Here is a 144179-nt window from a genome sequence, read left to right as displayed (position 1 = left end):
GTTACTACTGAAACAAAGGAGTAAGTGAACTGAAGTTTAGTTAGTCACCAGTTACAATTGAAACAAAGGAGTAAGTGAACTGAAGTTTAGTTAGTCACCAGTTACAATTGAAACAAAGGAGTAAGTGAACTGAAGTTTAGTTAGTCACCAGTTACAATTGAAACAAAGGAGTAAGTGAACTGAAGTTTAGTTAGTCACCAGTTACAACTGAAACAAAGGATAAGTGAACTGAAGTTTAGTTAGTCACCAGTTACTACTGAAACAAAGGAGTAAGTGAACTGAAGTTTAGTTAGTCACCAGTTACAACTGAAACAAAGGAGTAAGTGAACTGAAGTTCAGTTAGTCACCAGTTACTACTGAAACAAAGGAGTAAGTGAACTGAAGTTTAGTTAGTCACCAGTTACTACTGAAACAAAGGAGTAAGTGAACTGAAGTTTAGTTAGTCACCAGTTACAATTGAAACAAAGGAGTAAGTGAACTAAAGTTTAGTTAGTCACCAGTTACAACTGAAACAAAGGAGTAAGTGAATTGAAGTTTAGTTAGTCACCAGTTACTACTGAAACAAAGGAGTAAGTGAACTGAAGTTTAGTTAGTCACCAGTTACAACTGAAACAAAGGAGTAAGTGAACTGAAGTTTAGTTAGTCACCAGTTACAACTGAAACAAAGGAGTAAGTGAACTGAAGTTCAGTTAGTCACCAGTTACTACTGAAACAAAGGAGTAAGTGAACTGAAGTTTAGTTAGTCACCAGTTACTACTGAAACAAAGGAGTAAGTGAACTGAAGTTTAGTTAGTCACCAGTTACAATTGAAACAAAGGAGTAAGTGAACTGAAGTTTAGTTAGTCACCAGTTACAATTGAAACAAAGGAGTAAGTGAACTGAAGTTTAGTTAGTCACCAGTTACAACTGAAACAAAGGAGTAAGTGAACTGAAGTTTAGTTAGTCACCAGTTACTACTGAAACAAAGGAGTAAGTGAACTGAAGTTTAGTTAGTCACCAGTTACAATTGAAACAAAGGAGTAAGTGAACTAAAGTTTAGTTAGTCACCAGTTACAACTGAAACAAAGGAGTAAGTGAATTGAAGTTTAGTTAGTCACCAGTTACTACTGAAACAAAGGAGTAAGTGAACTGAAGTTTAGTTAGTCACCAGTTACTACTGAAACAAAAGTGTAAGTGAACTGAAGTTTAGTTAGTCACCAGTTACAATTGAAACAAAGGAGTAAGTGAACTGAAGTTTAGTTAGTCACCAGTTACAACTGAAACAAAGGAGTAAGTGAACTGAAGTTTAGTTAGTCACCAGTTACAACTGAAACAAAGGAGTAAGTGAACTGAAGTTTAGTTAGTCACCAGTTACAACTGAAACAAAGAAGTAAGTGAACTGAAGTTTAGTTAGTCACCAGTTACTACTGAAACAAAGGAGTAAGTGAACTAAAGTTTAGTTAGTCACCAGTTACAACTGAAACAAAGGAGAAAGTGAACTGAAGTTTAGTTAGTCACCAGTTACTACTGAAACAAAGGAGTAAGTGAACTGAAGTTTAGTTAGTCACCAGTTACAACTGAAACAAAGGAGTAAGTGAACTGAAGTTTAGTTAGTCACCAGTTACTACTGAAACAAAGGAGTAAGTGAACTGAAGTTTAGTTAGTCACCAGTTACAACTGAAACAAAGGAGTAAGTGAACTGAAGTTTAGTTAGTCACCAGTTACTACTGAAACAAAGGAGTAAGTGAACTGAAGTTTAGTTAGTCACCAGTTACTACTGAAACAAAGGAGTAAGTGAACTGAAGTTTAGTTAGTCACCAGTTACTACTGAAACAAAGGAGTAAGTGAACTGAAGTTTAGTTAGTCACCAGTTACTACTGAAACAAAGGAGTAAGTGAACTGAAGTTTAGTTAGTCACCAGTTACAACTGAAACATAAAAGTAAGTGAACTGAAGTACACTAAACTGGTGAAGTTTAGTTAGTCACCAGTTACTATTAAAACAAAGGAGTAAGTGAACAAAAGTTTAGTTAGTCACCAGTTACTACTGAAACAAAGGAATAAGTGAACTGAAGTTTAGTTAGTCACCAGTTACTACTGAAACAAAGAAGTAAGTGAACTGAAGTTTAGTTAGTCACCAGTTACAACTGAAACAAAGGAGTAAGTGAACTGAAGTTTAGTTAGTCACCAGTTACTATTAAAACAAAGGAGTAAGTGAACTGAAGTTTAGTTAGTCACCAGTTACTACTGAAACAAAGGAGTAAGTGAACTGAAGTTTAGTTAGTCACCAGTTACAATTGAAACAAAGGAGTAAGTGAACTGAAGTTTAGTTAGTCACCAGTTACAATTGAAACAAAGGAGTAAGTGAACTGAAGTTTAGTTAGTCACCAGTTACAATTGAAACAAAGGAGTAAGTGAACTGAAGTTTAGTTAGTCACCAGTTACAACTGAAACAAAGGATAAGTGAACTGAAGTTTAGTTAGTCACCAGTTACTACTGAAACAAAGGAGTAAGTGAACTGAAGTTTAGTTAGTCACCAGTTACAACTGAAACAAAGGAGTAAGTGAACTGAAGTTCAGTTAGTCACCAGTTACTACTGAAACAAAGGAGTAAGTGAACTGAAGTTTAGTTAGTCACCAGTTACTACTGAAACAAAGGAGTAAGTGAACTGAAGTTTAGTTAGTCACCAGTTACAATTGAAACAAAGGAGTAAGTGAACTAAAGTTTAGTTAGTCACCAGTTACAACTGAAACAAAGGATAAGTGAACTGAAGTTTAGTTAGTCACCAGTTACAATTGAAACAAAGGAGTAAGTGAACTGAAGTTTAGTTAGTCACCAGTTACAATTGAAACAAAGGAGTAAGTGAACTGAAGTTTAGTTAGTCACCAGTTACAACTGAAACAAAGGAGTAAGTGAACTGAAGTTTAGTTAGTCACCAGTTACTACTGAAACAAAGGAGTAAGTGAACTGAAGTTTAGTTAGTCACCAGTTACAACTGAAACAAAGGAGTAAGTGAACTGAAGTTCAGTTAGTCAACAGTTACTACTGAAACAAAGGAGTAAGTGAACTGAAGTTTAGTTAGTCACCAGTTACTACTGAAACAAAGGAGTAAGTGAACTGAAGTTTAGTTAGTCACCAGTTACAATTGAAACAAAGGAGTAAGTGAACTAAAGTTTAGTTAGTCACCAGTTACAACTGAAACAAAGGAGTAAGTGAATTGAAGTTTAGTTAGTCACCAGTTACTACTGAAAGAAAGGAGTAAGTGAACTGAAGTTTAGTTAGTCACCAGTTACTACTGAAACAAAAGTGTAAGTGAACTGAAGTTTAGTTAGTCACCAGTTACAATTGAAACAAAGGAGTAAGTGAACTGAAGTTTAGTTAGTCACCAGTTACAACTGAAACAAAGGAGTAAGTGAACTGAAGTTTAGTTAGTCACCAGTTACAACTGAAACAAAGGAGTAAGTGAACTGAAGTTCAGTTAGTCACCAGTTACTACTGAAACAAAGGAGTAAGTGAACTGAAGTTTAGTTAGTCACCAGTTACTACTGAAACAAAGGAGTAAGTGAACTGAAGTTTAGTTAGTCACCAGTTACTACTGAAACAAAGGAGTAAGTGAACTGAAGTTTAGTTAGTCACCAGTTACAACTGAAACAAAGGAGTAAGTGAACTGAAGTTTAGTTAGTCACCAGTTACTACTGAAACAAAGGAGTAAGTGAACTGAAGTTTAGTTAGTCACCAGTTACTATTAAAACAAAGGAGTAAGTGAACTGAAGTTTAGTTAGTCACCAGTTACTACTGAAACAAAGGAGTAAGTGAACTGAAGTTTAGTTAGTCACCAGTTACAATTGAAACAAAGGAGTAAGTGAACTGAAGTTTAGTTAGTCACCAGTTACAATTGAAACAAAGGAGTAAGTGAACTGAAGTTTAGTTAGTCACCAGTTACAATTGAAACAAAGGAGTAAGTGAACTGAAGTTTAGTTAGTCACCAGTTACAACTGAAACAAAGGATAAGTGAACTGAAGTTTAGTTAGTCACCAGTTACTACTGAAACAAAGGAGTAAGTGAACTGAAGTTTAGTTAGTCACCAGTTACAACTGAAACAAAGGAGTAAGTGAACTGAAGTTCAGTTAGTCACCAGTTACTACTGAAACAAAGGAGTAAGTGAACTGAAGTTTAGTTAGTCACCAGTTACTACTGAAACAAAGGAGTAAGTGAACTGAAGTTTAGTTAGTCACCAGTTACAATTGAAACAAAGGAGTAAGTGAACTAAAGTTTAGTTAGTCACCAGTTACAACTGAAACAAAGGAGTAAGTGAACTGAAGTTTAGTTAGTCACCAGTTACTACTGAAACAAAGGAGTAAGTGAACTGAAGTTTAGTTAGTCACCAGTTACAACTGAAACAAAGGAGTAAGTGAACTGAAGTTTAGTTAGTCACCAGTTACAACTGAAACAAAGGAGTAAGTGAACTGAAGTTCAGTTAGTCACCAGTTACTACTGAAACAAAGGAGTAAGTGAACTGAAGTTTAGTTAGTCACCAGTTACTACTGAAACAAAGGAGTAAGTGAACTGAAGTTTAGTTAGTCACCAGTTACAATTGAAACAAAGGAGTAAGTGAACTGAAGTTTAGTTAGTCACCAGTTACAATTGAAACAAAGGAGTAAGTGAACTGAAGTTTAGTTAGTCACCAGTTACAACTGAAACAAAGGAGTAAGTGAACTGAAGTTTAGTTAGTCACCAGTTACTACTGAAACAAAGGAGTAAGTGAACTGAAGTTTAGTTAGTCACCAGTTACAACTGAAACAAAGGAGTAAGTGAACTGAAGTTCAGTTAGTCAACAGTTACTACTGAAACAAAGGAGTAAGTGAACTGAAGTTTAGTTAGTCACCAGTTACTACTGAAACAAAGGAGTAAGTGAACTGAAGTTTAGTTAGTCACCAGTTACAATTGAAACAAAGGAGTAAGTGAACTAAAGTTTAGTTAGTCACCAGTTACAACTGAAACAAAGGAGTAAGTGAATTGAAGTTTAGTTAGTCACCAGTTACTACTGAAACAAAGGAGTAAGTGAACTGAAGTTTAGTTAGTCACCAGTTACTACTGAAACAAAAGTGTAAGTGAACTGAAGTTTAGTTAGTCACCAGTTACAATTGAAACAAAGGAGTAAGTGAACTGAAGTTTAGTTAGTCACCAGTTACAACTGAAACAAAGGAGTAAGTGAACTGAAGTTTAGTTAGTCACCAGTTACAACTGAAACAAAGGAGTAAGTGAACTGAAGTTTAGTTAGTCACCAGTTACAACTGAAACAAAGAAGTAAGTGAACTGAAGTTTAGTTAGTCACCAGTTACTACTGAAACAAAGGAGTAAGTGAACTAAAGTTTAGTTAGTCACCAGTTACAACTGAAACAAAGGAGAAAGTGAACTGAAGTTTAGTTAGTCACCAGTTACTACTGAAACAAAGGAGTAAGTGAACTGAAGTTTAGTTAGTCACCAGTTACAACTGAAACAAAGGAGTAAGTGAACTGAAGTTTAGTTAGTCACCAGTTACTACTGAAACAAAGGAGTAAGTGAACTGAAGTTTAGTTAGTCACCAGTTACAACTGAAACAAAGGAGTAAGTGAACTGAAGTTTAGTTAGTCACCAGTTACTACTGAAACAAAGGAGTAAGTGAACTGAAGTTTAGTTAGTCACCAGTTACTACTGAAACAAAGGAGTAAGTGAACTGAAGTTTAGTTAGTCACCAGTTACTACTGAAACAAAGGAGTAAGTGAACTGAAGTTTAGTTAGTCACCAGTTACTACTGAAACAAAGGAGTAAGTGAACTGAAGTTTAGTTAGTCACCAGTTACAACTGAAACATAAAAGTAAGTGAACTGAAGTACACTAAACTGGTGAAGTTTAGTTAGTCACCAGTTACTATTAAAACAAAGGAGTAAGTGAACAAAAGTTTAGTTAGTCACCAGTTACTACTGAAACAAAGGAATAAGTGAACTGAAGTTTAGTTAGTCACCAGTTACTACTGAAACAAAGAAGTAAGTGAACTGAAGTTTAGTTAGTCACCAGTTACAACTGAAACAAAGGAGTAAGTGAACTGAAGTTTAGTTAGTCACCAGTTACTATTAAAACAAAGGAGTAAGTGAACTGAAGTTTAGTTAGTCACCAGTTACTACTGAAACAAAGGAGTAAGTGAACTGAAGTTTAGTTAGTCACCAGTTACAATTGAAACAAAGGAGTAAGTGAACTGAAGTTTAGTTAGTCACCAGTTACAATTGAAACAAAGGAGTAAGTGAACTGAAGTTTAGTTAGTCACCAGTTACAATTGAAACAAAGGAGTAAGTGAACTGAAGTTTAGTTAGTCACCAGTTACAACTGAAACAAAGGATAAGTGAACTGAAGTTTAGTTAGTCACCAGTTACTACTGAAACAAAGGAGTAAGTGAACTGAAGTTTAGTTAGTCACCAGTTACAACTGAAACAAAGGAGTAAGTGAACTGAAGTTCAGTTAGTCACCAGTTACTACTGAAACAAAGGAGTAAGTGAACTGAAGTTTAGTTAGTCACCAGTTACTACTGAAACAAAGGAGTAAGTGAACTGAAGTTTAGTTAGTCACCAGTTACAATTGAAACAAAGGAGTAAGTGAACTAAAGTTTAGTTAGTCACCAGTTACAACTGAAACAAAGGAGTAAGTGAATTGAAGTTTAGTTAGTCACCAGTTACTACTGAAACAAAGGAGTAAGTGAACTGAAGTTTAGTTAGTCACCAGTTACAACTGAAACAAAGGAGTAAGTGAACTGAAGTTTAGTTAGTCACCAGTTACAACTGAAACAAAGGAGTAAGTGAACTGAAGTTCAGTTAGTCACCAGTTACTACTGAAACAAAGGAGTAAGTGAACTGAAGTTTAGTTAGTCACCAGTTACTACTGAAACAAAGGAGTAAGTGAACTGAAGTTTAGTTAGTCACCAGTTACAATTGAAACAAAGGAGTAAGTGAACTGAAGTTTAGTTAGTCACCAGTTACAATTGAAACAAAGGAGTAAGTGAACTGAAGTTTAGTTAGTCACCAGTTACAACTGAAACAAAGGAGTAAGTGAACTGAAGTTTAGTTAGTCACCAGTTACTACTGAAACAAAGGAGTAAGTGAACTGAAGTTTAGTTAGTCACCAGTTACAACTGAAACAAAGGAGTAAGTGAACTGAAGTTCAGTTAGTCAACAGTTACTACTGAAACAAAGGAGTAAGTGAACTGAAGTTTAGTTAGTCACCAGTTACTACTGAAACAAAGGAGTAAGTGAACTGAAGTTTAGTTAGTCACCAGTTACAATTGAAACAAAGGAGTAAGTGAACTAAAGTTTAGTTAGTCACCAGTTACAACTGAAACAAAGGAGTAAGTGAATTGAAGTTTAGTTAGTCACCAGTTACTACTGAAAGAAAGGAGTAAGTGAACTGAAGTTTAGTTAGTCACCAGTTACTACTGAAACAAAAGTGTAAGTGAACTGAAGTTTAGTTAGTCACCAGTTACAATTGAAACAAAGGAGTAAGTGAACTGAAGTTTAGTTAGTCACCAGTTACAACTGAAACAAAGGAGTAAGTGAACTGAAGTTTAGTTAGTCACCAGTTACAACTGAAACAAAGGAGTAAGTGAACTGAAGTTCAGTTAGTCACCAGTTACTACTGAAACAAAGGAGTAAGTGAACTGAAGTTTAGTTAGTCACCAGTTACTACTGAAACAAAGGAGTAAGTGAACTGAAGTTTAGTTAGTCACCAGTTACTACTGAAACAAAGGAGTAAGTGAACTGAAGTTTAGTTAGTCACCAGTTACAACTGAAACAAAGGAGTAAGTGAACTGAAGTTTAGTTAGTCACCAGTTACTACTGAAACAAAGGAGTAAGTGAACTGAAGTTTAGTTAGTCACCAGTTACTACTGAAACAAAGGAATAAGTGAACTGAAGTTTAGTTAGTCACCAGTTACAACTGAAACAAAGGAGTAAGTGAACTGAAGTTTAGTTAGTCACCAGTTACAACTGAAACAAAGGAGTAAGTGAACTGAAGTTTAGTTAGTCACCAGTTACAACTGAAACAAAGGAGTAAGTGAACTGAAGTTTAGTTAGTCACCAGTTACTACTGAAACAAAGGAGTAAGTGAACTGAAGTTTAGTTAGTCACCAGTTACTACTGAAACAAAGGAATAAGTGAACTGAAGTTTAGTTAGTCACCAGTTACTACTGAAACAAAGGAATAAGTGAACTGAAGTTTAGTTAGTCACCAGTTACAACTGAAACAAAGGAGTAAGTGAACTGAAGTTTAGTTAGTCACCAGTTACTACTGAAACAAAGGAGTAAGGGAACTGAAGTTTAGTTAGTCACCAGTTACTACTGAAAGAAAGGAGTAAGTGAACTGAAGTTTAGTGAGTCACCAGTTACAATTGAAACAAAGGAGCAAGTGAACTGAAGTTTAGTTAGTCACCAGTTACAATTGAAACAAAGGAGTAAGTGAACTGAAGTTTAGTTAGTCACCAGTTACAACTGAAACAAAGGAGTAAGTGAACTGAAGTTTAGTTAGTCACCAGTTACAACTGAAACAAAGGAGTAAGTGAACTGAAGTTTAGTTAGTCACCAGTTACTACTGAAACAAAGGAGTAAGTGAACTGAAGTTTAGTTAGTCACCAGTTACTACTGAAACAAAGGAAAAAGTGAACTGAAGTTTAGTTAGTCACCAGTTACAACTGAAACAAAGGAGTAAGTGAACTGAAGTTTAGTTAGTCACCAGTTACAACTGAAACAAAGGAGTAAGTGAACTGAAGTTTAGTTAGTCACCAGTTACAACTGAAACAAAGGAGTAAGTGAACTGAAGTTTAGTTAGTCACCAGTTACTACTGAAACAAAGGAGTAAGTGAACTGAAGTTTAGTTAGTCACCAGTTACTACTGAAACAAAGGAAAAAGTGAACTGAAGTTTAGTTAGTCACCAGTTAGAACTGAAACAAAGGAGTAAGTGAACTGAAGTTTAGTTAGTCACCAGTTACTACTGAAACAAAGGAATAAGTGAACTGAAGTTTAGTTAGTCACCAGTTACAACTGAAACAAAGGAGTAAGTGAACTGAAGTTTAGTTAGTCACCAGTTACAACTGAAACAAAGGAGTAAGTGAACTGAAGTTTAGTTAGTCACCAGTTACTACTGAAACAAAGGAGTAAGTGAACTGAAGTTTAGTTAGTCACCAGTTACTACTGAAACAAAGGAATAAGTGAACTGAAGTTTAGTTAGTCACCAGTTACAATTGAAACAAAGGAGTAAGTGAACTGAAGTTTAGTTAGTCACCAGTTACAACTGAAAGAAAGGAGTAAGTGAACTGAAGTTTAGTTAGTCACCAGTTAGAACTGAAACAAAGGAGTAAGTGAACTGAAGTTTAGTTAGTCACCAGTTACTACTGACACAAAGGAGTAAGTGAACTGAAGTTTAGTTAGTCACCAGTTACTACTGAAACAAAGGAATAAGTGAACTGAAGTTTAGTTAGTCACCAGTTACTACTGAAACAAAGGAATAAGTGAACTGAAGTTTAGTTAGTCACCAGTTACAACTGAAACAAAGGAGTAAGTGAACTGAAGTTTAGTTAGTCACCAGTTACTACTGAAACAAAGGAGTAAGGGAACTGAAGTATAGTTAGTCACCAGTTACTTCTGAAACAAAGGAGTAAGTCAACTGAAGTTTAGTTAGTCACCAGTTACTACTGAAACAAAGGAGTAAGTGAACTGAAGTTTAGTTAGTCACCAGTTACTACTGACACAAAGGAGTAAGTGAACTGAAGTTTAGTTAGTCACCAGTTACTACTGAAACAAAGGAATAAGTGAACTGAAGTTTAGTTAGTCACCAGTTACAACTGAAACAAAGGAGTAAGTGAACTGAAGTTTAGTTAGTCACCAGTTACTACTGAAACAAAGGAGTAAGGGAACTGAAGTATAGTTAGTCACCAGTTACTTCTGAAACAAAGGAGTAAGTCAACTGAAGTTTAGTTAGTCACCAGTTACTACTGAAACAAAGGAGTAAGTCAACTGAAGTTTAGTTAGTCACCAGTTACTACTGAAACAAAGGAGTAAGTGAACTGAAGTTTAGTTAGTCACCAGTTACTACTGAAACAAAGGAGTAAGTGAACTGAAGTTTAGTTAGTCACCAGTTACAACTGAAACAAAGGAGTAAGTGAACTGAAGTTTAGTTAGTCACCAGTTACAACTGAAACAAAGGAGTAAGTGAACTGAAGTTTAGTTAGTCACCAGTTACTACTGAAACAAAGGAGTAAGTGAACTGAAGTTTAGTTAGTCACCAGTTACTACTGAAACAAAGGAATAAGTGAACTGAAGTTTAGTTAGTCACCAGTTACAACTGAAACAAAGGAGTAAGTGAACTGAAGTTTAGTTAGTCACCAGTTACAACTGAAACAAAGGAGTAAGTGAACTGAAGTTTAGTTAGTCACCAGTTACAACTGAAACAAAGGAGTAAGTGAACTGAAGTTTAGTTAGTCACCAGTTACTACTGAAACAAAGGAGTAAGTGAACTGAAGTTTAGTTAGTCACCAGTTACTACTGAAACAAAGGAATAAGTGAACTGAAGTTTAGTTAGTCACCAGTTACTACTGAAACAAAGGAATAAGTGAACTGAAGTTTAGTTAGTCACCAGTTACAACTGAAACAAAGGAGTAAGTGAACTGAAGTTTAGTTAGTCACCAGTTACTACTGAAACAAAGGAGTAAGGGAACTGAAGTATAGTTAGTCACCAGTTACTTCTGAAACAAAGGAGTAAGTCAACTGAAGTTTAGTTAGTCACCAGTTACTACTGAAACAAAGGAGTAAGTCAACTGAAGTTTAGTTAGTCACCAGTTACTACTGAAACAAAGGAGTAAGTCAACTGAAGTTTAGTTAGTTACCAGTTACTACTGAAACAAAGGAGTAAGTGAATTGAAGTTTAGTTAGAAAACCTAAACTGATATAACCTATAATTGGAGCTACGATATGAAAAGCAACAGCACGAGTGTTAACCTATAATTGGAGCTACGATATGAAAAAGTGACAGCTCGAGAGTTAACCTGTTAGTGGAGCTACGATATGAAAAAGTGACAGCTCGAGTGTTAACCTATAATTGGAGCTACGATATGAAAAAGCAACAGCACGAGTGTTAACCTATAATTGGAGCTACGATATAAAAAAGTAACAGCTCGAGAGTTAACCTGTTAGTGGAGCTACGATATGAAAAAGTGACAGCTCGAGAGTTAACCTGTTAGTGGAGCTACGATATGAAAAAGTGACAGCTCGAGTGTTAACCTATTAGTGGAGCTACGATATGAAAAAGTGACAGCTCGAGAGTTAACCTGTTAGTGGAGCTACGATATAAGAAAGTAACAGCTCGAGAGTTAACCTATTAGTGGAGCTACGATATAAAAAAGTAACAGCAGGAGTGTTAACCTATTAGTGGAGCTACGATATGAAAAAGTGACAGCTCGAGAGTTTACCTATAATTGGAGCTACGATATGAAAAAGTGACAGCTCGAGAGTTAACCTGTTAGTGGAGCTACGATATAAGAAAGTGACAGCTCGAGAGTTAACCTGTTAGTGGAGCTACGATATAAGAAAGTGACAGTTCGAGAGTTAACCTATTAGTGGAGCTACGATATAAAAGTAACAGCAGGAGTGTTAACCTGTTAGTGGAGCTACGATATGAAAAAGTAACAGCTCGAGAGTTAACCTATTAGTGGAGCTACGATATGAAAAAGTGACAGCTCGAGAGTTAGATCCATGGTATTTTGTTTGGGTCGACTACCCCTTACGTGGGTGTTAGAGGGGAGGGGATTATTCTGTTGGAAAGAATCAGTTTGTGTGTAAATAAACTCTCCACGATGACAAGCATACACCGCTTCTATCTGTTGAGTTTGTGAGAATAATTACCTGTAAGGGACAATTTATCTGGAAAGGCCTTTTGAAAACACTTGTAAGCACCGCTACTGGCCAAATCTAACTGGACAGTTCGACTCAAAGCAACAACAATAGTAACTAGTTCGGGAAGTAATGGGTGTTAAACTCTAAAGTCCAAAAATGTTTAATTGTTTATTGATCAGTATGTGACACGTGGTTCATAAAAACAAACCAATAATCTAACGTACCTGTAAGTTGACCACCAGAGGTTGCTCCAAGTCTCTACATAAAGAGTTATAAAATCGATTACAAGAAGAAACCACAATAATCTAACGTACCTGTAAGTTGACCACCAGAGGTTGCTCCAAGTCTCTACATAAAGAGTTATAAAATCGGTTACAAGAAGAAACCACAATAATCTAACGTACCTGTAAATTGACCACCAGAGGTTGCTCCAAGTCTCTACATAAAGAGTTATAAAATCGGTTACAAGAAGAAACCACAATAATCTAACGTACCTGTAAGTTGACCACCAGAGGTTGCTCCAAGTCTCTACATAAAGAGTTATAAAATCGGTTACAAGAAGAAACCACAATAATCTAACGTACCTGTAAGTTGACCACCAGAGGTTGCTCCAAGTCTCTACATAAAGAGTTATAAAATCGGTTACAAGAAGAAACCACAATAATCTAACGTACCTGTAAGTTGACCACCAGAGGTTGCTCCAAGTCTCTACATAAAGAGTTATAAAATCGGTTACAAGAAGAAACCACAATAATCTAACGTACCTGTAAGTTGACCACCAGAGGTTGCTCCAAGTCTCTACATAAAGAGTTATAAAATCGGTTACAAGAAGAAACCACAATAATCTAACGTACCTGTAAGTTGACCACCAGAGGTTGCTCCAAGTCTCTACATAAAGAGTTATAAAATCGGTTACAAGAAGAAACCACAATAATCTAACGTACCTGTAAGTTGACCACCAGAGGTTGCTCCAAGTCTCTACATAAAGAGTTATAAAATCGGTTACAAGAAGAAACCACATCGCACTCAGTTTTGAGAGATAGAAAGAAATTAGGTACGAAGTTACACTGAAAATGGTATCGAAAATAAACATTATACGTACAGTCTTTAGTTTAAAATGATATACACTTTTTGAAAGTAATTTTCAATTTTATCAGAAAAAAATGTGTGAAATATATGTCCTCTTAATTATTAATTTCAGAAATTCTGTAAACAAAACACTTATCTTTACATGACCTGTACCAAAAATAATAACCTGAATTTATTAAAATAAAAAAACAATAACGAGTACCTGCAAATATAATAATTTGTAAAAAAGTACAGATGTTAAGCACGTTATATTAAAATGGTTTTAGAGCCTCACTACGTCGTGACAGTCTACATCGCTACGGTCGTGCTGTATCTGACAACAACAGTTCTAAAACTTATGTTCCATCATAAAAGAATCCATCATAAGGGTGTCATGTTCACTGCAATTTTCTATACTTTATTTGGTTGAGCGAAGACGAAGGTTTTCCAGCATCCGTCTTAACAGTCCGATCACATAGAAATCTACAGTCGTTGCGTCCAACGACTTTAATAGCATGTCTTTTCGCGAAACAGCACGAACACCCGTTCATTCTTCACTTGCTTAAGGTATGCGGAGATGGATCTGATATGCTGAGAAAACACCTTGTATATATGTGTTTTTCTTGCACATGTTGCTAGGTCTCGTACGTAGCTTTTACCACTAATTTTTGTATTCATTGATTTCTACCTGTTATAAGACAAAGCGTTTTGCTTGCCATAACTGGAGTGCGTCTTGTTGCAGGTCTCTTTTTTAATGGTTCTGATGTCTTAAACTGATCCATAATCTTTTGTTTTCCAATCTAATTAAGTCAAACAGTGTCTTTGTGTTGAGAATTCAATATCCCCGGCCTGTACACATCTTTATGATCACAGTGCATAAATATTTGACGTCAGAAAGGAATGTAACACACTTCCTAAAAGCATCAATTTTCAGTAGCATCACACCATCCTCTTAACGTCGAACAACGTCAAAATGAGTGATGATTTACGTCGTTCCACCACAACTTTACATTGGTTGTGGTTGTCACGTGACTTGCTAAATTGTATAATCAACGACATTTTGATATAACTAATCCAACCCTGTGTATTACAAGGCAGTCGTTTCCCTCAATCTGGTAATACTTATATCCCAGAGGGTGCACTTCTCGGCACTTTTTAACGTTTTGTTAACGAGGACTTTCCAACAAGAGGGCTCTTTTTTCACTACTATCACTGAAATATAATTACATCATAAAATGGAAAGTAAAACTAGAGAAACTTACATAAGTGTGCCTTGACCAAATAATGACAGGATCAGAGTATTAAACAACACCTGAAGAAAAGCAGCAAGTGATAAAAATTACAAAAGAACCAACGTTAGACTTAAAGAACAGCCTTAGTACAAATTATATATACTGTTGACAAGCTTGCGTTACTTTATTGAAATGGCCAACATAATTGTGTACGTACCTTTACTGTAATGTCAGCAGATACTGAATTGGATCTGTTTCGAATCAGTCCCATTACTTTAGATACTGGCCCAGATTTGCTCTCAGATCCAGATCGAGGGCGTTTGTAATCTGAAAAATCAGCTTGGTTGACGTAGTTGGGACTACGGTAGATAGGAGGTAGATTGTGGCTCGATAACTTTGAAGAGTTTATTCCATCGCCGTTAGAGGTCCTCACGGTCGAGTTTAAAGTTGGCCGATACCTTCTACTCTCAGATTTCGAGCGAGGTCGAAACGACTCAAAAATGTTCGTTTTTCTAGGGGAGTCAGCCTCAGAAATTGAGTTTTCCCCTGAAGATATTCTTAACCGGCTGTGGCTGGCTGCCATTTTGGGAATGCCAGCTGAGAAAGACTGCGCCCTGTTCCTGGTGTTCGAGTCTCCATCTTGCATTAACAAGGACATCTCGTCAAAACTCGTTGTTCAGGAACGTGAACACAGCAGTAGACCGACTTGTCTAGTAAATTATAAATAAAAACATTGACACAAATAAACTATTAAGTTGAATTTCTCGTAGTAGCAGGAACAAAATGCATCACAAAATGTCTTATTTACAATTATAATCATATTACAAAAGTGGCGCCCTCTAACCACAGACATAGTATCAAAAACGAAAGCTATACACAGTTTCTACAAAAGGAATATACATTCGAGCGACTGGCAACAAATTTGTTGTGAATTAAACAGATGTGTTAGTAACTTTCGTGAATTAAACAGGTGTGTTAGTAACTGTTTCGTGAATTAAACAGATGTGTTAGTAACTGTTTCGTGAGTTAAACAGATGTGTTAGTAACTGTTTCTGTTGACAAGAGTACGGATAGAAATTATTTCTTTGTGGGTGCGGAAACATTGATTTGAAAATATGAAATGTGGGGTTAGAACTTATTTATACAGTAAACTTTTGACATGTCAGTTCTAGCACGTTCAGCGATCTCTCTGTGCATTTTCATCTTAGAAACGAGTCACAATTGGACCTTCTGGCTTGTAAGTTTTCGTTGAGTTATATTTGAAACTCTCGAGTTCTTAAACCCCGCATATCTGTGGTTTAATGTGTTTCTATATCTCCACCCCCACTGCAGCGAAGTTAAAGGCCTAACATGGCCAGGTGGTTAAAGCATTCGACTCGTAATCTTAGGATTGCGTGTTCGAATCTCCCTCACACCAAACATTCTCGTCCTTTCAGCCTGGGGACACTATAATGTAGGTCAATCCCACTATTCGTTGGTAAAAGAACAGCCCAAGAGTTGGCGGTAGATGCCTTCCCTCTAGTCTTACACTGTTAAATTAGGGACTGCTAGCGCAGATAGTCCTCGTGTAGAAAATTCAAACCAAACCAATCAGCACAGTTAACGAGTTTGTGAAAAAAGAAAACAAACAAACAAACAAAACACGTCGCGCTAAACGAGAATTAATTTTCCGTAGCAATATATATAATAAATGCGTGGGTGGGTACTTTCCTGACCGAAGATATTCTAAACACGGGAGCTATTATACACGTTTCACGACATTAATTAGTTACTCGGAAGCAGATAACACCATAAACCACCCGAAAATAAGAGTATACCGGAGTTTTGAAAGATAAAAAAACGTAGCCCAGATCCACCTGTATAGCCTATAACAGTTATTCATGTATTAGTTATGTTTCAAACATTACACTGCTTTACGCAGTGGTATCTTTCTTTTTGACCGACAAAGTCATGTACTGTAATCACATAAAATACAATAAAGTTGAAATGTATGATTAACGATCCGTAATGGCTGCCTGCCAGATTAAGCAAACACCGATGCGCCATCTTGTGAGGAGAATCTTAGAATAATTTTGCAACTGGAAGGTTTTTCGCTTAGCAGACGTGATTAAGGTCAACTTTATATAAGAAACACATTCACTTCACAATAGTTGCTATTTTCACTGAATAATGAATAAAATATTAAATGGTATATAAATAATCGGTATACTTTAAGACTTTTCACGGTGAAATAAGCTTAATTAATTCGATACTAGCATAAGATAAACTGAGTCCAAAGTCCTATTTTAAATATTAAATGGTATATAAATAATCGGTATACTTTAAGACTTTTCACGGTGAAATAAGCTTAATTAATTAGATACTAGCATAAGATAAACTGAGTCCAAAGTCCTATTTTCTATTTCACAACCACAATAAATCGAAACCTGCTATCACGAGCCAGCGAGTTAATCGAAAATGTTCCCTAATATAAAAACGCTTTAGAACGAAAACGCGATAATTGAAGTTGCGCTAAACGGGGAATAGAGTTGTTCTGAATTAGACCAACAAACAATTTCGTAATCACACACACACATCACAAACCTAGAGACCCAACATTTATAACTTTTCTAACTAAATGTTACTGTCAGAATAACACTTGCAAACACTCAGAACAAAAGAACAGTATGAAAATAAGTGTTGAAACACTAAATCAAAACTTACTACAGTAAAACACTGATAGTGGTAAAAAAAGAGTCAAACCCGAGAAGCAAAAAATATTAAAAGAACAAATCTTCAATAGCCGCGGCACTTGAAATTCATTCAGGCAGAGAGGGTTTGACCTCTCGAATCCAACACTGTAATCAGATCTCAAATCGGTCAAGAGGTGATGGAACCATGAGCTAAGAGTTCTCGTACGAGTCGATATGCCGCGGCAAAAACACAAGAACAACAAACAACGAATCACTTGTGAGTTTCCTAGTTCCTTCAATGGCTATTTATTAAAATATCGAACAAATAATCTCTTCAATAAATCTCAAACGATATTCGTATTATTCAGCTTTTCATAATACTAAGGCTGATCTTGTTTGTTAGTTTGTCATTTCTAAATTAGGACAACACTGCCTCTTTAGAGACGTTCACACGGGAGAAAGAGAACGTGTATATTGTTATAAAAACGACTAGAAAATGTGACACAGAGTACACACATGGTGTAAAAACAACATGTAGAAATCTCTCGTGCGGATGTGTGACAATACACTTCTACTGACCATGGAGTATTAGTACAGAAATACTGTCAGTTTCTTTGTACAGATGTATTTCAAAATAAACGAATAACATGTAGTAACATGTACATATGTTGTGTTTGATACCATATAACTGTATTATGTCACTATTAACAAACTAGAATATATAAGGATAAGTAATGTTACAAGTTATAGAGTATATAGGGATAAGTCATGTTACAAACTATAGAGTATATAGAGATAAGTCATGTTACAAACTATAGAGTATATAGGGATAAGTCATGTTACAAACTATAGAGTATATAGGGACAAGTCATGTTACAAACTATAGAGTATATAGAGATAAGTAATGTTACAAGTTATAGAGTATATAGGGATAAGTCATGTTACAAACTATAGAGTATATAAGAATAAGTCATGTTACAAACTATAGAGTATATAGGGACAAGTCATGTTACAAACTATAGAGTATATAGAGATAAGTAATGTTACAAGTTATAGAGTATATAGGGATAAGTCATGTTACAAACTATAGAGTATATAGGAATAAGTCATGTTACAAACTATAGAGTATATAGGGATAAGTCATGGTACAAACTATAGAGTATATAGGGATAAGTCATGGTACAAACTACAGAGCATATAGGAATAAGTCATGGTACAAACTACAGAGCATATAGGAATAAGTCATGTTACAAACTATAGAGTATATAGGGATAAGTCATGTTACAAACTATAGAGTATGTAAGGATAAGTCATGTTACAAACTATAGAGTACATAAGGACAAGTCATGTTACAAACTATAGAGAATATAGGGATAAGTCATGTTACAAACTATAGAGTATATAGGGATAAGTCATGTTACAAACTATAGAGTATATAGGAATAAGTCATGTTACAAACTATAGAGTATATAGGGATAAGTCATGGTACAAACTATAGAGTATATAGGGATAAGTCATGGTACAAACTACAGAGCATATAGGAATAAGTCATGGTACAAACTATAGAGTATATAGGGATAAGTCATGTTACAAACTATAGAGTATGTAAGGATAAGTCATGTTACAAACTATAGAGTATCTAAGGATAAGTCATGTTACAAACTATAGAGTACATAAGGACAAGTCATGTTACAAACTATAGAGAATATAGGGATAAGTCATGTTACAAACTATAGAGTATATAGGGATAAGTCATGTTACAAACTATAGAGTATATAAGAATAAGTCATGTTACAAACTATAGAGTATATAGGGATAAGTCATGGTACAAACTATAGAGTATATAGAGATAAGTAATGTTACAAGTTATAGAGTATATAGGGATAAGTCATGTTACAAACTATAGAGTATATAGGAATAAGTCATGTTACAAACTATAGAGTATATAGGGATAAGTCATGGTACAAACTATAGAGTATATAGGGATAAGTCATGGTACAAACTACAGAGCATATAGGAATAAGTCATGGTACAAACTACAGAGCATATAGGAATAAGTCATGTTACAAACTATAGAGTATATAGGGATAAGTCATGTTACAAACTATAGAGTATGTAAGGATAAGTCATGTTACAAACTATAGAGTATCTAAGGATAAGTCATGTTACAAACTATAGAGTACATAAGGACAAGTCATGTTACAAACTATAGAGAATATAGGGATAAGTCATGTTACAAACTATAGAGTATATAGGGATAAGTCATGTTACAAACTATAGAGTATATAGGAATAAGTCATGTTACAAACTATAGAGTATATAGGGATAAGTCATGGTACAAACTATAGAGTATATAGGGATAAGTCATGGTACAAACTACAGAGCATATAGGAATAAGTCATGGTACAAACTACAGAGCATATAGGAATAAGTCATGTTACAAACTATAGAGAATGTAAGGATAAGTCATGGTACAAACTACAGAGCATATAGGAATAAGTCATGGTACAAACTACAGAGCATATAGGAATAAGTCATGTTACAAACTATAGAGAATGTAAGGATAAGTCATGTTACAAACTACATAGCATATAGGAATAAGTCATGTTACAAACTATAGAGTATATAAGAATAAGTCATGTTACAAACTATAGAGTATATAAGGATAAGTCATGTTACAAACTACAGAGTATATAGGGATAAGTCATGTTACAAACTAGGGTCTATAAGGATAAGTAATGTTACAGTCTATAAGTATTCATATAGAAAACACTATGTAACGTATACATACAAACTTACTAGAATTCTAATAAAATTATAGAACTAATTCCGTTTTTTACATTAAAATAGGTACATTTTTATCCCATATTATTACACTGAGACGATATAAATATTTTTTAATCGCATGATTTTGAATATCTAGACCTTACGTGAAACGGTCCAAAGAGGTACGATGGAAGGATATTTTCTAATTGGTCTAACATACAAGATTCTGAGGTCGAGAATATCCACTACATCTAAGATGTGCACGATGGAAGTTAACGTGCAGTCAACCAACTCATTGTCGGTCTTTTTTTTCCTTGTTGCTCATGGCCGCCTGATTTGCGTGTATTTATAGCGTCTCAAAACAAGCGCACGTGGGTACCCGGCAAGGTTATTTCAATGTATGTGGTATTTATAACTAAAGAAAAGGCAGTCTTCTCTAATCTAATAGACTTCAGACAATGTAATACTTATAAATTTCACGCGCCACGCACGTCAACTATCTACACGCATTCATTATAGCATTTGAAACTTAATATAATGATTCATAGCAAAAATAAAAACGAATTATTCTTAAAAAGCTAGTAAAAACTAGAGAGATGACTGACCCTACAGTTTCGACCGTCAGGACAGGGGAGTGTGGCACAAAACTCAGTTAAAGAATATTTTTAATACAGTAGTAAAACGTGGTTCATATGATATTTATACACAACAAACCAGGCATTTTTGTAAACAAAATACTGTTTGATTTTATTTTAAAAATATATATAATTTTACAGGACATCTTACTTGCAAACAAATAAACTAAGATATGTTAAAATTCTACAAATCCCCAATAAAACGATTAAGTCGTTAAACATGCTTTAAACTGTCAGCTAAGGGTGCGTTATAATTGTAGCAGTCAAATTCTTTATTCGGCTCAAACATGCACTAAACTATTGTGACAACGTGCGCTGCCGACAGGGTAATTATTGCTTCAAAACAGAAGACAATCACACCTGAAAGTTACTGGTTTCTAACACGGTTCTTTAGCTCACGCGTTGCTGTAAGTACCGTAATATCATATAATTATAAACGTATCAAAATACCACAAATTTCTGCCTAAGTAGAACCGCTTAATAACCAGAAAGTAAAAAAACTAAAAATACCCAACAAAAACACATTTTGAACCAAAGAACCAACTGGAAACAAATGGTGCTGTGAATTTCCGCTAGATAGATTAAATCATATTGAATTACAACGCTAGCGTAAACTTATAACGTAACATGTAGCCAGTATAAACTTCTACCGTAATACGCAGACAGTACGTAGACGTCCTTTTACAAGGTCCCCGAAAGTGTTTCGATACAAAATAAAACGAAAATTAAGAGAAACAACTTCGTTTACGTCTTAAAGTACACATACGTCACACTGTATTATAGTCTACAGAGTGCATAATTCATGTGTCACACTGTATTGTAGTCCACAGAGCGCATAATTCTTCTCGAGATTCATGACATACGCACGTTGTACTGATGTCACGACAGTACAAATTGCGACGTTAAGAATCCCTTACATAACGTAATTTTAGTATCTACTGACTGACTATCGGATAATACTTCACTGTATAATGGTGCGAATGGTTAAAAGAGGTCACCTTTCTGCTGTAATGTGTAGCTAGTATAAGCCGCTACACTCCCTAGTGGCACAACGTTATGTCTGTGGACTTGTAACGCTAGAATATGCTTTCGATACCAGTGGTGGGCATGACACAGGTTGCCTAATGTGTAGCTTTTTGTTCAACTTCAAACAAATAAAAAGAAATATACCTTTTACCGAAAAATATAAACTTTTAATGAAACACATAGTCAGTATAAGTACCTAACGTAACAGTCAGTATAAGTACCTAATGTAACATATGGCCGGTATGAGTGCCTAATATAACATATAGTCAGTATGAGCATCTAATATAACATATAGTCAGTATGAGCACCTAATGTAACATATGGTCGGTATGAGTGCCTGATATAACATATAGTCAGTATGAGCACCTAATGTAACATATGGTCGGTATGAGTACTTAATGTAACGTATAGTCAGTAAAAGTACCTAATGTAACATAAGGTCTGAATAAGTATCTAATATAACATATAGTCAGTATAAATACCTAATATAACATTCAGTCAGTATAAGTACCTAATGTAACATATGGTCGGTTTGAGTACCTAATATAACATATGGTCGGTATGAGTGCCTGATATAACATATAGTCAGTATAAATACCTAATGTAACATATGGTCGGTTTGAGTACCTAATATAACATATGGTCGGTTTGAGTACCTTATAACATATGGGCGGTTTTAGTACCTAATATAATGTATAGTCAGTAAAAGTACCTAATGTAACATTCAGCCAGTATAAGTATCTAATATAACCTATGGTCAGTTTAAGTACCTAATGTAAGATTTAGTCAGTACAAGTATCTCGTGTAATATACAGTTAGTATAAGTATCTAGTGTAACATATGGTCAGTATAAGTATGTAGTGTAACATATGGTCAGTATAAGTACCTAGTGTAACATATGGTCAGTATAAGTATGTAGTGTAACATATGGTCAGTATAAGTATCTAGTGTAACATATGGTCAGTATAAGTATCTAGTGTAACACATGGTCAGTATAGGTATCTAGTGTAATACATGGTCAGTATAAGTATCTAGTGTAACACATGGTCAGTATAAGTATCTAGTGTAACATATGGTCAGTATAAGTATCTAGTGTAACACATGGTCAGTATAAGTATCTAGTGTAACACTGGTCAGTATAAGTATCTAGTGTAACACTGGTCAGTATAAGTATCTAGTGTAACAGATGGTCAGTATAAGTATCTAGTGTAACACATGGTCAGTATAAGTATCTAGTGTAACATATGGTCAGTATAAGTATCTAGTGTAACACATGGTCAGTATAAGTATCAAGTGTAACACATGGTCAGTATAAGTATCTAGTGTAACACATGGTCAGTATAAGTATCTAGTGTAACACATGGTCAGTATAGGTATCTAGTGTAATACATGGTCAGTATAAGTATCTAGTGTAACACATGGTCAGTATAAGTATCTAGTGTAACATATGGTCAGTATAAGTATCTAGTGTAACACATGGTCAGTATAAGTATCTAGTGTAACACATGGTCAGTATAGGTATCTAGTGTAATACATGGTCAGTATAAGTATCTAGTGTAACACATGGTCAGTATAAGTATCTAGTGTAACATATGGTCAGTATAAGTATCTAGTGTAACACATGGTCAGTATAAGTACCTAGTGTAACATATGGTCAGTATAAGTATCTAGTGTAACACATGGTCAGTATAAGTATCTAGTGTAACACTGGTCAGTATAAGTATCTAGTGTAACACTGGTCAGTATAAGTATCTAGTGTAACAGATGGTCAGTATAAGTATCTAGTGTAACACATGGTCAGTATAAGTATCTAGTGTAACATATGGTCAGTATAAGTATCTAGTGTAACACATGGTCAGTATAAGTATCTAGTGTAACAGATGGTCAGTATAAGTATCTAGTGTAACACTGGTCAGTATAAGTATCTAGTTAATTATGTATACAGTTCAATGTTGAAATTGTTTAACTAAACTCTCTGGTGGTAACTACATACGTTTATTATTAACTATATAGCTAATATAAGTATTTTATGTAATAGCCAATAAAAACTTGTAACATATGCATATATACAGTAAAGGTTTTTGGCAATCCTTAGTTTGTTATGAGGCATAAATGGGCTGTGTCTGCTCTGCCCACTACGAATATCGTAGCGCTACTTTAGTTTTCGAAGCCAATATCTTACTGACGAGTAACCAAAAGGGGTGGAAAAAAGGACCAGTAATGTAGGTTTGGCTTGGCCAGGTGGTTAGGGCGCTCGACTCGCAATTAGGGGGTCGAGGGTTCGATTCCCCCCATCAAATATGCTCATTTCTTTTTAACCGTGGAGAGGGTTTTGCTTAATGGTTAATCCCACTATTCGTTGGTGAAAGAGTAGCCCAAGAGTTGGCTGTGGATGGTGATGACTAGCTGCCTTTCATCTGGTATTACACTGCTAAATTAGGGAAGGGTGGCGCAGATAGCCTTCGTGTAACTTTGGGCAGAATTCAAAAGAAACAAACAAAACCAATAATATAAAACTAAATAGTCTAAACATTAATTCACCTTAAGCAGTATCATGGAGTTACAGAATTCTACAACTGATTTCAAGTAAAAAAAAACAATCTGTACACCTTTCTAACATACCGCTAGAAACTTAGAGTAACCTAAAGCTGATTACTGTAAAATCAGTTCGCAACACTGTTTCATCCAACTTACTCGAAAACATCGAATAGAAACAGAGGATGAGCAAAAAAATCTTAGGTCATGTGATGTATAGGTAAAGTCACGTGAAAAATTTACACATGCGTGACAGATACGTGCTACACAGCAAACACTCAGACAGAAATTTTGTAAACAGGTTAGTGGATTCACTCATTAATAATTTAAGTGTTTTGTGATGTAGGATAGTTTATATAAACAACACCAAAAACTTCCTGGAACATTTTAAAATTACCAACCCAGGTTAACGTCACCAGAGTTATTCAACGTGTGTTTCTTAATTGTTACGTTTGTGGGTTGGTTTTAAAATTCCCAATAAGCTTCGTGAAACATAAGAAAAAAGAACGAAACGTCAGTATTCCAGTTAGTGTTACGGTTACCTGTGTATTTTACACGAAACGTCAGTGTTCCAGTTAGTGTTACGGTTACCTGTGTATTTTACACGAAACGTCAGTGTTCCAGTTAGTGTTACGGTTACCTGTGTATTTTACACGAAACGTCAGTGTTCCAGTTAGTGTTACGGTTACCTGCGTATTTTACACGAAACGTCAGTGTTCCAGTTAGTGTTACGGTTACCTGTGTATTTTACACGAAACGTCAGTGTTCCAGTTAGTGTTACGGTTACCTGTGTATTTTACACGAAACGTCAGTATTCCAGTTAGTGTTACGGTTACCTGTGTATTTTACACGAAACGTCAGTGTTCCAGTTAGTGTTACGGTTACCTGTGTATTTTACATGTTAAATTAGTGGTTTCACTGACTTGTTTGATCAGTTTTTACAGAAGTATCCGTTGATCACTGGTGATACTAATGGTTCGAAGCATTCTTTGGTGATACGTTCATACATACCGAAATAACACTGAATGTGAAGGAAAATCTGTATCGTTGGAAAGCGACAATCACGTACTTTGTTGAAACTCAAGTTGTTCGCGCGAAATGGTAACATTGATAGAAAAGAATTTTCAGAGACAGTTTTTCCACCTGATTCTATGGCCATTATTAAATCGTGTAGTTTTACAGAGATTTTCGCACAAACTTTACAATAATTGAGGACCAGAGTCAGAAGAAATTGTTCAAATTTTATTGGTTTATGCACTTGGAAGATTGATGACCGCCATGTTTGGTCATGATAGAGACTGCAGAATCCTCATAGGTCACAACCATGCACTGGAATTTGTTTGCTTCTATTATTTAGACAAAGACTTCCAAGCTTACATTAATGATATGTAACTAACTGTAGATGGCGCTATCGACACAATACTTTAACAACTGGTTAATGAACACATTGCTGATGTTGGCTAAAAAATGAACTTACAATATTCACCTACCAACTGAACTTTGGAATATCAAAATATTTATTGTGAAAACAGAAACAATGATTTTGTTTAGAGTCTCACCAAGAAATAAATAAATTACTTAGTGTTTTTTAGACGGTAGTTTTATTAAAGAAAACTTAATAGAACGTGTCCAAGGACACATTTAGGAATGTTGTTCTGTTTATTTCTTACAGATACCTTTAATGGATAGAGTCAAATGCGAGATACAACCAACTCTGTAAACTGTATCATTGCAGAGATAAAGTTCAGATAATAAATTCTCACAAATGCTATTGTTTTGTATTTTTTTACACTCCTACATTTCTCCTGAAAATAAAGTTCAAAGATATACCTTTATCAGGTAACCAGAAGATACGTTATAACGTTTTGTTCTCGACATGTTTGTTTAATGATTTCCAGACATTTGGTGTGGACGATATATAATTTTAGACACTCGTAAATGGGGGTGACGCGGTAAAATTCTGGCTCCCCCCTGACAAGATCTTCATTTGTGGGTTCTGTTAAAAAACACACCTAGCATGCAAGTGGGATATTTGTCTTAGAAATATAAGTTACCTTGTTAACACGTTGTTAATATGATAACTTATTTTTAACTGCTCTTACTACAAGTTTTCGAACAACTTTTTGGAACTCTTGTGATATCCCTTCCGATATGTGGCCAACTTTGTGAAGTACTCCTCAGACACGGGAATTTCGTGTAAGTTTTCATATATTTCAGCCTTCTACAACACCTCTCGTACAGTGGTCAATGGAATCGTATATAGTGGACCGCGTGCAAACCAGAGGTTACAGTGCCAGACTGTAGGTTTAAGGTTCATTAGTTCGTGTTCCTTGGTGAGAAAACAAAAGAACTTTAGATCATGTGCCTCTATTCGATTCACCAAAAATAGCCCGATGGGTTGTGTTTAGTAACTACCTTACTTCAAGTCTATTACTAGTGATTTATGAAAGGCTAGTACAGATAACCCTCGTATAGTTTTGCCCAAAATTCAAAACAAGTAAAAACAGTGTTATCTATATAGAAGATTAGTTTACAGTAAGGTATTGTTGTTGTTAACTTACTAACACTGTAAATTATTGAAGTTTTGGTTTGTTCTCTGGAATTTCCCCCAAAGCTACACGAGGGCTATCTGCGCTAGTCGTCCCTAATTTAGCAGTGTAAGACTAGAGGGAAGGCAGCTAGTCATCACCACTCACTGCCAACTTTTGGGCTACCTTTTTACCAACTTATAGTAGAAATGACTGCAACATTATAACATCCCCACGACTGAAAGAGCGAGCATGTTTGGTGTGACAGGTGTGCTCACAGTTAAAAGTGTAGATTCTCTTCTTTACGACATCTAATCTTGAATCCCAGACTTTTGATCCATAGACCGACTTTTTAACCACTTAGGTAGATGTTTGCCTTAAGCACTTGAAATTCACGATTGTCTCTAAATGGACTAAGACTGATAAAGTGGTTATTCATTGTTGGTAATAAATTCTTTGCTGGTTTGTTAAATAGGATTTTTTAAAATCCTAATGTTAGTTTTTTAATTGACGGTTTATATTTTGATTTTGGTTTAATATCAAGTACTTTACTCTTTTTTTTTTTTTCTATTTGGTGAGAGGGGTCAGTCAGACCGACAGGATCGAATCCAATTAGACCGAGTATGCTCGAGACCAGGGCCTAAAATTTCAAGTCCTAATTAATCTCCACGAGATTACTTCGAGACATTGAATTAACTTAACTTACACAAAGGTTATGAAAATGTTACTCTGCAAGATATTTAACACTCGAGATATGTGTGAGCTTACATACTGTCTGATTTGTATGTTTATAAATAGCTTGTAAACAACTGTTTGTTTGTTGAATTTCGCCCAATGCAACACGAGGGCTATTTGCGCTAGCCGTCCCTAAATCAAAAGTGATAGACTAGAGAAAAGGCGACTAGTCAATGCCAGCTATGTCAGCTCTTGGGATGATCTTTACCAATGAATGGTGGAAGTAGCAGTCACATTATAACGTCTCGACGGCCGATAACGAGTATATTTAATAACGAGATTCAAACATAGAACCCACCGACTGCGAGGGAGTGTTACAATCACCAGTACAACCGTGTAACATTGTTTTGTTCCCTTTGAAACACCGAGTGACAAAAATATATTACAAGAAAAAAAAATCTAAGCCTGACCTTATATTTAACATGATTTTCAGACAAGCAAGTAATTTGACTGAATTTGAAACACGACTTTTAAGAGAAATTGTGACATTTGTTTATCTTCAACCTAACTCTGCATATTTGAAAACAAAACACAACTGTTTTTGCTTTTAGTTATTATTTACCCACATTCTATACTAGCTTGAAACATTTAAAAACATTCATTATAATTTATTACATTTTAATACACGAAGAGATTTCTTACTACATTAACAGAAATTTTGAATCGATGTTTAACATTTTTTTTCTCGATAAGTCCTCGCTTTAGTAAATAATCCGGTGTTTGGAGACAGGATGTTAATCTAGCAAGACAAATACTAGATCACACAAATAGGTCAACCTTCACAAGTTCCTACTGTAATCTCCCTTTCAAACGTCCTGAGGACAACTGATCAGAGGACATTTTTATAAGTAACGAAACTATTGAAATTATACAACTAAAATATTCACAGCCTGTACATTCGTTAAGAATATTCATTAAACAGCTTACCTGATGCTGTAATAATATACTTCACAGTTAGGTACCGCTGTGTTGTCCCTGAGCCAGAAATGCATGAATTCTTATCTCGTTCAGCAGATACAAACCAACTTATATCATACACTACGTTGGGCTCACTTCGTTTGTGTGAGCTGTTTGTCTTCTGCCGGATTAAGCTGGAGCACGTGAGGTGTGTAAGCGCATGCACATATGTACATCAACAAACCTGAGGCCATTTAACTATGAAAACGAAAGTTGCGACCGTTTTTTCGATGTTAAAATACCGAAGTTGCCCAGCGTTCAAAAATTTCGAACAAGCTGTCACGATCACGTGACAAGCAATACCTACTAAACCATACTGAAGCGATACGCAATTACGTCATGTATCTGTGGGTTATGATTGGCTATCTGGTGTCAAAGTGCCGGACGATGAAAATACAAGAGCAATTTTTTTATAAATCCAATTTTTTAAACGTTTAAATAGTTTTGTGAAGGTGGTAAAGATATTGTGGTTTTCTTCTGACTTTCGTAACTATCGCTTAGTATTTTTTCTTTGATTTGTTTTTTTTCTGAAAATTGTTAACTGAGTAAGATCAAATGATAATTTTAAACTGAAATAAAAACTTATCTGTCCTTTACGTAGAACTATGAACAATTGTTACATTATCTACAAATTTAGGCCTAGCATCGCCAGTTGGTTAAGGCACTCGACTCGTAATCCGAGGGTCGTGAGTTCGAATCCATGTCATACCAAACAAGCTCGCCCTTTCAGCAGTGGAGGCGTTACGATGTGACGGTCAATGCCACTATTCGTTGGTAAAAGAGTGGCCAAAGAATTGGCAGTGGGTGGTGAGAACTAGCTGCCTTCCCTCTAGTCATATCCCGCTAAATTAGGGACGGCTAGCGCAGATAGCCATCGTGTAGCTTTGCGTGAATTTAAAACCAAAATCTACGTTTTTTTATTTTACATTGACCCTGTGGTAGTGCACTACTAGTAGTAACTGTTTTTTTTTTGTCTGCGCTCTGACCACGACGGGTAATCAAAACCCTGGATTTTACTTGGTATATCTCTAAATCTACTGCGCTTACCCACTTAAGGAAAGGGAAACTGAGGTACAGCTTTGGATATCGGATCTGGCAAAAAGGGTTGGAATCTATACCATACCATAAAACATTCTCATACTTAAAGTTATAGGTGCATTATAAACACCACATACATGAATTTACTTTTCTTGTATAAAGAAATTGTGTTTCCACAGGCTTTTTTTTGTTTGAATTCATGTCAATGGCATGAAAAGTGTCAGAGTTTTAATTAAAAGCTTTGTTGTTGTTTTTTAAATTTCACACAAAGCTACTCGAGGGCTGTCTGCGCTAGCCATCCCTAATTTAGCACTGTAAGACCAGAGGGAAGGCATCTAGTCATCACCACCCATCGCCAACTCTTGGGCTACTCTTTTACCCACAAATAGTGGGATTGACAGTGATATTATAACGCCCCCATAGCTGAAAAGGCGAGCGCGTTTGGTGCGACAGGGATGCAAACCCGCGACTCTCAGATTAGGAATCGCACGCCTTAATCCACCTGGCCATGCCGGGTCTAATTAAAAACAAATGGTTGTATTCTGTATGTATATTGAATGAAAAAAAATTATATCTATATCTGATTTTACGAACTTTTATATCCAGCTCAGTTTGTTTGTTTTTTTTTTTGGAATTTCGCACAAAGCTACTCGAGGGCTATCTGTGCTAGCCGTCCCTAATTTAGCAGTGTAAGACTAGAGGGAAGGCAGCTAGTCATCACCACCCACCGCCAACTCTTGGGCTACTCTTTTACCAACGAATAGTGGGATTGACCGTAACATTATAACGCCCCCACGGCTGGGAGGGCGAGCATGTTTGGCGCGACTCGGGCGCGAACCCGCGACCCTCAGATTACGATGCGCACGCCTTAACGCGCTAGGCCATGCCAGGCCCTATCCAGCTCAGAAAACAGTTTAACGAATTCTATGTGTTATTAGCTACGATGGGAAATCTCAATGAATTTCCAAGACGTTTTAACCTTACTTATCAAAGATATTAATATTGTATAAACGGTGTTAGGCTAGCGCGTGAGCCTATGGCCTACAGTGTAATTTAGGGATCATTCATTCCACAAATATTCGTACATCTAGGTATAAGTCTTATAGATTTAAATTTATTAGTATTCAAGAAGCGAGGAATTTAGCAACTTATTCTGTTAAACTTATATATTAACGAGAGGGTATGTTAATTCATAATTAACGGTTTTTAGCATCTTCGCGAGTTTTCAACAAATGTGATTGATATATCAATCTATAATTTCAAATATTTTAATTCGACTGAAACTTGAAAGCCTGACACTCATCAAACCTGTTTTTACAGTGGAGGCCTGGCATGGCCTAGCGCGTAAGGCGTGCGATTCGTAATTCGCGGGTTCGCGACCGCGTCGCGCCAAACATGCCTGCCCTCCCAGCCGTGGGGGCGTTATAATGTGACGGTCAATCCCACTATTCGTTGGTAAAAGAGTAGCCCAAGAGTTGGCGGTGGGTGGTGATGACTAGCTGCCTTCCCTCTAGTCTTACACTGCTAAATTAGGGACGGCGAGCACAGATAGCCCTCGAGTAGCTTTGTGCGAAATTCCAAATAAACAAACAAACAAACAAACGTTTTACAGCCCAAAATATTTTTATGTCTACCTTTTATAACGTCTGTTTTTTGTTTTTTTTAAGGTGTAGGAATACATTTTAGCAGTGGTGGAAATTTCCTCGAAGAAGCGTAGCTATTCACCTAGGAATACGGGACAAGTTAAGAAAAACGAATGGCTTGCTACTCTTCTTGCGCCATCTGTTAATCATGTTCCAAGCAAATAATGTTATATTCGTGATGACAAGAAACCCATTTGAAGTAAAAACTTATTATCAAGACAGGTGAGTGGTATGGGCATTAAAAGTTTAATTAAACTAAAGTACAGAACAATGTTTCGATCCTCGCAGGTAAATAAAACAAAACACAAAACTGAGAGCTATTTCGGTTTGAATCCCTCTGTCTTCGTTGCTTGAAAACAGAAATAACCGGGGGTTTCTGAAAAACTTTTCTCTTCATTTCGCTCTTGATTTGATGTTTCGATGATGTAACCCTAGAAAAAAACAGCGAAAAAGAGTCGATGACAGTCACTTCATCACGATTGTGAATAACGTACACCAGATCACAAAATCAACGACCAATATTGGATCTAGGGTCCGTCTGGGCGGCTGGGATCTATAAAATCCGATGCCAAATTTTTGATGTGGAAGAAGCGAGAGAACCCCAAAAAAACTTACTTTCACTTCCTGGCACCAATGAAGCCAGCTAGTGCCTGTTAAGTTAGCACGAAAAAAAAGGAAGGCCTTGAATGAAGATCTAAGTGGGTGAAAATATTGAAGAGATGGGTGGGATTTTCCCCTGTCACGGGGATTCGGTCAGCGAAAAACAAGGCTGTGGGCATGTTGGTGATTAATGCTGTGGAGTATAGGTCCAGAACAGGGTATCACATGGTGGTGATTCGGCTGCCCTATATCATGGACGAGTGCGAGGTGGTGAGTCTGCCGCCCTGTTCCGCGGGACTGTGGGTGATGGAGATTCCTCATCCCGGTGGTCTTTCTTCGCCGATAGGTGCTGGTTTGGGTTGCTTGAGATATTAGTTGAGTGGAGGTTGAGGCGTAGCCCGTAGTGATGTCCAGAAGTGTAGTTTGAGTGCCCTGAGATATCTTGTTATGTGAATCAGTTTGAGTGATTTTGCTGGTTGTTTCTTGGTTGGTTGGCTGTAGGAAGCAGTCAGTCGATTTCTTATGCTGTGGCTGTCTGGAAGTTTGAAATATCCAGGGCTTGGTTGAGCGACGATGAGGGCGCTCGACACAGAAGTGAATTCTATGACAACAACAACCGTTTCGTAAAATGCAGTCAGCACTATACTTCGAGGTTGTTACTACCTGAGGAAGTAAACAGGCAAATTGGTGTGCTTAGAAAAAAATGCGATGTTCACGTATATCTTGGTTTGGATTTGACGTCCAGAGCTGGCAACGGTTCCAGAGACCGGTATAAAATCAGGTCAGCAAATGATTTTATAAATATTAAATACTCTGTGGTCACCTACTGGTTCAGTGCATCATCTGTGTAGACCTGTGAGAGTCAAGTACCACTTAGACTATTCTCTCCGTCTTTAACTACTGTTAATATTTGGCTTGAATGTGATAATTTGTATGCAGGTAATATATTTCATTTGTAGTTTCTGGCATTCTCTAATTTTCAGAACAATTTCATGAATTTTATCAAATTTATAGCGTTAGTTAGTATGGGTATTGATGATTAGTTTTTTTAGCCCTGTGTAGTTTTGTTCTGCAGAGATTGTGTTATTGGATTTACTAACAGTTGTGTTATGTAAGGTTATAATGGCTTGTTTGTTTTGAATTTCGCGCAAAGCTACACAAGGGCTATCTGCGCTAGCCTTCCCTAATTTAGTAGTGTAAGACTAGAGGGAAGGCAGCTAGTCATCACCACCCACCACCAACTCTTGGGCTACTCTTTTACCAACAGATAGTGGGATTAACCGTAACATTACAATACATCCACGGCTGAAAGGGCGAGCATGTTTGGTGTGACGGGGATTCGAAACCCGCGACCCTCAGATTACGAGTCGAGTGCTTTAACAACCTGGCCATGCCGGGCCCTAACACAGTTGCAAAAGTATGTTTAATTAGCATGCCGGTGGCTCAGCAGTATCTTATTTGTATAGCAATTTAATTTAAAATAGTTCCTAATAAACGAAGCAAATATCCTTTTTTTTTTTTTTGTAAATAATATGTAAGCTTATTACCTCAATTTAAAAGTCATAAATTGATACTTTTTGATATGGTGGTGTTACTACATTACTCTAAAAATAATTTCTAAGAGGAGTTAAAAACAATGGTGTTTACATTCGACACATACGTAATAAATGTGTTATTGCAGTATCTCGCCATTTGCGAAACAGAACCACAAATGTTGCCACGATACATTTATATATTTGTACCCTGCCTCAAAGACTATTGACACTAATCCCAACAGACTTACACTGTTACTATTGTACCCGTACTTGTTCGGGGACAATATATTAATATTTTCTCCTAGTTTTAATAAAATGTCTTTAAATGAATTTTTACTTGTACGTTTGATATTTTACAGGCGCTGTTTTAGTTTTTTTAAGGCATTTATAAAAACAAGGTTTGAAAAGAAAATAATTTAAGCTTTGGAGGTGGCGCAACGAGTCATATAGCAACAGGAGCATCCGTATTTTTGTACGTACAGATAAAAAAAATATTTAGGATCTTCGGTTGATGGATAAATCGTTCTAGCGTTGACACTTGTTGTTGTTGTTGTTTTTTATCATTTTGTTGAGGTATGTGTTTACTATAGGGGAAAAAATATATATTTTTATTTGTTGCATGTATATGAGACACCAGAATTTGATAATTATATTTACTAATTTAGTAAATGTAACTTACAATTTATAACGTCTTAAATTTTATTAAATAATCTCATGGATTCGTAAATTATCGTGTAGGCTTTAAATCGACAAGTATACGTAAAAAAATAAACGTATAAAAAAGGTGAGCATTTCCTAAATAAAATGTACATTATATAAATAAAAGAGGCGATTTAATGAAACAAAAGTGATATTTTAATTATGAATTACATCTCGTAATTCAATAAGAATAATTCTCAGCCAAGTTATAAGTAGTAGAGACATTTACAAACAAATGAGTCGATTCATAATTTACATGGACATTGTCCTGAAAATGTAAGGAACTGCTCTGTTTGTATATTACTAGCTGGAGCACCCGACCGTTGGGTGGGTGAAATACAAACTAATTTGTTACAAGAAGATAAGAGATTGTGCCTATGTTTTTCCGGTAATATAATAAAATATTGAAAATGCAGTAAGAATACATAAAAGTACCAATGTTAAAAAGAAAAGCATATTGTTTTCAGTAATTTTATTAATATGAAATTAGATGAGGGGTTCCCCCCCATGACCTTCCTCGTGTCATTCTGCATCACTATGTCAAGTTTGGTGTTGATTGATCAATAAATGTAAACACACATACGTATTGACGTTTATTTATACAAATTTCACATGAGACTTAAACTTGTGACGTTACATTTGGCGCCTCATATACGTAAGCAATTGGAGACGCTATAAGTAAAAACCATCGCAGTTACTGTACAATTTTGATGTAACGCAGGGAGTATAGGCGTATAGGACTTTCAGTAATGTTAGTTATTTTAAATTTAGTCTAGATATAAGAGTGTATATGTTTAAATTATGGCGTGAAAGCCTTTTCTAAGCTTGACTTGTGACAAGTATAATTAATTACAAGGATGCTTCGCTAGCTTAGAAAAAACATTCACAGTGTTGCTATTAGTATTATTATTAGGTTTGTTAGTGTTATATTTCCAGGTTTCATACCTTGTTCAGCCCTTTAGGACTTTTGCACTACGCTGGCCACATACAACTTAACGTTATTACAAGTTGTAATATTAGTTGTATGTCTTATATAAGCAAAAAAAAAAAACAACAAAAAATACGTCATAGTTGTAGAATTTCAGATTTATAGTGTAAAAGTAGGTATCATTTACCCTTGAAGTTAGCTCTCTTACAAATATGGGGTGTGTTCTTTTAAAACGCACATGTACAAAATGAAACTTGAATTATCAGCAAATAACAGATGGACATTAGATTACTGTAACATGCAGATAGATATTGAATGTTTCTAACATTGAACAATTGGTATCTTTAAGTAGTTAATCCTTGTATTATGTACGAAGTTAAAAGAGTAAAAAAATACATCAATACACATCTCAAATATTATCTCGCACATTCCTACAATATATTTACTTTAAAGACACAAAGGTTTATTTAAAGCAATGTTTTAGATGTATGTGCTTTATTTGAAAAGGCTGGTTTTCTACTATTAAAATTTTATATGGGCTTAGTGGGGGATGGGTGTCTTATTCCAGTCATATATATGTCCATTGCTATGCATTATATATATGTGATTAACTAGTTAATAGCTAGAGTAAATCTTCATGGACCATATCAGCTAGTTACTAGCTAGGTATATTATTATTACAATATATAAAGTAAGTTACCATAGCATGTAGTCATTTTGTCCATAGTTGGACATAAAAAAGCCAGCAAATAAGATAAATAAAAAATTTAGAATTTAAAAATTTGACAGCAATTTGTAAAATAAATAATTGAGGAAACAAGGCTAGAGATGCTATAGACATGATTTACTAAAAAACAAAAACCCCTATTTTGGTTCCCTGCTGTTACCTAGAATTACATTTAGTGGAGTTAGAATAGAGATACATAGTTGAAGTAAATGACTTCACTATTTTCAGTCATATTTTCTCATTACAAATTTTAGTTGCAGGTTTTTAAATCCCTTATTTTTTTATTTATTTTGTTATTACTGGGTTTAATATTTTTCACAAAATTTTAAAGGTTTTAATTTAGTAAGTTGCAGTGTATTTTATCAAGCATGCTTGTTGTGCTCGGAGTATTTGAGAGAAAATATCTAATTAAATGTATCCGGTTAGAATTGATGGGAAAGACTACAACAGGAGAACTTTGAAAAAATGGATTTCAAAACCATCTTGAGAAACGCTGCAACAGTTTGTACAGTTGCAAGTTTTTGTAGCGGAATGTGAGTATTTATTACTGTTGGTATTTTAAGTATCGCAGAATCGTATTCAAACAATTTTCTACATGGTTAATTAAACTTTTTTCCATTAGCCATATTCTAAAGAATTATCTTAAATGTTGATTAACTTGTATTTATTTACATTATTGGAGAGCTTGATGATGTGTTGACAGATAAATGTGTTTGTGAATAATCTGGAGAGTTTGAAATGTGTTCTTTTCTTTTCTGTTAATGCATTATTGTATAAATGGTGTCTCTTTATCACAATTACATACGTTATTGACAAAGAGAGAAAAGTTTATCGTAAGGTTTCTCATTTTATTTTACAAGACTAAAGGAGAACATGAATGTTTTGTTTCTTTTTTTATGATTTATTGTTTATGTTGCTCGTCGACACAGGCTTTTATGGTTGCAACATGATTGTCTAGTTATGGATTGTTTTGAGACATGAGAAGTTTTTTTACATTTGCTCCTAAATTAAAATTGACTAATGTATAACCATATTTACAACTGAGCAGTTGACACGTGGAGCTACAAGTAACACAACTGTCAATGATTTTTAATTTATAAGTAACTGTTAGCATTTTGTGTGGCTTACAGCTTGGTCTTAATTTCTTCTTCTTATAAAGCATGGAAAGTGGTTTAAGATTTTTAGGCAAGATAAATTTTAGTTTTTTTGTGAAGTTGTTTGATAACTCCTTTTCTGTTGCTTTCTTGGTAGCAAGTTGAGTAAGTGCTGTTTAGGCAGATTTGTTGTTTGTTTTAATAAGTTTTAAAATATATCTAAACAAATTCTTAATGTATGTGTTTGGATCTTCAAGTGTTTGGCTTCTGGCAACCAGTCTTGTGTGCTGTGATAACTCTATGAAGGTGATGACAAACCAGTGACAATCCCAAATGCTCCTCATAAATTTTTTCAAGCACATTGTAGAAACTTTGTAGTAATTATTGTAGTCAACAATAAGTGTTTGGTTACAATATTTTTTCAGTCATCAATACTTTCCTTCTCTTCAACTACCAACCTGTGTTTTAGATCCAGATTACAGAGGTCAAGACAGGTGAATCCATGGATATTATTAGGAGAATATCCCCACATTGTGGATCCAGTGATTGTTTCATTTGTCTAAATACAGATCTGGACCCGACCTGGGGAGCAGAAGGGAAGTTTGCATGAATGGAAGAACCACATGGGGTTTTTAATGAAAGTCAAGTTCAGATATTAAGTCTTCCATCTAGCATACTACAGCTACTTGCAACTGTAAATGAAAATTATTCCACAGTTGAAAGAATAAAAATACACTATCTCAAAATAGAAAAAAAAACAAAAAATTTAATAGTACACAATAGTACTATATTCATAGATTCCTCCAAGATGGACACCTGGTTAGTGACACCAGTGTACATTTAAGAATTGAGAACAGAAGTAAAACTGGTGGCTGTGTGTACATCTGATAATTCAGGTTTAGGTAATCACGTGAACGTAACGTGTGATAGAAGAGCTGTAACAAATTTTTTTTAACTTAATTTATCTAGTACTGTATTTGAAAAACTATAATTGCAGTGTTAAAGTTATATGCTAGTGATTTTTAAATAAATTGACAGATTTTAAATGCTTAGAAATTACAACTAAATTGTGTCTTGTTCTAACTTAATATAGACTGCCTTACAGAAGAGCATTCTATTTGTAAAAATAATTTATATGTTTGCTAATGAAGATTTAAACAATTCATCCTGGATACTTGATAGATAGAAATGGGATGGAACAAGATGACTATATTAATTGTGAGATTGATAATTAGAAGGATAAACAGTGATAAACCTCTTGAGTCAGACAGTATTTCCTCAAGGGTCTTGAAGAAAGTTTAGGACTGGATACGTGTTACTATTCCTTTAATAACAGCAGGTGCCAGAAGATATGAAGTTAGCTAATGTTAATCTTCTGAGGTCATTTAAAAACTAAGTCTGTTAGTCATCACTGATTGGTTGTAGGGGGATATTTGAAAGTCTGATGAATGTTTTATTACACAATTATATAACAAAGTTTAAAACTTTGTTTCATAGTTGCCTCACTAATCATTAAACATTCTTTGAAGAGGGTACGGGTGTGAATTCTCTGTATTTGAATTATCAGGAACTACTTGACAAGGTGCTACATAGAATACTTGTAGAAACTTTTCTCTGCAGATGTGGAAGGTAAGTTAGGTAATTAGATAGAAAATTGGCTGGATGGAAGAAATTGGAGAGAGTTTATTCAAACTGGATCAGTGTCACAAGTGATGTACCTCACGGTTTAGTGTATAATCTTTGTTTTTTACTTTCATCAGTTACATAGATAAAGCAATGGTCAATTAATTAATTAGATTTCTTGTGGTATTAAGGTTGTTGGTGCTGATGACTTACAAAAGGATTGATTGTTTACAGAGTTGGTCAAATAAATAGTAGAATTAATTATAATGGTATTAAGGTTGTGGGTGCTGATGACTTGCAAAAGGAATTAGATTGTTTACAGAGATGGTCCAATAAACAGTAGAATTAATTATAATGGGATTAAGGTTGTGGGTGCTGATGACTTGCAAAAGGAATTAGATTGTTTACAGAGATGGTCCAATAAACAGTAGAATTAATTATAATGGGATTAAGGTTGTGGGTGCTGATGACTTGCAAAAGGAATTAGATTGTTTACAGAGATGGTCCAATAAACAGTAGAATTAATTATAATGGTATTTAGGTTGTGGGTGCTGATGACTTGCAAAAGGAATTAGATTGTTTACAGAGATGGTCCAATAAACAGTAGAATTAATTATAATGGTATTTAGGTTGTGGGTGCTGATGACTTGCAAAAGGAATTAGATTGTTTACAGAGTTGGTCCAATAAACAGTAGAATTAATTATAATGGTATTAAGGTTGTGGGTGCTGATGATTTACAAAAGGTGATGCACATGATATATAATTTTAATTATGAATTAATTCTTGATGGTAGTAACTTTAACAAAGAAAGGAATATTAGTGTGATGATTGATCAGTCTTTTAAAGCATCCAAGAAATATGCTGTTGTTAGTGGCAGGAGAAATAGGATTTTAAATTTTATCTACAGAATTGTTGAATACAAAGAGGTTATAATTTCCTTATTTAGATCATCAGCTAAGCCTTATTAGGGTTCCTTACCTCAAGAAAGAAATTGAATTATTTAAAAGGGTTTAAAGAAAGACAACTAGGATGAAACCTGAGATGGAAAGGTGGATATAGGAGGACAGGTTTAAGATCTCTGCAACAGTTTTTCTCTTGAAAAAAGAATAGTTAAAAGAGATGACAGTGTTGACCCATCATCTTTTTTTGTATTTCATGGTGAAAATGGTAAGACGCAAATATAAATCTTGGGATGGCCAGTGTCATCTTAATCAAAGATAGCTTTATTTTTTTTAATGGGTTGATTAGCCTTTAGGAATAAGTTTTTTTTTTTTTCCTTCGAATGTGTTGAATTCAGTTAAACGAAGGGAGGTCACTGAAAGTCTAAGTATTTAAATGCTAAAGGGTGTCTGAGTTTGTTTTACAGTTTAGTGTGAGGGATTGATCAGATGGAACAACAGTCCATTGTTGTCCTCACATTATATGTATACCTTCTGAATGTAATTTAGGTTCTTGAAATTGTTGAATCTCAAAATACATCTGCTATGCAGATGCTTATGTTTATGATGTTGCGCTGTCATTTCATGTGTAATTGTTATATTTAGCGAGTTATTGTGTGTATGATACTTCTATGCATTTTACATCATTGTAAAAAGCTTTATAGATATTTCATGATAAGAATAGTGCACTTGTGCTTGTGAAATCTATTTTAATTAGAATCCGTGAAAAACCATTTGCCCATTCATTTATTAAGCATGTGACCCTAAACTCTATGATTAATGTATGTGACCCAAGGCAAACATTAGTACTGATGTATGAATGTGTAACTCAAGGTAAACCTTAGTATAGATATTTTTGAATTGTCTTTCTTAACATGCAGGTTTGTCTGCCAAAATATTTGGAAAAAGAGATCTACAGTGGACATATCACCATTTCCATTTTTAACAGGAGTTTTATGGTAAGTAAATGTATGCAGTTTATTGAACATGTGACTGTATGTATGTACTACCTCTAGAATGTAGGCACCAAGATGTGGTTTGGAATATGTTGCACATCTGTGGTTATGGAATATATTGCACATCTGTGGTTAGAAAATGTTTGTTGTAGTTACAGAAAATTATCTTTGTACAGGGACAATCCAAAGATATTGTGAGGTCTGCACTCCAGGATATCTGTATACAGTGTGATAATTTTAGCCATGGGTCTGTTATGTGAAAACTGATATAGTGCACATGTCCAAACTATTCCCATAAACTGTTGTTGCCCTTTTGAAGATTTAGGTTGATTTTAAAATTTCATTTTAAAATAGTAATGTTAAACTAATTTTCAATTTGAATAATAAATTTAAAATTATGAATACTGACCAAACATAGATTCAATATTACTGAAAGCACTTAGGTGTCATGATTTGAATTTTAGGCAACTTTGCACCTGTGATTTGTTTAGAGACTTTATATAGCATGTGTTAAATATATCATGTGATGTGACTAGGTCAGATTTTTCTTACTTGTACCTTATTAGGTTTCATACTTTTTTTAAGGTAAAAATAATTATCTGGCTGTTGGATTTTTAAAGAAAAACATGAAACAAGTACATATATTTTTGTTGTTTAATTTATTTAATCAAAATAAGCTTGTTTAGACTCGATACACTTCTTTCAATGAGTTGTAATTTTGTTGATAAGATCTTTAAAGAATTAGACACTTTGATACAGTAACATCTTTGGAGATACCTTCAGTTGATCTTTGGTTTGTACATATTTTTAAACAAATTATAATCTGTAGGGAAAAGATCTGGTGAATGAGGCAAAGTTTCATACTGAAATTCATTTATTATTCATTTAATAGCTGTTCATGTGTTCTAGGTTTTCAAATAGTTGTGATTTCTTATTTTTGTCAAATTATTAAATATTTACTGAATACCTTTCACCATTCTTCTTTTGATGTGAATGTATTCATAAAGAAATTTCTATGGAATACACTTTTATGAAACGGACTTTAGAAGAGACTTCGTGAATACACGGTTAGATATTTATAACAAAACAATAAATGTAGGTTGAGTTACACCTTAAAGAAGTTAAAATTATGCTTCTCTGAACACTCTGGTTCTTCTGGATTAATCTTCATTATGAATTTTAAATCAGAGATGCCTTAAAGTAGAATTTTAAACCTGCAGCTGTATGAAGTTTCTTCTACTTAAAAAACACCTCGTGTATTACCTTCCCAGTGGCTCAGTAGTAAGTGTTTGTTACTTGTATACTGAAATTATATTTTGATACCCTCTGGTGGGCACAACACAAATAACCCATTGTGTTTAATTACAGAAAAATGAACAAACAGAATCTTGTATATTTATATTGTTGTTGGTCTGTTCAGTGGTTCTCAAACATTCGGGGGGATCTTTTGATCATCCCACCTGTTCAGTTCTCTTCTATGGATTTTGACATTGGTGATTTTCAGTTGATGCTCTTGTGCTTACTCTTTGATAACCAATGGTCTAACTCATCTGAGTTCTCATATTAAACTTATAATACACTTATTATAAGGCAGTCTACAGCATACCCCTTCAGTCAGGGGTGTTAATTAGATTCATAAACTTATTTCACTTCACTGTAGACACTTACTAATACTTTGTTTTGTTATATTTAGTTTAAATGTATTTACTTTAACTACGTTATGGAATGTGTTTTTAAACTACGTAAGATAAAATTTGGTAAGTAACGTTTTACTTCAATGTTACATAAGTGACTACTGTAGTATTATTATGTTTTACAGTGGCGTGTTATGGCTCCGTTATGGACTTTTTATTCGAGATTCAGCTGTAATTGTTGTCAATGTGATTGGTCTGACATTCCAGACAATTTATGTGTTGTGGTATTACATCTTCACACTTAACAGGGTGAGTTTGTTGGTATATATAACACTGAATTTTTTAAATAATCAAACTTTATATGTGTCATGAAAGAACTGTGTGTACATTTTTATAGTGTACCGATGTTGTGATTAGTATTGGTGTGTTAAGGTTAAACAAACTTTAAAGATAAATAATTAATTGTAAACAGACCAGTAATGGTCATAGTATGTATTAGGGTAAATACTAACATTTCAGAATTTCATGATAAGGTTATACAGATACCTCTTTAACACGTTAAATTTCCCAACTAGGTTTAAGATTTCTTGTACTTTTTAAAAGTTTTTAATGTTTAAGTTGATTGGTCAACAATTTTGAATGTTTGAAAGGACACCTGATATTTTGTAGATTTCTACTTTTAAAAATAATTTGTACTAAATATTTTATTTACAGTTAAAATATAAAGATTATTATTTTATTATTGAGATTTACATATTAAAGGAGTCATTTGGCAAAGATGTGTTTTTAACACTAGAAACAAAAATAATAATAATAAATATGAAACACAAAGGATAGTGTTATGACGTTGATATTATATCAAAGATTTTTGAACACTTTGTGTTTGTAATTACATGAAATCCATAGACTTGCAAATACAATTGTGATACCCTTGTTATAATTCTGTGAAGAGTTATTGTTTATAAGTATAGTAACAAATACCAAGACCGTAGACAAACAAACTTAAAACTCATTCTAAAGCCAAAATAAAATGCTTATTAAATACATGTATATTTAACTTGTAATTTAATTTGATGTGGTTAATAATATTTACACAGTATTAATAATGTAAACAATCAGTTTTGTACCTTCAAAGAAACTCTCAAATTCACAAAAACGTGTTTTTGTGTGTGTGTCTGAAGGCCATTCCATCTTCTCTTCACCTTCACTCTTAACACTTAAACAGTGGCCATCATCAGTTAATGCTCCTACCTACAACATTCCCACTGTTTAAGGGTTAAACTACATTCGTACGTCTACAGTGATGAACAGTATTTAATGTTAATGAACTATGTGGAACTTAGTTTGTATGAAATTATGTATGTCATGAAGTTATTGTGAACAGTCACTCAATCTGTAAATAAACTTAAAATCTGTGTGTAAGTAGTGTCTAAAATAGTGAATATAGACAAGAGAGGTTGAAACAGTGTACTGGGAGTTGTGCCAACATTGTGGATGAAGATTACTTGTAGGAAGTATCAGCTAAAAAATAGCACTTATACTAGAAGTATGTTTATTGTACCATGAAGCCATATATGTATGTCTTACCAGTTGTATCAAACAGGCCTACACAGAGGGACCCCTGATGGATCATTAGACAAGTGTATGTATGTCTTTATTTATTGGTTATATTAAATGGGTCTACATAGAGACACCTGATGGACACTTCATTAGTGAAGTATATGTATTTTTTTTTTTTTTTTTTCCCCACAGCAAACCCTACATAAACAACTCTTGGGAGTTGCTGTTATTTTACTTGGACTCTTCTATTACCTTGTCTATATCACTAAAGGTAAAGATGAAGCAACATTTGCTTCTGGACTAATGGCCAGTGGAGCAAGCTTGGCATTCTGTGCTGCCCCACTTTCTTCAATGGTAACATTTACAGCTCAGTTTGTCTAATTTGTTTATGTGTTACAGAAATATAATCATTTGGTTAACCTCTATATTTTAATTCCTCATTTCAAATTTCTAGAACATTTTTTTTTTATTTGTAGCAGGAAAGATTGGTTCAAATCTGTGTAAATAAATTATAATTGTAACTTCTGAGAGGTTTTTAAGAACTATTTTTATTGGTCTAGTATTAAGTCTTATTCAGGAGCAACTGAAGAAATCTTAGTTAGAAACATGAGACAAATTATTTGAAAACTGTTCCTGGGTTTTTTTATTAAAAACTTTTCTTCAGACAAGATGTACAAATCTTGAACTTTGTAAGTTAATCTAACAAAAGTCCTTACTTTTCTATCATTATTTCCTAAGTTATTATTATGACACATATTAGCTTCACTTTTCAGAATTAAAAGGACCTGAATATTAGTCAATAGACTCTGTCATCAGAGAGAAGGAACTGTTATTGTTTAGGTGTAAATTGTATAATCACTTTGAATAACATTATTTTAATTTGTTATAAAAAGCAGTTCTGTATTTTTAAATTTGTGAAAAATATAATTTATTTTATTAACATTTTTCATTTATGTTATTAAATACAGGAAATGTCTAAATATTTATTGATAAGACATAAATATCCCAGTTATTAATCACAGCACTAAAGAAACGTGACATTACAGAAAGACATTAATGTGCTTTAGTTGGTGTTTGTTCTGTGTCAATCTGATTTGCTCACTCTGTTAAGTTGTCCTGACTAGTGTTGATATTTAGTGTTAAAGCGATATCTCATTTTTGGTTATTTGCATCAGTATGAAGTTTAAACCTTAAGTTTTTTTGTTTTTTTTTAAGTACATATAAACAGAATTGTCTGAATAAATTGCTGATATTACTTGTAAAGTTTTAGCTTTTACTACTTAATGTTTTGAATATAGAAATTTAAATATTTGGTAGCATGAATTATGTTGTGTTGTTTGATGTATAACAATAGTTGTTTGTGAAGTATTTAAGATGGTGTCTGTTTATTCTTTCAGGCTGAAGTCCTAAAGACACAAAGTGTGAAAATGTTACCTTTTCCAATCATACTGACGACTTTCGTAATGACATCCTTGTGGTTTTTGTATGGCTTTATGTTGAACGACAAGTTTATTCAGGTGAGCACGAGGGTTGTCATTTCTTACACACTGAACGTTTATAAACTGGTGAAATGAAGGTAAATGTAGGTTATTACTGAGAGACTTGCCTGATAAAGGTTTATGGAATGTTTAAAAAAACATTAATTTTTTGTTGAGCTCCTTCATATCACACTGAATGATGATTGGATGAAGATAAAATTTCTGTACTTCATCAGCAAAATAAAAAAAGGTCAAACATATGTGTCAACAGTGACAGTTTGTTTTGTGGACTTTGGTCAGCAATAGTATGAACGTAAATTTTATCATATTTCACCACATGCAACTCTTCTTATATTAATTATTAAATTCTTGACCTTGAATTTTGTTTTTAATGTAAAACAACAACTTAGTATACCAATGTGGAAAAGTAAATACCTGTTAACTGTTCCAGGTACCCAACTTGATAGGTGCCATGCTAGCAGGATTTCAGCTGTTTCTGTTTATCATTTATCCATCTAAAACCAGAACAGATGTAAGTTAAAGCTCCTACACTTGTACTTCTATTTAGTACTTAATTTTTAAACTTCAAGGTAGAAACAGATTTAGTGATACTGTGTCATCAGATGTAATATTTATTATTAATTTCAATGTGTTTCTACAAACTTATGTTTTCACTAAGTAATTTTGATGGTGGTACTATTGGAAGTGATGTTTGTCATACTAAAGATCTATGTAGTAATTTGAGTGATATATTTTGAAGAAATATACCAACAGTTTTGTTTATTTTACTCACACAATGTTCTTGTAGTAATTTGAGTGATATATTTGGAAGAAATATACCAACAGTTTTGTTTATTTTACTTGCACAGTGTTCTGCTTGTAACCTAGACATGTCTATTAACTTCACAATCTCTAATGAATAATAGCTTCATCTCTAAGTTTTTTTTTAATATCTGAGTAGAATTTCAAGCATATGTCTTAGCATCATTTAACCATAAGATTTGTGTATTAAGTGTTTAAGGTGTTTTTGTAGTTTTAAACATTTTTATGATGGATTTTTCAGATAAAAATCTAGCAGAAAATTATCCAGTTAAAACAGGTGTATGTAAAAATACATGTTCATGAATGTTGGGTTTAATAATAAAATATTTATTTTTATTCTTTAATGATACTTTAAATTCATTTGTAGAATTTGAAATAATACTTTAACTGCATGAAACAAAATAACTTTCTTTCTATGTTTGGTTTTAGTACTCAATGAATATATCTAAATATAACGTATGGCCAGGACTTGTACCGCTTTCCAGAGCTAAGACATAAGTGCTGTGGAAATAGTAAAAACTAACTTGGAGTTCGTTAGAACGACTGATGTTACTTTGATCTTACAAATTAATCCTGAGGAGTTAACTGTTTTAGGTAAAATGAAATTGTGACAATACATTTTGCTTATTAGGTTTCATGCAGTTTAACTGTTTACATACCTTGTAAACTTTGAAAAGTTTACTGAGGTTATGGCTAATAGTTCTGTGACTTGGTATATGGGACTGTATGTATCTGCATGTTATAACATAGTTGTTGTTTGGCTGTAAGTGTTTAAATACACTTGTAGGGTTAAATGTGCTGTAGCTAACATCAGTAGATTGGTGCAATCAACGTTCCCTCTAGTTTTTTCAATCAGTAAGTGTGGACCTCCTTGTGTACAAGGGTAGATGCAATGTGCAGATGTGTGCTATCAGTTCTTTTTTGTTACATCACTGACCCTACTGGATCATAAGGCCACTTTGAAATGCTACCAGTTGGTTACTTGGGCTTTAGACCTATTGACTGCCAGGGTCATTAAGGTTCTCGCTGTTACTGTATGTTGGAAAATTAAGTCATGCATCTTGGAGGGAACACTGGTCACAAAGTAACTGTTTAACAAGAGATGTAATTATATTTGTACATATAATAGACTGAAAGTAATAGCTTATAGACTGTTTTTGTCTATTGGCTTCAAAATCATATAAAATGATCAACAAACAAATATTTAGTCAGATGGTTATGTTTACATGTTAACTATTGGTTCAGAGTAATATGATACTTCAATAAAACTACTGCCAGATGGTTACAGTCTCACCATGTTGATTGTTTTAGTGGTAGTTTGTACTAAAATGTTAGTCAGTATCAAGGTTTGATATATAACATTTAAACTAGTTAACGTTATTTCAGTCTAATGACATCTAGCACTGAGTGAGTATGTCCTAGACAGTAACATACAACAATGTGCAGTTGAAATGCCATTATATAGTTCTCAAACTGCAAACCCATTTTAAACTAATTAAGATAGATATGATTTAAAGTATTATTAATTTTGTTATAATTATCACATTTATTAACAACTAACATAGTAGACCAGTTCATGACCATGCTGTTTTTACTGAGTTGTTAAGTTAGTTATAGAAACACAACTCACCACTAACATAAGAATAACTGGGATTTCAAAGTTTTGTGCTTTAATTTGTGCTGGAAGAAGCTGCAGTCTGTTTAAAAAATTGATATGCTTGAATTTGTTTATCCAAGCACATTTATGATTGCTAGAGGTAAAATGTTATAATATTGGATTACTAACCCTAAAACATAGGTAGTTTTACAATTTATATTAGGTAATGTAACAAATAATTATTTTGTTCAGACCAATTTTACATACCTTGTGGTTTCTTTGTTGTTGTTTTTTAATTTGGCACAAAGCTACAGGAGGGCTATTTGTTCTAGCTGTTTGTAATTTAGCAGTGTAAGACTAGAGGGAAGGTAGCTAGACATAACCACCCACAGTCAATTCTTGGGATACACTCTTACCAACAAATAATGGGATTGGCCATTACTTTATAATGCTCCCATGGCTGAAAGGGCAAGCATGTTTGGTGTGACCATACCTATTGAAAGGAAATTGTAGTTTTGGAGATTAAAATGTTGCCTACCACAAGCCTTCAAGCAGGTGCAGTTCATCCAAGAATCACCACTAGTAAATTTAAACATTTATTAATTACACATCTGTTGATCAACATACAACCTTTTAAAATTCTGTACTAAAAAAATCAATAAACCATTGATTTGATCCTGGTAATGATTCACATTATGTTGATCAGTTTTGTGTTTAGATTAATTCTATATAACCACTGAATTGAGTAAGGCTTAGCAGATAATATGATTTGTACTTTAAGGCTGTAGCTGTACCTTAAGAGTAATGGTGAAACCCGAGCATTAAATCGGATGTAGTTCTTCAGTAGTTGACTCGCTTCTTTCCTTCTTGTGTGTCCATTTAAAACTAAGTACAGAGCTGCATTGCATGGCCAAAAGTATGTGGACACCCTTCTAATTAGTGAGTTTGGTTACTTCAGCTATACCCATTGCTAACAGGTTTATAAATTCAACTATACAACCATGAAATCTTCATAAACAAACATTGGCAGTAGAATGGATCATACTAAAGAACTCGGTGACTTTCATCGTGGCACTATCATAGGATGCCACCTTTCCAACAAATCAGGTTGTCAAATTTCTGCCCTGCTAGAGCTGTCCTGGCCAACTGTAAGTGCTGTTATTGTGAAGTGTAAACATCTAGGAGCATGAATGGGACTGTTGAGTGCTGAAGCTCGTAGCGAGTAAAAATTGTCTGTTCAAGTTGCAACGCTCACTACCGAGTTCCAAACTGCCTCTGTAAACAACGTCAGAACAAGATCTGTTTGTTGGAAGCTTCATGAAATTGGTTTCTATGGCCAAGCAGCTGCACACAAGCTTAAGATTTACCATGTGCACATCACCATTGGACTCTGGAAAAGTGGAAACATGTTCTCTGGAGTGATGAATTACCTTCTGGCAGTCGGAGAGACGAATGTGAGTTCGGTGGATGCCAGTAGAACACTACCTGCTTGAATGCCTAGTGCCAACTGTAAAGTTTTGTGGAGGAGGAATAATGGTCTGGGGCTGTTTTCATGGTTTGGACTAGGTTCTTTAGTTCCAGTGAATGAAAATCTTAATACTACAGCATACAATAACATTTTAGAGAATTGTGTGCCTCCAACTTTGTGGCAACAGTTTGGGGAAAATCCTTTTTTGTTTCAGCATGACAATACCCCTGTGCACAAAATTAAGTACATAAAGACGTGGTTTGTCGAGGTTGGTGTGGAAGACCTTGACTGGTCTGCACAGAGCCCTGACTTCAACAACATCAAACACCTTTGGGATGAATTGGAATGCCAGTCCTTCTCGCTCAACATCAGTGCCTGACCTCATTTTGCTCTTGTGGTTGAATAGGAGAAAGTCCCTGCAGCCATTTTCTAAAATCTAGTAAAAGGCCTTCCTAGAAGAGTGGAGGCTTTTATAGCAGCAAAGGAGGGACCAACTCCATATTAATGCCCATGGCTTTGGAATGAAATGTTCAACAAACACATATGGGTTTGATGGCCAGGTGTCCACATACTTTTGGCCATGTAGTGTATGTTCATATAGTCCTTATGTACCTTTATGCAAAAATAATAAACTTAGAAACCCAATATTCAATCAAACCAGAGCAAAGAGCAGCCAACAGTTTGTAAGAGATTCTGTTGGTTTCTCTCAAGTTTATCAGTTCAACCGATTGTTGTGCACAAATATTTCTTGTGCACAGTTACTTTTTTAAAATTGTATATTAGAAAATAAACAAGAAATTTAAGGAAGTACAATAAGCCATTTACAGTGGGAGAAAAATAAAATACAACCTGGTGTAAAGCGTAGTTAGTTATTATGTAGTGTAAAGCATAGTTGGTTGGTTATTATGTTTTACTGATTTTTATTCTGTCTCCTCACTTTAGAATTAAACTATGAAATAAAAATGTTTGTTCAGATTGTTGTAACGTAATCATTGATTGTGTATTGTGTGTACGTTGGATTGTCGGTGATCGAACACCTGTTGAGATTGTGTATTGTGTGTACGTTGAATTGTTGGCAAACGAACACCTGTTGAGATTGTTGTAACATAATCATTGATTGTGTATTGTGTGTATGTTGAATTGTTGGCAAACGAACGCCTGTTGAGATTGTTGTAACGTAATCATTGATTGTGTATTGTGTGTATGTTGAATTGTTGGCAAACGAACGCCTGTTGAGATTGTTGTAACGTAATCATTGATTGTGTATTGTGTGTATGTTGAATTGTTGGCAAACGAACGCCTGTTGAGACTGTTGTAACGTAATCATTGACTGTGTATTGTGTGTATGTTGAATTGTTGGCAAACGAACGCCTGTTGAGATTGTTGTAACGTAATCATTGATTGTGTATTGTGTGTATGTTGAATTGTTGGCAAACGAACGCCTTTTGAGACTGTTGTAACGTAATCATTGATTGTGTATTGTGTGTATGTTGAATTGTTGGCAAACGAACGCATGTTGAGACTGTTGTAACGTAATCATTGATTGTGTATTGTGTGTATGTTGAATTGTTGGCAAACGAACGCCTGTTGAGATTGTTGTAACGTAATCATTGATTGTGTATTGTGTGTATGTTGAATTGTTGGCAAACGAACGCCTGTTTAGATTGTTGTAACGTAATCATTGATTGTGTATTGTGTGTATGTTGAATTGTTGGCAAACGAACGCCTGTTGAGACTGTTGTAACGTAATCATTGATTGTGTATTGTGTGTATGTTGAATTGTTGGCAAACGAACGCCTGTTGAGATTGTTGTAACGTAATCATTGATTGTGTATTGTGTGTATGTTGAATTGTTGGCAAACGAACGCCTGTTGAGACTGTTGTAACGTAATCATTGACTGTGTATTGTGTGTATGTTGAATTGTTGGCAAAACGAACGCCTGTTGAGATTGTTGTAACGTAATCATTGATTGTGTATTGTGTGTATGTTGAATTGTTGGCAAACGAACGCCTGTTTAGATTGTTGTAATGTAATCATTGATTGTTTATTGTGTGTATGTTGAATTGTTGGCAAACGAACGCCTGTTGAGATTGTTGTAACGTAATCATTGATTGTGTATTGTGTGTATGTTGAATTGTTGGCAAACGAACGCCTGTTGAGATTGTTGTAACGTAATCATTGATTGTGTATTGTGTGTATGTTGAATTGTTGGCAAACGAACGCCTTTTGAGACTGTTGTAACGTAATCATTGATTGTGTATTGTGTGTATGTTGAATTGTTGGCAAACGAACGCATGTTGAGACTGTTGTAATGTAATCATTGATTGTGTATTGTGTGTATGTTGAATTGTTGGCAAACGAACGCATGTTGAGACTGTTGTAATGTAATCATTGACTGTGTATTGTGTGTATGTTGAATTGTTGGCAAACGAACGCCTGTTGAGATTGTTGTAACGTAATCATTGATTGTGTATTGTGTGTATGTTGAATTGTTGGCAAACGAACGCCTGTTTAGATTGTTGTAATGTAATCATTGATTGTTTATTGTGTGTATGTTGAATTGTTGGCAAACGAACGCCTGTTGAGATTGTTGTAACGTAATCATTGATTGTGTATTGTGTGTATGTTGAATTGTTGGCAAACGAAGCGCCTGTTGAGATTGTTGTAACGTAATCATTGATTGTGTATTGTGTGTATGTTGAATTGTTGGCAAACGAACGCCTGTTGAGACTGTTGTAACGTAATCATTGATTGTGTATTGTGTGTATGTTGAATTGTTGGCAAACGAACGCCTTTTGAGACTGTTGTAACGTAATCATTGATTGTGTATTGTGTGTATGTTGAATTGTTGGCAAACGAACGCATGTTGAGACTGTTGTAACGTAATCATTGATTGTGTATTGTGTGTATGTTGAATTGTTGGCAAACGAACGCCTGTTGAGATTGTTGTAACGTAATCATTGATTGTGTGTATGTTGAATTGTTGGCAAACGAACGCCTGTTTAGATTGTTGTAATGTAATCATTGATTGTTTATTGTGTGTATGTTGAATTGTTGGCAAACGAACGCCTGTTGAGATTGTTGTAACGTAATCATTGATTGTGTATTGTGTGTATGTTGAATTGTTGGCAAACGAACGCCTGTTGAGATTGTTGTAACGTAATCATTGATTGTGTATTGTGTGTATGTTGAATTGTTGGCAAACGAACGCCTGTTGAGATTGTTGTAACGTAATCATTGAGTGTGTTGTTGTTTAAAACAAATAATGAACAAGTGAAAGTTTTCTTAGGTTATTGTTAAAAAAACTGTTAATTATTAAATTGTATATTGGTAACGAAGTATAAATTATATACAAGTTACAAATTATATTTTGCAAACTGTTTCAAGATAAATTGCTATAAAATGTAACCGTGACTGTTTACTTAATTGAGGTATTCACTTCATTTCTCGAGTTATAGGACAGGCACTTGTGGAGTATTATAGTATCTTAAATTTTGTTGTAGGATACTAAAGGTGGGCTAAAGTATATGTTGTAAGGGTTCCATTTTAATGAAAATTAAAACTCAGAATAATAACTGGTGTATTTTTAAATGACTCTCTTTCAACTGACTTTATCATAATTTCTAAACCTTAATAATATAACAAAGTGCATCAGACTGTGAAAAAATTGTTTACTGGATGTGTAAAGATGTGCTTTGTTCACTATAGAATTATTAGAGATGTTTGCAGAATTATAATAAATGAATGTTGAATTAAGTCAACATTTTTCTGGCATTACTTTTACAGTAATAATCACCAGGAGGAGACACATTATGTAATGGAACGAGGACACATGTTAGTTGTTGTTTTCAGAAATAAACTGATTCTATATAGCATCACTTTTAATGGTTGGTTGATGCAAAGTAAACTTAATAAGCATAAAGCTTTTAGTTCCAACCTCATCTAGTGATAAAATTGGGTCTTGGACTGATATCATCCCATGAAGAACAGTATGTTATTGTGTAATTAGTGATGAATGAATGTTGTATTTTTAATTATCACGTTCACAGTTTCTTCTAATTATTTGCTGGATACGCTGTTGCTCATGTTTTACTAATGTTATAAGTTCTGTCCACATGTAGAAGTTCATGTCATTATCATGTTCAACTAATTTCTTTCTTATTCTAGCATGAAAAAGATTCACCTGGTATAGCATGACTCGTTTCTTTTATGGCATCTTGTTTTCGTACCAGCCACCATGTAAATAATGAATGTTCCATCGTAGTCATCATGCTAACCACTAATGCTGACAGTGTTCTCCATACATTGTAAAGTTAAAATCCATGCACAAGGGTTTGCTCCACCACATAGGTAAGTGAGATCCAAAAACACATTTATGAAACTGTAAACTTTGAAATGCTCGACTTACTGTGTGGTGGAGAATATTTTTCTTTTTTATTTGATTTCTGATTAACCTAATTGTAGACTTAATTCCATGGTGGTTGGGAATGTTATGTATTGGTATTCACTAGAATACTTTTATACTGTAGTTGTTCTAGATTTTGTGTTTAGCTTTTCTTGAAAGTTACAGCATGTGGTCTGTCTGTGTTCTGGCTAGTTCTTTATAACAACTAAAGCTCTTGTCTACATTTGTATGTTTGTTGAACTAATACAGGAAAACATTTGGAAGTTGGTGCACATTACATAAAATTAACAGATGTTTATTGTATGGACAGGAAATCCACTATGTACTCTAAATAAAAGTCCAGACATGCATCTTTTAGAGTTATGGTATTTTGACTGCTTGTGTAGTCATCTGTTATAACGCTAGACGACAGTGATGACCACGTAAATGGTAGAAACTATCATAATGTAAATAACCCACTCGAAAACTGTCTCTGTTGTTTTATTTAGATGTTTGTCTAATTCTGCATGTTCAGGTTATGGTGGTTTTATTACGTGTGATGATAAGTTTTTCTTTTAAGAATTTATTTTCTTTTTATTTCTGTAATATTTATTAACATCTGCCACAGGAGCCATTCTAGAATCTTAATGTTGATTAAAAACAATTCTGGAAAGTCTTTGGTTATTTTGATTATATTGAAAGAAGACCTTTAGCATTGTTTTTTGAAGTCTAGGTCACTGGACCTGACCTGAGACCATCAGAACCAGCATGGAGAAGTTAACTGAAAGTTAAATCATGTAACAATGAAAAGTGTTTGAACTGTTCTAGATGTGATGGTGAACATCTTGTTGTAACTGTAGTTATTAAACTAATCCATGGGTCCAGGCTGGATGATAGAAGAACTTGTTTGAATATAATCCCAGTAGATTTAATATACCAGCTCAATCGTAGAATCATCACTTCATTGACAGAGAACCTCAAAAAGATAGACACAATAACATTGTTAAATTTTCAGAAAGGAGGACTGGAACTAATAGTTTCAGTGAAGTCCAGCGATACACTGTTGAAGTGAAAGCAGATACAATACTGCATATTTAGTGATTCTTAAGTTACAAATGTCATTTTTGCAATGAAGCCTCTATATTTAAAGGATGGTATAAATATGGTACGGTACCGCCGTGGGATAAGCCATATAGATTTCCTCGTGTTATATTTTCATTAATATTTTAGTACCAAGCTTCATGTGTATAGACGTATCTAATAACTATACATTACTACATTAGTATTGAATTCAATGACTCCCACTTCTTCACAATAATAAATTATTGTAAGCAGATTTACAAAAAAAATGTTTTTAATGTTTGAGATTTAATTTTATACAATAATGAAATAATTATACAAAATATTAAAATGTAACGAGATGTAATTTAAGAAGTATAGTGGTTTTCGTGAATCATGATTTCCAGAAGTATTATAAAATAAATAAGACAAACTGTTAACGTGAAGATGACCTCACAATGTTGCTCTGCACTTTATTTTGAAGTTTTAATACCAACCGTCTTCAGAACAAATTTTTACTTCAGCTTGGTTCCTTGTCATCATATATATATAAAAATTATTTTGCGTACTCTGACACATTTCAAAACTTTAACTAAATTATTAATTTATAGAAATTCTCTACTATTTAGTAACAAACGGAATTAACTAGTCGTTTGAATTGCATTTAGGGTCTTTATTTTCAATTATTAAAAAAAATTTTTTTTAGAATTGGTTGACATGTTTGTGTTTAGTCACCTGATAAAATTAAAGCAGAATGTGAAAAGGTCTGTTTAGGTACAGTTTTATGTATTACAGTCATTTGTGTAGAATAAAGTTAATTCCAAAAATGTCTTGCAACCATTAAAATAAACAAGTGTAAATCTAAATTTATTATCCATAGCCTTTTTTCAATCCGAATCAAAGATATAATGAAAATAGGTTTTGATCCAGTTTGAAAATGAAAGTGTATATGGAAGGTTTGTGATATATGATTGTTGTAATAAAGTCATATGACTTCTTTGTATCAAAGAGCTAAATCCCCACTTTGCTTTATGACCTAAAGGTAGTAGATATACATTGTAAATGAATAATGAAAGATTTCTAATTTTTAAACACTAGAGATTTTAGATTTTTTGAGTTCATCTAATTTCCTTTACAACAAAAACCTCAAAGTTTGTTTTTTTTCTGAATATTTCAGTAATCACTTGAAGTTTTTAAATGAACTAGAATGGAATGTAAGTATGTTTGTCATTTTATAGTAATATACTAGTGATGTGCACGATTTATTCGTCAACGTTGTCTGAGAAGTCTATTTTTATATTGAGCATTGGTTTTTGTAACCACAACCTCTTAAGTTTTTTGAACCTCACTGTATGCAAGGTTTAACCAGTCTATCATATGAAACATCTATCATGATAACTCACTGTATGCAAGGTTTAACCAGTCTATCATATGAAACATCTATCATGATAACTGCAACTTTATGCAAGGTTTAACCAGTCTATCATATGAAACATCTATCATGATAACTCACTGTATGCAAGGTTTAACCAGTCTATCATATGAAACATCTATCATGATAACTACAACTTTATGCAAGGTTTAACCAGTCTATCATATGAAACATCTATCATGATAACTCACTGTATGCAAGGTTTAACCAGTCTATCATATGAAACATCTATCATGATAACTCACTGTATGCAAGGTTTAACCAGTCTATCATATGAAACATCTATCATGATAACTCACTGTATGCAATGTTTAACCAGTCTATCATATGAAACATCTATCATGATAACTCACTGTATGCAAGGTTTAACCAGTCTATCATATGAAACATCCATCATGATAACTACAACTTTATGCAGTATGCAAGGTTTAACCAGTCTATCATATGAAACATCTATCATGATAACTCACTGTATGCAAGGTTTAACCAGTCTATCATATGAAACATCTATCATGATAACTCACTGTATGCAAGGTTTAACCAGTCTATCATATGAAACATCTATCATGATAACTCACTGTATGCAAGGTTTAACCAGTCTATCATATGAAACATCTATCATGATAACTCACTGTATGCAAGGTTTAACCAGTCTATCATATGAAACATCTATCATGATAACTCACTGTATGCAAGGTTTAACCAGTCTATCATATGAAACATCTATCATGATAACTCACTGTATGCAAGGTTTAACCAGTCTATCATATGAAACATCTATCATGATAACTCACTGTATGCAAGGTTTAACCAGTCTATCATATGAAACATCTATCATGATAACTCACTGTATGCAAGGTTTAACCAGTCTATCATATGAAACATCTATCATGATAACTCACTGTATGCAAGGTTTAACCAGTCTATCATATGAAACATCTATCATGATAACTCACTGTATGCAAGGTTTAACCAGTCTATCATATGAAACATCTATCATGATACCTCACTGTATGCAAGGTTTAACCAGTCTATCATATGAAACATCTATCATGATACCTCACTGTATGCAAGGTTTAACCAGTCTATCATATGAAACATCTATCATGATAACTCACTGTATGCAAGGTTTAACCAGTCTATCATATGAAACATCTATCATGATACCTCACTGTATGCAAGGTTTAACCAGTCTACCATATGAAACATCTATCATGATAACTCACTGTATGCAAGGTTTAACCAGTCTACCATATGAAACATCTATCATGATAACTCACTGTATGCAAGGTTTAACCAGTCTATCATATGAAACATCTATCATGATAACTCGCTGTATGCAAGGTTTAACCAGTCTATCATATGAAACATCTATCATGATAACTACAACTTTATGCAGTATGCAAGGTTTAACCAGTCTATCATATGAAACATCTATCATGATACCTCACTGTATGCAAGGTTTAACCAGTCTATCATATGAAACATCTATCATGATACCTCACTGTATGCAAGGTTTAACCAGTCTATCATATGAAACATCTATCATGATAACTCACTGTATGCAAGGTTTAACCAGTCTATCATATGAAACATCTATCATGATACCTCACTGTATGCAAGGTTTAACCAGTCTATCATATGAAACATCTATCATGATAACTCACTGTATGCAAGGTTTAACCAGTCTATCATATGAAACATCTATCATGATAACTCACTGTATGCAAGGTTTAACCAGTCTATCATATGAAACATCTATCATGATAACTCACTGTATGCAATGTTTAACCAGTCTATCATATGAAACATCTATCATGATAACTCACTGTATGCAAGGTTTAACCAGTCTATCATATGAAACATCCATCATGATAACTACAACTTTATGCAAGGTTTAACCAGTCTATCATATGAAACATCCATCATGATAACTACAACTTTATGCAGTATGCAAGGTTTAACCAGTCTATCATATGAAACATCTATCATGATAACTCACTGTATGCAAGGTTTAACCAGTCTATCATATGAAACATCTATCATGATACCTCACTGTATGCAAGGTTTAACCAGTCTATCATATGAAACATCTATCATGATAACTCACTGTATGCAAGGTTTAACCAGTCTATCATATGAAACATCTATCATGATACCTCACTGTATGCAAGGTTTAACCAGTCTATCATATGAAACATCTATCATGATAACTCACTGTATGCAAGGTTTAACCAGTCTATCATATGAAACATCTATCATGATACCTCACTGTATGCAAGGTTTAACCAGTCTATCATATGAAACATCTATCATGATAACTCACTGTATGCAAGGTTTAACCAGTCTATCATATGAAACATCTATCATGATAACTCACTGTATGCAAGGTTTAACCAGTCTATCATATGAAACATCTATCATGATAACTCACTGTATGCAAGGTTTAACCAGTCTATCATATGAAACATCTATCATGATAACTCGCTGTATGCAAGGTTTAACCAGTCTATCATATGAAACATCTATCATGATAACTACAACTTTATGAAACTCGTACCAAACAGCTGTCTGTTTTTATGTTGTATTTCTGTTCTAAATTTATGTATTAAGTGAACAGTGATGTGTTGAATCAGTTGGAAATAGCTTGTAATTTATTTATTATAAGTCTACAGGAGTTAGACAGGAATGTGAAATGATTTGAGTCATAGATGTAATATATATATTTTTTTTTTATCAGAAACTCTGAGGCTTGGGGTCCATGTGAAACTTCTCTCTATACATGTAGGCCATGCCATTATATTAGGGGCTTTTTTCAGTGTTTACCAAAGTGTTTTACACTCCTCTACAAATAAAACTGAAATTGTATTTTTCAAAGTGTCCTTTTTTTTTTTAATAGCAGTTGTGTCAGTTGTATGAACTTGTTTTAAATTCATATTTGCTATAAATGTTCCATATGCCTTATATCAAACTACATAAAAATGAAATACACTGAATAAATTGGTTATTAAAACTTGTACAGTGAAGTGTGCTCTGTTAACAGAAGAGAAATAAAGTCTCAGATATTTATAGTTTTGTTTTACGATTGAACAGGAAGCATAACTTTGGAGATTCTTTACACAGTGTTATATGGCAGTTTTATAAATATTAAGAAACAAGCTGGTGGGCCTCCATGTGTAAGATCATTTGATTTTGCAACATTTCCTTTTAGAACCTGACATATTGTTGGAAAGTGCTGTATTAATTTTGAAACTCCCTTGTTCAGATTATTTATACTGAGTGTTGTAAACCACAACATGATTTGACATGTGGTCCATGCTGGGAGTGAGTTGTGACAACTAGGAATGCAATTTTTGTTTTTAAATACAGGGTTGAAATGATACTAAAGCAGCTTGTCACCGACCAGATGGCCAAGCGAGAACAATGGTTTAGAACAATATCAAATGTTTGAAAAAAGCAAAGGTAACACAAGTTAGTATAATTCATATACAGTTTTTGTCAAGTAAGCTTGCAATACTTACTTCTGAATAGACCAAAAATAAACTGTGACGTGTAATACTTTTCCTTTGCCTTGCCGTGTGGTAATCTTTATCAGTGTGGTTAACATGCAGGGTATTGGGTTGAAAGGTCTCTGGTTCAAGTCATGTTATTCTGCTGAATGTACTCTGTTCCCACAGCTATTGGGAAGTAATAACTTAGAACCAAGAGTGACTGGTTACTCTTCATTTGGCCAGTTGTTTTGATTTAAAGATGGCTTGTATCTGTACTGGTCATTTAAGTCAAAATGGAATGATTTGCAGATAGATCTCACTTTTTATATATGTATATGGGGACGGCACACCCCTCATTGTAGTATGTGTTCCAACTGTTTTTATTACGGGTCTAAGACACTTCTGAAGCAATAAATCATTGAAAAATACAGTAGATCAAGTTATTAACTTTTTTTTAAAGTTAATTGCGAAATTAAACTGATGACCTAATTTAAATTATCCATTTGATGGAAACAACATGGAGATGTTACATGATGCTAGCAGATCAAAAACATTTTTTCTACGGTTAGGTATAATCTTTTTATGTTCACTGGAAAATGGCCAGAACATTAAATAACTTGACAGCAGGATTGGAAAAACCAACTTCAGGTGACTAACGCTGCTGTTCTAACTACCCGTTAGTCATCCTGGGGAGTTGTTATTACAATTTTTCTGCATGTCTTTTAACACTTTTATTAATTTACCTTTTGATACTGGCCATAATGACAAATAACCCGGAATCAGGACTGGAAAGGCCAACTTCAGGTGACTGACTGTGGTTCTTGAATTTACCTGTTAGTCTTCCTGGCGGGTTATGATCATGACCATTATGCTAGAGAAAGTCCTTTACAACTTCTCTTACTCTGTTTTCTCTCTTAACATTGTAGACTAGGTGTCAACATTGGGTTTATGATTTTTATGTTTTTCAATGCTGTTTTGTTTTACCTTCATTTCCTTTTTATGAATTTTACTACATTTAATTTATTTTTACCTTTTTAACGGATGTTTGGCACAGATAGCCAAGCTGCTTTGTGCCATAAAACACTAAATCAACCAACCAACCAACCAACCAATCTTTTATGTTCTTTCTGAGCTGTGGCTCATCTACCAGATTTTGTGTGTATTTTAATTTAGTCATTTCTTACCAAAATGTTAGTGAGCTCTAATTTTAACTGTCCACACACACACACACACACACACACACATGCTTACTTATATTTTCTTACTTGATTTTTGTAAACATTGTTAGTGTAAAATAATTATATTCCCTGAAGTCCAAACAAATTAACTAATTAGATTTAGATATGACACCAAAACCTAAATACAATTTGTAAATTTCAGTACTTGGTTCAAACTGACACTTTGCAAAGAGGAATACCATTCTGTTTATGGTGGCAAAAATATCCAAAGTTGGTTGGCAGCCGAAGAGTTAACATGCTTATGAAGAAACATTTGTATATTTTAACATGATAACATGCCTCCTGAAACTAGTGGTTCATTCTTAAATTTAAATATTTCTTTGTTTCATATTTATCATCTTCAGAATTGTGACCAACTCTACATATTCGCCCTACTAGTTCTAGACCAATACACACAACACTAGGACATGTATATACTGGTCATCCTAAAGTTGTGTTCAAGACCAATACATACGATGCTGGGACATATATACTAATCGTGTTAAAGCTGTCGTAGGCCAATAGATCCAATATTAGCAACCATATCCTCAATATTCTAGAATGTTCTTTGCACAATTTGAATTGAGTAGCATCTTATTGTGACACCATAACGTGCTGATGACTTCTTCCACAGTTTGAGAATTTCAGGTTTTGCTGCTCCACCAAGCTATGTCCAGTTTATAAGTATAACGTAGTTAAGTCGTTAACAAGAAGACAAAGTACCAGGCACTTCTCGATTTCAGAAACTTCATTTAAAATATTAAATCTGTTCTTTTTTGTTATCACGTAAACAAAATATTTATCAGTCTCTGTAAGTATCAGTAAACATCTGCATGCGTTTTTGTTTAAATATGGTGTAACTGTGTTTTCCGTTTTCCATGTATACGATTCTTCCTTTCATGTTCATAGTTACCATAAAATTCTCATGTGACGTTATAACAGACAACACTCCCACAGGATACTTAATATGACGTGAGAAGACTGTTTCTTCGAAATGTTTACTGCGTATTTTCCAGCTTCGGACACCTTCACCCTTGTACTTTCTACTCGAGATAATGGTTCTCGGGCGGTATTTTCCAAAACATAACAACGTTCAATTATAGACATCTACCATCATGAAGTTGGTTCTTTTCTTCAGTCACTTCAGTTTAGATAAAAAAAAGTGCGGTTCCTTAAAAAAAAACGGCCTAACAAGACAAGATGGTTAAATCGCTTGATTCGCACTCTGAGGGTCGGAGGCTCAAGTCCTCGTCACACCAAACATACCCTCTTATTCGTGGGTCTATTATAACGTCCGGTAAATTCCACTATTCGTTGATAAAAGAGTAGCCCAAGAGTTGGTGGTAGGTGCTGTTGACCAACCGTCTTCTCTCTTGTCTGATCATTGTTAAATTAGGGACGGTTAGTGGATAGTCCTCGAACAGCTTTGTGCGAAATTCAAACTAAACCGAAGACAAAAAAAACAACTTTTATCTCTTTTTGACACCTAGGGTAAAAACGTAAAACATAAAACAAATGTAACCGAGTATCCAGGTAAGATAAGTTCGAAGTACCCATTGTTGGCTAGGGTTATGGATGGCATATTAAGTCACATATGTGAGACTTCACATTTAAGGCGAGTTTTGGTCTCATTCAACTGATTATCGCAGTTTCGTGGAAAATAGTTTATTCCAGTTAAGTAAGTAGACACTCGACTTCCTCTATTATATTGAAGTATGTAATATCGGAAATCAGTTGACTTAAGGTGTTTAGGTATGTTACAAGTCGTTACCCGACATTATGTTAAAGTAAATAAAAACAAAATCCCGTCGTGCTGTTAGAAAAGTACAAGGGTATAAAACGATGAAAACTCTTATAACTCGAGCATGGCCAAGCGTGTCAATCCCACTATTCGTTGGTAAAAGAGCAGCCAAAGAGTTGGCGGTGAGTGGTGATGACTAGCTGCCTTCCCTCTAGTCTTACACTGGTAAATTATGGACGGCTAGCGCAGATAGCCATCGAGTAGCTTTGCGCGAAATTCAAAAAACAAAAAAATTTGGTGTGTTAGGAGTATGAAAATTTATATTTGTGTCTTGACCGCTGTACATATTTCATATTTGTGTCAACATTTATCGTCACTGCTGTAAATATGACCACAAAGGACTTCAAAATATATATTTTTGAATTGTTTTACATTTGATTTCACAAAATCCTTAAAAAAGCCTAAATCAATAGAAAAAGAAAAAATGTGTTTAGGCGTATTGGACCAAGGTTTAAATAACCTTACACATTTTAGGTCAATTCGTTGAGAAATGAAGGAACAGTGGTCGATTTAAAAGATTTCTAAGAAGAGGAAACAACAGAAAAGCATTATCTTTATGACTCTCTGTGGAGACATAGTAAAATATATGAAAGACGGCCACAATTATAGGAAATGCCAGATATAAAATAAAAAACTAAAAGAAGAAATTATTTTATTCGTGTTATTATTATTTTTTTTCAGCTTTTGATCTTCGTCTCTGCTAGATTATAACAATCGGTGTTTGATGCATCCGGAATAAATAAAAACTAAACTTACCAAAAATCAAATAGTTACAGCGCAAACATATCCAATTTCCGATGCACACAAAGAAATCGAACACAAAATACACAAGACAAGTTCATATCTGTATCAATAATTTTGTACAGAATTTCACAATTTAAGCAAACTATTATATTCTTAAATTTAATTATGTTGTTCAGAATAAACCCAGAATAATGTTAACACTTTTAATCAGTTATTGAAAACAAAAGCTGTAAATTATGAGGACGAAGAGCTATTTTGAGTAAAATATATAATATGTTAAACTAAAAAGCTAAACCTTATTTGGGCAAGAATTTATAATTTTTATTTAGTAGAAGCGGTTGATGTGGGTATTAAAAACTTTTATAAAATAAGTTTTAAATATTCATAGCCGGTATCTCTATTACATAAAAAACAATATTTCTCACTGAAATAAGGCTTAGCTTTTTAACTTAATTCAATACGATTTCTTGAAAAATGAAGACACTAAAGTTAGATTAATATTAATCAGGCCTAACGCTGTTGTTCCATTTTTCATCTTCAAAGACGTTAATATCTTAACAGTACAGTTAAAATGACTCAGTAACGCAAACCCTGTCGAATATGAAAAGGTTTTGACCTTTTTCTGGAGCATAGACAGTCTTACTACTGGCCAAACTGGACAATTGTTTGGGACCCTCAATGCTATGCCTTTTAATCATTATGGGGTCATATTTACTGAATTCTGATCACTGCTTTAGAATGACTAAATTCTCTCCTGTTCAGGAGAATGGATAGCTCTGGATGGTGGATCCTTTCAAAGCTATTTGATTTTTCTTTTCTTGTTTTTTAATGAAGATCCTTTGTAGATATTATTGCATCACGATCAGGTTAAAGGTACAGAGAAACTATTATCTTATGTTTTCTAATCTAAATATTTCCGGCCGGATTTACTTGACGTTACACACCATATAGTTCTTCAAAGTCCTGAGTCAGTGCTGACGAACACTTTACGTAACGTATAACGACATCACCTAATAAAAACATCCAACCTGTGAGAGTTTGATCATGTCTATGAATTATACCGTCAAGCAAACATTATAGTTGAGATGGTTGAAAGGTACGTAACTCAGCAGTTTCTTTCTATTAAATTAAAATTCCTCTATGCTGCGAAAACGTTAAAAATATAATACATTATTTCGAATAAAACTAGAATATTATCTTAAATAGGTTATTCTCGTCTTAGTTCTGAATAAATTAAATTAAATTGCAATTGCGTACACTCAAATATAATACCAACATTACAGTAACTTCCTATATAATGTGATGTTCATATCAACATTTGACTACACAACTGTTTAGTAGCTCAACTAAAGTTAGTGCCATGTTAAATATAAGTCCTCTATTTTACTTCCAAAGTGATAACTTCTCTTTTAGCTCAATAAACTCATGACTTTTGTTACTTCTTTTGAGAGTGATACCCATTTCTCGAAATCAAATGATTTTTCGTAGCAAGTTTAAACTTATTTGAATACATAAATTTATCAAGACATAAATATGAAAAGCTCATAATGTGGGTTATTAGTTTCTAGAAAAAAATTAATAGACGCATGTTTAGATGTATTGCATTATACTTTCTAAAAAGTTTGTTTAGTTCAATGAAGAATTTAAGCCTAACTATATGCATTGTTTTATTATCTGAACAAACGCATAAACAACTTGCAATTTTCCCCATACTTTCAGATCAGTGTCAACGCTTTCGAAGGACAAGTACGATAAAACGATTGACTTCACTTCAGTGCCCTCTACTGAAGATGCTGTTGTTATTGACTTTGGAAAATCGTCTGTTAAGAATGACAATCCCAAGGAAATTGAAACTTACATCAATAGCGCATTTGCACCTGATAAAAGTGTAAGCCGTTAGTAATAAGAATCATAAGAGCTTTATAAACGATGTTTCTGTTTTTGTCTCAGTTTGAGAAAACAACTTAGGTAAACAATTTGTATTTGTATATAAACAGACATCTGTTATATTAAAATTCCTAGTTGTTTGATTAGCCAAGTAAAGGAAGGGCGCCAAGACTATAATGAATGACGTCATTGTAATTATCACCACAACAAAGTTTCTCTGTAGTAATATTTACAATGTTTCGACAACCTATACAGAAAATTGCAGTACGTGTTCCGGTTAAGTGGAATATTTGGTATTTCCTAAGTTTACACATTACACAATAGTATTATCATGATGCTTAGTAGTGTGAACTCAGTACCAGAGATTTGTAAATTAAACCAGCCTTAACACTAAAGTTTTACCGTACCATTGAGTGTGTGCTTTGCGATTCTTTTATAACATTTACTTTAATGGATTGTTTGTTTTTTGGAATTTCGCACAAAGCTACTCGAGGGCTATCTGTGCTAGCCGTCCCCAATTTAGCAGTGTAAGACTAGAGGGAAGGCAGCTAGTCATCACCACCCACCGCCAACTCTTGGGCTACTCTTTTACCAACGAATAGTGAGATTGACCGTCACATTATAACGCCCCCACGGCTGGGAGGGCGAGCATGTTTGGCGTGACTCGGGCGCGAACCCGCGACCCTCAGATTACGCCTTAACGCGCTAGGCCATGCCGGGCCTTACTTTAATGGAAATTGCCACGAATAATGTTCGCTTATATTACACTCTCCAGTCAAAAATGTAGGCGTAGCTGAGCTTGTACACGTTTCTTTTATTTCTAGATGTTTATTTAGAAAATGAAGGATATGTTGGATATCCTAAAATTTATCGAATAAAAAAGTAGGTCAAACATGTATATTTAAAATTAACATTTACCTTACTCCATTTAACCTACTGTAATAGTCTTTAGAACGTAATGATAACGTCTTCGTTTGTTTTGTTTTTTCTTTCAGCGAAATCTACTTAGTGGTAAAAGTTAAACACTTACTTTTGTAATTCGCAATCTCATATTAACAAACCTGTAGGCCCAAACCTGTACACCTTCACACGTACAATCTCATCAGCAAGTCATCGTTTCCGTTTTTTCTCTGGTATCTCAATCTTCAAAGCTGTCAGCTTTCGGGTACATTTATCATGACAGTGGAAGTTTTATGATATTTGAACATTTGTAGAAATGATGTGACTGCACATTTACGTTTTTCTTTATACATATATATTAAAGTAAAGGTATATGCCATAAGTAGAAGAAGATGAATATGTTTTTGCGTTGTGCCTAAAGCTGTATTTTAAAATGAGTTAATTTGATTTTAATTGTTTGTTTTGCAGATGGAGCCACATTTATTCGGCTCTAGATAGTTTAATTTTAAAGATCTTGTACTAAATGGCCAAAAATTTGTTTGCTATTACATTATCGATATTACATATTCTACTGAATGCATCTAGGTGTGAAATAATTGAGCTTGGGTGAACTACAAAGGTATTTTTATCACTTTAAATTTTTGTTTTAAAACAGTAAAACAAATAAAATTTGATCAGGAGTACGTCAGGGTTAATATTGATATGCATCGTCCATTAATATTAACGTATATTAGTCTCAAAACACTATAGAAAATAGACATATCGAGTTTTATGTTATTCGATAAAATATCTTATATTTCATTTTTTCTTCATCAGGACACGAGCAGCATCCACTCACAAAAGTTTCCTGCCCAACAAAGTTTTAAAACACCTGACGTAGAAGAAACACAATCCCAACCTTTTCCAGATTTGTTATCATGTTTAACAAGCTGGGTGATATCATTTTATGCTAAGCACAGTTCGTGGGTCCAGACTTGTGGTATAGCTGTACTGTTTCTTCTATACAACATCTTCTTGGGATTTGCAATCTCCACAACATGGACACACACACACAGCTGGTGTGATGGGATCAGATTTCTGACTCTTCTTACTGTTATAGTCTACGCTACTCTTTTATACTACCACGTGTTTAAACGATGGGTTTTGAAACCCCTCAGAATAATTTTGTCTCCCGTTTCTGACCTTTTCGCAAGAGTTTTTAAATATCGATATACGTCCAGGTAAGTCTAGATATATCTTAATTTTATAAGCATGAATATCCATAATGAATACCAAAACATAAATAAAAAAACTATTTTTGTTGGGGTGGCATGTTTCGGTTGTCATTATAAAAGTATTAAAATATTTCATCATTAATATGTTTAGTATTATCTTTGATAATGTATTGATACTTACCAATACGTACCAATTTATATAAACCGTTTTCACTTTAAGGGTTTAATTGTCAGTTCAGACCAGGCGTGGCCTAGTGGCTATCGTGTCCAAACCCAAGATTTCATGGTTCGCGACCTGTTGCCGCAAAAAATACGTACTGTAAGAGTGACAGTGAAATCCTGCTATTTGATTACACAAGAGTAGTCCAAGAGTTGGCAAAGGGTACTCTTAGTTGTAGTTGCTTATCAACTGTAGTCAAACAGTTAATATTTCAAGACGACTCTACGTATATAGTTTTATAGTTTTTCGTAAACTTCTAACACAAACAAACTTGTTAGCTCTCCGTACAGGACTCTTTTTCTCACAATGATTTAACACAATTTGTTTTGTTTTTGATAGTGTAATATGGGGATCCATCTAACACAATTTGTGTTGTTTTTGACAGTGTAATATGGGGATCCATCTAACACAATTTGTTTTGTTTTTGACAGTGTAATATGGAGATCAATCTAACACAATTTGTTTTGTTTTTGACAGTGTAATATGTGGATCCATCTAACACAATTTGTTTTGTTTTTGACAGTGTAATATGTGGATCCATCTAACACAATTTGTTTTGTTTTTGACAGTGTAATATGTGGATCCATCTAACACAATTTGTTTTGTTTTTGACAGTGTAATATGGGGATCCATCTAACACAATTTGTTTTGTTTTTGACAGTGTAATATGGGGATCCATCTAACACAATTTGTTTTGTTTTTGACAGTGTAATATGTGGATCCATGTAACACAATTTGTTTTGTTTTTGACAGTGTAATATGGGGATCCATCTAACACAATTTGTTTTGTTTTTGACAGTGTAATATGGGGATCCATCTAACACAATTTGTTTTGTTTTTGACAGTGTAATATGGGGATCCATCTAACACAATTTGATTTGTTTTTGACAGTGTAATATGGGGATCCATCTAACACAATTTGTTTTGTTTTTGACAGTGTAATATGGGGATCCATGTAACACAATTTGTTTTGTTTTTGACAGTGTAATATGGGGATCCATCTAACACAATTTGTTTTGTTTTTGACAGTGTAATATGGGGATCCATGTAACACAATTTGTTTTGTTTTTGACAGTGTAATATGGGGATCCATGTAACACAATTTGTTTTATTTTTGACAGTGTAATATGGGGATCCATGTAACACAATTTGTTTTGTTTTTGACAGTGTAATATGGGGATCCATCTTGGTCGCTGTAATAGCCTTTCTAATCATTGACACCAAAGACAACAGGTCTCGTTTGGTGTCTGCTACTGGTTTGCTGGTTTTAATATTTTTGGGCTACTTGTTCTCCGCACATCGAACAAAGGTACAGTTTATTAGCTGTTTTTATAAGTTTATGTTTTAAACCTTTCTCTCATTATACAATAATAGTATAAAAATAACAAAATACAGCTTGTAATGTTTGAAACTATTATCTGATCTTGGTTCTGTACCTTTTAGTTTCAATTGGGTGATAACAATAATTGACCTGAGTGATGTAGGTCATAGCTTGAAGGGATTGATAAGTATTTGACCTTAGTGATGTAGGTCATAGCTTGAAGGGATTGATAAGTATTTGACCTTAGTGATGTAGGTCATAGCTTGAAGGGGTTGATAACAATATTTGACCTCAGTGATGTAGGTCATAATTTGAAATGGTTGATAACAGTATTTGACCTTAGTGATGCAGGTTATAATTTGAAATGGTTGATAACAGTATGTGACCTTAGTGATGCATGTTATAATTTGAAATGGTTGATAACAGTATTTGACCTTAGTGATGCATGTTATAATTTGAAATGGTTGATAACAGTATTTGACCTTAGTGATGCATGTTATAATTTGAAATGGTTGATAACAGTACTTGACCTCAGTGATGCATGTTATAATTTGAAATGGTTGATAACAGTATTTGACCTTAGTGATGCATGTTATAATTTGAAATGGTTGATAACAGTATTTGACCTCAGTGATGCATGTTATAATTTGAAATGGTTGATAACAGTATTTGACCTCAGTGATGCATGTTATAATTTGAAATGGTTGATAACAGTATTTGACCTCAGTGATGCAGGTTATAATTTGAAATGGTTGATAACAGTATTTGACCTCAGTGATGCATGTTATAATTTGAAATGGTTGATAACAGTATTTGACCTCAGTGATGCATGTTATAATTTGAAATGGTTGATAACAGTATTTGACCTTAGTGATGCATGTTATAATTTGAAATGGTTGACAGTATTGGTTCTTCAGAGACACTTTTGATATGCCCACCATGTCTTTATTTTTTATTGTTGGATTTTGAACATTATTACGTTAAACGTATAGTAGAGATCAAGATATGTGAACATTATTACGTAAAACGTATAGTAGAGATCAAGATATGTGAACATTATTACGTTAAACGTATAGTAGAGATCAAGATATGTGAACATTATTACGTTGTACGTATAGTAGAGATCAAGATATTTGAATATTATTACTAACAAGTGTTTCTTTCTTTAGATTGTGTGGCGCCATGTTTTCTGGGGTGTGTTTCTACAGTTTCTCTTCGGTCTTGTTATTCTGAGATGGCACGTGGGAAAAGAAGTGTTTAATTGCATTGGAGATAAGGTCAAGAGCTTTCTCGAATTTACAGATTACGGGTCAGAATTTGTTTTTGGTTACCTGGTCTCCGGTGACCTTAAGGATGTTACAAGCAAGCAAGCACCAGTGTTCGCGTTCAGTGTAAGTTTAATATTATAGCAACTCCTCAATCGATTTTTAATCTTTTTGTGTATTTTGAGCTCTTTATAACTGTACAAATGACAGATCCACCAATAAAACGTAATATCTCCGTGATAATAATTTCATTAAATGTTTAGATATACAATGTTACTTACCCTTTATAGTTTGTTTGTTTTGAATTTCGTGCAAAGCTACATGAGGGCTATCTGCGCTAGCCATCCTAAATTTAGCAGTGTAAGACTAGAGGGAAGGTAGCTAGTCATCACCACCCACCGCCAACTCTTGGACTACTCTTTTACTAACGAACAGTGGAATTGATCACAACATTACAACTCCCTCACGACTGAAAGGGCGAACATGTTTGGTGCGACGGGGATTCGAACCCGCGACCCTCCGATTACGAGTCGAACGCCTTAATCCACCTGGCCATGCCGGGCCACCCTTTTTAGAAGTGTAAAGATACTCCGAGACAGGATGCTTGAACCTAGGACCTTTAGCTAACAGGGTCATTCTCTACCACTGCGATATCCAAAAGTACACATTGATACCCTCACTAATAAGGTATTTTTCATTCTTTCGATGAGTATGACCTACTCTGTACGTTGTGTTTAGTCAGGAAAGTTGTGGTTTTATTAAATTCCATCAAGTCAGGTTGTAGAATCACGAATATACACTGTTTTTATTAATAATTTTGAAAATTAGTGACACATTTTTTGAGTTCAGTCAGGCACAAGCAATAAAACGTGTAGTTACTTACTGTGTGGCTCAAAATGTTTTATTGAGAAATTCCAGAAAATCAGGTAAACTTCAATATTTTGTCACTTGGTGACAGCACTGACATGGAAGATAAAACAACAGGTAGCCCAGACGTGAAATATGCTCTATTCAGCTACATATAAAAATGAAGAAAACAGAGAGATAACTTACGAGATTAAATATGACTTCACAAACCATTCGTTCCAAGTGTATAAACAGTTTTGCTATTCACATGGTTTGTTGTTAGAACAAAGTTCCAGACCAAACCAGTGCTATCACGTGACAAATATTTAAACATTAATTTATAAATAAAAATTATTTTAATTGATGTCGCAGATGAGCGGTATCTGTAATCAGGATTCTGTTGTTAATGACAACAAAACGATACCAGGTTACCAGTCCCTTATCCCTAACCCTTGTTTATTCCCAGGTTTTAAGCGTGATTCTGTTCTTCAGTTTCTGTATCTCCATTCTTTATTACTACGGCATCATGCAGTGGCTGGTGATCAAGATAGGCTGGTTCCTGCAGGTGACTGTGGGCACCACAGCATGCATGAACGCTGCGAGTCGATGAACGCAGCTGGAAACATATTCCTAGGAATGGTAGGCATTGATATTTTGTAGTCTTCATGTTCAGTAATCATGTTGATATTCTGTAGTCTTCATGTTCAGTAATCATGTTGATATTCTGTAGTCTTCATGTTCAGTAATCATGTTGATATTCTGTAGTCTTCATGTTCAGTAATCACGTTGATATTCTGTAGTCTTCATGTTCAGTAATCATGTTGATATTCTGTAGTCTTCATGTTCAGTAATCACATTGATATTCTGTAGTCTTCATGTTCAGTAATCATGTTGATATTCTGTAGTCTTCATGTTCAGTAATCATGTTGATATTCTGTAGTCTTCATGTTCAGTAATCATGTTGATATTCTGTAGTCTTCATGTTCAGTAATCATGTTGATATTCTGTAGTCTTCATGTTCAGTAATCATGTTGATATTCTGTAGTCTTCATGTTCAGTAATCATGTTGATATTCTGTAGTCTTCATGTTCAGTAATCATGTTGATATTTTGTAGTCTTCATGTTCAGTAATCATGTTGATATTCTGTAGTCTTCATGTTCAGTAATCATGTTGATATTCTGTAGTCTTCATGTTCAGTAATCATGTTGATATTCTGTAGTCTTCATGTTCAATAATCACATTGATATTCTGTAGTCTTCATGTTCAGTAATCATTCATTGATACGTTGATTTTGTAGTCTTCATGTTCAGTAATCATGTTGATATTTTGTAGTCTTCATGTTCAGTAATCACGTTGATATTCTGTAGTCTTCATGTTCAGTAATCACATTGATATTTTGTAGTCTTCATGTTCAGTAATCATGTTGATATTCTGTAGTCTTCATGTTCAGTAATCATGTTGATATTTTGTAGTCTTCATGTTCAGTAATCATGTTGATATTCTGTAGTCTTCATGTTCAGTAATCATGTTGATATTCTGTAGTCTTCATGTTCAGTAATCATGTTGATATTCTGTAGTCTTCATGTTCAATAATCACATTGATATTCTGTAGTCTTCATGTTCAGTAATCACATTGATATTTTGTAGTCTTCATGTTCAGTAATCATGTTGATATTTTGTAGTCTTCATGTTCAGTAATCACGTTGATATTCTGTAGTCTTCATGTTCAGTAATCACATTGATATTTTGTAGTCTTCATGTTCAGTAATCATGTTGATATTCTGTAGTCTTCATGTTCAGTAATCACGTTGTTATTCTGTAGTTTTCATGTTCAGTAATCACGCCAACCAAAGTTCATTTTAGCAGTCATGACAATCAAAGTTATACATTTTTAGTAGTCATGACAACCAAAGTTTTCCGTAGTTAGTAGTCATGATAACCAAAGTTTTCCGTAGTTAGTAGTCATGACAACCAAAGTTTTCCCTAGTTAGTAGTCATGACAACATAATAAACTGATTGTAACTTTTACTTAATGTACACAAACTTTCTCGCTCTTTATCATAAACGTAATCTTGACCTAAAAACACGTGTTTGTTGTTGGTAGACGGAAGCTCCTCTGATGATAAAGCCGTTTCTACCAATAATGACCAAGTCCGAACTCCACGCCGTACTAACCGGAGGCTTCGCTACTATCGCAGGAAGTGTCCTCGCTGCGTATATCAACTTTGGGGTAAGACACCTGAACTGTTAATATTTACCTGATTCAGTGTTTTAACAGACAGAGCTTACGTTTCTTTGTTACGTTTTTATTTGTAGCTTTTATTCTGAATTTCTGCAGAGTATTTTCTATAAATATCGCCAACACATAATGAAATAATTCATAATACGTCTTCGGTATGAAAGTACGTCAGTTTTATCTTGACTTTTGTCACGTGATAATGTGTTGCTTTACTTTGTTAGGTTGATATTTCGCGAAGAACGCTTAATAATTTCAATTAGAATTTTAACCAATTATGTAAGCTTCTGCTTTGCAGTTTTTCTTGTTTAGCTAATAGATATAGAAGATGGAATCTAGAAACTATGTCGATTGGCTTACGAGGCTTAATATTTTTAATGGAGTAGTATGGTTAGAAGATATATGTAAATAAATAAATAAAAACTTAGAGCGAGAAATCATTGATACCTAAATATCGTTGTTCTAGCTTATTAAACAATACAACTATTCAATCTCGCTATAGGTTAACCCTAGCCACCTGTTGTCAGCTTCTGTAATGTCAGCGCCAGCAGCTCTTGCCTTTTCCAAGCTGTTCTATCCAGAAACAGAGGAAAGCAAAACTCATGCCAAAGACATTAAAATTGACAAAGGGTAAGTAAACACAATGCGAGACGCAATCTTGCGTTTAAGTTCACGTTTGTTTTATCTTGGAGCGCCACCTACCTGTTATAAGAATTTTTCTCTCTCTCGTTTTTTTAATTCGTTTATAGAAAATTACTTTATATAATGTATCAGAAGTAAACGCTTTGTACTTGGTATTAGATGTAATAATTTCGAGTGTTCGTTCACAAGTTAATTGTCCGAATTACTTGTACTTTATTGTGAAATCCGAATTATGTTAAAAAAACAAGAACTTTTATAGAATTATTTTATAAGTTCTTGAAGTGTAGTTAACTCCTTTTTAAGTGTTGTTTTCAAATTTTTGATTTTAAAATATTGGAAAACTCAAGGAATATTAACTCTATGGTAAAAGATTCCAAATGTTTTTCCAGCTTTTGTAATTGTTGTTTTCTTGAAGTTAGTTTAATAATGGTAGATTATCTAGTGACATTTAATAATTGTCGTTTTTCTTGTGGTGGAGATTTTACTGTGACCCCTAACTGTAAAAAGTACTTCACAACTTCAAGAGAATATTGAGATTTTACTATGGCCCCTAAATGTAAAAAGTACTTTACAACTTCAAGAGAATATTGAGATTTTACTGTGGCCCCTAAATGTAAAAAGTACTTCACAACTTCAAGAGAATATTGAGATTTTACTATGGCCCCTAAATGTAAAAAGTACTTCACAACTCCAACAGAATATTGAGATTTTAAGATGGCCCCTAACTGTAAAAAGTACTTCACAACTTCAACAGAATATTGAGATTTTACTATGGCCCCTAAATGTAAAAATTACTTCACAACTTCAACAGAATATTGAGATTTTACTATGGCTCCTAACTGTAAAAAGTACTTCACAACATCAAGAGGATATTGAGATTTTGTGAATGAAACATTCAGCTTCACAAGGACGTTTCTTGTTTTAGGACCGAACGCAACGCCATAGAAGCTGCTACGAATGGAGCTAGTGCAGCGATAGCTTTAGTGGCTAACATAGCAGCAAATTTGATTGCGTTCTTAGCTTTCATTCGATTTGTTGACGCAATTTTCACGTGGATAGGACTTCTTGTTGGATGGGATTTTTTATCATTTGAGGTAGGAACTATTCCTCTTTATTGTGCGTTTGTGTTTTCTTATAGCAAAGCCACATGGGCTATCTGCTGAGCTCACCTAGGGGAATCGAACCCCTGATTTTAACGTTGTAAATCCGTCCTCTTTATTGACATGCTTGTAGTTATTGTTTTCAAAATATTATCTGTTTTTATTCGTTTTTAATGAGCTGTGTTCAGGTGTCTTCTTTTGTTCAGTAACAACTAACAATTGATAGATGCTTACATCAAATATCATTACTGTTTTTAATTAAATTTGATTAATTATAATTTAATTACTGTTTTTGACAAGATAAAAGAGAGTTTTGTGGCAGTAGAAACGTTAATCTGTAAACATAAATGTTGCAGAACAACCTTCGAGTGAAAACGAAAAAAATAAAACTCTGATGGTTAATTAAATATATCCAAGAAGTAACGCAAAACGCGTTTCTGCGTGCAGTAGATACGCGTTACATTACGTTTTATAGCGTGCAGAAACGCGTTTTAACACGTCAAGCTGATATTTTCAAGCCCACACACTCACAAACAAACAACTCAGATGGTGGCCGAAAATAATGTAAAAATATTTACATAGCGCATGAAGGTGTTATTGTTGTTTAAAGAGTGTTTTCATTTGAATTATCTCGATTTCCAGAAAAACCCAACTTAATCAGACCCATATACCCAGAATGTGGTTATATATATAAATCGTCAGATTTAGAAGTACTGATCATTTTGTCATTTAGACTAGGATTTCAAAATGTCCACAACTAATACAAAAGGTTAAAATTGATTTTGATAAAGCTTCCAAACTGAACGTCAGAGTTGACATATTTTGACGAGGGTCAGTGGTTATTTTAAGGACAAATGTGGCCAGAAACTTAGATATTTTATCACATACAACAACTAAACGTATTTCGTAACGTGAGTTATATTTTTATACAAAGTATTTCAGTAAACAATGAACTCCGTTGCCAATGGTAACTTTTGTTTTACAAGATGAAGTAAAGATTTGTTCTACCCACTTCTAGTTTCTTTGTGTTATATTTTCTGGATTTCTCATTGCCTTGACTTCTCCCTTGATAATGGACATTCTCTCGTGGTGAAATTCATCTGGACTGTGTTTGTTATTTTTCAAAAACGTAAACACGTTTCAAACTTTGCAGTCTAAAGTAACTATAGACAGAGAATCATTTTATTTAAGTTTCTGTAATGTTCTATGCTCGTTTTACGTGCTTTAAAACAGGTGGTAGAATAGAAAAAGGTGTCTTTGTTCGTATTTTGAATTTCTTGCAAAGCTTCACGATGGCTATCTGCGCTAGCCGTTCCTAATTTAGCAATGTAAGACTAGAGGGAAGGCATGACCATCCACTTACAATTCTTTTGCCAACGAATAGTAGGATTGATCGTCATATTAATACGCCCCAACGGCTGAATGGGCGAGCATTGGGATTCGAACCCGCGACCACCATATTTCGAGTTAAGCGTCCTAACCACCTGGCCATGCCGGGGCCAGACAGAAAAATGAGTCGACTAATGGTCACAAGATGGAAAATGCTGAGCAAGGCAAAGAGTATTGAGTAACTTAAAAAGTTACTGATATTTCATCTTTACAGAATGTTAGTAAAGAACTATAGTCCTAACATAGTCCAGATCTACCATAAAGAACTATGGTCTTAACATAGTCCAGATCTATCATAAAGAACTATGGTCCTAACATAAATCTATTATAAAGAACTATGGTCCTAACATAAATCTATCATAAAGAACTATGGTCCTAACATAGTCCAGATCTATCATAAAGAACTATGGTCCTAACATAGTCCAGATCTATCATAAAGAACTATGGTCCTAACATAAATCTATCATAAAGAACTATAGTCCTAACATAGTCCAGATCTATCATAAAGAACTATGGTCCTAACATAGTCCAGATCTATCATAAAGAACTATGGTCCTAACATAGTCCAGATCTATCATAAACTTGGGGAATGAGCGTTAAATAAAAGTGCTACAAAAATCTAATAAAAAAGTGAAACTTTAACTGAAATTAGTTCGTAAGACGATTTTATATGTCGAAAGGCAATGAAACATTGAAATCAATAGGCCTAACATCAGTGATAAACAAATCATTGTAGAACATCTGAAAATGTGTATTCTATAACTTAAAAATATTAGTTGATTTAACTATATAGGAACTCATACAAAAATATAGTTACGGTAATAAAAAAAATCCTATTATAAAATAATCGTTAGATTCGTGAGCTAAGCCTTACTGTTATCAAATTTTGTAATGTCTTTTCACCTAGCTTCGTGAGCTGAGCCTTACTGTTATCAAATTTTGTAATGTCTTTTCACCTAGTTTCTTGAGCTAAGCCTTACTGTTATCAAATTTTGTAATGTCTTTTCACCTAGCTTCGTGTGCTAAGCCTTACTGTATTCAAAATTTGTAATGTATTTTCACCTAGCTTCGTGATTTTAGCCTTATTGTTATCAAATTTTGTAATGTCTTTTCACCTAGCAGGTACTTTTAGTACTATATATCAGCGATGTTTATCCTTTTTACTGGTTATTTTATTTATCTATTTTCACGTATCATTCTACAGTGGCTGTTATCTAAAGCGTTCGTTCCCCTGGCTTTCTTAATGGGCGTGGAGTGGAACGAATGTGAACAGGTTGCTCGTCTTATTGGTTTAAAGACTGTGGTGAATGAATTCATCGCTTACAAGCAGTTAGGAGAAATGACAACGTTGTCGGTGAGATGGTTTTTCTAACGTTTCGGTTTAAAGTTCATAGCTGCACAACGGGCTATCTACACTATGTTTATTATAGGAATTGGACTATTAGAGGGCTTCAAATGTTACAAATGACAACGTTTTCGGTGAGATGGTTTTTCTAACGTTTCGGGTTAAAGTTCATAGCTGCACAACGGGCTATCTACACTATGTTTATTATAGGAATTGGACTATTAGAGGGCTTCAAATGTTACAAATTGTTAATGACAGACAGTGCTTATTATGTATATAGGATTAAACATTACAATAATTCTAGGGTTAAAGCTACGTGTCTACAGCGAAGGTCTATATGATTTTATTATGCAATCTGTGATGTTTCGCCAGGCGAGTAATAAATTATTGAATTGGTTTAACTTTGTTTGTAGAAACCAGAAAAAAATATTCATCCATCATAGATTTATCTGAGTTATTTTGTAGGTCGATATATATTACATAAGTATTTATTGTTACGGTAAATGTAATGTAATATTTGAATATTTATTATTATTATTACAGCCAAGGTCTCAGGCCATCGCTGTTTACGCTTTATGTGGTTTCTCTAACATTGGATCTATTGGGATCCAACTTGGAGCACTCGGAGCCATGGCTCCAGAAAGGAAATCAGATTTAGCAAGTTTAGCAGTTCGAGCAGTTATAGCGGGTTCGACAGCGTGCTTCATGACAGCCTGTGTGGCCGGTAGGTGGCATTATATTTTATAACAGTTTGTTACGGGTGATTACCGTATACGTGACATGGAAGGAGTAAACTCTTAATATATTGTCGTTTAAAAAATAGACGTACTGTTAAAAACAACAAATGCAATACTGTAAAGATAAATTGTGATATCAATATCTTTGGTTCTGTTTTTGGATTTCGCGCAAAGCTATAGGTCAAGGGGGTATCTGTGTTAGCCGTCCCTAATTTAGTAATGATAGACTGGAGGGAGGGCAACTCTTGACGCCAACTTTTCGACTGCTCTCTTACCAATAAATAATTAGATTGATCATCACATTGGAACGCCCCCACGGCTGAAAGGGCGAGCATTTTCAGTGATGGGGGTTAAAACCCGCGACCCACAAATCGCGAGTCGAGCGTTCTAACCACCAGGCCATGCTAGGCCTAAACTGCTATGGTGCTAGCAGTAAGTTTGAAGTTATAAGCAGTGCATTTGTTACCTGTCGAAAGTGATAATGTAATAATAGCTCCATTTAACCGTCTCTCAATATTTAGTTCTTTTCAAATTCTTGTTTGACAAAGATTATTTGCTACTCAAATAGTGTTATTGGCTAATAATAAATGCTGAACGTACTCGTGCAATGCACGTGGGGCCAGTGCTTTTGAATTCCGAATGAGAATAATAAGTAACTGAACCCCAACTTTAATTAATAATAATTAATTAATAATGTCCCATTTGCTATTATTTTAATGTTTTATCTTTTCAAAACTAAACCTAGCGCCAGAAGTAAACACAACAACAACCAGTTAAATCTTTATGAGAACATTGGGAAGAATTCAATGTCAAAACAACAGCGTCCTCTATAGGATAAGATTTAAGTTATATGAAAATAATAGTTAGAAAAATAAATACGAATAATATGTTAATTAGTTACAGGAACCAGTAATGACATAAAAAATCATTCGTGTTGCAGGAACATTGTTGGAGGAAGTTTCTTATTCGATTTAAGGAAGGACTGACGAGGACCCGATACAACTGACATGCGCAGAAAATATTGCCTCTTCTGAACTTCTGATTTGTTTACATACTTGTATATCTATTTATTTACGTTAAGATAACCCTACTTCGCAAGTGCTAATAATGCGTGGGTTGTTTTTAATATTAATTTGTGGACGAAACATGTCTTCATTTGTACATAGTTTGTGAAATTTATAAATATTTATAAACGTATTTATTAATGACGTCACAAATAAATATTGTAGAATACTTGTGTGTTTTATTTATTGCTGAGTGCCTTAACCGCTTGGCTATGTGTGTTTTGTTTATTGCCGAGTGCCAAGCCCGTAGAGTACTTCAACACTGAACGTTATTGTCAATTCTATATCGTTTTAATGGAAGATAAATTTAATATTTTTGGTAAACAAACTTGGAGAGCAGTTCGTTTGATTAAGCAGTAGAGAGTTTAATGAAGGAACTTATAATTTTAAAGTGCCTCTTTTCGTAATTAGTTTCTAAACGACTTGAGAGAGTAAACCAGTAGACAGAAGTTAAATATTTATAACAAAGTTTACTCTTTTCCTTTGTTTATACAACTGAGTGCAAAGTACAAGCAGAAATTAACAACTTAATAACAAACTTTCATGTGAATGAGAAACTACAACAGTATTCTCATTGGTAAATAGTATAGAAATAAATAAAATACAACTTAGTGGAAACTACAGTAAATACTGTACCAACCCTGGTAAAAATAGCTAATGTATGTTGATACACATATCGAAACACATCGCTTTGAAACGAAGATTTCATTAGTGATACTGTTTTAGGGTTAAATCAACGGACACTAAAGGTCGGTGAAGTTTACCGCTGTTAGGGTACTTTCACATCAGTTCTGACGTCTGAATTTCAGCCCTAACTTGTTTCCTTTGGTCTCTTGTGAAACACTTCAGAGGACGCTTCGTTCTCAAAGTTTCGGGTTTGTCCAAGTTAGAGGTCGATAGTCGCGCCACCATGGGGTATGTAGACAAACTATGAATATTGAACTTGTACCGTTGATAAGATCTTTTCAGAAGAGAGATCACCTGTTTACAAATTAAAAAACAATCAAAAGTGGCTGTTGAAGAGTGCTCCACACATATATCAACTTTAACTTAACGAACTAACAAAACACGCCCATAACTCGATCGCTTTCGAATAGTTGACTTGAATTTTTAGCCTTGTTTTAAAAATTCAATGCATCTTTTGTGTGTGATCCGATGTTCTAATCCTTTTATCAAAAATTTAATTATTCACGTGCTGATTACTGGTTTGCTTATGTTTTTCCCTCCAGATTAGCTTTATTTGATTTGAATTTCACATAAAACTATTCAAAGTATCGCTTCGTTAACCGTCTCTAATTTACAAGTAATCGAAGAGACAAGTAAGCAGCTAATCAAATGTCGCCCACCGCTAAATCTTGGACTAATCTTTTACCACTACGTGGCTGAAATGGAGGGCATCCTCGAGAATGGGTTTCGAACAGTTGACTTCTCTAACCCTCAGGCCATTAATAATGACTAACTTAAAACCAATAAGCTTTATAATACGATGAAAACTGAAATTTTGCCACGAACAACTTACCTCTCCATTTAAGTAGCAGAATATTAGAGCGACAACGAAACCCTATAACGAAAAGAAAACTTAATCACAAAATATTCAAAATGAATCATAATCTACATGAAATTCGCTTATTATCTGGATTTGTGAAAAGCACTAAAATAATTTATAATTATATTTGTACACAAAGTTTTATACACAACACCCTCGCTGGACAAAAATTAAACGTCCGCCATTTTGTTTCTGTTCACCTTATTGACTTTAATTTGACAAAATAAATCTCGGTGCTTTCTCTCTCTATATATATATATATTGCAATGAGATAATACTTGAGTAATAACTCCGATAGTGACCTCTGGTGACTGACCATGTAATTTCTCTTTGCCAATATTATTTTAGAATTTATTTCTGCAACTTAACAACTATTACTAAAAGAGTTAAGTCTCATAAAGTTTTGTTGTTTTGATTGAAATCAGAAACATTATTAGTCACTTCTCACACTACTTTCAGTCACCTACTAATTAACTTAGATTTTCTCCTAATAATATATAAACTCAAGAACGTGCCAATCATCACAACTACGTACCTGTAAACCGTCAATCGCAAAACTGAAATAAATGTAGGCGTCCATCCAGCCACATTCGCCAGGTGATGGCCTATACTTGTCCAGGAAGAAGTGGACACCAAACAATGGAACAAGGATTAGTGTACCTCGGACTGCTTTTCTGAAGTCATATTAACGTGTGTGACGTTGTACGTAAAAATAGTGATATATTGTATAACATATACAGAGACAGATGGTATGGTTTTATCACATAACTATATTATAGTTAAACACTGCAATGAAGGAAAGGTCTTTTATTTTGTAAACAGATAGAGTAAACAAGTTTATGGCTATAATAACACATTCGATAAAAACAGTTTCACACAATAACACCATTCATTGCTTGTGGGATACTGTTTTAAAGCAGTGAATGACATTTGATAAAACAGATATTTTGTAAAAACTTCTATTATGTCAGATTTTTATCTCTCTCATCCACAGTTTAGCGCAAAGCTACACACTGGACTCTCATTGGTTCGTGGTTGAATACAAAATTACACGGTTGGCCATCTATGCTCTGCCCGCAACGGGTATCGAAACTCATATTCTAGCGTTGTAAGTCCGCAGACATACCACGGTGTCACTTGGGGGAGAATAGACTATATGCACTGTGCTAACCAGTGGCATTGCGGAGTTATACTGTTAGAAACCGGGTTTCGATATTAGTGGTGGGCAGAATCCATATAACCTTTTGCGCGGATTTGTGCTTTGTAACAAACAAAAGCAACCCACATTCGGTATCGAAAACCGGTTTTTAGCATCGTAAAACTTACTGGTGAGCGAAAGGAGATTTATGTCAACCTTCAGAAACTTTTGTATTCACCAATAGGACTATTAATAGCGTAATTTTGTCGTTACATATTTACAAGTAATATCAAATTAAAGCTGACATTTAAATCCAAATAAAAATATTGTTTTTTGTACATAATGAATACATTCTCCCAGTTAATAATTCTCTGAACAAAAGTACTATTGAAATAATATTAACGTTTTGAAGATACATACAAGTCTGAGTTCTCACATTTCACGCCGGTGTAACACAAATTATTCTCTGGTAACGTTGTTTTATATCCATGAAACAAAATGTTTAACTCACCTACATTGACTGGGTTCGTTTGGATGAGTCGCTCTGATTTTGGTAACTAGGTTTCTAACTATGTTACAGAGGAATGCGAGGTTAAGCTGGAAATTAATAACAGCAAAAAGAAAGGTTAAAATAACCGTTTAGGTTATTTATCTTGTTGTCTTAACTACGCCATAAACTACTAAATTGTACAATGAATTATGGGATAAAATCAGAGAAGGGTTTGTGTTAAACATTTAATTATATAAATACGTGAGTTCGTAATGTGTACAGAAAAATGTTTCTGTAAACCTTGGACTCATTGGTTTTAGATCATAAATAAATCACGGAACGATTTAAATGTTACAGGCACTGACATTTTTATTATTTTAAAATAATATCATAGAGGACAATTTTGTTGTTTTCATTTATGTTTCAGCTACAACAAAAGTCAATAAATCACACTTAAACTCAACAGAAAATCTAGCAAGTCACATCGACTGAATTAAACTAAATCCGAATATGTCACATTAACTAGACTAAAACCTATCAAGTCACATCGATTAAACTAAAAACCAACAACTAACATTAGCTACAGACTAAACCACAGCAAGCCACATCGATTAAACTAAAAACCAACAACTAACATTAGCGATAGACTAAACCACAGCAAGTCACATCGATTAAACTAAAAACCAACAACTAACATTAGCTACAGACTAAACCACAGCAAGCCACATCGGTTAAACTAAAAACCAACAACTAACATTAGCTATAGACTAAACCACAGCAAGTCACATCGATTAAACTAAAAACCAACAACTAACATTAGCTACAGACTAAACCACAGCAAGTCACATCGATTAAACTAAAAACCAACAACTAACATTAGCTACAGACTAAACCACAGCAAGCCACATCGGTTAAACTAAAAACCAACAACTAACATTAGCTATAGACTAAACCACAGCAAGTCACATCGATTAAACTAAAAACCAACAACTAACATTAGCTATAGACTAAACCACAGCAAGTCACATCGGTTAAACTAAAAACCAACAACTAACATTAGCTACAGACTAAACCACAGCAAGCCACATCGGTTAAACTAAAAACCAACAACTAACATTAGCTATAGACTAAAACATGTCAAGCCACACCGGTTAAACAAAAAACCAACAACTAACATTAGCTACAGACTAAACCACAGCAAGTCACATCGGTTAAACTAAAAACCAACAACTAACATTAGCTACAGACTAAACCACAGCAAGTCACATCGGTTAAACTAAAAACCAACAACTAACATTAGCTACAGACTAAACCACAGCAAGTCACATCGGTTAAACTAAAAACCAACAACTAACATTAGCTACAGACTAAACCACAGCAAGTCACACCGGTTAAACTAAAAACCAACAACTAACATTAGCTACAGACTAAACCACAGCAAGTCACATTAGCTAAATTAAAACCTATGGAAGAGAGTGGCACGTTGTGACAGAACACTTACCAGTAAACTACACAAGTAGGGTCCGTTCATAACCCATTCATACGTTCCGATTGGAATAACCCAACACCTGAGAATATAACAAAATATTTTATCACCTTTTAATAATTGTAACAATATTAGTATAGACTCCTAAACAAAGAACTTGTCTCTTAATGTCGTCACGTCGGTTCAAGTTTAGTAAGACTGAGCTGTCTTAATGTTGTCACGTCAGTTCAAGTTTAGTAAGGCTGAGTTGTCTTAATGTCGTCACGTCGGTTCAAGTTTAGTAAGGCTGAACTGTCTTAATGTCGTCACGTCGGTTCAAGTTTAGTGAGACTGAGCTGTCTTAATGTCGTCACGTCGGTTCAAGTTTAGTGAGACTGAGCTGTCTTAATGTCGTCACGTCGGTTCAAGTTTAGTGAGACTGAGCTGTCTTATTGTCGTCACGTCAGTTCAAGTTTAGTGAGACTGAACTGTCTTAATGTCGTCACGTCGGTTCAAGTTTAGTGAGACTGAGCTGTCTTAATGTCGTCACGTCGGTTCAAGTTTAGTAAGGCTGAGCTGTCTTAATGTTATCACGTCAGTTCAAGTTTAGTGAGACTGAGCTGTCTTAATGTTGTCACGTCAGTTCAAGTTTAGTAAGGCTGAGCTGTCTTAATGTTATCACGTCAGTTCAAGTTTAGTGAGACTGAGCTGTCTTAATGTCGTCACGTCGGTTCAAGTTTAGTGAGACTGAGTTGTCTTAATGTCGTCACGTCAGTTCAAGTTTAGTGAGACTGAGCTGTCTTAATGTTGTCACGTCAGTTCAAGTTTAGTAAGGCTGAGCTGTCTTAATGTCGTCACGTCGGTTCAAGTTTAGTAAGACTGAGCTGTCTTAATGTCGTCACGTCGGTTCAAGTTTAGTAAGACTGAGCTGTCTTAATGTCGTCACGTCGGTTCAAGTTTAGTAAGACTGAGCTGTCTTAATGTCGTCACGTCGGTTCAAGTTTAGTGAGGCTGAGCTGTATTAATGTTATCACGTCAGTTCAAGTTTAGTGAGACTGAGCTGTCTTAATGTTGTCACGTCAGTTCAAGTTTAGTAAGGCTGAGCTGTCTTAATGTCGTCACGTCGGTTCAAGTTTAGTAAGGCTGAGCTGTCTTAATGTCGTCACGTCGGTTCAAGTTTAGTAAGACTGAGCTGTCTTAATGTCGTCACGTCGGTTCAAGTTTAGTGAGGCTGAGCTGTCTTAATGTTATCACGTCATTAATAAATCAAAGCTAGTATAATATGACACACCAACGTAACAACAGTTACAGTTGAGCGCTATTGTAAATAGCTTAAGAGTTACATCTGTCTGTTCCAATTCGAACTGAATAATTATGCACGTGCATTGTTATAATATAAAGATTTAGAGCACGTGATCTAGCATAACCATTAAATAATCATGCATGTGAGCTAAGTTGTCATGTAGGAACATTCTTATGTAATCCGTGAGTATTTTTGTACAAACATGAAGATGAACTAGAAGAGAATACCTACCTTTCATCTTTTAAAGCTTTCCGAAGAACAGCGTAAACACCCACAGGAATTATGGGTAAACCTAAAGAAAATATATGTTATCAATCACCAACATCAATTGGTAATAATTATGTTGTTTCTAATAACAAAGATTACGGTAAAAACATTTATTTACCCACACAATAAATAAATCAACAATGATGTGTAATAATTTAAACAAAACACTGTTAGAAATAAGACGGTTATAGACTGGTCTATCAACCAGTCCATATGACAGAATGATTTAACACAGTCCACGGTTATAGACTGATCTATCAACCAGTCCATATAAGAGAATGATTTAAAACAGTCCACGGTTATAGACTGGTCTATCAACCAGTCCATATAAGAGAATGATTTAACACAGTCCACGGTTATAGACTGGTCTATCAACCAGTCCATATGACAGAATGATTTAACACAGTCCACGGTTATAGACTGATCTATCAACCAGTCCATATGATAGAATGATTTAACACAGTCCACGGTTATAGACTGATCTATCAACCAGTCCATATGACAGAATGGTTTAACACAGTCCACGGTTATAGACTGGTCTATCAACCAGTCCATATGACAGAATGATTTAAAACAGTCCACGGTTATAGACTGATCTATCAACCAGTCCATATGACAGAATGATTTAAAACAGTCCACGGTTATAGACTGGTCTATCAACCAGTCCATATGACAGAATGATTTAACACAGTCCAAGGTTATAGACTGATCTATCAACCAGTCCATATGACAGAATGATTTAACACAGTCCAAGGTTATAGACTGGTCTCTCAACCAGTCCATATGATTTAAAACAGTCCATCATTACAGACTAGACTGAAACGGGACTGTTACAAATTAGGTTAAAACGCTTTACTGTTACAGACCACTTTCACAGGCTAGGATTAATTCAGCCCAGTGCAAATGAAAAATGGCAGCTATTGAAAGACAAACATGACTTATAAAGATTGTTGGAAGGATTCATATTGGATTGTTTGAAATTAAGGATAAAGCTACACAATAGGCTATTTATATTCCGCCAACCACGGGTATCGAAACCCGGTTTCTAACAGTGTGAGACCGCAGGTACACCACTATGCCTCTTGGAGGCCAGGAACACAGTGTTACATATTTTGAATCATGCTGTGTAACGAAATTATTAATTTTTTTTAGTTTTTTTTTATTATTAGCTACAAAATATCATAAGCATCGCTTCAAATATCGGTTTAAGTTTTAGGAGCAAAAAAAACAAACAAACACAAAACGACCTTTGAAAGTGTGATACGTACCCCAACCAATAGCGTAGAACGTAATCAGATTCTTGTGTTCAGTAAAGGTGGCTGTGATAAGTCTATGTAGATAAAACCCCTCACAAAACATCCACATGTAAGAAGTCATGCGAAAATATTTAGTCGCAACAAACAAAACTTTACAGCCGGGCTGGAAAAACACGAAACAAGAAAAACCAAGCTTTAAAACTAGAATAGTTCAGTCAGATAATCAAAAGTGAGCAACAGAGTCGCGCTAAATCTGTGGAGACCTAAATAATATGAAGATATATACGTAACCCTAAAGGCTTTCGAAAAAAAATAGATTACAAATGAGTTGATATAAGAAATACAAAACTAGATATCGAACGTGAATAACCACCTAACCGCTTATGTTTATTTTATATCATGCTATTAAAATATAGCTGGAGCACAAGTAAAATACATCAGGAAATTAAGCTTTATCAGATAATTAGAACTCATGCCATTAAACTTATCTATCGCTTTGGGGCGATGTATGATGTATTATGATGTATATGTATTATGATGCATATAATACACGTGTAAGCCTAACGAATCACGACTACCCAATGAGAATATCAGATAACTCATCGGAAGGGGATAAACATTGTTAGTGCAAGAAAGAAAAAAAAATCGATAGAACTCGTATCACCAAGAAACTTATCAGATAAGACACGTGTACATTCTTGAGTTCTGTTAAATGTTGATACACATGCGATACGTTATTGATTTTTAAATGAAATCTGAGCTTTATTTGAATGAAAACAAAGGAAAACAACTTACTCTTAGTATTTATTTGTTTCACATTTCAAAATATTTAATCTGAACGGCACCTTAAACGCACGTGGGCTAAACAAAGCTCGGTCACGCGTTCTCGAGCCGTTGAACAGATGGAGGGCTCAAATAGCAGCAACAGCGTTGTATGATTTTTTGCTTTAATTTCTCAAGGTCCAAGAACAGGACTGACTGCCAGCACCATAAAACGTCTGCAGCCATAAGTGCTCAATGTGTTCAGATGCATAATGTTTAGAACCTCGGATCCTCGATCTCTAATGTGATAAGCTAACCACTAGACCACACCTGGAGTTGACTGAGATGTAATTTTCTGGTTGTTTCAGTGTTAAATAATGTTGGTGATGCAAACAGAATATGTTGACACACGTGGCTCTCAGGCGGAGGAAACCCTAGACAGTATTGTTCTGGTTAGTAGTTGCCAAGGTCTTATGATTATCTCAGACAGTATTGTTGTGGTTAGTAGCCACCAAGGTCTTATGATTATCCCAGTCAGTATTGTTCTGGTTAGTAGTCACCAAGGTCTTATGATTATCCCAGACAGTATTGTTGTGGTTAGTAGTTACCAAGGTCTTATGATTATCCCAGACAGTATTGTTGTGGTTAGTAGCCACCAAGGTCTTATGATTATCCCAGACAGTATTGTTGTCGTTAGTAGTCACCAAGATCTTATGATTATCCCAGACAGTATTGTTGTGGTTAGTAGCCACCAAGGTCTTATGATTATCCCAGTCAGTATTGTTCTGGTTAGTAGTCACCAAGGTCTTATGATTATCCCAGACAGTATTGTTGTGGTTAGTAGTTACCAAGATCTTATGATTATCCCAGACAGTATTGTTGTGGTTAGTAGCCACCAAGGTCTTATGATTATCCCAGTCAGTATTGTTCTGGTTAGTAGTCACCAAGGTCTTATGATTATCTCAGACAGTATTGTTGTGGTTAGTAGCCACCAAGGTCTTATGATTATCCCAGTCAGTATTGTTCTGGTTAGTAGTCACCAAGGTCTTATGATTATCCCAGACAGTATTGTTGTGGTTAGTAGTTACCAAGGTCTTATGATTATCCCAGACAGTATTGTTGTGGTTAGTAGCCACCAAGGTCTTATGATTATCCCAGTCAGTATTGTTCTGGTTAGTAGTCACCAAGGTCTTATGATTATCCCAGACAGTATTGTTGTGGTTAGTAGTTACCAAGGTCTTATGATTATCCCAGACAGTATTGTTCTGGTTAGTAGTCACCAAGGTCTTATGATTATCCCAGACAGTATTGTTGTCGTTAGTAGTCACCAAGATCTTATGATTATCCCAGACAGTATTGTTGTGGTTAGTAGCCACCAAGGTCTTATGATTATCCCAGTCAGTATTGTTTTGGTTAGTAGTCACCAAGGTCTTATGATTATCCCAGACAGTATTGTTGTGGTTAGTAGTCACCAAGGTCTTATGATTATCCCAGACAGTATTGTTCTGGTTAGTAGTTACCAAGGTCTTATGATTATCCCAGACAGCATTGTTTTGGTTTGTAGTCACCAAGGTCATATGATTATCCCAGACAGTATTGTTGTCGTTAGTAGTCACCAAGATCTTATGATTATCCCAGACAGTATTGTTGTGGTTAGTAGCCACCAAGGTCTTATGATTATCCCAGTCAGTATTGTTTTGGTTAGTAGTCACCAAGGTCTTATGATTATCCCAGACAGTATTGTTGTGGTTAGTAGTCACCAAGGTCTTATGATTATCCCAGACAGTATTGTTCTGGTTAGTAGTTACCAAGGTCTTATGATTATCCCAGACAGTATTGTTGTGGTTAGTAGTTACCAAGGTCTTATGATTATCCCAGACAGTATTGTTCTGGTTAGTAGTCACCAAGGTCTTATGATTATCCTAGACAGTATTGTTGTCGTTAGTAGTCACCAAGGTCTTATGATTATCCCAGACAGTATTGTTCTGGTTAGTAGTTACCAAGGTCTTATGATTATCCCAGACAGTATTGTTCTGGTTAGTAGTCACCAAGGTCTTATGATTATCCCAGACAGTATTGTTCTGGTTAGTAGTTACCAAGGTCTTATGATTATCCCAGACAGTATTGTTCTGGTTAGTAGTTACCAAGGTCTTATAATTATCCCAGACAGTATTGTTCTGGTTAGTAGTTACCAAGGTCTTATGATTATCCCAGACAGTATTGTTGTCGTTAGTAGCCACCAAGGTCTTATGATTATCCCAGTCAGTATTGTTCTGGTTAGTAGTCACCAAGGTCTTATGATTATCCCAGACAATATTGTTCTGGTTAGTAGTTACCAAGGTCTTATGATTATCCCAGACAGTATTGTTGTGGTTAGTAGTTACCAAGGTCTCATGATTATCCCAGAGAGTATTGTTCTGGTTAGTAGTCACCAAGGTCTTATGATTATCCCAGACAGTATTGTTGTCGTTAGTAGCCACCAAGGTCTTATGATTATCCCAGACAGTATTGTTCTGGTTAGTAGTCACCAAGGTCTTATGATTATCCCAGACAGTATTGTTGTGGTTAGTAGTTACCAAGGTCTTATGATTATCCCAGACAGTATTGTTCTGGTTAGTAGTCACCAAGGTCTTATGATTATCCCAGACAGTATTGTTCTGGTTAGTAGTTACCAAGGTCTTATGATTATCCCAGACAGTATTGTTCTGGTTAGTAGTTACCAAGGTCTTATGATTATCCCAGACAGTATTGTTCTGGTTAGTAGTTACCAAGGTCTTATGATTATCCCAGACAGTATTGTTCTGGTCCCAGACAGTAGTAGTTACCAAGGTCTTATGATTATCCCAGACAGTATTGTTCTGGTTAGTTACCAAGTATGATTATCCCAGACAGTATTGTTCTGGTTAGTAGTTACCAAGGTCTTATGATTATCCCAGACAGTATTGTTCTGGTTAGTAGTTACCAAGGTCTTATGATTATCCCAGACAGTATTGTTCTGGTTAGTAGTTACCAAGGTCTTATGATTATCCCAGACAGTATTGTTCTGGTTAGTAGTTACCAAGGTCTTATGATTATCCCAGACAGTATTGTTCTGGTTAGTAGTTACCAAGGTCTTATGATTATCCCAGACAGTATTGTTCTGGTTAGTAGTTACCAAGGTCTTATGATTATCCCAGACAGTATTGTTCTGGTTAGTAGTTACCAAGGTCTTATGATTATCCCAGACAGTATTGTTCTGGTTAGTAGTTACCAAGGTCTTATGATTATCCCAGACAGTATTGTTCTGGTTAGTAGTCACCAAGGTCTTATGATTATCCCAGACAATATTGTTCTGGTTAGTAGTTACCAAGGTCTTATGATTATCCCAGACAGTATTGTTGTGGTTAGTAGTTACCAAGGTCTTATGATTATCCCAGACAGTATTGTTGTGGTTAGTAGTTACCAAGGTCTCATGATTATCCCAGACAGTATTGTTCTGGTTAGTAGTCACCAAGGTCTTATGATTATCCCAGACAGTATTGTTGTCGTTAGTAGTCACCAAGGTCTTATGATTATCCCAGACAGTATTGTTCTGGTTAGTAGTCACCAAGGTCTTATGATTATCCCAGACAGTATTGTTGTGGTTAGTAGCCACCAAGGTCTTATGATTATCCCAGACAGTATTGTTCTGGTTAGTAGTCACCAAGGTCTTATGATTATCCCAGACAGTATTGTTCTGGTTAGTAGTTACCAAGGTCTTATGATTATCCCAGACAGTATTGTTCTGGTTAGTAGTTACCAAGGTCTTATGATTATCCCAGACAGTATTGTTCTGGTTAGTAGTTACCAAGGTCTTATGATTATCCCAGACAGTATTGTTCTGGTTAGTAGTCACCAAGGTCTTATGATTATCCCAGACAGTATTGTTCTGGTTAGTAGTTACCAAGGTCTTATGATTATCCCAGACAGTATTGTTGTGGTTAGTAGTTACCAAGGTCTTATGATTATCCCAGACAGTATTGTTCTGGTTAGTAGTTACCAAGGTCTTATGATTATCCCAGACAGTATTGTTCTGGTTAGTAGTCACCAAGGTCTTATGATTATCCCAGACAGTATTGTTCTGGTTAGTAGTTACCAAGGTCTTATGATTATCCCAGACAGTATTGTTCTGGTTAGTAGTTACCAAGGTCTTATGATTATCCCAGACAGTATTGTTCTGGTTAGTAGTTACCAAGGTCTTATGATTATCCCAGACAGTATTGTTCTGGTTAGTAGTTACCAAGGTCTTATGATTATCCCAGACAGTATTGTTCTGGTTAGTAGTTACCAAGGTCTTATGATTATCCCAGACAGTATTGTTCTGGTTAGTAGTTACCAAGGTCTTATGATTATCCCAGACAGTATTGTTCTGGTTAGTAGTTACCAAGGTCTTATGATTATCCCAGACAGTATTTTTCTGGTTAGTAGTTACCAAGGTCTTATGATTATCCCAGACAGTATTGTTCTGGTTAGTAGTTACCAAGGTCTTATGATTATCCCAGACAGTATTGTTGTGGTTAGTAGTTACCAAGGTCTTATGATTATCCCAGACAGTATTGTTCTGGTTAGTAGTTACCAAGGTCTTATGATTATCCCAGACAATATTGTTCTGGTTAGTAGCTGTGAGATCCTCGTTTTTAATTAACTCACGTTTCTTCGACAAACACCTTCTCTTCGTGATTGCGAGTTTCAGCGGAGAAGAAACCATGTTACTGAGAACGGTAATTCGTACGGAGCTATAATTACAGTTTATTATATGCTGGTGAGAGTACCTTACTTTATAAACTAGTTGCTGGTAAGAGGATTAATCTGAATTCTTCTCACTTATCTCACCATTAGCGGAAGAAGAAAACGGTCTAGTGATTAGCGCACGCAGTCTACCCTGTTGAAAGACTTTTCAAAGAGATATATTCACTTGTGCAAAATGTTAAGCGAAACTGTTTATTTTGTTTTTCAGCTTAAAAGTTACTAAAAATATATTCCACTCAATAAAACTAGGAAGTTTATATGAAACTTGAATATTTTAAAAAGGAGGCGGGCCGTTGAGTTTGTAATATTACGTCTCGACCTTCTTGTTTGTAAATATTCTAAAAATTGTATTTTTAAATTGGTTTAAACGATACAGTTATTACTACATTCTACAGAGAGATGTTTCTTCTGTATTCATGTCCATAATATTATTTTGTCATTACTAAAAATATTATCACATTCTACTGCAAGATGTTTGGTGTGTATTTAAAAACATGTTTTCCTGTTTTGGTGAAAGAAGTTCTGTTTATATCAACTCGCATCAGATCCTTTAAAGATTGTTCGAAACCAAATCGTATTCCATTCTGTTGAAAGACATTTCGTCTGTCGACTCGTACCTGATATTGTTCCGAATTATGGCGAAACGGGTTACGAACGCATCTCTGTTATGATGAAATAAGTTCAGGCTGTCTTTACCAATATATATATCAGTTTCTTTCCGATATGAGTGTGGAAGATTCTTACCCCATTCTCTTGAAAGAAGTTCTGGTTGTCTCCACGCGCATCAGTTTCTTCTGATATGACCGTAGTTCGAAAGATAATGATAAAGGTTCCATTCAACACAAGAGAAAGGAAAAGATTCTTATGTATCGTGATGCGTGGCACTCGGAGCTGCCTGGTGAAGTCACGTGAAAAGATAGATTAATTATACGTAACGTAGAGTTTTGTCCAATAGAACAGCGATTACAATGGCGGGAAGTACTTTAATATATTTTTATTTGCTCTTCTTTTCTGTTAAATGAAATCTGTTTAAAGGATCTCTCCTTCAAAGAAAAAATAGCTCTATACAATAATGAAATAAGACTGCTTGAGAAAAATGTAAAACAAAGATGATTGTCAGTTCCTTCTCTTAAATAATATATTGATTTTTACTAGCGAGGACGTAACCTAACTGAAGCTCAAAACTACTTACTTGTAAGCGGATAAGATAAGCAAAGCTGGTATAAGTGCAGATATGGATACCGCAAATGTGATGACGTGAAAATATAAACGGTTTCTTAGGGACTATCAAAGAAAAATATTGAAGTATAAAAACAAACGATATTTGAATATAGAGAGTAAATTATAATGATCGAATATACAATTACTTGAAAGTTCAGAGTTGTGAACATTTTAGAAATACTCTAGTAAACGTTTAGAAATACTCTAGTAAACGTCTCGATAAAGTCACAATGACGAATTTTAAGCAACATTCAAGCATTTTCTAATACTGTTTATAATTCGTGAAAATAGTTTACACGCGTTCTTAAGAGTCGAGTCGATGTTTAATCTAATTGATATACGAGAATTATGTAACAGCGGTAGTAATTGGTTGAACTGCTGTATAAATAACCAACAGGACATGAAATAATTATGAGTGTAATGTTTTCGATAATTGGTGAAATTGTTTTACAGTATAACAAGTGACTGTAAGTATGTTGTGTAAACTTATGAACAATGTTACCGGCGACTGAAAATATTATTAAACAAGAATCTTGATAAAAACTTGAAACAACAATTTTTGTGTCGTAAAATGTCAAATTTGTGATAGATATTATTTATAGATATTATTATTAGATATTATTAATAGATATTATTGGATATTATTAATAGATATTATTGGATATTATTAATAGATATTATTGGATATTATTAATATATATTATTAGATATTATTATTAGATATTAGTAATAGATATTATTGGATATTATTAATATATATTATTAGATATTATTAGATATTATTAATAGATATTATCAATAGATGTTATTGGATATTATTAATAGATATTATTGGATATTATTAATATATATTATTAGATATTATTAATAGATATTATTATTAGATATTAGTAATAGATATTATTGGATATTATTAATAGATATTATTGGATATTATTAATAGATATTATCAATAGATATTATTAGATATTATCAATAGATGTTATTGGATATTATTAATAGATATTATTGGATATTATTAGATATTATTAATAGATATTATCAATGGATATTATTGGATATTATTAATATATATTATTAGATATTATTAATAGATATTATTGGATATTATTAGATATTATTAATAGATATTATCAATAGATATTATTAGATATTATTAATAGATATTATTATTAGATATTAGTAATAGATATTACTGGATATTATTAATATATATTATTAGATATTATTGGATATTATTAGATATTATTAATAGATATTATTGGATATTATTAGATATTATTAATAGATATTATCAATAGATATTATTAGATATTATTAATAGATATTATTAGAACGCTATGAGCTCTTACTTGTCCCATTATGTGAATGTTTCAAAATATGAAGTTATTTGGTAGACCAGAATAGCATTTTAAAATAGTTTTATTTGTTGGTCACTTTACTCAATGTAGAAACACTGGTAAGAATTAACCAGAAAGTTAAGTAAACCGTTTAAGACGTTTTCATTAACGCTCGACTTTGTTGTAAATACGTTGAATTTGTTTATTTACTGATTGATCAGAATACAATGCTTCTAACTGAAATATAGAAATCCTTTAGGCTGTAACCAGTACAGGAGTTCGTACTTACATCAACAATGCCACATCTGCTGTAGTCCGTCCATTCCTTGGAATGTTTTGTAACGAGCCACGTTCCGTTCGGACCACATGTTTTCATGGCGTAACCTACGAAACTTCTGTAATGTACTTTTTTTTTTTTAAATTGTCGATTAAAACATATTATAAGTTCAATTATTTCAAGATATTCATAAAACAAATTATAAATACCCTGCCATGTTTGAGGCTGTTGTTACAGTTAAAATAGCGGTTGATCTTTAATACTTACAACCACATGACATCTGTATTTAATACTTACAACCACATGACATCTGCATTTAATGTTTACAACCACATGACATCTGTATTTAATACTTACAACCACATGACATCTGTATTTAATATTCGCAACCACATGACAGCTGTATTTAATACTTACAACCACACTACATCAGTGTTTAATACTTACAACCACATGACATCTGCATTTAATACTTACAACTACATGACATCTGTATTTAATACTTACAACCACATGACATCTCTATTCAATGTTTACAACTACATGACATCTGTATTTAATGTTTACAACCACATGACATCTGTGTTTAATATTCACAACCACACTACATCTGTGTTTAATATTCACAACCACACTACATCTGTGTTTAATATTCACAACCACACTACATCTGTGTTTAATATTCACAACCACACTACATCTGTGTTTAATATTCACAACTACATGACAGAACATATTCCCGACATCAGCAGACAAATAATGAACATTTGGCAAAAACTAGTAACAAAATATGACATTCCAGTTAATACCAAATTTATTCACAAACCAGGCACAAAACTGAGGTCTATACTATATAAAAACTACACTGACAAACACCACACCAACATTATTTATAAAATACAATGTGATAACTGCCACGACTTCTATATTGGAGAAACAAGTAGAAAAATGGAAACCAGATTCAAAGAACATAAAAAGTCAGCTTCACATGTTTTCGAACACTGCAAGCCAAATAAACACAACATAACCATAGAAAACACTCAAATACTAAATAAAGAAACAAACGCAAAATTAAAGAAGCCTTACTTATACAACAACTTAAACCCAAAATAAACCAATATAAAGGAACGCCTTTATACCTATATTAAATATAATAAAATAAAATTATATATTCAAACATCTAACACCGCCCTCTACATTCCAACACTCAGTTACACAACCCCTTCCTAACATGTGGTCAGCTTCCGGTCAGTTACCTTTTTCTTTCTTTGTGAACCTGACGATGACCGAAGAAGGTCGAAACGTTGTTCGCTCTTCTATGTAAAATATTTTCTCAACCCAAACGAGCCGTTTTTACATATAAATTTCTCAACAAGTGGGTTTCTCGACATCACTGGCCTATATTCTCGACATCACTGACCTATATTCTCGACATCACTGAGTTGCGCATATAATAAATATTTTGTACGAAACAATTTCCTATGAGTTTGCTGCTGCACGTTTTGGCAACTTAAACTAAATAATCAGGTTTGTTCAGATAAAGGATTAATACGTAGTTTTATCTTTGTTTGTCCTGAAGGATCATTTGACAAACATCCGTCTGACAGAGATATCTTACAACAGTATTTATATGTTTATCACTGTTTGTCCTCTGAGCGGCTGTTGCGTATTAAGAAACAAAACAAGGATATTCTAAACACCATCAACAGCGACACATTCTGTTCTACACATCCACGGATGTATTAGTTTCAAAGTGTTGTCTGTAAATAATGTTATTTATAAGATAAAGTAATGGTTTTCCAACTGGTCTAGATGTATCTGTCACTTACGTAAACCACTAACTTATTATAGAACATTATTAACACTCCTACGAAAAGTGGGGCCTAATAGGCCCCAGAGCAACTTGAAAGGTTATTAATATTAGGCTAATAATTTTGCATTTAAATGAAATTGCCTTTTAAATCCATTAATGAATGGATTAACGAGATTCCCACTGTCCCTATCTACTATCTAGTGAAACCACAGCCAGGGGAACGGGCTTGGAGAAATCAGGACTAGAAACGTCTCTTCGTAGGAGTGTTAATTACTGTCATGTGATACCTACTTACATGGACACTGGTACCCACTTATGTGTACACCGACTTACATGTACATTGGTACCTACTTACGCTTACACCAGTTTTTACTTACGTGGACACTGTGGAGGATCATTCTTGAAATAAATGTGATCTGGACAGCGAACCAAAGCCACTTGACCAGCCATTGTATCTGGCCAACACTGCCAACCGTCCCAAGTTCGTGGACAGTGGTTTTCATCTGTTGAAAGAACCAAAACACAACAAGAACAACAAATTTACAATCTTAGAGATTTCGCGTAGGTGTCTATACCGTACAGTATACAGTATATATGTCTATACCGTACAGTTCTTCAGCTTATAAAAGAAATCGTGTTCTATTTAAAACTAAAGAAACAAAGAATTCAAATTTAACTTTCGTTAAATCCTGACAAAAGTAACACTGTCAAAACTGAAAGTGTGGTCAGTAAGTTGGATCCGGAATATGTACCTCCTATATCCTATTCAATATATCTTAATGTTATATTAGATCTGGGATGTATGTGTTTTGGTCATATGTAAAGGTAGAACGTATAATTTTTGGTCATATTACATCCGGAATATATATCTTGTTGGTCGTGTTACATCCGGGGTACATATATTTTGGTCATATTGGATCTTTAGCCAATGGCTATCATTTCAGCAATCACGTGATACACTGTGGAAGGACATTAAAAGATATGTGTTGAAATCGGATAACAGAAAACACACTAACACTTTCACTACCTCTTCCTATAAAGCCACTTGACTACCCCAAGGATTACACCATGTTTTAAGCATATACATATAAAGTTCTCAAAGCTTATAGAAAACGTTTAGTGAGGTAATAACAAATACTGTAATAATACGTTATAAATAAATAGTGTGAAAGACATTTGTTTAAGTTCACAATCCGGATAAAGCACGGATACCTCTGTTTATGTATAAGGTGTAATTGGACTTACCCGAGTAACGTCGCGAGGTAGTTAACATTGTGTGACAGCATTCCATAGCGGCTTTACAGCAAGACATCCACAAGTTAGCGTAAAAACTGGACTTAAATGTACTGAAGATTGGATGAGAAGGTTTATTTGGTCTTGGATACATGAAGACTTTATTTACAGGATCTTGGAGCTGGCCAAGAGTTCCCAGGTAACTGTGTTATCACGGTTCCAAATAAAGAAAAAAGAACATATCCAGTTATATCACTAAGACATTGAGAGTCACAGTTAAAGAGATGAAATACAGATAGAATTATAGCGAGCTAAATATAGAGATAAAAGGATAGAAGTGAGTAGTTAGAAGTGTAGAAAGCTTTGTCAATTTATAATAACAAAAAAACAACAAAGAAACAGAAGAACAAACGAAAAGATATATTGAGATCACAGTATTTAGTATTAAAAAACAATTAACAGCGTTTAATAAAACATAATAAGTATAATTTACAAGTTCAGTCTAACAAAATACAGCGTTTATTATTTTGATCAATTTTTTACTTTCTGAAGGAAAAACAACAACTCAGTTTATTATAAATAACACGCAAACAAGAAAGAACAACAAACTTTTAATACATTGTATAACTTCGTGACAAATGTAAGCACAGATTTACGATTTGGTTACCTTATTTTCTGTTTATAAGCCTACGTTTCAATTGAAATCTGTCTATCCATCTTAAGCTACCTGATGTGTTTTAAAGAATATTTCATCACATACGTTTTGTTACAAAATTGTCTGATTTTAGTACATGGTGGTATGCGTTTTGTTACATGGTGGTATGGGTTTTTGTTACATAATTGTTTGAATTTTGTTACATGGTGGTATGCGTTTTGTTACATAATTGTCTGATTTTGTTACATGGTGGTATGCGTTTTGTTACATAATTGTCCTGTTTTAGTACATGGTGGTATGGGTTTTTGTTACATAATTGTCTGATTTTAGTACATGGTGGTATGGGTTTTTGTTACATAATTGTCTGATTTATTACATGGTGGTATGGGTTTTTGTTGCATAATTGTCTGATTTTGTTACATGGTGGTATGCGTTTTGTTACATAATTGTCTGATTTTAGTACATGGTGGTATGGGTTTTTGTTACGTAATTGTCTGATTTTTTAGTACATGGTGGTATGGGTTTTTGTTACATAATTGTCTGATTTTAGTACATGGTGGTATGGGTTTTTGTTACATAATTGTCTGAGTTTTGTTACATGGTGGTATGGGTTTTGTTACATAATTGTCTGATTTTGTTACATGGTGGTATGCGTTTTGTTACATAATTGTCTGATTTTAGTACATGGTGGTATGGGTTGTTGTTACATAATTGTCTGATTTTAGTACATGGTGGTATGGGTTTTTGTTGCATAATTGTCTGAATTTTGTTACATGGTGGTATGCGTTTTGTTACATAATTGTCTGATTTTAGTACATGGTGGTATGGGTTTTTGTTACGTAATTGTCTGATTTTTTAGTACATGGTGGTATGGGTTTTTGTTACATAATTATCTGATTTTAGTACATGGTGGTATGGGTTTTTGTTACATAATTGTCTGAATTTTAGTACATGGTGGTAGGGGTTTTTGTTACATAATTGTCTGATTTTAGTACATGGTGGTATGGGTTTTTGTTACATAATTGTCTGATTTTAGTACATGGTGGTATGGGTTTTTGTTACATAATTGTCTGATTTTAGTACATGGTGGTATGCGTTTTGTTACATAATTGTCCGAATTTTGTTACATGTTGGTATGCGTTTTGTTACATAATTGTCCGAATTTTGTTACATGGTGGTATGGGTTTTTGTTACATAATTGTCTGAATTTTGTTACATGTTGGTATGCGTTTTGTTACATAATTGTCCGAATTTTGTTACATGTTGGTATGCGTTTTGTTACATAATTGTCCGAATTTTGTTACATGATGGTATGGGTTTTTGTTACATAATTGTCCGAATTTTGTTACATGGTGGTATGGGATTTTCCTGCATAATTGTCTGAACTGTATTACATGGTGGATTGGTGTTTGTTACGTCACATAATTATTTGTGTTTTGTGATATAATGGGAGTTTGTATGTTTTTATTTCACAATTCACTCCATGTTACTATATTTATCATGAACATGAAAAATTTCTTGTAAAGAAATGTCTTTATTTCTTACCTTCTGCATAAAACACATAAAAATTTCCAGAATGTTTAAGGCTGAATATGCCAGTATCAGCGCACTAGATTAATATTAACCAAAAAATGAAACTGACCGAAAAGCTGTTTTCTTGTGAGTAAAGGCCCATGCCGGCATATAGTGGTAACAGCGGGAGCACGTGTCGTCATGGTAATGAGATAAGGTAAGGTAAGTTCCTTGATCTCTCTCGGTTCGACAATAAAAAGAACTATGGTCAGTAATATTAGTGACATTGTTGTTTGTCTGACCGTTGATGATCTGGAAAAGCTAAAAGGTCACACAAAAATAAATGGTTTTCTCTTACGTATGTAAAACTATTCTTTAATAAATACAATAAAGAAATAAGAACAGCTTTTGAAATCAACTGGTAAATTCGTACAATACAATATATTAACATAAAATAAGTGCTGTAAATAATATATCATATCATACTAACATAAAATAAGTCCTGTAAATAATATATCATATCACACTAACATAAAATAAGTCCTGTAAATAATATATCATATCATTCTAACATAAAATAAGTCCTGTAAATAATATATTATGTCATATGAACATAAAATAAGTTTGTTAAGCATAACATAAGATACGTCCTGTAACTGATATGTCACTACTTATTATATTAACATAAGATACGTCAACTGAAATATCACTCATATCATATTAACATAAGATGCCTCTATAAATGTGATAGTACTTATTATAACATGAGATACGTCCACTGAAGTGTCACTACTTATTATATTAACATAACATACTCAACTGAAATGTAATCACAAACTTATCATTTAGACGGTTTAAGATACAGCAGAAGAGTTACAATTAGTTATTTTAACATAAGATGGTTCATCGCAGCCGTGTTTATGTAACTAGTTACGAATCATACTTTGTGTAGCTCAGATATTGCGAATAGCGGTTGTACGATTACTGCGTTATTACTATTAACATTTCTAGCTTTTACTATAATTGTCTTACTTGAGTATTATTGTATTATAATATACGTCATACTGTGTGGAACTACTTATAGGCATCTGTAAGGCTAAAATACGCGTGATTGTGAGTGAAGTCATAAAGATCGATTTTAAAGTAAAATTATCACAATCTTTGTTGCAATAACAGAGTAAAGGAAAAATAGTTTGTTCTTTCAATTACGTTCTAAAGTAACCAGCAGCTCGTGTGTTCTTTGACTAAAAAGAGGCTATTTTTAAAACTCGATACAGTTGTGTAACGAACATTTGTATATGTTTGAATTTGTTTTAAGATATTATTTTAAAATAAATGGAAAATGTTCTATTTGTTTCTTATTGAAATTTATCGCCAACAAATCACAGACACCTACTATAAAGAATCCGACACAAATATATATATCTATATCTATAGGCTTACACTGTAAAATAACGCTAAAAAATCATGTTGACATAAAATATGACCTGTGAAGTGGTACTACTAACATAAAGATACGTCCACTGAAATGTCACTACATAAGATACGTCCACTGAAATGTCACTACTTATTATATTAACATGAGATACGTCCACCACTATTATTATAAACATAAGATACGTCCACTGAAATGTCACTACTTATTATATTAACACGAGATACGTCCACTGAAATGTCACTACTTATTATATTAACATGAGATACGTCCACTGAAATGTCACTACTTATTATATTAACATGAGATATGTCCACTGAAGTGTCACTACTTATTATATTAACATAAGATACGTCCACTGAAATGTCACTACTTATTATATTAACATAAGATACGTCCACTGAAATGTCACTTACTTATTATATTAACATGAGATACGTAAACTGAAGTGTCACTACTTATTATATTAATATAAGATATGTCCACTGAAATGTCACTACTTATTATATTAACATAAGATACGTCCACTGAAGCTACGCATTATATATAATATACTGAAACGTCACTACTTATTATATTAACATGAGATACGTCCACTGAACTGTCAATACTTATTATATTAAGATAATATACGTCCACTGAAGTGTCACTACTACTTATTATATTAACATAAGATACGTTCGCTGAAGTCACTACTTATTATATTAACATAAGATACGTCCACTGAAATGTCACTACTTATTATATTAACATAAGATACGTCCACTGAAGTGTCACTACTTATTATATTAACATAAGATACTGAAGTGTCACTACTTATTATATTAACATAAGATACGTCAACTGAAATGTCACTACTTATTATATTAACATAAGATACGTCCACTGAAGTGTCACTACTTATTATATTAACATAAGATACGTCAACTGAAGTGTCACTACTTATTATATTAACATAAGATACGTCCACTGAAGTGTCACTACTTATTATATTAACATAAGATACGTCCACTGAAGTGTCACTACTTATTATATTAACATAAGATACGTCCACTGAAGTGTCACTACTTATTATATTAACATAAGATACGTCCACTGAAGTGTCACTACTTATTATATTAACATAAGATACGTCCACTGAAGTGTCACTACTTATTATATTAACATAAGATACGTCAACTGAAATGTCACTACTTATTATATTAACATAAGATACGTCAACTGAAATGTCACTACTTATTATATTAACATAAGATACGTCCACTGAAGTGTCACTACTTATTATATTAACATAAGATACGTCCACTGAAATGTCACTACTTATTATATTAACATAAGATACGTCCAACTGAAATGTCACTACTTATTATATTAACATAAGATACGTCCACTGAAGTGTCACTACTTATTATATTAACATAAGATACGTCCACTGAAGTGTCACTACTTATTATATTAACATAAGATACGTCACTACTGAAACATGTCACTACTTATTATATTAACATAAGATACGTCCACTGAAATGTCACTACTTATTATATTAACATAAGATACGTCCACTGAAATGTCACTACTTATTATATTAACATAAGATACGTCCACTGAAGTGTCACTACTTATTATATTAACATAAGATACGTCAACTGAAATGTCACTACTTATTATATTAACATAAGATACGTCAACTGAAATGACATAAAATATGACCTGTGAAGTGGTACTACTTATTATATTAACATAAGATACGTCCACTGAAATGTCACTACTTATTATATTAACATAAAGATATGACCTGTGAAGTGGTACTACTTATTATATTAACATAAGATACGTCCACTGAAATGTCACTACTTATTATATTAACATAAGATACGTCCACTGAAATGTCACTACTTATTATATTAACATGAGATACGTCCACTGAAGTGTCACTACTTATTATATTAACATAAGATACGTCCACTGAAATGTCACTACTTATTATATTAACATAAGATACGTCCACTGAAATGTCACTACTTATTATATTAACATAAGATACGTCCACTGAAATGTCACTACTTATTATATTAACATAAGATACGTCCACTGAAATGTCACTACTTATTATATTAACATAAGATACGTCCACTGAAGTGTCACTACTTATTATATTAACATAAGATACGTCCACTGAAGTGTCACTACTTATTATATTAACATAAGATACGTCCACTGAAGTGTCACTACTTATTATATTAACATAAGATACGTCCACTGAAGTGTCACTACTTATTATATTAACATAAGATACGTCCACTGAAGTGTCACTACTTATTATATTAACATAAGATACGTCCACTGAAGTGTCACTACTTATTATATTAACATAAGATACGTCCACTGAAGTGTCACTACTTATTATATTAACATAAGATACGTCCACTGAAGTGTCACTACTTATTATATTAACATAAGATACGTCCACTGAAGTGTCACTACTTATTATATTAACATAAGATACGTCACTACTGAAGATGTCACTACTTATTATATTAACATAAGATACGTCAACTGAAATGTCACTACTTATTATATTAACATAAGATACGTCAACTGAAGTGTCACTACTTATTATATTAACATAAGATACGTCCACTGAAGTGTCACTACTTATTATATTAACATAAGATACGTCCACTGAAATGTCACTACTTATTATATTAACATAAGATACGTCCACTGAAATGTCACTACTTATTATATTAACATAAGATACGTCTACTTATTATATTAACTGAAATGTCACTACTTATTATATTAACATAAGATACGTCAACTGAAATGTCACTACTTATTATATTAACATAAGATACGTCCACTGAAATGTCACTACTTATTATATTAACATAAGATACGTCCACTGAAGTGTCACTACTTATTATATTAACATAAGATACGTCCACTGAAGTGTCACTACTTATTATATTAACATAAGATACGTCAACTGAAATGTCACTACTTATTATATTAACATAAGATACGTCAACTGAAATGTCACTACTTATTATATTAACATAAGATACGTCCACTGAAATGTCACTACTTATTATATTAACATAAGATACGTCCACTGAAATGTCACTACTTATTATATTAACATAAGATACGTCCACTGAAATGTCACTACTTATTATATTAACATAAGATACGTCCACTGAAATGTCACTACTTATTATATTAACATAAGATACGTCCACTGAAATGTCACTACTTATTATATTAACATAAGATACGTCCACTGAAGTGTCACTACTTATTATATTAACATAAGATACGTTCACTGAAATGTCACTACTTATTATATTAACATAAGATACGTCCACTGAAATGTCACTACTTATTATATTAACATAAGATACGTCCACTGAAATGTCACTACTTATTATATTAACATAAGATACGTCCACTGAAGTGTCACTACTTATTATATTAACATAAGATACGTCCACTGAAATGTCACTACTTATTATATTAACATAAGATACGTCCACTGAAGTGTCACTACTTATTATATTAACATAAGATACGTCCACTGAAATGTCACTACTTATTATATTAACATAAGATACGTCCACTGAAATGTCACTACTTATTATATTAACATAAGATACGTCCACTGAAGTGTCACTACTTATTATATTAACATAAGATACGTCCACTGAAATGTCACTACTTATTATATTGTCACTACTTATTATATTAACATAAGATACGTCCACTGAAATGTCACTACTTATTATATTAACATAAGATACGTCCACTGAAATGTCACTACTTATTATATTAACTGAAGTGTCACTACTTATTATATTAACATAAGATACGTCCACTGAAATGTCACTACTTATTATATTAACATAAGATACGTACTTATTATATTAACATAAGATACGTCCACTGAAATGTCACTACTTATTATATTAACATAAGATACGTTCACTGAAGTGTCACTACTTATTATATTAACATAAGATACGTCCACTGAAATGTCACTACTTATTATATTAACATAAGATACGTTCACTGAAATGTCACTACTTATTATATTAACATAAGATACGTTCACTGAAGTGTCACTACTTATTATATTAATATAAGATACGTTCACTGAAGTGTCACTACTTATTATATTAACATAAGATACGTCCACTGAAGTGTCACTACTTATTATATTAACATAAGATACGTCCACTGAAATGTCACTACTTATTATATTAACATAAGATACGTCCACTGAAATGTCACTACTTATTATATTAACATAAGATACGTCCACTGAAATGTCACTACTTATTATATTAACATAAGATACGTCCACTGAAGTGTCACTACTTATTATATTAACATAAGATACGTCAACTGAAGTGTCACTACTTATTATATTAACATAAGATACGTGTCACTACTTATTATATTCACTGAAATGTCACTACTTATTATATTAACATAAGATACGTCCACTGAAATGTCACTACTTATTATATTAACATAAGATACGTCCACTGAAATGTCACTACTTATTATATTAACATAAGATACGTTCGCTGAAGTGTCACTACTTATTATATTAACATAAGATACGTCCACTGAAATGTCACTACTTATTATATTAACATAAGATACGTCCACTGAAATGTCACTACTTATTATATTAACATAAGATACGTCCACTGAAATGTCACTACTTATTATATTAACATAAGATACGTTCGCTGAAGTGTCACTACTTATTATATTAACATAAGATACGTCCACTGAAATGTCACTACTTATTATATTAACATAAGATACGTCCACTGAAGTGTCACTACTTATTATATTAACATAAGATACGTCCACTGAAGTGTCACTACTTATTATATTAACATAAGATACGTCCACTGAAATGTCACTACTTATTATATTAACATAAGATACGTCCACTGAAATGTCACTACTTATTATATTAACATAAGATACGTCCACTGAAGTGTCACTACTTATTATATTAACATAAGATACGTTCACGTCCACTGAAACTGTCACTACTTATTATATTAACATAAGATACGTCCACTGAAGTGTCACTACTTATTATATTAACATAAGATACGTCCACTGAAATGTCACTACTTATTATATTAACATAAGATACGTCCACTGAAATGTCACTACTTATTATATTAACATAAGATACGTCCACTGAAGTGTCACTACTTATTATATTAACATAAGATACGTCCACTGAAATGTCACTACTTATTATATTAACATAAGATACGTCCACTGAAATGTCACTACTTATTATATTAACATAAGATACGTCCACTGAAATGTCACTACTTATTATATTAACATAAGATACGTCCACTGAAGTGTCACTACTTATTATATTAACATAAGATACGTCCACTGAAATGTCACTACTTATTATATTAACATAAGATACGTCCACTGAAATGTCACTACTTATTATATTAACATAAGATACGTCCACTGAAATGTCACTACTTATTATATTAACATAAGATACGTCCACTGAAATGTCACTACTTATTATATTAACATAAGATACGTCCACTGAAGTGTCACTACTTATTATATTAACATAAGATACGTCCACTGAAATGTCACTACTTATTATATTAACATAAGATACGTCCACTGAAATGTCACTACTTATTATATTAACATAAGATACGTCCACTGAAATGTCACTACTTATTATATTAACATAAGATACGTCCACTGAAGTGTCACTACTTATTATATTAACATAAGATACGTCCACTGAAGTGTCACTACTTATTATATTAACATAAGATACGTCCAATGAAGATGTCACTACTTATTATATTAACATAAGATACGTCCACTGAAATGTCACTACTTATTATATTAACATAAGATACGTCCACTGAAGTGTCACTACTTATTATATTAACATAAGATACGTCCACATAAGATGAAATGTCACTACTTATTATATTAACATAAGATACGTCCACTGAAGTGTCACTACTTATTATATTAACATAAGATACGTCCACTGAAGTGTAACTACTTATTATATTAACATAAGATACGTCAACTGAAATGTCACTACTTATTATATTAACATAAGATACGTCCACTGAAGTGTCACTACTTATTATATTAACATAAGATACGTCCACTGAAATGTCACTACTTATTATATTAACATAAGATACGTTCACTGAAGTGTCACTACTTATTATATTAACATAAGATACGTCCACTGAAGTGTCACTACTTATTATATTAACATAAGATACGTCCACTGAAATGTCACTACTTATTATATTAACATAAGATACGTCCACTGAAATGTCACTACTTATTATATTAACATAAGATACGTCCACTGAAATGTCACTACTTATTATATTAACATAAGATACGTCCACTGAAGTGTAACTACTTATTATATTAACATAAGATACGTTCACTGAAATGTAACTACTTATTATATTAACATAAGATACGTCCACTGAAGTGTCACTACTTATTATATTAACATAAGATACGTCCACTAAAGTGTCACTACTTATTATATTAATATAACAAATTATTGAGACACAGTTTGGGTTTTTCAACCATCAGTATAGTAACCCTCGCTGTAACTCATGTGTTACAAAACTTCCACTTTTGTTAACACCTTTGTTCTCTTCTTCTTCGAATAAGTGAAAAAAAGGAAATAATCTTCCCTTCAATCGATTTATCTCTTATTTTGTACACAGTTGGATTATATGTTCAGCAACTTTAGTTTTATTAGCTTAAGTATTTTTGGTGATATGGGAAAAAATAAGTAAATATATTTAAGTTTCGTAAATTTTTGCACTCGCTTGGAGAATAATCTGGCAAATGGTTTGTTTTGAATTTTGCGCAAAGCTACACGAGGGCTACCTGTGCTAACCGTCCCTAATTTAACACTGTAAGGCTATAGAGGGAAGGCAGCTAGTCATTCAATTCTAAATTTAAATTTCTGGACATATGAAATCGTAATACGTAGCGTAATAAACCTGAGACTCGTTCGGGATTAATTATATTACCTAACAACCTGGAATATAAATAAGAACAACAAACATTTTATCTTAAGGCTAAAGAAAATAGTTTGTCACAAATATTTTTAATGTATTTCGATCACGATTCCGTTACAACCATTATAGTTTACATCATTATATCTGGTTATATGAGGAATAAACCTTATTATTATAAGAAGTGACGTCGTAATAACAGTTTTGATTGTTACAAATGCAGCCAACGTTTAGGAGATTTATTACAGTGAATAGTACGTGTAACAATGTAAGACTAGAGGGAGGGCAGCTAGTCATCACCACCCACCGCCAACTCTTTACCAACGAATAGTGGGATTGACCGTCACATTATAACGCCCCAACGGTTGAAAGGGCGAGAATGTTTGGCGTGACGGGGATGCGAACCCGCGAACCTCAGATTCCGAGTCGAACGCCTTCACCCACCTGACCATGGCGGTCCTGGACAGTTCCGAGATTTTAACCACGTATTAGAATATTCTCATACATAAACAGTTTTGTAAAAATCGGAAGCGAATCGCAAACATTTTCACACGTCAGACTTTAAACTAATAAAAACCTTTCGTGATACGTGACGGCCTTCGCTTCTAACACACAGCTAGAATATTTCATAATAAGTACTTTATAAAACTATAGAAGGTACGGAATGTCGATCGAAAAACAACTTGACTGAGAAAAGGTGCGGACAAAAGTAAAGCAATATATTAATTAACGTTTATTGAAATAGTGAAGAAACTCACGTGCGATTATAATGTCTCTAAATTTAATAGACATTTGATGCTAGTCGTCCCAATCTATATCTGAGTAACAGACACGTGCCCTTTAAAAACGCCCGGCATGGCCAGGTAGAAAAGGCACTCGACTACTAATCTGAGGGTCGCGGGTTCTAATCTCCGTCACACCAAACATGCTTGACCTTTCGGCCGTGGGGGCGTTATAATGTGACGTTCAATCCCACTACTCGTTATTAAAAGAGTTGCCTAAGCGTTGGCGATGGGTGGTGATGACTAGCTGCCTTTCCTCTAGTCTTACACTGCAAAATTAGGGACGGCTAGCGCAGACAGGCCTCGTGTAGCTTTGCGCGAAAGAAACCGAACCTTTGTAATCAGTTTTACTTAATGTACAACAACAGGAAAAAGCTACAGCTAATCTCAACCAGCATAGTTGTGAAAAAGGGTGACAGAAAGATGTCAAATGAAAGTTTAGTAATAAACTATTATGTTAGATACACATAAGTGTTTCATTTCAATTTTTAATATGAACGTTATCATTTAGATTGTCTATATAGAGTGAGTGTTAAAATTAGTTATTTTTAGAGGCGATATTTCATCTCAAGTCTGTTTACGTAACTGTTCCTCAATCATTCGTTGGATAGCTCAATTGTTGTGATTTGACGTCATGATACTTTAAACCGTGTGCATTTTTCTTATTGCTTTATAACTAGTGATGTGTGGAATACTCGAGACTGACGTCATGTTACTATGTATATATACACATACGCGTAGAAAAATGACTCGATATAAAATATTGACAGTGTTAGTGAGAGATATAGTAAAATAAACCTAGACTATGTGTTTGTAGGTTTAACCTGAAGAGCGTATACTGACTTAAAAAAAATGAAATGAACACAGTCTATTTATAATAACAGAATAGAGGATAATGATCTGTCTTGTTGATTGTATTCTGAAGTAACTGTGTGGACTTTGATTAAAAGAAACGGTTATTTAAAGCTCTATACAACAATGATAACCGTCAGTGTAACTGAAACAGCTTGTATGGACGTTGACGAAAAACATGCAGTTATTTAAAGCTCTGGATACAACTGTGGTTACCACCCGTGTGCGAACATTTGTATATATATTTGAGTTGTTATATTATATTGTTCGAAAAGAAGTGGAGTGTGTGCTATTCATTTATTATTTGAATTAATCGCCAACAAGTCACGGTCACCTACTGTAAACACTCCTGCCTACACATACGTATAAAAACTGACAACTAATGACTTTTTATGCAAACTATTGAGACAAAGCATTCGAAATTTTATAAAACTTATAAATTATGCATATCTGTTTGAAAATCACATGGATTACTCTTTTATGTTTAGCCACGACAAAAAACAGTCGCCCATGTGATTTCTTGTAGGGGATATGAACACTTTACAAATTTTATAAATTTTGAATACTTAGTTACAATTTTCTCATATCTGCTGTAAACTTTGCTTTTACATCTTTCTGTCGCAATTTTTATTTAACCCCATTTTTTCACAGCGATATATTTAGTAGATACTACCTATAAAACAAGTCCTGTGAAATGACACTACTTGTTATATTAACAAAAAATATGTCCTATAACATGGTACTAATTATTAGACTAACATAAAATAAACCTTGTGAAGTAATGTTAGTAATTATAATAAAGTAAAATAATAATTTTGTAACACAATGAAGAAAGTAAAGATTTTTTTTCTCTTTATAAAAGGCACTTCGAAGATAGCTTGAAGCGAATTTCTTGTAAACATCTTTGAACATAAAGCAGGCTATATCTGATGTGAAATTAAATATTTTCAACGTTTTACTGTTACTGACAGCAGAGATTACACGTCTTATCAAACAAAGTGGAGTATTTTGTGTGATACGAACTGAGTTTACTAAGTTAATTTAGATATTTACTTTGTCAGATAGTTAGATAAGGAACAGATAAAGCAGAACTTAAAGTTGACACAACAGCACATTATCCATCGTAAATGCTTCTGACATACAATCGTGAAAGAAATGTTTAAAAAGTACTTGTTCTCTGGGAACACACTACAGCCTGGATACCATATAGTAAGAGAACCATATTATATCGCTTATCTAAGTCATTTTATATCCACGTTAACTATACGTTTAATTCTGTTCTTTTAAGAACGATAGGTTGGAAATTTGAATAAGATGGTGAAGATCGTGTGTTGTGAAAAGATTGGTAGTTTTATTATGGTGAAAACAACCCAAACAAAGATTGGTAGTTTTATTATGGTGAAAACAATCCCAAACAAAGATTGGTAGTCTTATTCTGGCAAAAACAATCCCAAACAAAGATTGGTAGTCTTATTATGGCAAAAACAATCCCAAACAAAGATTGGTAGTTTTATTATGGTGAAAACAATCCCAAACAAAGATTGGTAGTTTTATTATGGTGAAAACAATCCCAAACAAAGATTGGTAGTTTTATTATGGTGAAAACAATCCCAAACAAAGATTGGTAGTTTTATTATGGTGAACACAATCCCAAACAAAGATTGGTAGTCTTATTATGACAAAAACAATCCTAAACAAAGATTAGCAGTTTTATTATGGTGAAAACAATCCCAAACAAAGATTGGTAGTTTTATTATGGTGAAAACAATCCCAAACAAAGATTGGTAGTTTTATTATGGTGAAAACAATCCCAAACAAAGATTGGTAGTCTTATTATGGCAAAAACAATCCTAAATAAAGATTAGTAGTTTTATTATGGTGAAAACAATCCCAAACAAAGATTAGTAGTTTTATTATGGTGAAAGCAATCCCAAACAAAGATTGGTAGTTTTACTATGGTGAAAACAATCCCAAACAAATAATGGTAATTCTAATTTGTTGTAAACAATCCCAAACAAAAAATGATAATTTTATTTTGGTGAAAACAATCGAAAAGAAAGAATGGTAATCTTAATTTGTTCAAAACAATTCCAAATAAATAATGGTGGTTTTAATTTAAGCAAAACAATTCTAAACAAAGAATGGTAGTTTTACTTTGGTCAAAACAGTCCTAAACAAAGAATGGTTGTTTTACTTCGGTCAGAACAGTCCTAAACAAAGAATGGTAGTTTTACTTTGGTCAAAACAACCCTAAAGAAAGAATGGTAGAGTTACTTTGGTCAAAACAATCCTAAACAAAGAATGGTAGTTTTACTTTGGTCAAAACAATCCTAAAGAAAGAATGGTAGTTTTACTTTGGTCAAAACAATCCTAAAGAAAGAATGGTAGTTTTACTTTGGTCAAAACAATCGTAAACAAAGAATGGTAGTTTTACGTTGGTCAAAACATATACTAAAGAAAGAATGGTAGTTTTACTTTGGTCAAAATAACCCCCAAGGAAAGAATGATAGTTTTGCCTTGATTAAACAAACACCAAAGAGGGAATGGACGACCAGGCCAATGACATCTTTGGACATTGCAAAAACAGGTATTTGGAAGCGGTTTTTTTTATAAATATTGGTTATTGTTGTTTTTTCGTAGTGCAGAGTTACACAATGGGCTATCTTCACTCTCTTTATTGTGTGCAGGAAATTTTACTTCCGAATTTTTTGTTGTAAGTTCTTAAACGTACCACTGACCCAGAAGAGAATGGCCCCTACAGAGTAACCAATTTAGATTATCTGAAAAGAGCTATTATGGAAGAATTGAACTACACCAAGCAACAGCTTACAGTTTTCATATTTGATGTATCTTCTTCGGCCCAGCCTTTTTAAATGAAAGGTTCGTTTGTTTGTTTTGAATTTCGCTCAAAGCTACTTAAGAGCTATCTGCGCTATCCGTCCCTAATTTAGTAGTGTAAGACAAGAGGGAAGGCAACTAGACATCACCATCCACTGCCAACTGTTGGGCTACTCTTTTACCAATGAATAGTGGGACTGACCGTCACATTATAACGCCCCCATGGCTGAAAGAGCGAGCATGTTTGGTGCGACGGGGATTCGAACCCGCGACCCTCAGAGTACGAGTCGAACGCCTTAACCCACCCGATCATCCCGGGCCAGTAAGCAGTACCTTACAACCTATGACTGTTATTCTTATAACGCACCTACAGTTTAAATTGCGTAAACCATATAGCATTGCTCAGATTTGAAGTCAGTTTATCAAAACCGATATTCGAAGCTCCATCACAAGTTCAACCCGTAGAAAGTGGTAACTAATTTTTAAACTAAATAAATAATAATAAAAATAAACAAATAAAGGCGAATCAACTTTTTATTTGTAAAACAAATAAAACGAACGGTGACCGGGTATTTTCACTGCAGACGTGAATACAACAACAACTTATTAACAACACAGGTCTGCGATGGTTTTTATCGTCTTAAGAGATATTTACATATTTTACAGTAATTTTCTCTACGCTGAATCCGAAAACGGTATCCATTTTTCACTTTCACGTACACATTTTTCACACAACGTCATATGTACGCTCTCATACGTGAATAATTTTCACTGAAATCGGCTCACATTTTGTTATGTTTAAAACATTGCCAACCGTTGACTGTAGATTTCTCTACACCAATCGCGACGTGATAGTCTTATGGATCGTTTTACAACCTAACAAAAACACACCACTAGTATATAAACGGTTGACAGGCCACATTTCTTGATACTATTTCTTTGTGTGTGAACTTTGACATTATTGTTTTCTTTTCAATATCATTTAGTCGTCGCTATGGCAACATGAGTTATGTTATATTTACAGTAAAATTATTATGAATTAGATCTATGCAACTCATTTCTTCGTGATTTGTAAAGAAAAAATCCTTACACGAAAAAAAATGAATATTATTTTCGAAATCAGAGAAAATGACTTATGAAAAATCTGTTACTAAAACCATAGCAACTTTGATAAACTTTAAATTCGCAGGCCTGTCTTATTAATAACCGATTACCGGCGAGTTCAATTATAAATAAATAAATAGCATATTTATAGACAGATCCCTCGAACAAGACAATAGAAACAAAAATAAATTACTGAAAAGTAAGAACAGAAAAAAAGAGATACATGTAAAGAGATAGGATAATTCATTAACATCTGAGTAATTCAGTTGTTTCAGATGCAATTTTAAACACTAGTATAATGAATTATTAAGCTTAACTTATTTGCATATGAAATTGAGTTACAGAGCACGTGGAGAATAGAACGTTCATTAGGGTGACAGGTAAAATATATATAATTAATATATCGCACCAATGAATACCTTTTTCATGTAGCGTGTTATTAAACAAATACAATATGTAGTGAGATAGATAAAATACCATCCATTTTCAGTTAATCTACGTATAATATGACGTTTGTAATTTCTTTTATTCACTTCAAATAACCTCATAAAACATAAATAAGAAATCCTGATATTACTTTGAAATAAAACTTACATTAAGGATGTATAGAGATCTTGGAAATTAAATAGGCTTAACAAACAAGAGCATAGGTAAGAAGATAAAATAGGCTTAACAAACAAGAGCATAGGTAAAAAGATAAAATAGGCTTAACAAACAAGAGCATAGGTAAGAAGATAAAATCGCAGTAAAACTGGATATAGCAGTAATTTCCATCAAAGCAACCAATAAGCTTTCAGTTACTTAGTGTATAATTCTTTTAATAACACTAAATTTTCTTTTAAAAAATTCCAAGCACAGTTAGTTTCATTTACTTACCATGTCGTTTAGTCTAATCGCTTTTGAAGCACTTCATTCATAACATTATGTAACAAAATTTGTACTTTTTTTGTTCTTGGGCAGAAAGTGTTATTTCTCAATTGCTTATGCCTAAAGTAAATGGAAAGGACCTATATTTGTTTTCAAACTTTGCTTTTATGACTTGAGAGCGTTTAATGAAAACGTGATGGGAGACTGTATTTGGCGTCTGATACGTGAAAGTGATTTACATAACAGTCGCAAGTCTCGCAAAACTACTCACTACTAAAAATATTTTATTCATTTTTGTATAACTTTAGTATAAATACATGTAAATCTTGATTCATGTGTTGTTTTATTCAGACCTTATGTAAATGAAAATGTACAAATTTGCTCGTTTTTGCATAGAAAATAAGTTATTTTCTAAATTTCATTATCCTGGTCACAAAAGCAAAGTTTTGAGGTAATGATGGCCATTTTCTGCTCTTGTACAACATAAACAATTAAGAAATAAAACGTACTATCCAGGAACAAAATTTGTGTTACCTAGTGTAATAAATAACACCATAAGTATTGCTTTCCCTCAAAATGCACAATTTCATTTATAGAAAACTACTGCCCAATAGAAACAAGGCGTTTTCAATTAGCTATAGTATTTAAATTTTAATATCTGATATCCACACCAATAAAAAAAAAATTCTTACCAGAGCTGTAAAGAAAATCATCCAGTTTTCAGGAGAAGAAAGTAGGATAGTGTGTGGTCCAGGTGATATGATATTACACCGATAAAGGAGAGTATGTGATCCTATATCACATCTGAAGTGAGTAGGTACTTTATTTAACCTGAAACAACAACAACATAACCTGACCTGTGTAAAAAATACATCTTTCCAAACACATTAACAAATGTGTCAAACTTATAATTTGATAATATATATTGCATATTTAAAAATACAACTTGGTAATATACGTTGTATGATTAAAAATATAATTATAATTTGGTAATATGCGTTGTATGATTAAAAACTATAATTAATAATTTGTTAATAAAAGTTGCATGTTTAAATAATATATACTTCAAATAAAATACATTTCTAGTATTTACCGAGTACAAAATAGTATATTCTGTTTGATACTCCGTAAGAGCTATAAGAGATTAAAATATGTAGCTTGTACAACTTTATAAGTAGATCATTACCATGTCTAGAATGAACCCAAACACAACGTTACATTCATAGAGTACTAGAACCACATATTTATCATTACCATGTCTAGAATGAACCCAAACACAACGTTACATTCATAGAGTACTATAACCACATATTTATCATTACCATGTCTAGAATGAACCCAAACACAACGTTACATTCACAGAGTACTATAACCACATATTTATCATTACCATGTCTAGAATGAACCCAAACACAACGTTACATTCACAGAGTACTATAACCACATATTTATCATTACCATGTCTAGAATGAACCCAAACACAACGTTACATTCACAGAGTACTATAACCACATATTTATCATTACCATGTCTAGAATGAACCCAAACACAACGTTACATTCACAGAGTACTATAACCACATATTTATCATTACCATGTCTAGAATGAACCCAAACACAACGTTACATTCACAGAGTACTATAACCACATATTTATCATTACCATGTCTAGAATGAACCCAAACACAACGTTACATTCAGAGTACTATAACCACATATTTATCATTACCATGTCTAGAATGAACCCAAACACAACGTTACATTCATAGAGTACTATAACCACATATTTATCATTACCATGTCTAGAATGAACCCAAACACAACGTTACATTCACAGAGTACTATAACCACATATTTATCATTACCATGTCTAGAATGAACCCAAACACAACGTTACATTCATAGAGTACTATAACCACATATTTATCATTACCATGTCTAGAATGAACCCAAACACAACGTTACATTCACAGTACTATAACCACATATTTATCATTACCATGTCTAGAATGAACCCAAACACAACGTTACATTCACAGAGTACTATAACCACATATTTATCATTACCATGTCTAGAATGAACCCAAACACAACGTTACATTCACAGAGTACTATAACCACATATTTATCATTACCATGTCTAGAATGAACCCAAACACAACGTTACATTCATAGAGTACTATAACCACATATTTATCATTACCATGTCTAGAATGAACCCAAACACAACGTTACATTCACAGAGTACTATAACCACATATTTATCATTACCATGTCTAGAATGAACCCAAACACAACGTTACATTCACAGTACTATAACCACATATTTATCATTACCATGTCTAGAATGAACCCAAACACAACGTTACATTCACAGAGTACTATAACCACATATTTATCATTACCATGTCTAGAATGAACCCAAACACAACGTTACATTCACAGAGTACTATAACCACATATTTATCATTACCATGTCTAGAATGAACCCAAACACAACGTTACATTCACAGAGTACTATAACCACATATTTATCATTACCATGTCTAGAATGAACCCAAACACAACGTTACATTCACAGAGTACTATAACCACATATTTATCATTACCATGTCTAGAATGAACCCAAACACAACGTTACATTCACAGAGTACTATAACCACATATTTATCATTACCATGTCTAGAATGAACCCAAACACAACGTTACATTCACAGAGTACTATAACCACATATTTATCATTACCATGTCTAGAATGAACCCAAACACAACGTTACATTCACAGAGTACTATATCACATGTCTAGAATGAACCCAAACACAACGTTACATTCATAGAGTACTATAACCACATATTTATCATTACCATGTCTAGAATGAACCCAAACACAACGTTACATTCATAGAGTACTATAACCACATATTTATCATTACCATGTCTAGAATGAACCCAAACACAACGTTACATTCACAGAGTACTATAACCACATATTTATCATTACCATGTCTAGAATGAACCCAAACACAACGTTACATTCACAGAGTACTATAACCACATATTTATCATTACCATGTCTAGAATGAACCCAAACACAACGTTACATTCACAGAGTACTATAACCACATATTTATCATTACCATGTCTAGAATGAACCCAAACACAACGTTACATTCACAGAGTACTATAACCACATATTTATCATTACCATGTCTAGAATGAACCCAAACACAACGTTACATTCACAGAGTACTATAACCACATATTTATCATTACCATGTCTAGAATGAACCCAAACACAACGCTACATTCATAGAGTACTATAACCACATATTTATCATTACCATGACTAGAATGAACCCAAACACAACGTTACATTCACAGAGTACTATAACCACATATTTATCATTACCATGTCTAGAATGAACCCAAACACAACGTTACATTCACAGAGTACTATAACCACATATTTATCATTACCATGTCTAGAATGAACCCAAACACAACGCTACATTCATAGAGTACTATAACCACATATTTATCATTACCATGACTAGAATGAACCCAAACACAACGTTACATTCACAGAGTACTATAACCACATATTTATCATTACCATGTCTAGAATGAACCCAAACACAACGTTACATTCACAGAGTACTATAACCACATATTTATCATTACCATGTCTAGAATGAACCCAAACACAACGTTACATTCACAGAGTACTATAACCACATCAGTGATGACGAGAAACCCACTTGTTGAGAAATTTATATGCAAAAACGGCTCGTTTGGGCTGAGAAAACACTTTACATAGAAGAGCGAACAACGTTTCGACCTTCTTCGGTCATCGTCAGGTTCACAAAGAAAGAGGTAACTGACCGGAAGCTGACCACATGTTTGAAAGGGGTTGTGTAACTGTGTGTCGAAATGTAGAGGGCGGTATTAGATGTTTGAATATATAATTTTATTTATTATATTAATATAGGTATAAAGGCGTTCCTTTATATTGGTTTATTTTGGGTTTAAGTTGTTGTATAAGTAAGGCTTCTTTAATTTTACGTTTGTTTATGTTTGTTTCTTTATTTAGTATTTGAGTGTTTTCTATGGTTATGTTGTGTTTATTTGACTTGCAGTGTTCGAAAACGTGTGAAGGTGACTTTTATGTTCTTTGAATCTGGTTTCCATTTTCTACTTGTTTCTCAATATAGAAGTCGTGGCAGTTTTCACATTGTATTTTATAAATAATGTTGGTGTGGTGTTTGTCAGTGTAGTTTTTACATAGTGTGGACCCCAGTTTTGTGCCGGGTTTTGAATAAATTTGGTATTAATTGGAATGTCATATTTTGTTACTAATTTTTGCCAAATGTTGGTTATTTGTTTGCTGATGTTGGGAATATATGGTATACAGCAGTATATGGTTTCGTGGTTTTTTGATTCGTGAGCTGTATTTACTTTAGTTGGTTGATTTTGCTTTCTGTCTAGGTGTGTGCGTATAATGTTTTCTACGGTTTGTGGAGGAAACTTATTGATGTTGGTGAAGTATTGTTTTATTTTGTCTAATTCATCGTTAATTTTATCTGGTGAGCATAGTTTTATGGCTGTGTTTATTTGGTTTCTTAGTATGTTGAGTTTTTGTTTTGTTTCATGTGCTGAGTCCCAAGGAATGTATAGTCCAGTATGGGTGATTTTTCGGTGGATTTCTGTTTGAAATTGTGTATCATTATACGCACACACCTAGACAGAAAGCAAAATCAACCAACTAAAGTAAATACAGCTCACGAATCAAAAAACCACGAAACCATATACTGCTGTATACCATATATTCCCAACATCAGCAAACAAATAACCAACATTTGGCAAAAATTAGTAACAAAATATGACATTCCAATTAATACCAAATTTATTCAAAAACCCGGCACAAAACTGAGGTCCACACTATGTAAAAACTACACTGACAAACACCACACCAACATTATTTATAAAATACAATGTGAAAACTGCCACGACTTCTATATTGGAGAAACAAGTAGAAAAATGGAAACCAGATTCAAAGAACATAAAAAGTCACCTTCACACGTTTTCGAACACTGCAAGTCAAATAAACACAACATAACCATAGAAAACACTCAAATACTAAATAAAGAAACAAACATAAACAAACGTAAAATTAAAGAAGCCTTACTTATACAACAACTTAAACCCAAAATAAACCAATATAAAGGAACGCCTTTATACCTATATTAATATAATAAATAAAATTATATATTCAAACATCTAATACCGCCCTCTACATTTCGACACACAGTTACACAACCCCTTTCAAACATGTGGTCAGCTTCCGGTCAGTTACCTCTTTCTTTGTGAACCTGACGATGACCGAAGAAGGTCGAAACGTTGTTCGCTCTTCTATGTAAAGTGTTTTCTCAGCCCAAACGAGCCGTTTTTGCATATAAACTATAACCACATATTTATCATTACCATGTCTAGAATGAACCCAAACACAACGTTACATTCACAGTACTATAATCACATATTTTAATTTGATTTGGTTTGTGGCATTTTGTGCGAAGAAAACTTTGACGCAGTTTTAAATATAATGTTTAATAGGCCATCTATGAAGCTAAAAACCAACTACAAATGGTTAAATATCACTATATTTGTTTTTATATGTGAATTCATGGAGAAGTTTCTATTCATACATTTGTTTTCCAGCGAATTCCGAGCTATTTGAAGGTGTCGTGATGCCGTCACAAACAGACGAATAGAGGAAAATAGGTGCTGAAGAGAAACGTTCGGCGCTGTCAACGATTAAAGGAAGTTTATTATTTACTTTTATTTGTTTCTTGTTAAGCGCAGTTCTACAAAATGGGCCATTTGTGCTCTGCTCACCAGGAGAGTTGAGAACTAATTATACTGCGTTATGTCTATAGACTTACCGCTGAGAATGGGTGGTTCAAAATAGCTTTTTCGATCAGAGCTGAAAAGTAACATTTCAAGAGACTTCTGTTGATCCTAAATATATTTACTAAGTAACAATGCAATCATAATCTTCAAAAACCAAAAATATTAATGAAATTAAAGAAGAAAAAAGAGATTATAATTTCATTTGAGATTTGTTTGTTCTTCAATTTCGCACAAAGCTACATGAGGGTTGTCTGCTCTAGCCGTCCCTAATTTAGCAGTGTAAGACTAGAGGGAAGGCAGCTAGTCATCACCACCCACTGCCAACTCTTGGACTACTTTTTTACCAACGAATAGTGAGATTGACAGTCACATTATAACGCCTCCACGGCTAAAAGGGCGAGCATGTTTGGTGTGGCACGGATTCGAACCCGCGATCCTCAGATTACGAGTAGAGTGCCTTAACCACCTGGCCATGCCGGTCCCCAGCATTGTAATTCTTAGGTTAGTATGCCATGTAAGATAAATAGATGTATCTTATTGTTTAGTTAAAGAGACAGATTGCGCTAGATTATACACAAAAAATAACCACACACATACAGCAGTTAAAGAACTATTCATTAGTAAACAGTGATGTTACTAATATAATGATATGAAGCTATGTTATAATAGTAAACTGTCATAAAAATAGTAAATTTAAGTTGAGCTAAACCTAATGATGTTAAACGCTGAAGAGCCAACGGTCACTACATTTCGAAGACCAGTCCAGTGATCTTTATCGAAGCGAAACAACATTGAGAAATTACTATATCACTGGACTCTGATCTCAAACTTGATTTGAAGTAACGTCTTCACTTACAGAATGCAGGCTGTGGGAACGAAAGAGAACCCTCTAACCTAACAAAACAACAACAAACTAAAAACATTGTGAATGAAGGCAGACATATTTCTGGTAGAGTTAACATGCTGATAAACAAGTATTTGAAATGCCCAAAGGCTTATGAACTAAAATTTTATAGGTTTTGCAGCCAAACCTCGAAATCAATAACCAGTTTCGTGAACAAGACGGTTAAAAAAAGAAACAAGAAAGGAGAATCCTATTGGACATCATCTGTGTCAAGGTCCAATGGTAGTTTGACAATCTTATTGTCAGAAATGTTGTTAGTTCAGCAAACTTCAACGTTTAGATCATCCAACATGAACATATCCATGATTCGACCGACGCTCACTGATTCACTTATACATTTTCTGTCAGGTTTATCCCGACAACTTTGGATTAGTGTAATCCTGTCATATCTATAGATTACTGTAATCCTGTCTCTATGTGTAAGCTGATTTATGCTAATTTTATTCATCCTTACCATTTGTGGCAGGTGCTTGCGACAGTTGACATTGCGGTAGTGACCACAAGGTCATAATATTGGTCATTAAACTGAGTACGATCAATGACAGGAGAGGGACTTTCAAGGGAAGTAAAGCTACACAATGGGTTGTATGTGCTGTGCCCACCACGAATGTTGGAATTCGGTTTTCAGTCTTATACAGACTGAACCACTAGAGGAAGAGGATAGGGCAACACAAAACCTGGAACATCGCTCTTATGATATGTGACAAATTCTTAATACATTAACTGATGGAATGAACTGGAACAAATAGTCCAAACAGAGACGTGGACCGGCATGGCCAGGTGGGTTAAGGCGTGCGACTCGTAATCTGAGGGTCGCGGGTTCGCATCCCCGTCGCGCCAAACATGCTCGCCCTTTCAGCCGTGGGGGCGTTATAAAGTGACGGTTAATCCCACTATTCGTTGGTAAAAGCGTAGCCCAAGAGTTGGCGGTGAGTGGTGATGACTAGCTGCCTTCCCTCTAGTCTTACACTGCAAAATTAAAGACGGCTATCGCAGATAGCCCTCGAGTAGCTTTGCGCGAAATTCAAAAATAAACAAACCAAACAGAGACAAAAACACCATACACTTAGAGTCTTGGTAGGTTTAGAACGAACATTTGCGATTAAACAGAGTAGAAAAAACTAATTTTATTTGGATAACTTAACCTGTTCGCTCTAGTAAAGTTGATTAAAAAACTGAAATTATTTTTACTGCTTGAGAAGCAACTTTTGTGTCACAATTAAAATAAATATTGTCTCGATCGTACACACTAAAGCTTCATGAAATCAAGCAAAATAATATGTCTTATCTGTTACTGAACGTATTTCTCCAATGTGTTTCACTGCCAGTGGCTGAACGGTAAGTTTGAGGAATCAAACCCCTAAATTCCCGGTTTCATACTCGTGTTGGGCACAGCAAACCATTAGGCGTAGCGACAAACAAGCGAACAAAAACCAATCTGTTTTAACTGACAAAAACATTTTCAAATTACTCATCAGGTTAAAAACTGAAAGTAACCTGTCTTGGGTGAAAATGCATAATATAGAAACTAGTAAATATAATACAACAATTAGTGTATATTATATATAAATTCATGTATATAATAAAACAGTTAGGATATATCGTATAGAAACTAGTGAATATGACAAAACAATTATCGTATATCATATAGAGACGAGTATATATTATACAACAGTTAGCATATATGATACAGAAACTAGTTTATGTGATACAACAATTAGCATATATGATACAGAAACTAGTTTATGTGATACAACAATTAGCATATATGATACAGAAACTAGTTTATGTGATACAACAATTAGCATATATGATACAGAAACTAGTTTATGTGATACAACAATCAGCATATATAATACAGAAACTAGTTTATGTGATACAACAATTAGCATATATGATACAGAAACTAGTTTATGTGATACAACAATTAGCATATATGATACAGAAACTAGTTTATGTGATACAACAATTAGCATATATGATACAGAAACTAGTTTATGTGATACAACAATTAGCATATATGATACAGAAACTAGTTTATGTGATACAACAATTAGTGTATATTATATATAAACTATTTTACCTGATAAATGAAACATTTTGTACCACATTACATATATAACAGTGTATATTATAATTGTTAGTTGAGGCATATCGAAATGATGAAAGGAAAATAAAACATTATTCAAGTAAGAATTAGAACATCTGATTACATAAGAACTTAGACAATTGGCATTTGGTATTCCACGTGTGAATACCAAGTGGGTTGCGAGACATACCGCTCTTAGTAAACCGGTGAGAGAGGAACGATCTAACACATAAGCGCTCTGGATTAAGAAAAAAGCAAAATAATCAAGTGTTTGTTTATTAAAGCAGCTTCTGTTTACGTCTAAGATGTAAACAACAAGAAAAGTTAAACATCTAAGTAAACTTACTCTTTGTTATTTGTTGTTTCAGACACGGGAAAAGTATTCGCCTTTCCAGATGAATAAATCCAAAGTTTGATGCCTCGCGCAACTCACGTTTAGCAGTTTTAAAACTTTGTTTTAGCCGGTAGGTGGCCACCAGCAGAAAGCGCTAAAGATTAATCGATGAGTTTCTTTCAAGAAATGTCGGATCTCTCGCTCTTTTTACGACCTAGCACGTGAGAGTGTGACGTTGTCAAAATGGTGTTGCAGGGAAAGGAATAACCACGTCCGTGATGAAAATATTCTAATAGGTTTAATAGTTATGTAAGCGTGAATAAGAAAATATAAACATGTAACAAGAACGGGGGGTGTTTGTGTCTCTTATAGCAAAGTCACATCGAGCTATTTACTGTGTTCACCGATGGAAATTGAACACGCGCGCGTGTTTTCCTATAGCAAAGCCACATTGGGCTGTCTGCTGAGTCCACAGAGGGGAATCGAACCCCTGACTTGTAAATCCGTAGACTTACCGCTGTTCCAGGTTGGGAACACAACAGATTCTTTTCCTGTTCCTTTTTTTTTAATTTCGCTTTATGATAGCTTATCTTAATTTTATCTTAATCGATGATAAGTCGATAAATTCAAAGAAAGGCCCGGCATAGCCAGGTGGTCAAGGCATTGGACTTGTAAGCCAAGGGTGCAGGTTCGAATTTCCGTCACATCAAACATGCTCGCTCTTTCAGCCGTGGGAACGTTATAATTGCTGTTAATCCCACTATTCGTTGGTAAAAGAGTAGTCCAAGACTTGGCGGTGGGTGGTGATGACTAGCTGCCTTCCCTCTGGTCTTACACTGCTGAATTAGGGACGGCTCGCGCAGATAGCCCTCGAGCAGCTTTGTGCAAAATGCAAAAACAAACCAAATCAGAGAAATAATTAAACTTTCGGTGAGAAATTGTTTCGTAGTACTAAAACAAAGAAATCACGAAAATAATTAGAGTAAATGAGATGATGATTCATTGTTTGAGTGAAGAACTGTGAATCCAAGGGTCCCAGGTCTGCGTCCCGTCGTCTAAAATTCGTGCTCTGCATTTTGGTGTATATAAAGCGATTCGATAAGTGTGCGTTAAGAGTTGGGGTTAAGCTATGTTAGCTAAATAAGTTTTCTGCGTACAGGCCTGACCGGAAATGATTAAAATCATGTTTGATTACATATGTTTGTCTCTCATGTTCATTTTACAGACTGTTGAATCCCAGCCGAGCAAAATCTACACTTCCTTTTCAAGCTACTTTGTGTGTGGTAAAAGTAACTGCTTAAGATAACTTTTGTACATTACCAGAAATCCTAAGCGGTGCTACGTCTCTGGTAGCCAAAGATAAGTAAACACCATTTATTCACTATGGAAGGTATCTCATATATTCATGTAACATAACAATTAGGAACAACAAGATACTTGTTGGTCCATCTCGGCTGAACCATCCTCTAAGCCAAATTAAAACTATTAACTTAAAGCCAGTTGATATTGATCATATATATAGAAACATAAGTCTAACGCCAGTTACTTAAGTTTGGTCAATTTTTTATACCATTGTTATTAAACCAAACTCTTTACTTAGATCAAAACTAAAAAACAGCCCGATTTGAATTATTTCCATGCAACAAGCACATTGTCTAAGTTTCTGGTTGTGTATGGTTTTCATTCAGTATTCTAAGTTTCTGGTTGTGTATAGTTTTCATTCAGTATTCTAAGTTTCCGGTTGTGTATAGTTCTAATTCAGTATTTTGTCTAAGTTTCTGGTTGTGTATAGTTCTAATTCAGTATTTTGTCTACGTTTCTGGTTGTGTATAGTTCTAATTCAGTATTCTGTCTAAGTTTTTGGTTGTGTATAGTTCTCATTCAGTATTCTACGTTTCTGGTTGTCTATAGTTCTAATTCAGTATTCTGTCTAAGTTTCTGGTTGTGTATAGTTCTAATTCAGTATTCTACGTTTCTGGTTGTGTATAGTTCTAATTCAGTATTCTGTCTAAGTTTCTGGTTGTGTATAGTTCTAATTCAGTATTCTGTCTAAGTTTCTGGTTGTGTACAGTTCTAATTCAGTATTCTAAGTTTCTGGTTGTGTATAGTTCTCATTCAGTATTCTAAGTTTCTGGTTGTGTATGGTTCTAATTCAGTATTCTAAGTTTCTGGTTGTGTATAGTTCTAATTCAGTATTCTAAGTTTCTGGTTGTGTATAGTTCTAATTCAGTATTTTGTCTAAGTTTCTGGTTGTGTATAGTTCTAATTCAGTATTCTGTCTAAGTTTCTGGTTGTGTATAGTTCTAATTCAGTATTCTACGTTTCTGGTTGTGTATAGTTCTAATTCAGTATTCTGTCTAAGTTTCTGGTTGTGTATAGTTCTAATTCAGTATTGTACGTTTCTGGTTGTGTATAGTTCTAATTCAGTATTCTAAGTTTCTGGTTGTGTATAGTTCTCATTCAGTATTCGAGGTTTCTGGTTGTGTATAGTTCTAATTCAGTATTTTGTCTAAGTTTCTGGTTGTGTATAGTTCTCATTCAGTATTTTGTCTAAGTTTCTGGTTGTGTATAGTTCTCATTCAGTATTCTAAGTTTCTGGTTGTGTATAGTTCTAATTCAGTATTTTGTCTAAGTTTCTGGTTGTGTATAGTTCTCATTCAGTATTTTGTCTACGTTTCTGGTTGTGTATAGTTCTCATTCAGTATTCTAAGTTTCTGGTTGTGTATAGTTCTAATTCAGTATTTTGTCTAAGTTTCTGGTTGTGTATAGTTCTCATTCAGTATTTTGTCTAAGTTTCTGGTTGTGTATAGTTCTCATTCAGTATTTTGTCTAAGTTTCTGGTTGTGTATAGTTCTCATTCAGTATTCTAAGTTTCTGGTTGTGTATAGTTCTAATTCAGTATTCTACGTTTCTGGTTGTGTATAGTTCTAATTCAGTATTCTGTCTAAGTTTCTGGTTGTGTATAGTTCTAATTCAGTATTGTACGTTTCTGGTTGTGTATAGTTCTAATTCAGTATTCTAAGTTTCTGGTTGTGTATAGTTCTCATTCAGTATTCTAAGTTTCTGGTTGTGTATAGTTCTAATTCAGTATTCTAAGTTTCTGGTTGTGTATAGTTCTAATTCAGTATTTTGTCTAAGTTTCTGGTTGTGTATAGTTCTAATTCAGTATTCTGTCTAAGTTTCTGGTTGTGTATAGTTCTAATTCAGTATTCTACGTTTCTGGTTGTGTATAGTTCTAATTCAGTATTCTGTCTAAGTTTCTGGTTGTGTATAGTTCTAATTCAGTATTCTACGTTTCTGGTTGTGTATAGTTCTAATTCAGTATTCTGTCTAAGTTTCTGGTTGTGTATAGTTCTAATTCAGTATTCTGTCTAAGTTTCTGGTTGTGTACAGTTCTAATTCAGTATTCTAAGTTTCTGGTTGTGTATAGTTCTCATTCAGTATTCTAAGTTTCTGGTTGTGTATAGTTCTAATTCAGTATTCTAAGTTTCTGGTTGTGTATAGTTCTAATTCAGTATTCTAAGTTTCTGGTTGTGTATAGTTCTAATTCAGTATTTTGTCTAAGTTTCTGGTTGTGTATAGTTCTAATTCAGTATTCTGTCTAAGTTTCTGGTTGTGTATAGTTCTCATTCAGTATTTTGTCTAAGTTTCTGGTTGTGTATAGTTCTCATTCAGTATTCTAAGTTTCTGGTTGTGTATAGTTCTAATTCAGTATTTTGTCTAAGTTTCTGGTTGTGTATAGTTCTCATTCAGTATTTTGTCTAAGTTTCTGGTTGTGTATAGTTCTCATTCAGTATTCTAAGTTTCTGGTTGTGTATAGTTCTAATTCAGTATTCTACGTTTCTGGTTGTGTATAGTTCTAATTCAGTATTCTGTCTAAGTTTCTGGTTGTGTATAGTTCTAATTCAGTATTCTACGTTTCTGGTTGTGTATAGTTCTAATTCAGTATTTTGTCTAAGTTTCTGGTTGTGTATAGTTCTAATTCAGTATTCTGTCTAAGTTTTTGGTTGTGTATAGTTCTCATTCAGTATTCTAAGTTTCTGGTTGTGTATAGTTCTAATTCAGTATTTTGTCTAAGTTTCTGGTTGTGTATAGTTCTAATTCAGTATTCTGTCTAAGTTTTTGGTTGTGTATAGTTCTCATTCAGTATTCTAAGTTTCTGGTTGTGTATAGTTCTAATTCAGTATTTTGTCTAAGTTTCTGGTTGTGTATAGTTCTAATTCAGTATTCTAAGTTTCTGGTTGTGTATAGTTCTAATTCAGTATTTTGTCTAAGTTTCTGGTTGTGTATAGTTCTCATTCAGTATTCTAAGTTTCCGGTTGTGTGTGGTTTTAATTCAACACTCTCTCTATGTTTGAACTCCCAGTTACTGCTCTTGGAAATGCATCCTTCGAATGTCTAAGTTCTTGAGGAACATCTCTTTGATTTTTTCTTTACAACATACAAGTCAGTAATTGTTTATCATACCCAGTTCTCAGTTTGTCTTATTTTACTCAATCTTAGATTTGTTTATTGTTGGATACACAAGACTGTTTAGTGTAGGCAATATTATTCAATGTATTTTGTGAGTTCATATTTAATGATTCTTCAGTTTTTCGTATCCAGAGTGTTAAAGGTTAAAAGGTTAATTGCTTTAAAAGCGATAGTTATGAGAAGCTTTGTTACATTACTCTGTACGAGTTGTACATTGTGTTTGTAATACATTTTTGTTGAGGCTTTACTAATATTGTTTACTTCACATTACTCGAATATATACTCTTCAAAAAAAGAAACGCAAAAGGCAAAATTTGAGACATATTGTTAACAAGTTTATTCCGGGTAGTTCTGTATGACATGTGTGAAACTTTGCACATTCACTGCTGAACATCCAAAGTCTGTAAAGGCGAAGTCCACGTTAACTAGTTGAAGTTTAACGTCACTCAACGTCAATAACGAGTATGCCTCCCGTGAGCATCAATAACTGCTTGGCATCTCCTGCCCATGGAAGCGATGAGATGACGAATCACATCCTCTGGAATGGCTGTCCACTCAGCCTGAAAAGCTGCTGCAAGCTGAGGTAGAGTCCGCGGTTGAGGTTGTCGCTGTCGCAGACGTCGGTCCAACTCGTCCCAAAGATGTTCGATGGGGTTTAAATCTGGTGGTCTGGAGGGCCAGGGAAGAACGTTGATGTTGTGGTGTCTCAAAAAGACAGTGGTGAGTCGGGCTGTGTGAGTACGGGCGTTGTCATGTTGAAAAACGTCGTTGACGTTCACCATGATGGGTTGCACATGGGGCCTAAGAATCTCATCGACGTATCGTTGAGCCGTAAGATTCCCTCGAATGTGCAAAAGGTCTGTTCTGGCATTGTAGGCGATGGCAGCCCACATCATGACGCTGCCACCACCATATCTGTCAACATCCTGCACACAGTTTGCTGCAAAACGTTCACCTCGGCGACGGTAAACACGGGTCCTGCCTATGAAGCATAAAACGTGATTCATCGCTAAACCAAACATGCCTCCATCGTCGATGAGGCCATACCCGATGTGCCCGAGTCCACTGCAGCCGTGCTTGACGATGTTGCTGGGTGAGGATGACGCCTCTGACTGGACGTCGAGATCGGATTCCTGCATCTCGTAGACGGTTGCGTACGGTCTGATCGGAAATACTACGCAGCCCTGGTATGGTTGAGGCAGTAGACGTCGCAGTGGTGGTCATATCCCGAAGGTGACGTAACCGGATGTTGCGATCTTGTGCGGGCGTGGTCACACGAGGTCTGCCAGATCGTGGACGGTCACGAGTTGATCCATGTTGTTGGTGACGATTCCATAGCCTTGTGATGGTGCTTGGGTGGACATTTACAGCTCTGGTAACATCTGATCGAGATTCGCCTGCTTCCAAGCGACCAATGGCGTTGATGCGTTGTGCTTCAGTCAGTCTTGGCGTAACTGTATTGTGTGTCGGTGGCTTAACACTGAGCTATGGAAACCGATAACCCGTCACTTTTATAGGAATTTTGCACATGTTGCACTTGCAGAACATGCATATCTCTCAAACAAATTTATTGGACACGCATGCGTTTTGGCGAAAAATCCGATGTTTTCCTCCGTCTTCAAATTGCACAACTTTTATTGTCATTTTGGTCTGACAATCAGTGCCTTAATACGTGTAACATCAAATACTCTGAGCTTGTAACGTTATTACATATATTTCTCTTTAAAATAACAAAAATACCACTTTTGCATTTCTTGTTTTGAAGAGTATATTTGCTATTTTTTCCAGACCTCAGTGAATAAGGTATTTATATTAGTGGCTCGTGAGCGTAGGCTTAGGAAAAAACTATAGTCACACGCGAAATGACGTAAGTAAATTATTCACTGATAATATTATGATAAATATTGAGGAAAATAGATTGTCTTATCAACTGGATACTAAAGTAATTGAATAAGCCAATGTGGACTTTTGGTAAGAAAACCAAACTACTTGCAGTTTGAGATATAATTATGACTGTGTAAATAATTTTCTAAACACGTTTTAGTTGTCTCAAATATATTATTTTAAAACAAGGGGAGTAGGTGCTATCCATTTATTGTCGAATTAATACAACTGTAATATCAAATTAGTTATGTAGGATTAGTAATAATGTAATGAAGAATTAATACAACTATAATAATAAACTAATTATGTTAAGTAGTAATAATGTAATGAATAATTAATACAACTGTAATAATAAACTAATTATGTAGAAGTAGTAATAATGTAATGAAGAATTAATACAACTGTAATAACAAACTAATTATGTAGAAGTAGTAATAATGTAATGAATAATTAATACAACTGTAAAAACAAACTAATTATGTAGAAGTAGTAATAATGTAATGAATAATTAATGCAACTGTAATAACAAACTAATTATGTAGAAGTAGTAATAATGTAATGAATAATTAATACCAATGTAATAACAAACTAATTATGTAAAAGTAGTAATAATATAATGAATAATTAATACAAATGTAATAACAACCTAATTATGTAGAAGTAGTAATAATGTAATGAATAATTAATACAAATGTAATAACAAACTAATTATGTTGAAGTAGTAATAATATAATGAATTATTAATACAAATGTAATAACAAACTAATTATGTAGAAGTAGTAATAATATAATGAATAATTAATACAAATGTAATAACAAACTAATTATGTAGAAGTAGTAATAATGTAATGAATAATTAATACAAATGTAATAACAAAGTAATTATGTAGAAGTAGTTATAATGTAATGAAGAATTAATACAACTTTAATAACAAACTAATTACGTAGAAATAGTAATAATGTAATGAATAATTAATACAACTGTAATAACAAAGTAATTATGTAGAAGTAGTTATAATGTAATGAAGAATTAATACAACTTTAATAACAAACTAATTACGTAGAAATAGTAATAATGTAATGAATAATTAATACAAATGTAATAACAAACTAATTATGTAGAAGTAGTAATAATATAATGAATAATTAATACAACTGTAATAACAAAGTAATTATGTAGAAGTAGTTATAATGTAATGAAGAATTAATACAACTTTAATAACAAACTAATTACGTAGAAATAGTAATAATGTAATGAATAATTAATACAACTGTAATAACAAACTAATTATGAAGTAATTATAATGTAATGAAGAATTAATACAACTGTAATAACAAACTAATTATGTAGAAGTAGTAATACTATAATGAATAATTAATACAAATGTAATAACAAACTAATTATGTAGAAGTAGTAATAATGTAATGAATAATTAATACAAATGTAATAACAAACTAATTATGTAGAAGTAGTAATAATATAATGAATAATTAATACAAATGTAATAACAAACTAATTATGTAGAAGTAGTAATAATATAATGAATAATTAATACAAATGTAATAACAAACTAATTATGTAGAAGTAGTAATAATATAATGAATAATTAATACAACTGTAATAACAAACTAATTATGTAGAAGTAGTAATAATGTAATGAATAATTAATACAACTGTAATAACAAACTAATTATGTAGAAGTAGTAATAATGTAATGAATAATTAATACCAATGTAATAACAAACTAATTATGTAAAAGTAGTAATAATATAATGAATAATTAATACAAATGTAATAACAACCTAATTATGTAGAAGTAGTAATAATGTAATGAATAATTAATACAAATGTAATAACAAACTAATTATGTTGAAGTAGTAATAATATAATGAATTATTAATACAAATGTAATAACAAACTAATTATGTAGAAGTAGTAATAATATAATGAATAATTAATACAAATGTAATAACAAACTAATTATGTAGAAGTAGTAATAATGTAATGAATAATTAATACAAATGTAATAACAAACTAATTATGTAGAAGTAGTAATAATATAATGAATAATTAATACAACTGTAATAACAAAGTAATTATGTAGAAGTAGTTATAATGTAATGAAGAATTAATACAACTTTAATAACAAACTAATTATGTAGAAGTAGTTATAATGTAATGAAGAATTAATACAACTTTAATAACAAACTAATTATGTAGAAATAGTAATAATGTAATGAATAATTAATACAACTGTAATAACCAACTAATTATGTAGAAGTAGTAATAATATAATGAATAATTAATACAAATGTAATAACAAACTAATTATGTAGAAGTAGTAATAATGTAATGAATAATTAATACAAATGTAATAACAAACTAATTATGTAGAAGTAGTAATAATGTAATGAATAATTAATACAAATGTAATAACAAACTAATTATGTAGAAGTAGTATTAATATAATGAATAAATAATACAAATGTAATAACAAACTAATTATGTAGAAGTAGTAATAATGTAATGAATTATTAATAGAAATGTAATAACAAACTAATTATGTAGAAGTAGTAATAATATAATGAATAATTAATACAAATGTAATGACAAACTAATTATGTAGAAGTAGTAATAATATAATGAATAATTAATACAACTGTAATAACAAAGTAATTATATAGAAGTAGTTATAATGTAATGAAGAATTAATACAACTGTAATAACAAACTAATTATGAAGAAGTAGTTATAATGTAATGAATAATTAATACAACTGTAATAACAAACTAATTATGAAGAAGTAGTTATAATGTAATGAAGAATTAATACAACTGTAATAACAAACTAATTATGAAGAAGTAGTTATAATGTAATGAAGAATTAATACAACTGTAATAACAAACTAATTATGTAGAAGTAGAAATAATATAATGAATAATTAATACAAATGTAATAACAAACTAATTATGTAGAAGTAGCAATAATATAATGAATAATTAATACAAATGTAATAACAAACTAATTATGTAGAAGTAGTAATAATGTAATGAATTATTAATACAAATGTAATAACAGTAGTAATAATGTAATGAATAATTAATACAAATGTAATAACAAACTAATTATGTAGAAGTAATAATAATATAATGAATAATTAATACAACTGTAATAACAAAGTAATTATGTAGAAGTAGTTATAATGTAATGAAGAATTAATACAACTGTAATAACAAACTAATTATGTAGAAGTAGTAATAATGTAATGAATAATTAATACAACTGTAATAACAAACTAATTATGAAGAAGTAGTTATAATGTAATGAATAATTAATACAACTGTAATAACAAACTAATTATGAAGAAGTAGTTATAATGTAATGAAGAATTAATACAACTGTAATAACAAACTAATTATGTAGAAGTGGTAATAATGTAATGAATAATTAATACAACTTTAATAATAAACTAATTATGTAGAAGTGGTAATAATGTAATGAATAATTAATACAACTTTAATAATAAACTAATTATGTTAGGTAGTAATAATGTAATGAAGAATTAGTACAAATATAATAATAAACTAATTATGTAGAAGTAGTAATAATGTAATGAATAATTAATACAACTGTAATAACAAACTAATTATGAAGAAGTAGTTATAATGTAATGAAGAATTAATACAACTGTAATAACAAACTAATTACGTAGAAGTGGTAATAATGTAATGAATAATTAATACAACTGTAATAATAAACTAATTATGTAGAAGTAGTAATAATGTAATGAATAATTAATACAACTGTAATAACAAACTAATTATGTAGAAGTAGTAATAATGTAATGAAGAATTAATACAACTGTAATAACAAACTAATTATGAAGAAGTAGTAATAATGTAATGAATAATTAATACAATTGTAATAACAAACTAATTATGAAGAAGTAGTAATAATGTAATGAATAATTAATACAACTGTAATAATAAACTAATTATGTTAAGTAGTAATAATGTAATGAAGAATTACTACAAATATAATAATAAACTAATTATGTAGAAGTAGTAATAATGTAATGAAGAATTAATACAACTGTAATAACAAACTAATTATGTAGAAGTAGTAATAATATAATGAATAATTAATACAAGTGTAATAACAAACTAATTATGTAGAAGTAGTAATAATGTAATGAAGAATTAATACAACTGTAATAACAAACTAATTATGTAGAAGTAGTAATAATATAATGAATAATTAATACAAATGTAATAACATACTAATTATGTAGAAGTAGTAATAATGTGATGAAGAATTAATACAACTGTAATAACAAACTAATTATGTAGAAGTAGTAATAATGTAATGAAGAATTAATTCAACTGTAATAACAAACTAATTATGTAGAAGTAGTTATAATATAATGAATAATTAATACAAGTGTAATAACAAACTAAATATGTAGAAGTAGTTATAATGTAATGAAGAATTAATACAACTGTAATAACAAACTAATTATGTAGAAGTAGTAATAATATAATGAATAATTAATACAAGTGTAATAACAAACTAATTATGTAGAAGTAGTTATAATGTAATGAAGAATTGATACATCTATAATATCAAATATCCCCTGATGTTACCAAACATTCAATGTACCCAGATCATTGAGTTCCTTTTCTAATATTCACATGGAAGAGAGTACTTAACGTAACCAAAAAATGTTTATCCTTAGACCAAAATAATAAATTCACAAAGCTTGTCTTCAGAATACTTGTGAACTAATAGTTCTTGTTTATGGTTCGTACGCTAAGAAACACTAACCTACTTTTATTCACTTACAGATCAATAGATAGCTGTGACTCGAAGATGTTTTGAATCTTAAGGCTACAAAATGAGAAGGTCAGTTTGAATGTTTCGTTTCGTAGCAACAGTCTTAAATGTCTATCTTAATAAGAAACGATGGATTTTTTATTGAAGAAGTTTCTAACCACGTTGTTTACGTCTGGAAACCAATAAAACATTCCACGGAAAATTCCATCTTTAACAAAATAACAAGTATCAGTTAGTAGTCAAACTGGGGTAGAATAGTTACTTAGAGCGTACAAGACAAGAAATCGTTTTGTGGAATCTTTAAGTCGATCTTCGATTATGAGTGTTGAAACTCACGACGGTGTGAAACTTTATGTAATCGATTAAATGGTGCCTTTAGACAAGAGCAGTTTGGAGCTGAAGTTGAGTCACTGAAGTTACACTTAGCACAATCACCAGGCCAAGAGCTTTATTAACCCTATTCTTATATAACAAGTTTTTAAAGCTGAAGTGGGTTTTTGGTTTAAAAATAACTTTATGTGAAACAGAATTTCTTTAAAACTGTGCAGAATACAGTAATGATAAAAATAATTCGTACGACTGTTTTATATATTGGAATACACTTTACTAAATGTACAAACAGGGTTTGTTTCAAGAGTATATAAAACCAAAGATTAGAGGGAAGATAGTTAGTCATAACCACCTACCGCCAACTTTTGGGCTACTTTTTTACCAACGAATACTAGGATTGGTCATCACATATAAAGCCCCTACAGCTGAAAGAGCGAGCGGATTTGTGGGAAACGGACTCAAACCCGCGACCCTCAGATTGCGAGTCAAGATCCCTAACCACCAGGCTGAGATTTTATGTAAATTACTGTTAAGCGGAACTAACATTGGAATAAGTAATACTGTCGTTACAGTTTAGCAAACTGGTAACCGTTGTGCTGGATTAGTTTTATTGTTTCGTTTGTTTTTGAATTTCGCACAAAGCTACTCGAGGACTATCTACGCTAGCCGTCACTAATTTAACAGTGTAAGACTAGAGGGTAGGCAGCTAGTCATCACCACCCACCGCCAACTCTTGGGCTACTCTTTTACCAACGAATAGTGGGATTGACCGTGACATTATAACGCCCCCACGGCTGAAAGGGCGAGCATGTTTGGTGCAACCGGGATTCGAACCTGCGGCCCTCAGATTACGAGTAGAACGATGTAGTGGTGATACGACGAAAGAAATGGCCACCATAGAATATGTTACTCTAAGATGTTTACAAATAACCTTTAAAATTGAGCTATAGCATTATCGAGTGCTTAACGTATTTTTGTGTGGAAACAATAAAAAGGAAAACTACTACTTATCAGTGAGTTCATTTCACAAGAATATATTATTTCCATGTATCATAAATAATGTTTTTCTTTCCAGTCGCCAGGCAGCAGCATAAACTGTTCTCACATAGCGATCATTTGTGACTCTTCATTGACAAACATAATACCTGCCAAAACAATTTCAGTATTAAGTATTTATATTACAGGCAGATCTGTGTGCCAGTTGTTGAAGTGTAAGTATATTAACATTTGTGTCCTAATTCCAAAAAAATACATTATATAGCGGTCTAATATTCATTATATAGCGGTCTAATATTCATTATATAGCGGTCTAATATTCATTATACAGCGGTCTAATATTCATTATATAGCGTTCTAATATTCATTATATAGCGGTCTAATATTCTTTATATAGCGGCCTAATATTCATTATATAGCGGTCTAATATTCTTTATATAGCGGTCTAATATTCTTTATATAGCGGCCTAATATTCATTATATAGCGGTCTAATATTCATTATATAGCGGTCTAATATTCATTATATAGCAGTCTAATATTCCTTATATAGCGGTCTAATATTCTTTACTGTAAAAATACAGTTTGTAATCGATGAACATTTCCTTTCTTAACTCATACAAATTAAATATCTCTTGACATGTTTCTCTTCTACTATCTCGAAGTGGAAAATATATTCGCAATGATTGGGAAACCTAATTATGTTACAAATCCAGATGTGGGGGATGTGTGTTCTCAGAGAAAACTTAGTTGATCTATTGTTATGTAATTGTTATCTCGTTGACGTAGTTGATCTATAAGCTGTATACTATATAAAGATATGATCACAAAGCTGTATGATATATAAAGATATGATCACATAGCTGTATGCTATATAAAGATATGATCACAAACCTGTATACTATATAAAGATATGATCACATAGCTGTATGCTATATAAAGATATGATCACATAGCTGTATGCTATATAAAGATATGATCACAAACCTGTATACTATATAAAGATATGATCACATAGCTGTATGCTATATAAAGATATGATCACAAAGCTGTATGCTATATAAAGATATGATCACATAGCTGTATGGTATATAAAGATATGATCACAAAGCTGTATGCTATATAAAGATATGATCACATAGCTGTATGCTGTATAAAGATGTGATCACAAACCTGTATGCTGTACAAAGATATGATCACATAGGTGTATGATATATAAAGATATGATCACATAGCTGTATGGTATATAAAGATATGATCACATAGCTGTAAGGTTTTCAAAGATATGATCACAAAGCTGTATGGTATATAAAGCTATGATCACAAACCTGTATGGTATATAAAGATATGATCACATAGCTGTACGCTATATAAAGATATGATCACAAAGCTGTATGGTATATAAAGCTATGACCACAAAGCTGTATGCTATATAAAGATATGATCACAAAGCTGTATGGTATATAAAGCTATGATCACAAAGCTGTATGCTATACAAAGATATGACCACATAGCTGTACGCTATATAAAGATATGATCACAAAGCTGTATGCTATATAAAGATATGATCACATAGCTGTATGCTATATAAAGATATGATCACATAGCTGTATACTATATAAAGCTATGATCACATAGGTGTATGCTATATAAAAATATTATCACATAGCTGTATGCTATACAAAGATATGACCACATAGCTGTATACTATATAAAGATATGATCACATAGCTGTATGCTATATAAAGATATGATCACATAGCTGTATACTATATAAAGCTATGATCACATAGGTGTATGCTATATAAAAATATTATCACATAGCTGTATGCTATACAAAGATATGACCACATAGCTGTATACTATATAAAGATATAATCACAAAGCTGTATGCTATATAAAGATATGATCACATAGCTGTATGGTATATAAAGATATGATCACAAAGCTGTATGCTATATAAAGATATGATCACATAGCTGTATGCTGTATAAAGATATGATCACAAACCTGTATGCTGTACAAAGATATGATCACATAGGTGTATGATATATAAAGATATGATCACATAGCTGTATGGTATATAAAGATATGATCACATAGCTGTAAGGTTTTCAAAGATATGATCACAAAGCTGTATGGTATATAAAGCTATGATCACAAACCTGTATGGTATATAAAGATATGATCACAAACCTGTATGGTATATAAAGATATGATCACATAGCTGTATGCTATATAAAGATATGACCACAAAGCTGTATGGTATATAAAGCTATGATCACATAGCTGTATGATATATAAAGATATGATCACAAAGCTGTATGGTATATAAAGCTATAATCACAAACCTGTATGGTATATAAAGATATGATCACAAAGCTGTATGGTATATAAAGCTATGACCACAAAGCTGTATGGTATATAAAGCTATGACCACAAAGCTGTATGCTATATAAAGATATGATCACAAAGCTGTATGGTATATAAAGCTATGATCACAAAGCTGTATGCTATATAAAGATATGACCACATAGCTGTATGCTATATAAAGATATGATCACATAGCTGTACGCTATATAAAGATATGACCACAAAGCTGTATGCTGTACAAAGATATGATCACAAACGTGTATACTATATAAAGATATGATCACAAAGCTGTATGCTATATAAAGATATGATCACATAGCTGTACGCTATATAAAGATATGACCACATAGCTGTATGCTGTACAAAGATATGATCACAAACGTGTATACTATATAAAGATATGATCACAAACCTGTATGCTATATAAAGATATAATCACAAAGCTGTATGCTATATAAAGATATGATCACATAGCTGTATGGTATATAAAGATATGATCACAAAGCTGTATGCTATATAAAGATATGATCACATAGCTGTATGCTGTATAAAGATATGATCACAAACCTGTATGCTGTACAAAGATATGATCACATAGGTGTATGATATATAAAGATATGATCACATAGCTGTATGGTATATAAAGATATGATCACATAGCTGTAAGGTTTTCAAAGATATGATCACAAAGCTGTATGGTATATAAAGCTATGATCACAAACCTGTATGGTATATAAAGATATGATCACATAGCTGTATGCTATATAAAGATATGACCACAAAGCTGTATGGTATATAAAGCTATGATCACATAGCTGTATGATATATAAAGATATGATCACAAAGCTGTATGGTATATAAAGCTATGATCACAAACCTGTATGGTATATAAAGATATGATCACATAGCTGTACGCTATATAAAGATATGATCACAAAGCTGTATGGTATATAAAGCTATGACCACAAAGCTGTATGCTATATAAAGATATGATCACAAAGCTGTATGGTATATAAAGCTATGATCACAAAGCTGTATGCTATATAAAGATATGACCACATAGCTGTATGCTATATAAAGATATGATCACATAGCTGTACGCTATATAAAGATATGACCACATAGCTGTATGCTGTACAAAGATATGATCACAAACGTGTATACTATATAAAGATATGATCACAAACCTGTATGCTATATAAAGATATGATCACATAGCTGTACGCTATATAAAGATATGACCACATAGCTGTATGCTGTACAAAGATATGATCACAAACGTGTATACTATATAAAGATATGATCACAAACCTGTATGCTATATAAAGATATGATCACAAAGCTGTATGCAAATCGTGTTCAAACAAATCTATAAAGAAGAAAATACAAATAAGAGAGTATTACAGTATAATGCTGACAAATGCAACAATGAACCAATAATCGAACCAGTTGACCCTCGAAGGGCTCAACTGTAATCTTATAACCTAATGTTACAAAATTGGGGTTCCCTACTCACGGTGGGCGGATAGCTCGTTGTGTAACTTGCTTGTAAATAAACATCAACAGGCACGTTCAGTCAGCGAGACATGTTGACTCAGGCACGTTCAGTCAGCGAGACATGTTGACTCAGGCACGTTTAGTCAGCGAGGCATGTTGACTCAGGCACGTTTAGTCAGCGAGACATGTTGACTCAGGCACGTTTAGTCAGCGAGACATGTTGACTCAGGCACGTTCAGTCAGCGAGGCATGTTGACTCGATACACAAACTTGTTCAGTCGTGCTTGACTTATTTTTGTCTGTTTGTTTTACGGCAACGCTGCATCGGGTTATCTGCTGTATTCACTACAAGGAATCGAACCACCAAATTCTACTGTTATACGTTCGTTAAATTAGTGGTGTTCCACTAGGGGATTGTTGTTGGGAAGTGTTTTAAACCATATCATTCTAACGTGAGACTTTTGTGTGGGCTCGTTTGTAAAATAAGATAGTTTTCATACTGAATATTTCATTCTGTTCAGCTGAGATAGAAATGAGTTTGGTATATATATATATATATATTAATTAGTTATAAATAAATATATATACATATTAGTCGGGTATAGCGGTTATTTATGTTTTATTGCATATTTGTATTATTATTAAACTACATTATGGTACTAATTCACAAATCTAGATGTGACACAAATCTTTTAGGGTCGACTCAGTATCAATCGAGCTATATCATATTTCTCAATTGGCCAATCACAAATATCTCTGTACTTGTGCTTACATTCGCACAACCAATGAATAATAATACAACTCAGTTTCAAAACTGGCTGGCTTCTTCCAGCCTATCGGTTCCAAATAAGGTTAGGGCTTTGCTCAAATACCCAAAACACCGTACAGAGTTTTGCTAAAGCATCAGAAACAGATCGATAGCCTAACGCAACTTTGCTTAAATATCAAAAACAAACAATTAGGGTAAATTGCGCTTGCGTAGCTTTGCTTAAACATCCGAAACAAACAACGCTATAATTATTAAACCTTGAAACATGTTTATATGCTTATTTGAAAATTTAGCCCTTATAATAATTTCTGAAATCTAAACCAGTCAGAAATATTTTATTATCAAAGAAAATAATACGATTCATTTTACTACGAGTAACTCAAGGAGTGTCTCTAGTTGTATGTTGAAGTTAGTTTCGTATCTTGTCTTATTACGAATTCTGTATGCACTACCCTCGAACACAGATATATTTTACTTACTGCACCGAGAGTATTTATCAGAAAGTGTGTTACGAACTCAAACGTCAATCGATTTTTGACACTTGTTTGTCAAGCAAAGTTATACCAAGCTATTTGTGTACAATCGTCTCTAATTTCAAACTGATAGATAAGTGGCAAAAAAGAGAGCTAACAACAGCACCATCCGCCAACTTTTCGACGATATTCATGTTTGAGTGTCTGAACGGTGGGACTAGGCTGTGACTTTTATGGCACAACCATGGCCCAAAAGTGTAAAGAATTTTATTGTGGTAAAGGGACACGAACTAGAGAGTTTGATGGTTCAAGCACCAGGACCATGTCTGGAACCACCATGGTGGAAGGCAAATGCAAAATTAAAGTTAAGTGTTATTATAAGGTACTCAGTAAACACCACAATGTCACACTAGTAACGTTATAATTATTGGAACAAGATTCACTTTAATGCAGTTTTAAAATGCAGAAGTTAAAACACGTGAAAGTTAGATAGATAAGTGTTAAAACACGTCACAGTTGGATATATAACTCTTAGAACACGTGACAGTTAGATAGTTAACTGTTAAAACACGTGACAGTTGGATAGATAAGTGTTAAAACACGTGACAGTTGGATAGTTAACTGTTAAAACACGTGACAGTTGGATAGTTAACTGTTAAAACACGTGACAGTTGGATAGTTAACTGTTAAAACACGTGACAGTTAGATAGTTAACTGTTAAAACACGTGACAGTTGGATAGTTAACTGTTAAAACACGTGACAGTTAGATAGTTAACTGTTAAAACACGTGACAGTTAGATAGTTAACTGTTAAAACACGTGACAGTTGGATAGTTAACTGTTAAAACACGTGACTGTTGGATAGTTAACTGTTAAAACACGTGAACTCGACAAATTAACAAGTGAAGACAAGAAAGTTTTGATGACGAGAAATCCACTTGAATTAAAAATATAAACTGAAGACGAGAAACCCGTTTGTGTTAACCTGAAGATGACTTCAGAATATTGTTCTGTACTTTATTCTAATTAAAACTAATAATACCTACACCAGCCGTCTTGAGAATACATTTAGAACACAAGCAACTTGAAAGAAATAACACATGGAACTCTTGTTGTAACTTATAGTTATATGTAACTTATAAAACAACAAAAGACATAAGAACATACGAGTGATACTCAAGAGAAATATGTAATAATATGTACAACCGTTGTACCTATTACCGAAGATGCGTTTCGTATAATATCAAAACTTACCGGCCGACTGAGATGCGACAGACAGTCATGGGTGACGTGCTATTTATATCTTCAACTGCGTGAACACCAGCTATGAACTAGATTAGAATGGTAGTTGTAATTATTAAAATTAACAAAAAACAATTAGTATAATATTGATGAAGTAATATTATTTATAACACTATGCCACGTGATCCTGAAATAAATATATTTGAGGTTGTTTGTTTTTACAAATGTTGATATATTAAAATATAAAAATACATATTAAAATATATTGATTCATCCAGTTAATTAAAACATAAACTAATTTTTTCTTGGTAGTTTCGGTTCTTCGTCTTATCTCCACAATAGAGGTTCGATTCCTGTCGCTTGACTCAGTAGATAGCCCAATACGGCTTTGCTATAATAAAACACACACTCTCTCCACAGTAACATTGTTTCGTATAGGATATGTTCCTTTGAAATATTCATCAAAATAAAAAGTGTTTTACGTTAAAAAGCAAAAGTATTATTTTAATATAAGAGTCAAAAACAGGATAGAGTATACATTTAACTTAAGTTACACTTAACTGAAACAGGTGTAACTTTCAACAGGTTTACAAAACCAGGTATTTGGTTTTTCGTGTACTGTAGTCGTGAAGCTTGTTGTGGCCTCTCGTGTTCAAAAGTATCACACTATTCTTTGTTGAGGACTTCATATTCCGCTTAAAACAGGATTTCCAGCTCCTGCATAGTGTATACCATTATAAAACATATCATTGTAACCTTTGTTTTTACATGCCAAGGGTACGCACTCCAAATCTCCAAACTGTTGAGACAAATTTACCATTTGGCTAGATAGAGATAAGAGACTACGATGATATATATATATCCAGCCAACCTTACTAAAGAAAGACTTGACTTTATTCTAAGTTTACCTTGTAATTCAAGTTCCAAGGAAAGTTTACTAAATAAATATGAAAAACGTCAGTATGTATTGTGGCAGTGTGTATACATGTGTAGCAAAACTCAGTGTGTATTGGATGGTTTGTGGCAGTGTGTATACATGTGTAGCAAAATTCAGTGTGTACTGGATTGTTTGTGGCAGTGTGTATACATGTGTAGCAAAATTCAGTGTGTACTGGATTGTTTGTGGTAGTGTGTATACATGTGTAGCAAAATTCAGTGTGTACTGGATTGTTTGTGGCAGTGTGTATACATGTGTAGAAAAATTCAGTGTGTATGGATTGTTTGTGGTAGTGTGTATAGCAAAATTCAGTGTGTATGGATTGTTTGTGGTAGTGTGTATACATGTGTAGCAAAATTCAGTGTGTACTGGATTGTTTGTGGCAGTATGTATACATGTGTAGCAAAATTCAGTGTGTACTGGATTGTTTGTGGCAGTGTGTATACATGTGTAGCAAAAT

At 33.5% G+C, this 144179-nt stretch overlaps 2 protein-coding genes, 1 long non-coding RNA gene and 2 pseudogenes across 13 annotated transcripts in view; 3 read left to right on the top strand and 2 right to left on the bottom strand.

The window, feature by feature from the left end:
• Window positions 1-28369, bottom strand: part of LOC143234598 (5'-AMP-activated protein kinase subunit gamma-1-like) — a 130053-nt pseudogene extending 101684 nt beyond the window's left edge. The window contains exons 1-3 of the transcript XR_013018729.1: window positions 28010-28369; window positions 14403-14895; window positions 12110-12143 (exon numbers count right to left, since the gene is read on the bottom strand). The product of XR_013018729.1 is annotated as a 5'-AMP-activated protein kinase subunit gamma-1-like (transcript). The remainder of the gene's footprint in view (window positions 1-12109; window positions 12144-14402; window positions 14896-28009) is intronic.
• Window positions 28370-33286: 4917 nt separating this feature from the next.
• On the top strand, window positions 33287-58273 carry LOC143234596 (sugar transporter SWEET1-like). 9 transcript variants are annotated; one of them, XM_076472054.1, is made up of 10 exons: window positions 33287-33428; window positions 35636-35742; window positions 39747-39824; window positions 41641-41764; window positions 43208-43369; window positions 44413-44532; window positions 44945-45025; window positions 52549-52731; window positions 55002-55038; window positions 57997-58273. In XM_076472054.1, the coding sequence occupies exons 2-8, from the start codon at window positions 35675-35677 to the stop codon at window positions 52576-52578; spliced, it is 663 nt and encodes a 220-aa protein (XP_076328169.1). In that variant the 5' UTR covers window positions 33287-33428; window positions 35636-35674; the 3' UTR covers window positions 52579-52731; window positions 55002-55038; window positions 57997-58273. The 9 variants fall into 9 exon arrangements, with proteins under 9 accessions (XP_076328169.1, XP_076328174.1, XP_076328168.1 ...); XM_076472053.1 differs by lacking the exon at window positions 33287-33428 and adding an exon at window positions 34173-34305; XM_076472055.1 differs by lacking the exon at window positions 33287-33428 and adding an exon at window positions 34246-34284.
• Window positions 58274-63448: 5175 nt separating this feature from the next.
• On the top strand, window positions 63449-78845 carry LOC143234592 (putative transporter YutK; annotated as a pseudogene). Its single transcript, XR_013018727.1, has 12 exons — window positions 63449-63605; window positions 64229-64397; window positions 66113-66516; window positions 67898-68039; window positions 69221-69442; window positions 70629-70801; window positions 72268-72393; window positions 72902-73029; window positions 73967-74135; window positions 76735-76884; window positions 77419-77599; window positions 78553-78845. The product of XR_013018727.1 is annotated as a putative transporter YutK (transcript).
• On the top strand, window positions 68048-68951 carry LOC143234593 (uncharacterized). The gene is made up of 2 exons (XR_013018728.1): window positions 68048-68260; window positions 68307-68951. It is a non-coding gene; the product is annotated as an uncharacterized LOC143234593 (long non-coding RNA).
• A 99-nt stretch (window positions 78846-78944) lies between the features above and the next one.
• On the bottom strand, window positions 78945-96819 carry LOC143235763 (calcitonin gene-related peptide type 1 receptor-like). Its single transcript, XM_076473967.1, has 11 exons — window positions 96699-96819; window positions 94521-94615; window positions 92863-92954; window positions 92415-92565; window positions 86154-86304; window positions 84850-84910; window positions 83352-83418; window positions 81872-81957; window positions 80758-80896; window positions 80196-80237; window positions 78945-79657 (listed from the first exon to the last, which is right to left on the bottom strand). The coding sequence occupies exons 1-11, from the start codon at window positions 96769-96771 to the stop codon at window positions 79457-79459; spliced, it is 1158 nt and encodes a 385-aa protein (XP_076330082.1). The 5' UTR covers window positions 96772-96819; the 3' UTR covers window positions 78945-79456.
• Window positions 96820-144179: the final 47360 nt, after the last annotated feature.

Source organism: Tachypleus tridentatus, chromosome 12 (genome assembly GCF_004210375.1).
Source record: "Tachypleus tridentatus isolate NWPU-2018 chromosome 12, ASM421037v1, whole genome shotgun sequence".
Taxonomy (NCBI): domain Eukaryota; kingdom Metazoa; phylum Arthropoda; class Merostomata; order Xiphosura; family Limulidae; genus Tachypleus; species Tachypleus tridentatus.
Note: the sequence above shows the minus strand (reverse complement) of the source record. Positions and strands in the feature narration are given on the sequence as shown.

Excerpts from the sequence above, each read along its gene's own strand:
- LOC143235763 (XM_076473967.1), bottom strand. The coding sequence starts at position 96,771 with ATGGCTGGTCAAGTGGCTTTGGTTCGCTGTCCAGATCACATTTATTTC. Across the intron at positions 84,911-86,153 it reads GTTCTACGCTATTGGTTGGG|GTTTACCCATAATTCCTGTG; the intron begins GTACGTATCACA and ends TATTTTCTTTAG. Across the intron at positions 83,419-84,849 it reads AAAGCTTTAAAAGATGAAAG|GTGTTGGGTTATTCCAATCG; the intron begins GTAGGTATTCTC and ends TTATATTCTCAG.
- LOC143234596 (XM_076472054.1), top strand. The coding sequence starts at position 35,675 with ATGGATTTCAAAACCATCTTGAGAAACGCTGCAACAGTTTGTACAGTT. Across the intron at positions 39,825-41,640 it reads TTTTTAACAGGAGTTTTATG|TGGCGTGTTATGGCTCCGTT; the intron begins GTAAGTAAATGT and ends TATGTTTTACAG. Across the intron at positions 45,026-52,548 it reads CATCTAAAACCAGAACAGAT|CATGAAAAAGATTCACCTGG; the intron begins GTAAGTTAAAGC and ends TTCTTATTCTAG.